This window comes from Protopterus annectens, chromosome 2.part0 (genome assembly GCF_019279795.1).
Source record: "Protopterus annectens isolate FY-2018-M chromosome 2.part0, PAN1.0, whole genome shotgun sequence".
Lineage (NCBI taxonomy): Eukaryota > Metazoa > Chordata > Ceratodontiformes > Protopteridae > Protopterus > Protopterus annectens.
Window position 1 is genome coordinate 153,698,758 of NC_056728.1, and position 144,179 is coordinate 153,842,936.

Sequence of the window (144,179 nt, forward strand, 5' to 3'; positions counted from 1 at the left end):
CTCCAAATCATACATTCCACAACTCTGGAAAAAAGCCATTATAACTCAGCTGCATAAAGGTGATAATGCAAGTGATCTAATTACCAGCCCATCTCTATACTCTCTCCTTTCCCTAAAATCCTAGAAAAGTGTATACACACTCAACTGCTAAAATATCTCATCAACAATAATCTACTTGCCCCTGCTCAACATGGCTTCCACCCTGCACAAACACTACCTCTGCCTTATTTTCATTCACCAATACCATTAACAAAGCCTTAGATGCTGGTCTAATAACCTCTGTTATCTTACTGGATGTAAGGCTTTCCATGCAGTATCACACCCTAATCTACTACTACAACTCAAGTCCTTAAATTGCTCCTCACACTCACTGGCTTGGTTCACCAACTATCTTTCTGACAGGAAACAATTTGTCAAATGGCAAAACAAGCAATCCAAATAGCTCTTGAACAAAACAGGAGTTCCCCACTGGTCCATCCTTGGACCGCTACTATTTAACATTTTCATCAATAACCTCCATAAAGCATCCCATCTTAGTACTCTTGTCAAATATGTAGATGATTCTACGATAATCTCCTCTCCCAACAACCTGCCAGATCTTCAATATCTAACACAAAACGTCGTTACTTTTATTGAATCCTGGCTAAATGATGCCCAAATTCTACTCAACCCCAAAAAATCAAAAGTCTTAATATTTTCATCCAAACCTTTAAATTAGGACTTCAACATTTTCTCACAAAACAATACCAAAATAGAACAAGTAAAATCATCAAACGTCTGGGCATCACAACTGATGACAAACTCTCCTTTGATAATCACATTCACATTGCAATCAAGAAAATCCATTTCAAACTTGGTAAGCTATATAGGTAAAGATGTTTAATGAACACACCCACCAAGTTAAAAATGGTGAACTCTCTTCTCCTCCCCAACCTTCTTTATGGTAGCCCCATAATCATACAACTCTCAAAAACAAATTACAATCCTGCTACTATAAAATAGCAAAGTTTCCCTACAACTTGCCAACCCAGACCCATCATTGCCTTGCCTTAAAATGTATAAACTGGTTTGACTTCTCCCACTATCTACAATACTCCCAACTAACACTCACCCACAAACTACTATAAAACCCCAACTTTTGCCCCTCTCTTTAGACCATCTTACACACATACACCCCTACATGTAATCTTAGGTCCTCAAGCAAACAGCTCCTAAGCATATCTAAGCCCAACAAACGCGCAGGACAAAGCCTCTATTCCTTCATCATTGACAAAGCTTGGAATGCATTGCCCTCTTCCATTACTCAAATAGACTCCTTAAAAGCATTCAAAACTGCAATAAAATCCCATTACCTCAGTAATCAAATATGTTTCTGCATCAACTGGCCTAAACCACCTTAAGTAGGTCACTGGCTCTGTCACTAGTCACTATCACAAAATGTCCTTTAGTTCAACCATCTATGTTATTGTTTTCTTTTTTTTTTTTGCTTTTGCTGTAGCTCTAGATTTGATATGCATGATGTTTACTTGTACTTGTAAATGATCCATGATGAACAATTGTAACTACAACTGACATTTTCTTGAACACTCAGTATATACTTGCTCGAATAATGTGACACCATGTCTTGAAATCACTCTTGGAGCTTTTCTCCCCAGGCCACCACTGAAAATGGGTTTCTGACCCAGTGAACTTTTCTGGTTAACAAATGTCAATAAATAAATAATAATAAATAAATATCAGGGAGGTGTTGGACTGTTGAATCTGGTGAAGCAGCCAATTGGCTGCAGCACACAAAATCATGGACTGGAGTACAGGTAGGTCTGGCCTGGAGTCACCTTGTAAGTACTGACAGTCACACTGGGCATGATCCTACACTTGGGTAATTTCAGCCCATGTCTGATGGCTCATATGCATAAAGAACTAAGATGCGAATATATCACTGTGCAAATAGACAGGTATGTATATGTATATGTCTATGTCTCTCCCTATCCCCCTCAGACATGATTACCCTTATCTATCAGTATATATATATATATATATATATATATATATATATATATATATATATATATATATATATATATATATATATATATATATATATATATATATATATATATATATATATATATATATATATATATATATATATATATATATATATATATATATATATATATATATATATATATATATATATATATATATATATATATACACACACATATATATATATATATATATATATATATATATATATATATATATATATATATATATATATATAAATAAAGATAACATATATATAAAGGTGTAGAGTGAGGTAGTGCTGCAGCCACTTGTGTACTAAATGTAACAGGTAGAGTGTGCAAGTAGTACTGTGAGCTGTAGTGTGTACTAGTAGGTAGGCAGGGGTTCTAATCTCACATCATCTAGTGTGTGTGTGTGTGTGTGTGTGTGTGTGTGTGTGTGTGTGTGTGTGTGTGTGTGTGTGTGTGTGTGTGTGTGTGTGTGTGTGTGTGTGTGTGTGTGTGTGTGTGCATATATGTACATATTTCCCAAACAGCAGTACAGACATCCCTATCAGGCCTGTATCTTTCCAATGGTCAATCATTTTATGCCCCTCTGACTAGCGTCCTCCACAACAGTGGCCTCCCTGTCAACAGCTGCTGATGTCATCCACCTTACCAGCAGTGGCAGACACTGTCAGAACATAAAGCTCGGTGGCACATGTAATACGTATGTAGTACAAAAGTATTAACTACTAAATAGTTAGGGTCCTAATCTCATAAAGGGCAACTGCGTGTGTGTGTGTGTGTGTGTGTGTGTGTGTGTGTGTGTGTGTGTGTGTGTGTGTAAATATACCCCCTTGCAGCAGTGTGTCTGTCTGGCCTATCTATGTGCAATATTACACATTTTAAAGCCCTGTGAGTAGCTGCTGGCCCTAAATAGCCCACATCTAACTATGCATAAATGCTATCTGCCACCACCTACATTTGTAGGTTTGGAATACACAGGTGGCAAAGGTAGGATGCATTGTCACAGGGTATGCATGCAGGATTATATTGTCTGCCCCCATTGCCCCTGACACACTGTTTTACACATACATTCCTAGGTAACCATGCATATGTACAGCTGTTCCTTGCTGATGTCATATTTCCGCTTAGCAACCATGCCATCCTGAGCGGCTGTACTGCCAGCAAGTCTCCACAGCATAGCCACTCAGACCTCTGTGACAGAAACATACAAAGTTCTGAGAGACACCTGTCAGTCTGCAACAACATCGCCAATCTAACATCATGCAACAACAGTACAAATACTTTGACGTGTACTCATGATGCACCCCAGTATAAAGCACCTGTACTATAGCAGCTGTACTATAGACACCTTGTGCATCAGACACATATTTGCATGTCACTGCATTGATGGTATTAATGGCAGGGATGTGGCACAGGTATCATCACATGCACAGGGTGTGGTGTGGGTGTGCCAGAGGCCTAGGCTGTGCCAAACAATTGACATCGTGTGTGGGAGTAATCAAGGGGTGCTGGTCAGCTGGGCCATTGAGAGGTGCCATGTGTGTCTCCTAGTGACCTGCATGTGACAGTGATGTATGAGTGTATGTGCATACACAGTCAAGCCATGTGCTAGCCCTACATGTGGGTATGTTTGACTGCTGTGGACCATACATGTCAGAATGGACAGTTTACCATCTCTGGCCACAAACACGGGAACTGGCTCTGCCAGGAGTGGCACTGGCACCACCATGTCCTGGGTCAGATGCAGTACTAGTCGCTGATGGTGACTGGTGTCTGCTGGGCCTGTGTCACTCATGGAACCACCCAGGACCATGTGCCATGGCCTGCCACATTGTGGTATGGACAACACCCTCCCATCTGGGAGGTACTGCCACTACAGGAGCATGAGTGTGCATGGCCATGTGGACTCTCAGCAGATGTTGTTGACCTACACCCATGTGTCAGATGCCCTACTCCCACTACATGTTCTAGCACAGACGATGTGTAGTCCAGGACTGACAATGTCTCAACCCACTGTCTGTACACTACATCAGTGAAGCGATGCATGGCATCACCAATGTGGTGAAGGGAGTCGCAGATGTCAGACATTTATGCATCCATGATCCTGAGCAGGCATCTGGTGTTACATTCAGAACATGCCTGTGCCTCTATGATGAACCAAAACATGCGTTGGGGTAACTCGTGATGTGACACCTGTGACAGGTAGTGGATGGGCAGCAGTCCTCCTTCAAACACTCCTGTCAATCTTCCTGTGTGGGACTTTGCCAGGTCTCTGGCTATGGCCAGTGTCTAGACTCACTGATGCCAATGTTGCCACACTCTTCTGTTCGATGCTGCCACACTCTGTCCGATATCTGTGGCCACAGGGGACTGGGTATGTGTGGGCATACTGACTGCATGCAGGAACAAAGGGGGAGGAACTGGGATGTCAACCCAAGGGACAGATTCAGCCCCCAACAACACCACCTGTGCCTCATTATGGCCACCATCGTCATCAGAGTCTGATGAGGCACTGCCATCAGGTTGTGAGGAGGACAAACTCCAACCCCCATGGTCACCTGTGAGGAGGAAGGCAAAATAAGTACATTACTACCTGCACTATTATGTATGTTGATGCACAAACACACACACACACACACACACACACACACACACACACACACACACACACACACACACACACACACACACACACACACACACACAGGTGAGGTGCCACAACTGCAGTACACATACCACATCTTATTTCTGATCCCATGCACAACACATACATAGAATCCAACATACACACACAAGACAGGCCAAGTAAAGCACATGCACTCCAGCTACGTCCGGTTAATGTTGCCACTACTGTACACCTATAATATTAGTGATATGTCAGTGTATGTGATAGACCTACACCTAAAACACAGGCACCTGTCTTCAGCATACTATTGCCCTCTGCATAGCAGACTGCATGGACCTTCTCAAAAATATGCGCAAATATGTAACAGATTCTACACATACACTACTGTGATTACCGATGCAATGCACTGCAGCTAACTCCTTCGAGTCTGAACATACAAATAGTGTACTCTGGCTAAGCATATCAGTTGTGTAGCCAGCAAAATGGCAGCCCTTAACATTGTTTGGGTATATATGAGCCATACAAAATCATTATCACACTTAACAGATACAGGACATTAGACTCTGGCTACACCTGACATACCTATGGAAAGGCGAGGGAGAGGTATTGTTAACAATAACAAATGTGGCATTGTTATAGGATAATATTTGCATATATCTACATGTACAGTAGGTACTGTGATACTGCCTACATTGCTGACATTCTGAGTATGTGTACACAGGTGTGCTTTACAAACAAACCCCCTCCCAATACAGATTGACCTGACATCCGTGTACTGGTATGCAGAGGCTGCCACAATGACTAATACAGTATTACAGTGATGCACACAGGAGGCTTACCTGGACGATCCTCTGCTGTGGAGGCTGTGGCACCCACCTCCATGATGTATGGGGAGATAGATGCTTAGGAGCTGGTGGTTGATCCCAGGTTTGTTAGGAATTCCTCTGTGGCCGAGAGTGGTTCTACTGCTGCAGGCCCCCCACTACTGGCAGCACAGTCCCTGGCCACAGCAGCGGCCCTTAGCCATGCAGCATTTACCATATCCTTTGCTCTGTGAAGGACCTGTTTATACTTTCTGTCCTGTAGCCCTACCCAGTTCAGTGCTGTGACAAGGACAGCCCACATTGCACAACTTTGCTGCCAATTTTGTGTCGAGTCCTGGAGAGTAGAATGATGTGATATAGTTGTAGACCATCCAGGATCACATCGTTTTCCCCAGCTGTAAATGGCAGGTGCCTCCATCTATACATCCGTTCTGAAAGACAAGAATAGGAGAACACATCACAGGACCACATACGTTGCTCTCTACTGTGTACACACCCTGCACATCCACATTGGCCTGCACTTTGTACTGCTACCTCCCACGTCATATCCTGCCATCTATCACCACAGTCTGTATATGGCTATCAGCAACATAGTAGCAATACCGGTTATGTCCCTGTGTGACATGATGGAGTGTGCTGAATGTCTACACTCCCATCAATGCCACCTGTAACATGATGTTCTATAACAATATAATAACAGCTATAAATTAAAAATTGTGCTATGACATAATTTATATAGATTTAACTTCAATATTTGACAGGGTCATACACATAACACTGATCAATAAATTAGTACAACTAGGTATTAATGTACTCTTGATAAGATGGATAGATGCATGGCTTGCAAATAAGACATGGCAAGTATTATACAGCAACTGGATAGGCAAAATCCTTGGTTACAGTCAGGGTGTAAAACTTTTATTAAGGAAATGTTGCAATAAAAATAATCCACATCAGCATATTGGTTTTGGCAAAGCCTTCCTCAGTGCTGGCTAAACCAATACACAGTAACCTTCAATACATTAATGTATTGTAATGTTTTACACCGTTGTTTAGTGCTGGCTGTTGGTTTTTTTTTTTTTTTTTTTGAGGATTTCACTTTTTGGCCATGCACAGTTGCCGTACTTGCATGCTTATTGGATTGTGTTACAGTCGAGGTGTCCCACGGGGCTCTGTCCTAGGCCCTTACTTGTTTAGAGTGTATTTTTCAGACCTAACTTTTTCATCTGAGGTGTTCTACAGTCTATATGCAGATGACCCGAAATTGGGTAAACCAATTACATGTTACAGATAAGGCATGTCTGCAAAATAACTTGACTAAATTGATCCATTTGGGCACAGGAGAATAATATGCTGATAAATACATCAGAAACTAAGCATATGAGATTTGGTAGGCAGAAATTGAAAGGTGAATATTTAATACAGCACACAGTGATTGAAACTGTAGACTCATTTAAGTACCTGGGTATATGGGTAGATTCAGCTATGAGTTTTTCTAATCATATCAACCAATTGGTTAATGATAGTTATAGAACTATAGGTTACATAAAAAGATTTATAAAATCTACAAAGTCAAAAATAATAAAGCCGTTGTTTGTTAGTAACATTAGACCCAAACTTGAGTATGGAGTAACAACATGAAAACCCTATAAGAAAACAGGTATATAGGGCATTTAGTGATAACTACCTCTGGGAATGTTTGGGGTTATCACAAAGTACTAGAGAATCATCAGATAACCTATGTAGAATATTCTACAGGAATGAGAAGTGTACTAATTTGTTCTCTGACAGAGTAGCTGATGCATGGAACAGACTACCAAATTACATTAAAGCAAGTGCTAGTTTAGATATTTTTAAGAACAGCCTGTCTACTTATTATGGGTCCAAGTGTTTTGATATATTGGCAAGCTAGAAGGGCATTAATGCCCATGCTTGAAATATTTGTATGTATTTGTATGTATGTCTGTATGCCACCTACTGTGTTGTGTTCCCTATGGCCGACATCCCACTACCATGTCAGACAGCCACTGTTCAACAAATAGGTGTGTGTTATTATGAGTATATGGGGATAGTCCAGCAACAGCCATGTGCCACAATGACAGACAGCAATGCAAATGTGCTGTAGGGTATCTTCCCTGTAGGTGCCCTACTACTCCAGTACACAGATGTATGCAGAATGTGTACATGTGCCTGATATATGTGGTCCCTTTGCCAGAAACATGTGGATGTCTGGCAAACAGTTGGAAAATAATTGTTGGTTGCTCTTAGACTGTCACATGCTAGAACCCTCTGTTGCTGAGGTTAGGCCTGTGTCCCCCCACTACTAATGGCTATGACCTGCAGTCCTGCTGTACAGGGTTGTAAGGTATGGCAGTCATAGCTGTCAAGCGATAAGATACAAATGTCGACAACACAGTGACCCAGTCAGTGTACACCAGGGACAGTCAGTAAAACTGGTACAATGTCTGAGCTATTCCTGTGTGACATTTACAGACTGAGAGGAACTGAATGACAGTACATCATGTGATATGCCATCTGTGTCCACCATTACTCATTGTCACTATGTCTAACACACAATCCAGTGGCATTCGTACAGGAACCAACTGTTGTAGGAGGGAGTGAGAGGGCCACAGCTGTGATCTAATTCACAGCAGGCAGAGGTGAAAGGCAAGGCTGTAGCTTTTGGACAGCAGACTATCAGCAACATGTCATTGCCAGAGTTATACTAGAGGCCTACTATTGTTATCCCTATTCCCCATAACTGCATCCTCCCATCTGCATCCCATTAGATGTGGACTTGTATTACATAACTGGTTGAGTGCTGTAATCCTTTTGTGCAGAAATCCTGAAGAAAACTGATTCAGAAATCACAGTCTGGCTTGGTAAAACAAGGTACAGACCTGTTTACCATAGGCAACTGCTTGCCTTTTGTAGATAATGCTCAATAACAGGTGATTGCATGTGCACCAATCAGTGGCTCAGCATCCAGAACAGCTGGGTTGCAATTTCATCAGCCAATGACATAGCACAACAGTGCAATATTTAAGGCCTTCATGCAAGCCTTGGCCCCTTTCCTAGGCTTTGAGATTAATATTACTGAGGTGTGGAGACTACAGCATCGCAGAGGGTAGGTACAAATACTGTCCACTGCTGGGATTTATGTGGTATGTCCACAGTTTTGATGTTATGTTTGGCCATTGTCAAATGACTTTCTGATTATGTGCCAGTTCAGTGTTAAACAATGTGGGTTGAGGTCAATAAGGGGGAAGACAAATGTGAGTGCCATATGTCATACACATCAGAATATGCATGCTGCTGCAGTAGACACTGGTCTATAAGTTGCATATTTTTGTAGGGGCAGACTGTGACACATGTCCCTGTCACTTGACCTCTGCCCCCCACCCCTTCATGTATGGGTGTGGTGTGGATCCCTTGTTCTAGGGGGTTGTGAGTTATGGTAGGTGAGTAGTGGGTAGCTGAACATACTGCTGCATATGCTGCAGGCTGCAGGTGCTGCTTTTTGCCCAGGACTCACACTGGGAAGTATGAACACATTAGAGGAAAGTAACCTGTATGTGTCAGTGAGGGAGCAGTGTCAGCTCTGTCATTACAGCAGAGTCAGGGTGAAGATACCCATAACAGTCCAGGTGAGGCATGTGCTTAAGGTACATATGTTATGTAACAGTGCCAATCGGAGAGTGTTAGGTGACATATAGGTAGCCTAGACATATTTGTGTAGTGTAGCCCTATCTACAGGCCTTTGACATGCTAAGATGGGTAGCAGTGCATGCAGTAGCAGCAACCCATTTTTGGTTAAAATTGCAGGACTCATTACTTGTTGTATTCACAAGCATGTAATTGAAGTGCAACACAATGGATTTGATCCCAGGACTGTGGGTGGCAAAATGCAAGGTTTGCTAGGGAGTTAACAGACAGAGATACTGAGTCAACCCTGCGTAGATGTATTTTCAAGATATATATGCATGTAAACAGTCTGTTACACAGGAATCACATTAGCATGTGTGTTTGGATGAATATGACGTGTGACACTGAACTGTCTGGTCACGATTTTCCCACCTAACTTTGCACTGACTTGTCAGTACTTCAGTGGACAGAAAAGGTTTTGTGACAACTGTGCCAAAAGTAGGTGGCACAACTGTGGAGATTCTGCAAAAATCTGTGCAGTTGACAGCTATACCTGCTGTCCCAGGCCTCAAGTACATACATCACTATTTATTTGGCTGTGTACTGCTTTGGTGTCTACACCACAGTTCCAAGTACACTGCCATTTTTCCCATTATATGTACAAGGAGTGTGTCACTGGCAATCAGGATATGTTTATGGAAACACCTGTGTTACTTCAGAGCTGAGTGGCCTAGTGGGCTAATGCACTAAGCTGTAGTTCACAGCGTCCTGGGTTTGAGACTTGGTAGTGGCAAGTAGTTTGCGGATGTATCTAACAGTGTTGGAAACAGAGAAGGTGATTAAGGCAGTTTTAAGCAGGTTTGTGCGATGCCTAGCTCTGCGCTAATTTTGAAAAAAGGGGTGATAGGAAAGTGGTGAAATACAGCAAACAGGGGGAAAAAAATACTGAAAGGCAGGTAGGGATCTGCAGGATGGGTGTAGGAAAGGACCATAGCTCTCCATTTCTTCTACAGCAACAGCTGTGGAGGTTGTAGACAATTTGTAATTTGGAGCCTCTAAGGGCAACATAAATGTGCTGATTGTTTCATGTAATGATTAAAGTGTGTCCAGTGGATGCAGGTGTGAAATGGAGAGCTATATATGGGGCAATATTTTTTTGTGGGACAGATGACCATTTTTTTTAAGGAGAGAGTGGAGTGTTGGGCAAGGGTTATAGGTATATGTGGGGAGGTAAGTTGGGTAGGAGAGGTAGCATTGGCAAATAGTCAAGACAGCATGCAGGGGCAATGTGCGACACATGAGGGGGGTAAACACCTTGGACAGGGAGGATGTTGTAGAATAATAGAGCCATGTGCCCCCAGATGGCAGTAGTAAGACTGAGCTCCCTACCCATAGGCAGTCAACACTGCTCCTTCACTGCCCCAAAGGTGGCTGTGCTGGAGGTGGGGCACCGGGGCCACCTTGCCCCTCTAAGTTGGCCATTCTGCCCTCAATTTGGCAAAGGCTATTGTAGCCACAGTGCATGATCCTGAGCACCATCGCTGGTTGCTGTTGCTGGGTGACTACCTCTCCATCACTCCCACTCCCAGGGGGTGGGCCCCATCCCCTGAGGTGGCTCCACCTATAGGTGGTGCAGGGCCAACAGAGGGGGGGAACACCAGGTTAGGTCCCAGATGTGCTAGGACCCGATGCTACAGCTGGCTGAAGTAGGGTAGGCAGATCACCAGGAACCAGCCTACCCAGTCAATCTATGGTATTGAGGTATTTCAAAGTGTATAGGTTAGTAATGAACAGAACATTTCTTTAGTTATAACAGCATGCCAGAAAGTTGCAAATAACCCAGTAACATCACATTGCATAGCATATGGAATACAAAAATAAGTGAGGTAACAGTCAGTATAGTAACAGCATGCCAGTAACAGTTACGGCATTAGGCCAACAGCATAGGTAATTCAACAAGATATGTTAGTATGCAACCATTGCAATGCATAACAGTAATAAAACACAAGGCCCAACATAACGTTTTGGAACAACAGATGTTAATAGTAAACCATAACGATGTATAACAATAATAAAGAATGATGCAGATAAGGGGTGGGGGGAGAGAGAACTACAGGCCATTAATAATGGTATAGGCTATAGTTGCAACAGTATTCTCATATACTCTACAGAGCTTCTCTTACTTTATGTATACAAGTGCCCTATAGCTTCTGTTGCATGTACATACCTCTCAAGCTATCCATATGGGACAGTATGGGCCAAGCTGTAACACCTACAGGTACACAACTACAGAGAACTATTACATGCCAGGGGGACATATATGATTACCAAGGTGTACTGTGAACTGATGGAGTGTGACTGTGCTATTCACATAACTCATGTCCATGATAGATCTGTGACTGAGGGATTAGGCAACAGTGATCACAGTCAATGACAGCACGACACTTGAGAGACATGTATTGTGCACAGTACAGAGAGCTTACGACTATCATGCCATCTTTGGCAGGCATGGAATTAGACTATCAGCAGACATTCACAGACATACCAGGCATACAACCATACCAAGAGTACACCTTTTATTTATTGTATTAACTTTTATTAGTATTGTACTTGTTGCCTTTATTTTCTGACATCTTATCACATTGCTGAGCAATACTGTTAACACTCTAGTACATCTGAACACACAACTTATTAACCCATTGTAACTGCTACTACAGCCATTTATTTACCTGTAATTCCTGTGGGGAGAACATCTGTTAACAATTCATAACTGATTCAATAATATTTAGAAGTACTTGTCACTGGATTCGAAACCCAGTCTGTGTATGACAAAATGTACATCATACCTATCATTTATCAAACTGAGCTACTAAGCCACAGCTGCATATTAATTGACTGATATGTGCATAGAGCTCAAATTGTAACAAAATATGACCTGGTAATAGAGGTAGAGTGTTATACACGACTGCAGTGACACTTGAACACACATGCATGAGATTCATGCATGACAGAGGCTGTAGGTGAACTGTGGATTAATACATGGAATGCAGGTGTAGACAATAAACCCGTAGAGGGTGGGAATATCAGTGATGTGTACAAACCATATCGGATTGCTGGGTTGGCTACCTGACCCATATACAGTTGCAGATGGTATATTTGCAGTCTACAGCTGTTACAGTTTCATACTTGCCTGCAGCAGCGTACCTAAGAGCAGGAATACATGTAGCTGAAATGCAGTGGTTAGCACAAGACAATCCTGACATGCACAATATACACTGACCCTATTATGTCTTTATATTTTAGTGCAGAACAAATATCATAATGCATTGCATCTTGTAGTACAGCTCTACATCTACAGTTTTGCAGAACACTATTTATAGCTAACCTTCAGTCACTTACTGGTATTGTTTGCGTTTGTACATCACAGCAGATGAAATACTCTATTTCATGAGCAACAGCCCAAAATACACACATATTGCACAACATAGCTTTATTAGGGGTGACTTCATGCAGTGATTGCTATATATATTTCCAGTCTTTATTCAAGAACAGTTCATATAATGCAGGTGTTGCAATACAGCTGTAATTCCACAATATTTCCAGTCTTTATTCAAGAACAGTTCATATAATGCAGGTGTTGCAATACAGCTGTAATTCCACACTTAATGCAGTTGAAAAATGTATTTCCTTAACAGTATTAATGCAGTAGAAACTTTGTTCCCTAAACATTATTAATGCAGTAGACACCTTTATTTCCTTCACATTATTAATGCAGTTGAAACTTTATTCCCTTAACGTTACTAATGTAGTAGAAGCCTTATTTCCTTAACATTATTAATGCACTAGAAACTTTTCATTTCCCTAACATTATCAGATTTCATTCTTTTATCTTTATTGAACTGTACCTGGCATTACTAAGTTATTTCACTCGAGGTCTATGCCACATTCATTGCAGTACAATCAAAACTGAATATACTTAGTGGCAGTTACTAATTTACTCCTTCTTGTTTATATGACTAAAGATTGCAAGTTGCATCTGTACACAACACACACACAATGCAACCTGGCCAGGCACCTTGCATGGGCCTCTAGATTGTGAGCTCTCGCCTCATCAGCTGTGAGGAGAGAAACACACCATTATGCATACCTGTCTGTTGCACATTCAGATTAGATATTGGTATAACAATGCAAACAGTACTTACAAACTCATGGGGCATTCCCATCCTGAGCATCTTGGACCCAGGTAGCCAAGAGATCTTCCTTCTGATGCTTTAGGTCATCATACTGATGATGCACCTGCTCACCTGTGTGGGGGATACCAGATGCACTGGTGAGATCATGTGCCAGCTGGTCCCAGGCCTCTATCTTGTACATCCAATCTATGGAACTAGCCCTGCAGCAGCTGGATGTCATGGTATTTTACAAGGAATCCAGCCATGACCCTTGACTCCAGAATGCCCCAAAGCTGCGAATGCCCCAATAAGATCAAACTCCAACAGATTATGGCTGTATTCCTGCCTGTTGCACTTAAATAAGGCTGTTTTCCCACCCTTTACCACCATTGGGCCATTTTTAAAAATGCGGTGCTCCACTTAGCACCTCGCAAACCCGCTGAGCTCAGCTGATCAGTGCTTAAACTGTAAATGCTGAACAATGCTTAGAGGTGTGCAAATCAGCTTAGTTGGGCTGAGCAGTGCTAAAACAGGCATTGCTTAGGAGTGCTTTGCACCATTTAGCAATGCACAAACCAGCCAAGCACTACTAAAACATTCCTGATTTAAGCAGTGTTTAGTAAGGCTTAGCTGTGCTTAGCGGCGCTTAACTGGGTGCAGCAAACTGGGAATTAAATATAATTCTCATATTGTGTATTGGCAACATAAAGTATATTTGCAACAAAAATGCTTAATAATTTGTATGTGTCTTCATCCAAAAGTCAATCAGGGAATTAATAGTGCTTCTCATATATGCACATTTGCAAAATATATTTAATAACCCGTCTGTGTAATTAAACAAAATATATAAGTGGAATTTGGAATTATTCTTATCTATATATATATATATATATATATATATATATATATATATATATATATATATATATATATATATATTATATATATTATATATATATATATATATATATATATATATTATATATATATATTTTTTTTTTTTTGCAAAATAACATACCTCTGTATTTGAACTCTGCACCTACAGCTGTCACTCTAACCATTCGGCTACATGGACTTTTGGATTGCTGTTAAATTTTCATATATAATGCTCCACTACATTTAAGCACTGCTGAGCACAGTGGCACACTGAACAAACACTCTCAGCTATGCTTAAACTTGACCTTTCCATTTATAATTAAATATATCCGGTTTCAATTTTTTGATGGCTAGCATGTGTCCAATGCTGCACACAGTGTCACGCAAATACAAAAAAAAAAATAATAAAAAAAAAGAAAACCTCATGAAATGATTTAATTTCACTGTTTTCAGTTGCCTACAGTGATATCAGGTGCTTTGACAGTGCAGGGGGTGTGTTACTCATCTCCGGACACAGTAACACACTCCCTTCTCTGATTCCATAACCATGTTACATGGCTCTCCCTCAGTAACGCTCCTTCATTATTATGCAAGGTGCATTGCCGAGGGGGTTCTGCATACACAACCACGGTACCTTCCATGTAGGCCTTGCACTATGCCTACATGGATTTTATTAAATCCTCAGGTAAGTGTCTTCCTGCTTTTAAAGCCATAAAATCCTTGGAGAGAAGTGTGTTCACAGGACGTCCAGATTATTGCTTCATATTTTTGGTCCGTTCCTCATAAAATCTAGGGTTTTTGGACAAACCACTGATGAGTAAATAAGGACATACATTTGAGTTTCAGTGTGTGTATCCTTCAGGAAATGGATGCTACTACATCCTGTTATTCTAGCAAGTGAGTTTGTTTGAGACGTTGGGGACATGTTACCGGCAGCAGACTGAAACAAATCTTTTATTTCTGCCACTGTCACTTGCTGGTCAGTACAGGCAGATTTTACTGCCAGCCACTAGACCCATCTTTAACAACATAAGCAGGGAGGGGGTGCTTAACATTTGTTAAGGTCGGGTTGCACACCACTCTGACAATTAATTTGTTTATCTTTTTCCAAATATTGGAATGTCATCTGCATGCTCCATGCACTACATTAAAATTAAGATGAAAAATGGTTAATACCACAACGTACTACATAGACAGGAAGACATGAAAGAGGTTAATTCAGGTGTTAGCTGTCTAAGTGGAGGGAATTCACAGTTTTATCCCCTGATGCTTACTAGTATAAGCAGATGAGATAAGAGAGACAATTTATGTTAATGGCAGTCAGCTCAAGAGCAACAGGGATTGGCTGGGCAGGCACTTAGTAATCTGAATCTGTGGAATACAGTGGGGTGAGAGGTAAATCATTTAAATATCTTAACAGGAGTGACTTCACAAATAATACTTTTGTGCTTAATGGTAACAGCAATGAAAGAGGAGGCAATTTTTTGGCCAGATTAGCATAAGGGGCAAAAAACAACAGAGGCACTGACTTTACAAAGTGGGTAGGGTGTGGACATTTTTCAGCTGCAGTTAGTTAAAGAACAAAATAAAGCAATTGCAGTTCCAACAACAGAAAGATTAGAACAATAAAAGTGCAATATTGCTTTTTCTCTTTCTGGTGTAGATATACTCACAAAAGGCATCACTGTAGGTTTAGATGATGTTTACAGAAATGCTTTGAGGTGCATCTTGGGAAATGCCCAGAAAGGGCACAGAGAAACAGTATGTGGTGCTATACACAGCAATAAAAAAGAGAACTAACATGCAATTGCAGTAAAAATGCCAAAAAAATGAACTCCTGCAACAGAAACACTAGCCCTAAACAAGTGCAAAGTAGTTGTTTACTTTTTTGGTGTAAAGATACTTAGAAAAGTAATCACTTTAGCTTTAAAATGTATCCACAGTAGTACTCTGAGAGGTAACTTCAGAATTAGCCACTGCATTAGCAATGGACGCAAACACTAGGCCTTGTTATAAATAGCAATTAAATAGAAAGTATAAGAAACAACAGAACCAACAAGCAAATAGCTCTGCAACAAGTAAGAGGTGGTCAGACATTTTGAAAATGGTAGCAAACAACCTTTTTTTGTTCTGGTGACATAGACAGATAAAGCCTTGGCTATAGCTCAATCAACCCAGGCATTGCCACATCACCACATGGGAAGGGAGAGTGGTGGCTAAGGCATAACTGGAAAAAATCTTGGCAGAACGGTGATAGGCAAGACCAACAGGATGCCCTTAAGGTCCACAACCACTGGAGAAACATCTATCAGAATAGGAGTAGATGATAGGCCTGGTGTGGATGTGAGGCACTAAGTAGAAAGGACACAGAATGATGCAAGGACCCCCTCCCCAAACAAAAGGGCAAATAAAACCTCTTTCACAAGGCTAACCACTACAATTTTAGCTGGCTAAACAAACTGTTCAGTTATGAAAGAACACATTAATGTAATTACTGCAAAAACAGATCCAGTTACAGAAATGTTTGAACCAGACAAGTGCAACATAGTTTGTACTTTGCAGAGATACTCAGAAAAGATCCACAGTAGCAGTCTGAGTTGAGGTTCCATAATCGGTCACAAAGGCCACTGTTCCCTATGTAGGCAGGAAGATATGAAAGAGAAGGCAACTCAAGCTAGGCAGTACTATAAATAGCAATTAAATAAAACAAAAGGAACAAGCGAACCAATTAGCAAGCAGCTCTGCAACAAGGTGCATGTATGTATTTGTGTGTGTGTGAATGTGTGTGTGTGTGTGTGTGTGTGTGTGTGTGTGTGTGTGTGTGTGTGTGTGAGTGTGTGTGTGTGTGTGTGTGTGTGTATATGTGTGTGTGTGTGTATATATGTGTGTGTGTGTGTGTGTGTGTGTGTGTGTGCATGTGTGCGTGCGTGTGCGTGTGTGCGTGTGTGTGTGTGTGTGTATGACTGAAACATCAAAATGTCGATGTAAATAATGTTGACTACAAAACATCAACAGCACCATGTCAAGAGATCACTACATATACACAAGGAAAATCTCTCTCTACATGCAAACTAAAAGTTTAGAGAAAAACATAATTCTTTGCAGAGAGGCAAGCCCCGCATACACTCCTTATGTGGGGAGCTGCATTTTCCACACCCCCTGCTAATTATATAAACAAACTCCAAGAGTGTACAATCCCCTGGGAAGAGCATATTCCTCAACCCCAGAGACTGTCAATCTCACACACCTATCAACAGTCTGCTTTGCTGCTTTGTTGACCAAAGTGTGTCAACAAAATAGATGACATATATAAGTTCTGAGCATTTTTGCAGGACCCATATATATCTGCCAATGTGTATATATATATATATATATATATATATATATATATATATATATATATATATATATATATATATATATATATATATATATATGTATGCGTGTGTGTGTGTGTGTGTGTATATACATAATCACATTTTGCAAATGCTGGGATTACCAAGATGAACATTGCCAAATGTTCATATATTGTAGGGGAAGTGCTTTTGGTTATGTTAAGTAGCTTTGTGTATTCATACCAAGCCATTTGATTTTAGTGAAAATTTTAGCATTCGGGGTGGGAGTGTGGGTCCAAGTATCTGCTATTTTGGCTTACAATTAGGGTTAGGTGAGAGGCTAGATCCATTGTTGTGCATGTCTGGTGGTGCATGTATACTGTGATTGTGTGAATGCCTTGTGTAGTAGTGCACTTAGGAAAAGGGGGTTTCAGAAGACCATGTTCAGGGTTAGGATTGGGGGGGGTTAGGGTTAGAACACAGGACTAACAGTGTCATAGGATAACTTTTCCTGAACACTGTACACAGGATTGGGAGCTATTTATGCATTTGGCTTACTAGGGAGCCAAAAGAAAAAAAATGGAAAACAGCTAGCACCTGCGCACAGAGGAATGCTACACCAACTGACCTGGATTTCAATAGTCCCATCTGGAGCAAAGACACGGGGTGCGTATTTACAATTAGATTAACCAAAGCTGCTCAACGACTTATGTGTCAACTGGCTGAAAATGAAAAAGGTACTAGAAAATTTAAGATTGTTCCCTTGCCCCCCACCCTTTCAGTATCCTGACTGTCCAAATTAATTTAGCCAGTATTTGACTGTCGTCTGTAATATCATCAGTGTGTCAGAACTTCTTATCCTGAGTTTCATTATTTGACAGCTGATAAGGGATGGCTTGCACCTGTCACCTGTCACCCCTGGGCTTCCGGATATTGGCCAAGGCTCTTGCCACCCCCATAATGCCTTTCTTAGGCAAGGCTCAAATGACAAACCTACCTCCCTAGAAAACACAAGTGGAAAAAAAACTAAGGGTAATACTGCTCAATGCCAGAAGTCTAAACCTCAAGATGCATGCCCTCGAAGCCCTCCTCAATATGGAGAACATCGATGTCTGTGCAGTGACTGAAACCTGGTTCAAGGCTCCTGAGAGCACCCCAGCACTATCAGGTTTTACCTCATATCATGATTTCCGGCCCCAAAACTTGGACCGAACCACAAAAGGAGGGGGAGTATCCATATTCATCAAAGATACCCACACCTCCAGGTTAGTGGCAACGCACGAAGCATCGGAGACCATCCAGGTGCAACTAACCATAGGCAAAACTGCCTTACAGTTTGTAGCATGCTACAGACCACCATCTCAAACTCAGGAACCCCACACAGCCTAACTGAAGACACTGGAGAGTATGAATGTCTCTCCAAATACCATCATATTGGGAGACTTCAACTACCCAAACATAGACTGGGAACATTACTCAAGCCCCAACACCCTAGCCCAAAGGTTCCTAGAATTCATAAACTCAAATGCAATGGAACAACTGGTCACCATTCCCACAAGAGGAGACAATATACTAGACCTGATCATCACAAACATGGGGACAAAATGCTCCACACCAGAAGTATATCCCTCTTTGGTAAGATCAGACCATAAATTAATCTCACTGGAAATCCACATCCCGCCCCCACCCCTGCACAAAAGACCACAGTGAAGAACTTCTCAAAAGCCAACTTCACACTTCTTAAGACTGAAGTGGTATCCTTCAAGGCCCCTGGGCCAGTGGAAACCACAACCCACACTGCTGAATCCTTTGCAAATGCCTTCTACGGGCACCTTCAAGAATGCATGGATCATGCAATCCCAAATAAAACCAAGACCCATTCCACCAAAGGCAGGCGCCCGGTCTGGTGGACCCCAGCCATAAACAAACTTTACAACAGGAGGAGGAAGCTACTACATGACAGAGCAAAATCCCTAAAAGGGAAGGCATCTCTGATCAGTACTAGCAAAAACTACGATCACTCATAAAATCATCCAAGGCCAACTTTGAGAGAAAAATCGCAAAAGACACAAAAGACAAGCACAAGGCCTTCTTTAGCTATGTTAGAAACCTGGGTGAAAACTCCCAGATATGCTCAGAGTTAGTCCAAAATGACACAAAATACACTGAACCCACTGACATTGCCAACATTCTGGCAGACAGGTTCAGTGCAAATTTCTCCTCCCTCCCCCAAAAGGAGAAATAACTATCCCAGCAGAGTGTAGCCTCCCTAACATCTCAGATGCCCAGGTGAGAGCCGCCCTCTCTAAAGCTAAAAACACAGCATCAATGGGACCAGACGGTGTCCCGGGCTGTGTGCTACAGGAACTCCAAGAGGAACTAAACCCACACATAAGGCTGCTGTTTAATCTTAGCCTTACTACAGGATATGTACCCAAAGAGTGGCGTATGGCAACAGTGGTCCCACTTCACAAAGGTGGTGCTTCTACGGACCCTGGAAATTACCGCCCCATAAGCTTAACAAGCCTGGTCTGCAAAGCTATGGAGAGGATCATTATGGAACTCATAAACAAAGACATTGGGGACCTACAGACATTGGATCCTACCCAATTTGGCTTTGTCAAGGGCAGATCCTGCCTTTTGAACTTGGTCGACTTTTTTGAAACAGTCACTAAGGCCATTGATGAGGGTAAGGCAGTTCACACAGCCTACCTTGACCTTGCAAAAGCCTTTGACACAATACCCCACTCGGGCATCATAGACAAACTCACCAGCTTAAATGTAAACCCATATGTCACAAGATGGGTTGCAAACTGGCTCAAGGACAGAACCCACATGGTCAGAGTTGCTGGAGCTATGTCAGACTCTAAGCCAGTCACAAGCGGTGTCCCACAGGGCTCAGTCCTGGGACCCCTCTTGTTCGGCATTTATTTTTCCGAGGTACAGGCAAACATAGGAGGATTGTGGCTGACAAAGTTCGCAGATGACTGCAAACTGGGCGCCATAATTGATACTCCAGCGGACACAAACATACTTCAGAGAGGCCTCATAGAAATGGATAATTGGTGCCAGAGCCATGGCCTTAAGCTAAAAGCCAAAAAATGTATAGTCATACCCTTTGGGAAAAACAAGGTACCCACAAATTACCACATAGGTGGTAATCCATTAAGTACGGAAGAGGTAATCAGGGACCTAGGGACCCAGGTTGACAGTAACCTCTCATTTGACACTCACATTGCCAAAGTGGTTAGGAAGACCTTCTATATTGCCCACCTTATCATGAAGGGTTTCACATCTAGATCAAGAGAGGTCATTGTGCCCCTGTACTCTTCTCTTATCAGGCCAATGATTGAGTACAATGCCCCATTTGGGATGTATCTTACCCGACACCTGCAGTAGTTGGAAAGACCCCAAAAGTTCCTCACCAAGAGGATAAAGGGTCTTAAACATATGTCATATGCTGCCCGACTGAAAAAACTCCAGCTCTATTCAGTCGCATACCGCCTACTCAGAGGTGATCTGTGCCTGACGTACAAGGCCATGTCCAATCCAGAATTAATGGACATGCTCCACCTCAGAAAATCCAAATCCATCAGAGCCATGAGAGCAAGAGACTTAAACCTCAACACAGAAATAAATAGGACGTGCTGGAGGGACAGATTCATAACCCAGAGGCTCCCTACACTCTGGAACAGAATCCCAATCCATGTTAGGCAGAGCCCCTCACTAACTCTATTCAAGAGAAATCTTGACGAGTGGATGGGAGATCGTAGATTTACCCCGGGGGTCATCTCTGTGTCACTACTAGACAGAGGCACAGTAAACTAAACCCTAAAAGGGCGTAGTATTCTCATCCTAAGGGGTGGTGAAAGCCACACACACTCTGGCTAGGCTTATAAATGCCCTAGGGCAGATAGCCTAGTACGAACCTATGAACCTATGAACCTATAACTCACTGTTGACAATGCTGGTTTTGTGCCTTCATGAGCATGTTGATTGTTGGCGAAGTCTCATGAGGTATTTGTTGCATTTGTGGCAAAATCTATGAATCGTATGATGTTATTGCTTGGATCTGGATTACTAATACACATTCTGAGCACTCTGCTACTGTAGAGTCCCAGGTTTATGGACTGTTATGGAGGATGTTAAAGGGATGATGAATGGAAGAAAGCTGCAGGGAAACAGCAGATGACAGGCTGAGTAAAGAGAAGGAAACAGTAACTGGCTACAGGAAGGGGAAAGTTTAAAAATCATTATTATCATTAGATTTGTGCTGTGAAATCTAACATAAGATTACATTATATCTAGCTGATGGTAGAAATAAACTATAATTCTATACTGGCACATTATATTATTACATTTGTTTGAAGTCAGAAGGTGAAAATAAGCCTATCTAGCCTGGCCATTAACTGCATTCAACATTCTACCTACCCTCTATCCCTGCTTCCCACCCCATTTCCTTTCCACATCTTCCATGCTCTCTGGAATGCTGCCACATATTCCCTTTCTAGCATCCTTATGCTAGTTTATTCCATGGGTCTATAAATCTTACAGCGTTCAGAAATCTGGAGAGTAGGTGGTCCCTGCAATCTGCTTTGTGTGCCCTATTTTCCCTCATCTGTCATGCTTTTTCAGCATGGCCCCTTAATATCTCAGTGGAACTTGTGCACCTGTGTCATACCCCAGTCTCTTCTGATCTCCACTGAAAGCACCTACAACTCCTTTAGTCTCTATTCCTAGCCTTTCCCCTTTGGCTTCATGTCAATCATTGAATGGCTTTTAATCAAATGCTGTTCAGTCGAAAAAAGCTGAAAACGACTTTTAGTGATTACAAAAGCAGTTTTTTATTGTATGTGAGCAAGCCTCCCTGCATCCCCAAGCTAAATCCCATCCTGTCCAGTTTCTCCAGAAAGAAGGGAGCTCCAAGGTCAAACAAGAGTGGGGAAGACAACAGTCTCAAAGATCCTTGAAAGTTGTTTTTGGCCATCACACCTTAACCTAATGGCTTGTAATTTAAAGTAATGCAGTAACTCAGCATGTTGCCTTCCCTTTCCTCCATACCACACAACTTTCTGGTGGCCTTTCTCAGGATTTCTTCCAGCAACCTGATTTCCTCATCTTTGTACTGCCTCCAGAAATGCACAGAGAATTCAAGGTGTGATCTAACCATGGCCCCGAGCAAAAGCACTACCTTCGCCTCTGGAGTCTATTCCCTAAAAATACTTCCCAGTATTATGTTTCTCACTGTCATTTCCTCCCAGCATTATGTTTCTTACTGTCATTGCTTTATTCTACTTCTTGGGCCCCAGTTCAGGTGTGCCTCCTGGCCCTTTTCCTATTCTTCAGACATCAGTTCCATTCCTTCCAAGTGATAATGCACACCAAAAGGTACCCTTTTTCTTTTACCATGTGTTCATTGGCTACCTTTATAAACCGCTATGCTGTTTCGGAATACCGTGTGCATTAATATAAAAAGCCATTCTTGCTTCATCCACTCACCCATCTCTCTCAGCCCGTATCAAGAGCACAGATGTAAAATGCATTGTAATCTGAAAACTGATAGTGCCTTCAAAATGTGTTATCGTGTGCATTTACCTTTCCTATTGTTATTGACTTATCTGTGAAGAGAAACTATTGGGAATGATGTTTAGTTAATGTAGTAGCTTTCTTTGACTCTCTCTACGTCTCACCTTCAGCAGCGTTGTCCTTTAATAGCCCCTTCTTTTCCACAACCAGAGACCGGTAATCCTCAGTGGAGATTTAATCCTGCTTCTATATAAATGTCTTTGTTGCCCAAATTCAGATCCTCACATAGCATTTTGTCATGGAACACACAGATAGACACTTGTTTCACTGTACACACATGAGCTGTTTCTCTGCATTTTTAAGCTACGGCATGGGAAAAGTAAAGCATATAAGCTTTGTAACATTATAATTAAAGTAAAAGTATTTGCATGGGGGGTGTGAGGACGCACACTTTTTCATGTAGATATGCATAAGTACAGCTATGTTTAAGCTGCTGGAGTTTATGCTAGGGGTGTACTTTTAGACAGTGAGCTTGTAGTTCCTGAGTCTCCAGGAAGGCATTTTCACAAAAAGGATGATGGTCTTGTATCATAAACTAAGGTTATTGAAGGAAAAATGGATGCTGAACATAAATAAATAATGGTAAACATTTTTAAAATAGAAATAATCTGTGTTTAATTAAAAGTTGGTCATGGGTAAAATTGTAAAATGGGCAGAGGAATATGGTCAAATGATCTGTGTTTGCCGAACATATGTAGACCTGTCACATTTAAAGATGAGCAAAGGCAAAAATGTTTTAGACAAATGTGAGATTGTGCAGATAAACCATGCCCACAGTTAGTAGTAGTACAAAGGAGTAGGTTGTAGTTTATTACCAAAAGAAAAATCTAATTGTTGCGGAATTTTAATTGTTTTGTGCTGTGTTACATTGTATTATGCTTTTCCTTCCAAGATTACATGAATGAAAAAAAATCTTGTTCTGAAATGTAAGGATATTTTCCATTTACAGTGTTTTTCCTAGAAGGTCACAACTGTCCACAGAGGTCCTTTCATGTTAACAGTGGCTCAGATAGTAACCCAGAGGTCATGGCCACAGCACAGCCTTTAATTTGGTGTGCCTTTTTTCATAACAATAGAAAGAAAATAAAAATAACAGTGGTTGTAGACTCCTAAACATAGCTTTTGCATAAAAATGAGATTTAGGTGCAGTTTAAGAATATGACCTACAGGTGGCAGAGCGACTCAAGTAATAAAGACATACTTTTTATAGTAAATAACTAAAAAATGTAGCATTTCAAAACACTTGGCAGAACACTCTGAACTCTTAACAATAAATATTGAGGAATGTGGTGCTTCATGATTATTGGATGAAAAAAAGAGAAGCAGGAATGTGCTTACTTGAGGAGCAGTGCCTCAGGTTATGCAACATCCACATTATTAATGTTTCCAAAATTAAGGTTATGTGTAATAACCCATATTAAGTTCTAGAGGTTGTCAGGACATGAAGCAAAGATAAATATGCACTTTGGCTAAGGCCAGCATGCTCCTACAAGAATTAAGTCATATGGAGCTCTCTGTTTAATCTTCTTTATTACTTTAGATGGTGTCTTATATGAGAAGGTAAAAGTCTCCCTTTCCACTAAACATACAGTAAGAAAGCTAAAAGTTAGCAATATCACACTCCCATTGCATAAAACTGCTAAACGTCTGTATGGATATGTAAGGAGGGTAGTTGATATAAATTAAGGATTTAAGCTAATGAGATGTTACAACCTTTCTACTTAGTCTCATAGGATGTGTGGTATGAAGGGGAGTTTTCAATAAGGCTACAAAATATAAATATAACAAGTGAGTGCACGCGAGTAATATGAATTATTTCCAGGGCCTGTGCTTGTCTGATTCACCCTAAAGAAGACTGCATGAAATCTATGTTAAGAGAAGCGCCGTTATATCAGATGCTGACCTCTGTCTTCACCCTGAATTCTTATACCTGTGACAGAAGATGGCAAGAATCAATTGTTGCATTACTCCAAAGAAAAAACAATAACATTTTATATTAATTAGTTTAATTAACAGTCTGCGTCTTTACACTTGCTCTATCCCTCACTGCCTTACATTTCCTCTTTTGTCCAGCAGGTGGAAATATTATCCACTCTTTCACAATTATGAACAAGCTAGCTGTTACAAAGGGATTATTTTTCTTGCTTCCAGCTGTTATATTCATTAGTGGTACTATGTAGTAACTCGTTAAGGAAGAGACGGCACAAAATGAAGTTATGAGTCTGAAAACTCATTTGCCTTGCAAAGTTGCATTTGTAAAACAATATTACTGTCACCATTTTCAAAGTAGTCTTCGAGCGTACTTCTGGATCATTGGTATTCTTTCGGCCCAGATTATGCAGACATGTCTGACAGCGAGTCAGTAGATGTATCGTTCGGCTCTTCCAGGTTAGGGGTCGCCACAGCGGATCTCCGGTCCGCTAATGATTGGCAGTAGATTTTTACGTGCCGAGTTGCCGGCCCTGACGCACAACCTTCAACGAAGGTCCGCCCATTCACGCATGTCTCCACACAGAAGACGCTTTAGCTGAGAATCGAATAGGACAACATCTTACTGTGAGGCGACAACGCTACCGCAGCACCACCACCGCAGTACAGCGAGCATTTTCAGAAAAAAATGACAGCACAGGATTTATTAGCACATAGAAATATCATGTCCTGATAAATTGCAATCAAATATGTGGCACGTTTAGTGTAGATACATTACTGTAAATGAACTCTTCTTACAATGTGGTGCTGTACACTCTGTCAGCAACAGGTCTGCTATGAGTGCACTGTTCTCTCTTACCTCCTGAGGGGATGATGCTCATGCGGTCTTTGCACCACAACAGGGAACCTTTCACTACTGGGATAACATCAGAAGGCACTTTTAGAACAGTGGTGTTAACTTGTTAGCAAAAGAAAGTGACCAACCAATAAAGGCTAGTGAAATGTAAATATTCATCGGTTAAACATTGACTGCTATATATGCTGTTTATACTATGGCGTTCCTGAAGCACAAATGTTCAAAGGTTCATAGGTGCATAAATAAGTACAAGTCTAGCTGCCCTTGTGGGCCATTTTAAGCCTAGCAAATTTCCCGTTTTGTGCTCAAAATAACCTATCCCATATAGTTATAGATTGGCCTTACCCATCCCATGGTGAATAATTATATATTACCCCCAACTAGAATAACTGGGATTGTGCCATAGATAATTTGAGGAAATATGTATGTATGTATGTATGTATGTAGCTATTTATTTTTATTCATTGGTGAGCAGGGTAAGTCCATTAGGTACAAATATTTTCTTTTTATGGTGGTTACCTGGGCATACTTTTTTTAAGAGATTTGTCCACAGCAATGAAAAATACAGTCCTGCATTGAATTTTAACTGCTGCTGGTGACTATTAGTTTTGCTTGTCTGTTAACTTTTTTTGGTCTATAGAATGAAACTTGTTCACATCTTGCAGTTCTTTAATAAAAGCTGTTTCACTGAAGACATACCGAAGATAAAGAGCATAGCAATGTTTCATAACTGTCAACAAGATAACACAGAATAAACTAAGTGCAAAATGCTAAGAGTATATCAACTAGTAACAAAAGTTACCTGATACTGAAATAAGCAAAAACAAAACAAAAATATAATTGGAGTGAGAACACATGCATAAAGAAGCAACTTAACAAATAATTACACATACTTAGTTTTAAATCTCTGAGCTGGCAAATCGACCAAAACCTTTTTTATTTTGGAAATATGCTGTAAGCTTTTCATATTTCAAACCAGAAGATATACATTTTGACAAAATTATTTCTTTCAATGTGGCCCACTGGGTTGGTTGTTATATAAAACTTTTTACAGGACTATAAATCATATGAGCATTTGATTATCCTTGTGTCTGACTCCAGGCTAACATCCTAAAAATCACAAATTGTGAGAGCAATTTTCTGATAATTAAGTTAAAAGATCTGAAGACTTCCAAGATGGCTGCACACTGATTAAAAGCTTAATTTCAGCTCCTCCAGTCTGAAAACAGAAACTGGAAAATAACAGCCAGTGTGATATTGTCAGCCCTAATAAAATTCAACTAAGCAACTGGACTGGTATTCCACAGCAGAATTTGTTAATTAAAAGGGTGAAGTAAGTGCATCCTCCAAACCTGGCTATGTGAAAGCAGCCAAGACCTCTATTTGTAAAAAAGTGTTTATTCTAACAAAACTGTAGCAGAAGGGCAAAGTATTAAAAACTGGAGACAAAGTGTTTTGGAAAATGATTATTCACTGTATTCCAAGCAGAAAAGATGCAAATCGGAAATTATGGGAAGTGAATAAAAGATATCAGCCCCCCCTAGCAGCCTTAACACTTTAATGCATTTAATAGGACAGTCTACAATTTATTTTTTATTTAAAGACAGCCAATGCACTTTTCTAAGGGTTAAAGTTAATGTCTTCTGAAAGCATACAAGCTACTTTACACATCTGGGAGGAGAACTAGGATAAGAAAAGAACAGACAGCAATCAGTTTAAGGGGGCACACAGGCTGTAGAATGCACTTTAGCATGGGTAACCTTTGGAAAGAAATGAACACGGGAATTTGGCAAAGGACGGATTTCACAATATATATTAAACAGAATGTCAAGGACAAAGGAAAAGGGAAGTAATTATACTGATTGGTAGTGGGGGTCCAATAGTGATACAAGGAGGGACAAAAAGGCAATAATGGTAGATTGAGGAGTATTACACCTGTATGTATTTATATTCCACCAAAAAACATTATTATGGAATTTAAGAAAATTTGGGGAAAAATAATTCGCTTTCGGCATGGAAACCTACTTATAGGTAAGGAATGGACCTTGATTTGCAAAAGTGAAGATGTAGCAGGGGGATCTCAAAGGGAAAATATAACAAAAGATGACAGATTTCTGGAGAAATGTATGAAAATATTTGGTATGGAAGACATGAATTCAGTAGTAGGAACTCAGCCAGAATTTACATATTATTCCACAAGATTCAATAACTTAGCTAGACTAGAAAGAAAATATATTTCAAATAAACATCCATTTCCTTAAAAGCTTTGGCACATATCCAATAACTGTTTTATATCATTCACTGATAAAAACAAAAATAAAAAATGTAGGGTAATGAAGAGAAAGGAAACGCTGGTACATTCTCACCTACCTGCTATAACGTGAGGAATTTTAGGAACGGTAGTGAGAATTATTTGAGGGTTATTAGGGAAGACAGAAATTTGTTCAGAAGAGTAAGTGGGATAAAAATAGAGTTTAAAAAAAGGGTAGAAATAAAAGAGAAAGAGAAATAAATATGGTTAAGCAGTGATAGAAATTATTTACAGGGCTGACAAAGGTTAAAGCATTGCAAATAAGGGGAATCTCACGGAACAAAATGGCCAACTGAAAAGTACTACAGAGAAAATAGGGATCATTTGGATAATATGCAAGAGTTTATTAAGATTGATGTTAAGCAACTATTTTTGATAACTTCAGAGCACAAAAAACAATTATCACAATGACTTAAGCAACAGAAAAATAAGGGTTGTTCCTAAACTTAGTGAGCCTATTATAAGAAAAGTAACCAGAGATCCTGTAGAAGTTTTAGTTTAGAACTTTTATGAAAAATTGTATAAAGTGGAGAAATGAAGAAATCAAGAAAGAGCACAAATGGAAAAATGTATGGAAAACGTAATTGTGCCAAGGATGAAGGTAGATGAGTCTCAACAAATGACAGTTAAGATAGGAGGAGTTGAGATAAAAAGGTGATGTATAATCAATCTGAAAGAGGTCTCCAGTAACAGATGGTATTTCTGTAGAAGTTTTGAAGTTCGGAGGGAAGAAAGTGAAAAAGATCTGTAAGATGTTGTTTAAATGGCATTTTAAAAGGAAGGGAAGCACCAGCATCTTAGAAGAAAGCTGCAGTGGTTGTATTTTTATTTATTTTTTTATTTTACATTTGTTGACTGGGCTAGTCTAACTGGATATATGTCCATTTTCAGTAGATGCCCGGGGAGAAAAGCTCCACATAAAAACAAAAACAAACAGAACATTACAACTTCAGTTGCAGTTCACTTGTCAGACAAAACAGTTGTTTACATGGTAACTTAGGAGTCATGATAGATAAAAATAAAATAAAATAGAATAGAAAAAAAAAATGTTTTTTGGACCAAACAATAATAGAAGAAAAGAATATTCAGAAGGATGTGAGAGATTCCCATATCAAAGTTATAAATAGTTATTTACAAGGTAAGGAGAATTAGTTAAGGGCAGTGACTCATCTATAAGGCAGTGACATGTTCATACAGTCTTTCCTGGGTACAATTCGTCTAACCTAGAAGGTATTGGTCTTAAAGTGGCTATGAAGTGAGTAGTAACTAGTGCTATAACCTAGGATAACAGGAAGAGAAATCTTAGTCTGGGTTAGTACAAGGACATAGCCAGTAGGTTGTAAGGTATATTTTGAGTTTCTTTTTGAATAGTACAGTTGAATAAAGAGATGTGAGTTCACCAGGAAGTAGGTTCCAGCTTTTTCCCACATTGTTAGAGAAAAGGGAATCTTCTGCTTTATTGTTGGCTTTTTGTCTAGATACCAGTAATTTATTTGCTGAGAGTAGGTTTGTAAGATTTTTATATAGGCTGATTAGACTCATGAGAATTGGCGTGTTGCCTGGATGATAAAGGGTTTTATGGGCAATAATACGGTGGTGGAATAGAATTTGATTATGCAGTTCCAGCCAACCCAGTTATTTCAGATTTTGGCAGTGGTGAGTACTAAAATGGGTGCCAGTAGCAAATCTGGCAATGTTATTGTAGGAGATTGCCAGCTTGTTGAGGTTGCTTTTAGATAGATTAGTGTATATAGAAGAGGCATAGAAGAGTGTAGAGATAAGGTGGGTGTGGACAATATTAGTTCTAGCTATGGGTGTAAGGAAGGGTTTAATTTTATAGAGAGAGCCTAGTTTTCTGTTAACTGATTTTACTGTGGTGTTGATATGAGTATCATAGTTAAGGTTGTGGTCAATAGTTACTCCTAAGAGTTTGGTGATAGTCTCATGAGATATGACTGTGCCATTATTAGATTTGATAATGAAGTCAATTGGGGTGGACTTTTGTGTAGGAGTAAAGAGCAGTAATTTAGTCTTTTTGGGGTTAAGGAGGAGGCAACACTTAAAAACCATTTTTCAACTATCTCAAAGACATTTTTAGTGAGGAACTGCAGTTCAGTTGGACCAGTAGCTGAGCATATTAATGTGGAGTCATCTGCATATTGTATGCATGTAGCTTGGGGATATTTATAGCTAGATCATTAATAAAAATTGAGAATAGAAGAGGGCCTAATATAGAACCTTGGGGTACACCAAAGGTGACAGGAAGGTGGGTGGATAGACTGTTAACCCAAAGCACTGCCTGTTGCCTGTTATCTAAGCAGGACTTGAACCACTGTAGTGCTTGAGTATCAAGTGAGAGGGACTTAAGAATATTCAACAGTAGTTAATGGTTAACCATGTCAAATGCTTTTGAGAGAATAATAAAGATTGCAGAGGACAGGGTGTTATTGCTACGGTTTTTGTTAATGTGGTCAGAAAATGATAGGAGGTCAGTAGTGGTGCTATGGAAAGGTCTAAAGCCATGCTGAGAGTTAGCTAATAGTCTATTTTGGAGAAGGTGGTCTAACAGTTGATGGTGGATGCATTTTTCCATAATTTTAGCTAAGGGAGAGAGTAGGGCAATTGGACGGAAGTTAGAAAGTTCTCTTGAGTTTCCACCTTTATGTAGGGGGATTATATGGGAAATGTTCCAGCTGGAGGGGATGGTACCTTTTGTTATGGTTCTAGTTATTAGGATCGAAATAGGGTAGACAATAACTTTAGCTGCTATTTGCAGATATTTGGCAGGTAATAGGCCAGCAGAGGGGGTAGATGGTTTGAGTTTTTGAAGAAGGGTACAGATGAGGGGTGTAGGAACAGGTTGTAGTTGGAATGCAGGTGGTAAGTTAGTTGAGGAGGAGGGCAGATTAGAGGATACAGGAGGTAGAGAGTTAGCAAGTGACTGGATGGCTTCAATAAAGAAGATATTAAAGGTATCAGCAATTTGTTTGGGAGTCTCTTGGGCTATTCCTGATGGGATTGGTGTCTTTGAGTGGCCTGGATGTAGGATTCTATTGATACCTGACCAGAATTTTTGTGGTTTATGTTGGATTTATGTTTTATGGTTATGTTTTGTGGTTTATGTTGTATTACTCAAAAGACAACAAAGACCAGTCAGTCTAAGCTGCATATAAACCTATTTTAGTTTTAAACCATGATTATAAAGTGTTTATGTTTATACTAGCTAAAAGAATGGCAAAGGTGTTGCCAAAACTGATAGATATGGATTGGTATAATTTTGTGGAGGAGAGGCAAACACTTGACAACATTAATAGAACAATGATGATCCAAAGGGAAGCAGAATGTAAGAAAATACTGCTGTTGTTGGTGGGTCAAGATGAAGAGAAAGTATTCAAAGATGCAAGCTTGGATTTTATGAGCATGGCAATGGAAGCATTTGAATTTCCTGATACAATAATAAGGTTAATTTGAAGGATATATGAAAGATCCTAGTCAATAACCAAAGTGGGATGGTTCCTCTCTGATAAGCTGTGTTGGAACAGGTGAATCAGGTTGAAGTGTCCTCTTTCCATTTTGTTATTTGTTTTGTATTTCAAGCCAGTTGCAAAGAAAATAATTGACTCAGATATTCAAGGATATAATTGGCATGCTAATAAAGAAAATGTTTCTTTATTTGCAGATGATATGACTTTGTACATGATAAATCAAGAAAAAGGTATCTCAGTATTGTGGAACATTATGAGATGGTTACAGTTCTTTTCAGGATATAAAATTAATGAAGATAAAACAAAGTCTATAGCTGTAAATATTGTGCCCATATAAAAATTTATTTGACAATATCCATATTTATGGGGCACAATAAGATGAAGTATTTAGGAGAATGGATTAAAAAGGCTTCTGTTATGGCAGCTAAGAATATGCAGGATGAGACTAAGCAATAGGTAATGCAAAAACTTGAGAAACAGGAAGCTCTTGTTTATTGATATGGATAGTAAGATTCAAGCAGTGAAAATGTTTTAGTCCATTTAATTTTGTATACAAGTCAAGCATATTTATATCAACCAGAGGAGAAGTTATGAACAATAATTAATAAATAGTTGAAGGAATTTATCTGAGGGGGAAGAGGACAAGAGTTAAGTGCGGTAAGTTGATCCTTCCAGTAGAACCAGGTGGTTTAGGATTACCTGATTTGAAAGAATATTTTTGAGCTACCCAGTTAAAGCTCATGTATAACACAAACAGGTCATAATTCAAAGTGGAAAATGATGATGGTGAAGCAGGTGAGAAGTTAAAAAAGTAAGAAAGTGGCATTTTGGATGTCCTTAAAGGGAACAATAACCATACAGGATATTATATTCATAAAGCAGAATAAAGTATTCTAAGAACTAGCCAACAGAAGAACAAAGAAATAAGATTTTGCCAATAGAGATTACTGCAAGTAGGTGTACAGAAAATAGGCAGGAGGGGGCTAGAATTTACTGGAGAAAACAGGCAAAGGAACCATGGTATTGGGAGCAAATAACTAGAGAACAAGATGTAATAAAGAGGGATGAGGCCGAGAAAACATTTAGGCTGCCTTTCTTACCAGGCATTGATATCAGAATACAGATAAAGAAAAATGGATAGGGAGATCATAAGTAAAAGATCTACCATGGTAGAGTGTTTAGTTGAATCTAGGGCAGAAACCACTTAAAAATGATAATTTGTAGGGCATATAAAATATCGCAGGATAGCTGTAAGAATGAGTCAGAGGAACTTAGGAAAGACTGGGAAGGCAGACTGGAAAGCAATTTACCAGGGAACAATGGCAGGACATATATATATATATATATATATATATATATATATATATATATATATATATATATAAAACTCCCTAGTATGCAACAAATTCCAGAAGTTTTAGGATTTTTGCTTGGATGTGTTTGCAGGGTATTTTTGTACCCCAGGCAGACATAAAATAATTTTTTTCAGGTAGATAGCAAATGCTGAAGGTGTGATAGGGAAAAAAGAGGGAACTGGCAGTGTAATTAGTTGGCAGATTTAAAAAATTCCCAACACAGTAGTCTGTATGAAATATTTGGTAAGCAAATGGCATCATCTAAGGAGATGATTCTTTTCAACTGGGACAGGGGACCAGAATTGCCTAGACATAGTTACGTCTTGTTAAGTTTAATTCTGCTGTCTGCAAAAAAATCAATTATTAGGAAATAAAAAAAAGTCTAAACCAACTGAAGTACTGAATATTGTAAAACAGATAAAATAACTGAAAGAGGGATGATTAGAAAATTGAAGGAACAAATTACATATAAATAAATGGAAACTGTAGAAACCAAACATGCATAATAATGATCAGAAAGAGGAAGAGTGAGGTTTAAAGGTAAGCAGGAACTATGCAATTTATGTAATGCTGGACTGATGATAGTTATAAAGAAAGAAAACAAATGTGATATACATATTATGTATGCAAATGAAAAAATATGGTTTGTTTTCTTTTCTAGTAGTGTATGTTTGCCTGTCTCTAAAGTGATAATTTATTAAAGGTGTCTATAAAAGATTTAAGATGATTTTTACTGAATTTCTGTAATTCTGGAAAAGGTGAACAGTATCAAAAAATCTGTAATATATTGGCATCAGGACTGTCAAAGATGAATATATCACCACTCAACTGTACAGATTTTTGCAGAATGTCCAGATTTTTGCCTCACATTTTTGGTGTGTTCCTCCTAAAATCTGTACTTTTCTGATAAATAGCTGAGGATTAAAGGCATTAAATAATGACAAATATTTGAGTTTATCTCCACATCCTTCAGAAAATTCATGCTAATGCAAAACCTATTATTCTATCAACTTTCTAAGTTTGTAAGAGCAATATTTAAAATCTGTCCCTATTTGTCCCCCCCATCATTTTAGGCTTTGTCCAGATTTTTTTTTGCTCTAAGAAGTTGAGAGGTATGATTATAGGCAGTGTTCTGAGATAAAATACATCTTTCAGCTGGAGTTAAGTAAGCATTAGAATAAATCAGTGTAATATCATTTTTCAGAAAACTATTTATTTATTTATTTATTTATTTACTCCTTACTGTCAATTATCAGCCAGTTCCTGTTGTCCCTACTTTAACAAAAAACATATGAAAGTGGAAGAGAGGGAGAGATGGTCACCATTCTGATGATAGATGTGTTTTCATTGTCATACTCTTAGCCCACACCCACGTTATGTGCTATAATGCAAGCTATCTACTTAAACATACTGTGCAAAGTATTTAGGAACACATCAGAGTCAAGAATTGTATGTATAATGACAGCCCTGACTTTCTATACATTTATAGACTTAAATTCCTTGTGCATTAACCACATGAGATTCATGAATACATCAGGCTATAGAATGATTTGTACCAATGACACTTGTCCTGTACCTTTTTATTAATATAGTTTTGCAAAAAATATAATTAGTGGGGTAGCATATTACTTATTACTTTTAACTCTCTAATGCTTTCTTAAAAATTTCACTGTCAAAAGATTCAAGCACAATGACTGTAAAATGACTCAGTGTTATTCCAAACCTCAGATGATATATAAATACATAAAAAGAAATGTTTCCACTCTTTTGTAATTTGTATGTTGCATACCCAATATGCTTCACTATTCTTTTTTATTACTCATTATCCTGTATGTGATATAAAATGCAAAATGGCTGAACATCCATGTAAAACCTTCCACAAGGGAGAAAAGTTAGTTTTTGCAACTAATATTAGAATTAAAAGTTTCATCTTACCCTGAAAAAATCAAAATAATTATTGTGGGCTAATGAGTTTAAAAATAAAACTTGTATTCATTACTTGTAATTTATCAAAATATTATATATTCATTATGTAAAATTGGCTTAGGTGTCTTTATTACATGATGCTGATGAAAAATATTCATTTTTTATGTTTTCTAAATTATTATTGGAGTATCTTTGCATTTATATAATAATAAAATTCAATATATATATATATATTAAGAATTAGACCAATCATCAGTTCGTAGCTTATATTTATTTAATATATTCCTTTCTGGTATTAGTTTTGTATTAACTAAATAATTATACCAAATTACAAAGTTTTTATCTTTCTAAATCATCATTTTATTTAAATATACTCCTTCATTTAATATCAGTGTGGCACAGAAGGAAGATAGAGGGGGGATTTATAAGTGGTTGTTTATATATAACATATTTTTAAATGAGATGTGTAAGTTATATTAGAAACGGTCTATCAGTAGCTATACTTTATTATCTATTTTTTATGTATGGATCAACAATTTTAATTGTTTTATTATTTCATAAATGTTTATAGGAAGTGCCTAGCTAATGAATAATGACTTTAAATATGGAACTCACAGTGTATAAGTCAACAACTCTTAAGTCTATACCCCCATTTTTAATATTCTAATATGAGTTTTGAAAGCTTTTCTTGGATTACTTGGATACTAAAAAAAGGAAAAATGTACTTAGTTTAATATGATTTTTACTGGAGATAAAGCAATAGTATGCCTTATATATTATATTTTAATAGTAAAATAGTTTTATCAACACTTTCTAAATATTTAGTTGAATAAAATTCCATTTATAATTATAATTGCTATCCAAGCTATAATCATGTTTTTATTTAATATGCATTTATTAAATTTGGCATGAATACTTTTAAAGATTTTAGTGTGGTATCTAATGTCTTATTGAAAATGTAATGTTTGATAGTGTCAATAATGTGTCATCAGCCAATATTAATAATTTTGAATTATCATTAAAGTAAAACCTTTGCTATAAGGATTTTACCATACTGCATCTACCAATGGCTCCTTAGGTGGTGCAAATAAAATTAGAGATAATAAGCATTCTTGTTTTATTAAATCCTGCAGATTTAACATGGTTGTTAGAATATAATGTTTTCATTAATAGATAAATATTCTGGGAAACTAAAAAAAATTCTAACTCATTTGCTGCCAATGTAAAGAATAAAACGTCTTTACAATATCAAGAATTTTTTTTTATCATACGAATATTCAACTAAGGCTATTACTCTTGGTTTCTGTTAACTATGACTCTAGTTTTATCTTCATTTATTAATGATCACAAGAACATGTTATCCTTTCAGTGAATACGGATTCAAAAACTCTGTAATCTACATTTAGAGGAGGTATAGGGCTTTAGGAATAATATGTACTTGGACTTGTGTCTTCTTATGATATGGGTGTGGTTATTGCATATTTCCCTGGGTAATGGTACTAGGCTATTATATTGAAAGTTAATAATGGTTCAGATTTCTAATGCTTCTCAGCAACTTCTATATTGCAGTGTTGCACAATCCTAAATGCAACAGTGTTTCCACATTATTGCCTTTCAGTAAATAGACCTTCAGCCATGAGTGTATCATGCCTAGGCACAAGATGTGCATCTGTTTCCAGTTCTGTTCTACAGAACTTGAATTTTGTCTGTTTCTTCTACTTTTTCTATAGGTTTTGTAAAGCAATGTGTGTGTGACCCACAATCTTCAGATGACATTATTAGCCTTTCATCTTTTGGTTTAAATTCACCTTTTCTTTGCTATTCATGTATCAAATCTTGGGAAACATGAGGATGTTCTAAACATTTTCAACACTTGCCACAATATATATGGACTTTCAAATTTTCTTTCATTTTCTTCTGGTCCGTTTCTTTATATTCTTTTTTTTTCCTTTGTTGTCTAATTTTTGTCTACTTCTGGTTTGATTACCATTCCCACTTTGCTACAAAATGCTTCTGCTGAAAAGACAATAATGTAACCTTAGAATTCCTCTCTTTGTGCTTTAGACTTTCACTATGTTTGGATCTGGTGAGGTCAGCAAATATGTATGCAGTCCCACTAAGGTACATCTACACATGTAGCTAATTTTGAAGAAGCCCATACCTTCTTCTGAGTGAGAACTATTTAGTCTTAGAATGCACAGATTTTTATATATCATTTGACAGGAGTGATGCATTTTTCTTGTTTTCTTGACCAACTGATTCAGTGCTGTTTGGAGTAAGTCAATTATTCTAAAGCTGTATGTCAAAACAGGAAGATCAACTTGATTTACAGCTTGGACTTTATTCTTCACTGTCAAGGCAGTTTTCAATATTAGTTTTAGTCTCCTAAAGTATTCTTACTGAGATTTATTCTCATTTATTTAGTTTTATGAATGACCCTTCATCTATTCCCAAATATTTAAACACTCCTTCCTGCTCATGTTCCTTTACATCACATTACTCTCCAAGGTTAATATTCTCTTGGTGCTGCAGCTTTCCATTCATTAATGTTGCTTTTGCACTGTTCTCAACACCAGATATCATTCTTATATCATCTGAGAAAGTTTTAATCATTTGCATTTATGTTTTCAGAATCATGTGATAAACTATACAATTTTAAATCTTCCACAAAAAGTAGATGAGATGTCTTTAATCAAAGTTGAATAGGGAGTTAAACTGTAAACATAGTCTAATGGGTTAAGGGCAAGATAAAACAGTGGTGGTGACAAATAATCACCCATTTGAATTGTAATCCCTAGGATAATAATTTGCTCGTTGTTATGACTTAGCTGCAAAGGGTTTTGTAACCATTCCATAGTCACTACAATGTAATTGATTGATGCAGGGCATATCTTATACATCTATAAGCTTTTTAGTGTCAATGAATGTGTGATGCTATCAAATGTTTTTTTTTTTTTTTTGTAAAATATTCATGCATTTACATTTCTCTTTTTTGTTTAAGGTATTAGTTATGCAATCTATATTTGTCAAAATTTTGAATGAACTTTTAATTTTATATGAGAATCATTCAGAGGTTGAAGTAATTCCTCATCTTATTCCTTGAACTGACCTCTAGAAACCATGATCATAGGAATATTTAAGTTTAAGTTCCAGCAGGGACAGTCTGTTCTATAAAAAATATTTTAGGATTATATAGTTGAATTGTTTAAAAAAAATGGCATTTTCTTAATTCTTTAAGTTAGTACTAAATTTAAATGAATGTGTTACCATCTGGCTGCAATTGGCTAACACTGCATAAAATACTTGTTTCTCTGCCTTGTATCAGCTGAATGGTTAAATACTATTTCTTCACAGCTCTGATCCGAATAAGCAGGTAAACAGAGAATGAATCAATGTTACCACTAGTATAGCAATTTAACATTGAAAATGTTTGAGTTGCCATTTAGAGTAAATGCAATTAATATGGATGCTGCAATTAGTATCCAATCACTTTTTCCATCTGATTTGTTTAGAAAAAAACAGTTGAATAAACTGATTTACATATTGCTGAATCCGTGGTAATGGAATATCACTAATGTCTTTAAATATGGAAGGTGATTTGTTATACTATGATAAATATGACAAATGTGTTGCATTATGAAAACTTGTTTGAAATTGTTTGTAGAAGGAGACATCATGAAATAAAATACAATTTTAAACTCACTAGAAAAATATTAGTTGATAATACTGGACAAAAGCTATGCATATGAATGCAGCAATACTTCTAGGCAACTACTGACCTCTGGATCTTGGTTTTGTCCCTAAGTGACATCTACCAAACCATGCAAAATGCTTTACTAGCTAAAGGACTTGAAAATGTTTTTGATTTGATGGATAATTTCAACAGATGAAGGTAAAATTAAATAAAAAGAAATAATGGTATTTGGGAAGTATGATAACAGCATAATAGACCTTATTAAAGATCATGGAAATTATATTAATTCTGAATTACATTATTAATTTCTTTTATTCTATTGAGAAAAAGTCATGACATAAATTAATTCATAAAAAATCTGTACAAGACAGAAATGTTAGCAATTATTATTTCCTAAATGGGACATTGAATAAACTTGATATGTATCAAAGACCATCAACTAAATTAAAATGAGATTGTGACTTCTGTTATTGTTTCATTGTGAGAGCCATTGTGTTTCAATGTGAGAGCATGCAAAGAGTGCTAGAGCACACGGAGTCACTAGTAAAAAGCAATCAGTGTAATACACACTCCCCAGAGAAGAGAAATGAAGCATTAATTATTGCAGCATAAATTGTATGCATTTAAAATATTGAAGAGCATAATTTAAGCATGGTATGGATATCTTAGTTACCTTTGAGTGTCAGCATTTAATTTTCTCAGAATAACAATATTTATGAAAGGAGTGGGTACGGGGGCTATGTCTGCAGTGGATGCATGCACGTGTGTATGAATATGCCCATGTGCCTGCAGTCATGTATATTTTTCATGCTATCTACTTTCAGTGCCATGTGATTTAATTTGTTATCCTACTGGTGGACAAAGATTGAACTCACAAGCTTCAACTGCTTGAAGTTCAATCCGCCAATAACTGCAGTTCCTCCTTTGGAAATGTGGGAATTTCTCCCTGCATTGAGTTGGTGTGATTGTGGAGTTGGTATAATTTCTGCCTTCATCATGTTGGTGTGATTATGGCCTCATCACTGGGTGCAGGGGTGCTTTTCCCCCAGCAAAAAACACTTAAAAAGTCTGTTTTGGCTGGTTTTCAGTGAATGCAGTTGGTGATTCCAATACTTGGTGCATTCAGTTTCATCCACTCATAGTGGAACCTGTTCACTTGGGACTAGTTTTAATTACTGACACAAAATCAGTAACTTATAAATCATGAAGTGTAATTCACCTATAGGTTCATAGGTTCATAGGTAGGTACTAGGCTATCGGCCCAAGGGCCTACATAAGCCTAGCCAGCAAGGTTCCATAGCTTACACCACCCAAGAAAGTTATTTTCCTGTGCCACTGTCCAGCAGAGACACAGAAGTGATCCCCAGGGTGTATTTCCTATTTCCCATCCACTCATCAAGATTTTTCTTGAAGAGTGCTAATGAAGAACTTTGCTTGACATAGATAGGTAGCGTGTTCCAGAGTATAGGAAGTCTCTGGGACAGGAATCTATCCCTCCAGCATGTCCTGTTTATTGTGGTGACAAGGTTTAGGTCCCTAGAGTGTGTAGCTCGGAGGGATTGGGATTTCTTTAGGTGTAGCATGTCCAGCAGCTCTGGGTTTGACATAGCTTTATATGTTAGGCAGAGATCACCTCGGAGTAGGCGATATGCTATGGAGTAAAGCTGGAGTTTTTTGAGGCGGTCAGTGTAGGGCATTTGTTTGAGGCCAGTAATCCTCTTTGTGAGGTACTTCTGTGGCCTTTCCAGCTGCTGCAGATTTCTTGTGAGGTACATTCCAAAAGGGGCGTTGTACTCTATAATGGGTCTAATGAGTGACGAGTAGAGGAGAACAATGACCTCTTTTTTCCTGGATGAGAACCCTTTTATGATGAGGTGTTCCACATAGAAGGACTTCCTGACTACCGTGGCAATGTGACTATAAAAGGAGAGACTACTGTCCACCTGGGTCCCAAGGTCGCTTATCACGCATTCGGTGTTAGGTAGATTGCTGCCTAAAGGAATAATTATATATAATATAATAAATATAATATAATATATTATTATAATTATATATAATAGTATAAAGGAATCTACCAAAGCATTAAATTAATTAAAATGTCCTGAAAAAAATCTAGAAAACAAACATCCTAAATAAATAAAATGCATCTTTTTTCCACACACAGTGATGGTGCTGTGCCACAACCCCTATGTATTTATTATAACTCTGTGTCTATTACATATTGTCAAAAAGTAAAAAAAAAAAAGGCATAAGTGCAGCCACCACTTAAGTGCACTAACATCCACATTTACTAACAGTGCCTGTCAGTAATCACAACAATTCCACACATCCCTGTTGTCTAAACCAACTATGGTGAAATCTATTTGACAAGTATCCAGCTCAAAAATGTTATACTCTGTGAAAAACATTTCATTAGGAGTTTTGACAAGTTCAATGACAAATTCATTTGATGGACAAAAGCTGTGCTGTGTGATAAGAGAACGAGAGCTGCACATTGTTAAATCTCTATTTCACATTCTGCATTTAAAGTAATGCCAGAACAACTGGAGGGGTTTTGGTAATAAATAAGTTCAAGATTCCAAACCAAGTCTGAGCTCTAAGTGTGGGTGTAAAGTGGGCATTATATAGCATAACACAGGTGGGTGTAAAGTGGGCATTATGTAACATAATACAGGTGGGTGTAAAGTGGGCATTATATAACATAATACAGGTGGGTGTAAAGTGGGCATTATATAACATAATGCAGGTAGGTGTAAAGTGGGCATTATATAACATAATACAGGTGGATGTAAAGTGGGCATTATATAACATAATACAGGTGGGTGTAAAGTGGGCATTATATCATAATACAGGTGGGTGTAAAGTGGGCATTATATAACATAATACATGTGAGTACAAGAACTGAAAAAAATCTAAGCAATGAAGACCCCAGTATGATGAGCAATTTCAGAGTGACAAAAGAGAATTAAGTTCAAGTTTTAAGGCTTAGATTCATGGCCTTATATAAGGTCACTGAAGGGTCTGTGACTTGTCCCTAGTATCAAAAAAGTTGTCAAGTCTTATTTTTGAAGTCCTACATTGAAGTAGTTGTTATATATTCATTAGTGAGTCTATTATACAACTTTGCAACTCTTACATGAAAGACTTTATTAAGTTTGGATTTTGCCTCATGTGCATGCAGGAACAAGATATCACTGAAAATTAAAGTTATGTTTTATAGGTGACATACTCAAGAATGTACCAACATAGATATTCTGAAGGCTTACAAAAGTCATTATAAGGTCTCCTCTTAATAGTGTAGAGCTCACTGAAATTAACTTCAGTTCCTGCAGATACTTGATATAGTATTGATATTTTGTTTGAAAAACAGCTGGAGTCTTTCCTGTTTATTAATATACAGAACTGAGGTCTACATTCTATAATTATTGCTACATAAGTTCATATAAACACAAGACATCTTTAAACTTATGTGCAGAACATTGGTCATGTAATGGCATATGCTTTTTTTTTTTTATTTTTTACAAATATGTTGTCCTTGTGCATTAAAATGTAACTCTTTGGATACTACAATACTGAGTCCTTGCAGGTGGCAACTGTGTTTAAATATTGACCATGTATGGATAATGGTGCTTTTCTTTTATGACATACATGACCCTGCACTTAAATTCCATGTGATTTTCCTTAAGCCATGGTACTAAGCCATCTAATTGAAAGAGCAAGTCTGCGATTGTTTGCATCAGACACCAGATGTCTGTACTCTCTGTGAATTTATAGCATCATGTCAAATGAGATATAGCATTGAGACACAGATATCTTTAATGAATAAGTGAACAATATGTTCATAGGTTCATAGGTGTGTACTAGGCTAATGGCCCTTTTACAAGCCTAGCCATAGAATTACCCTGGCATAGTGCCACCCGACCTTAGTTCCCAGTGCCTCTGTCGAGTAGAGCCACTGGTGTTATCCCTGGGGTAAATTTTCTGTTTCCCATCCACTCATCAAGATTTCTCTTGAAGAGCATCAGCGAGGTGCTCTGCTTGACATGTATGGAAAGTCTGTTCCATAGCATGGGCAGTGTCTGGGTTATGAACTTGTCCCTCCAGCATGTTCTGTTAATTGTGGTAATGAGGTTGAGGTCTCTGGAGCATGTGGTATGGAGGGATTGAGATTTCTTTAGATGTAGCATTTCTAACAGAGCTGGGTCAGACATGACTTTGTAAGTCAAGCAGAGATCGCCTCTAAGTAGGTGATATGAAACAGAATAGTTGGAGTTGTTTGAGTCTGCCCATATAGGACAAGTGTTTAAGGCCCAGGATCCTCTTTGTGAGTACTTTTGCGGCCTCTTCAGTTGTTGCAGGTGTCTAGTGAGCTACATGCCAAATGGGGCATTGTCCTCGATGATTGACCTAATGAGGGAAGAGTAGAGGGTGACAATGACCTCTTTCTTTCTGGATGCAAAACCTTTAGTAATGAGATGTGACACATAGAAGGACTTTCTGACCACAGTGGCAATGTGGTGATCAAAAGAGAGGTTGCTGTCAACCTGCATTCCCAGATCTCTTATAACATCTTCTGTGTTCAGTGCACTACCATCAATGTGGTAATTCATGGGAACTGGGTTTTTCCCAAAGGGGATGAGGACACATTTTTTGGCATTGAGCTTAAGGTCATGTTTCTGACACCGGTCGTTGGTCACAGTGAGGGCATTCTGTAGGATGTCAACATCACTTGGGGAGTTAATAATAGCTCCCAACTTGCAATTGCCTGTGAACATATATATCCATTTATCTTGTCTCTAATTTACAGCCTTTGTTTTGGGAAGACACTCACTGTGTGACAGAAAGGACACCAAAATTAATATATCACAGACGGAAAATAAAGGCACTGCACCAACATTACTGTTGAAGAATGTCCACCATTCCAACAACTCTCCAAAGTAAACAAAGTACAAGAGAATAAAAAAGACAGAAGTGCAGGATCCAACCCATATTTTATTGTGGTGTGTGCAGAAAAGGACCCCCCCCAAACAAATAACAGGAGCAGAATTCCAGACATCTGGTTGATTACTGCAGTGTGATGTCTGACATCATGCTTCAGGAGCCAAATGGATTGCCATATCAATTTGTAAAGGAAGCAGGTCCCAAGAGATGAAGAGAGTTCAAATGATCACTAAAATTAAATGTTAATTTAGAGAAATTTAGCACATAAACATTTGAAGTGTGACGATAATGTGGTAGCAAAAGTGTTAAGGATGTTATGAACAAAGGAGCAATTAAGAGTTCTGCAGGAGAGTGATGCACTGAACATGCATTTAAATAAGCAGTGGCACATGCATTTAAAATATGTTATGCTTACTTTTTCGCTATGGAAGCACTATTTCTTTTTTATAGTATTTTACAAATAAACAAATGCAGCACTGGATGACCATATTTGAGCATGTATTAACTCTGCAAAGACAGTCCACACTGAGACTAAAGTTATGAGGGCACTATGGATCTCTGGGTGTGGTGCACAGAATAAGTTTAATGGCAGTCGTGGTGTAGGCACAGAGCATGAATTTACAGAAATGGCACTATAGGGTTGAAAGAGTTAAATTATTACTTTTGTTATTTTTTATTTCAGGACATGTACTTGTATAGTTTTTTGTAAAAGTCATGCCGGAGTGCTCACTGACTCCTGTTTGGTGATGTTGTAAGATGTCATACAAGTAATAATCACATTGTAACTGTTTAGCACAATAAATTTTACTGAGGTAGTGTACCTGAGTATAAATGTACTGAATGTCCTCAAGTGGTACAATTAGTAAAAATGGTTAATTCAGAGTTTAACAAAAGTTCATACCTTGTATTTGAATGAAAAACATATACTTTTTATAGTATGCACTGTTTTCTCAGTTTAAGCTATGTTGTCAGAATATTTTATTTTGTTGTACACAATAATTTATGACTTCAGAGAAAAAATACCATTTGTGCAGAAGTGAGGGTGAAATAGCAGCAGTGTTTCTTTACATGGCAGAATTTTCATTTTACTGTATAGTTTTTTCATTATTGTTGTTTGAAAACGTTTGTATTACTACTTTTAAGTTGTAGGTATCTGCCTCCTGCAAGAATGATAGTGTATAAAGCATTGGTGGTAATGACTACAATCATACATTAAGACATACAGATTTGTTTTCACATTCCATGATGTTTTAAGGAGAACCATTACAGCAATGAAATGCATACAGCTGAAAATTGTCCTAAGCCCTGCCCCCCTTTTTAATAACTTATTCCCTTTTGAGTTAAACATTGACCAATGTTTATGAATGTCAAATTGTAAGTAACAGAAGTGTTACACTTGAAGCACAATAGGTCAAGGTCAAATGTGTTATAGGTATCTCCTACAGATAGGCTAGGTGATAGTGAATGTGATTTTGAAGAGTGGCCGTCATGAGAAATGGGTGGTGAGTTGGTCTGATGTCATGACTTACTTGATGCAGGTGATTCCGCCGACACTGATCTGACAGTACTGTGGGAACATGATCAGGACCTTGAATGAGAGATTTTGTTAGGTGGTGTTGAATGCTAATGTGGTCCACTTGAAAGCTGTTGTGCTTGGTCTCCCCCAATTAATTACAGTACTATATTAATAAGCATTTGTAATGTCATGTGATCTGCTCCACATTTGTAGAGTACCCTGTCCTCTTCCCTTTCCTTGACTGACTTCTGCTTTAGTCAAATCCTAACTGGTGTCAAATAGAGGTGGCCAAGGATGCTAGGTGTGCCACCATACTATGCATCAGTGTCATCATGCCATTATCATTACTCTGTCATTTCCAAGTAGTGCTGAAAATCCTCATGCCTGAAGGGTTTTGACTATTTCCAGCTGGCACTCTGTGGCAGTGCTCTGGGCCCCAACAATGTCACAGCACATTTGCTTCTGGGCAGCCAATGTTTTACTTGTTTCCTGGGTTAACTGTAACAAATTCCTGAGCCTGTCTTCCCTTTGTAAAGGTGTCACTGTGGACACTGTTACCTGTGAATATTTGCCATTATCCTGGAAGTGTTCTTCTTGTGTGGAGATACTGGTGTAGAGGTGCATGAGTTCTCCTCCAGCACAAGTGTGAGTATAATGTCAGCATGTGCTTGATGTGATGCACTGTCACTTCCTGCAGTTACTAAAATGTGGGGTGTGACTCCTGCCATTAAACTTGGGGACTGTATGCCACCTTCCGCAGGCTGCCTCATAAATATAACTACATCATCATCATCACCTCCTTCAACATACATTATGCTGCTGATATCCTCAAATTTCATTGGTATAGTGGAACTGTTATTTTCTCCTGCTGACCCTGTAGAAATGATTTGAAACATTATTACTGATAAATAAATAGCACACACTACCACATGCTAATTAAGGAGGTGTGGGGGACATTCACTGTGCACATTGCCTTCAATGTCATTCTGAGTAGATGTAGAAGGGTCACCTGCTAATTGTAATTGTCATGTGTTTAATGTAATCATTCCTTGTCAGCATTCAATTCACTGTTATAAATATATGTTACTGTTTTTAAACCAGTCTCCCTGAGCAGATGAGTGTTGCTGCTACATATATTGGTAATAGCCAGTGTCCACCCCACCTCTGATTATTTCAGTGCCATCATCTGTGTCACAGTCATCCATACAGATAGAAAACAGGTGTTCCTCATCTGGTGTTATTGGAATAATTGTTGGAGGCCCTCCACACAGTACTGGTACAGACAATTGCATTCTGCATCACCTTGCTTCTAGCACAACCTACCATATTATTTATCCTCTTCTTGCACTGTGTTAATGTTTGGTGTCTGCCACCCACTGCATTACTGTCCGGGGCAACTTAATTCCAGTTTTTTTGTTCTCTTAGATTGTTTGGGCCTCCCTTACTAAACAGACATTTCACATATGTCCTACGGTCTGCCATGAGAACATGCAATTTTCCTCATGTATAACGTTATCCTTTCTGTGCCTTGACCCCTTGTTTTGCATTATTACCACATATGAAAAAATGCTGTAGCCATACACAAAAAAAATGTTGATATAATCATCAGTCAAACAACTCAACAATGACCATGCCTGCCTGCTATCATGCTATAAAAAGTTATCACAAACCCCATAATTATATACATACTCGCAAAATCTTCATCCAGCCAATTAAAGTTGTACTATGCTAACAGTTGCAGTATCATTAATACATTCAGAACAGTAAAGCAATCACATTTTTAACAGATTCATGCCTCGCCTGTCCCCTACCATTTTCATGTATTCATAATACTGTCATTTTTCATTCTTCAGTGACATTCAGAAATCTTCAAGTAAGAACTGTATGTTCAGTCAACAACACAGCCTTACTACATCAATACTTTACAGCTAAGACACGTATATATGCACAATCAGTAAATTACACAAAAGTATGACTTTTCTCTTGATTATTAATCGATTCCACTGCTGCTATAATGATTTTCCATTTGCAAATGATAGCTTTATGCTATTCACTAAAGCCATGAAAATATTCCCATCATATCAGTAAAATAAACATTTTTTCAAGGTAACTCTAATTTTACATCATTTTGAAGTATTTCGTATTACATTTCAATATTTTTATTTTTCCTTACTTTAAGACGTCCATGGTTTCCTAAGTCATTTGCTGCCTAACTCGAGTAATAATAATTTAATATGGGGGTGTTAAACTATTTCACATAAATTCAGGAAGTCCATTTACATGTTTTATATGCAAATTACCTTCTTTTATGCTTAGCTCTGTGAATCTGAGTAATACCAAACATGTTCAGTCACTTATGCATGTAAGTCATTTCTTGACTGCCCATGAACACAGTTCCAAGTTCATGCAAACATGCTGTGGAAAGTGGCTGAGTCTACAGCAGTCTCCAGCATTCTTTGAGTAACCTTAGAAGTGTTCAAAGCTGAATATATTTAGAAAAAAATCAAAATGGAGTGATATGTTTGACTGTCTGCACAACCATAAATTGTAATCTCGACCCATCTAACATCATCTGCCACATCTTCTCACTTTAAACCACTCAACATTTAATAAAAGTTGGTCATAACATACATAGGAATATGTATTTCTGCAAAGCACCACCCTCCCAAAGAATAACTATAGTCTACAGCATTAATAAATGACATTCTGGTGTAATACTCCAAAAAGATAGCAAAGGCATTGTCCACCAATTGTAAATAATGCAAAAATCGGATGATTGCCTACTGTTTTTCAGTCACCATATAAATGAAACATAAATGTATTCCTTAAAAATATGTTGGTGACAAATCAGTTTTTGTTAAACCAACAACAGTACCTTGTGTCATGCCCCTGCTGGTTAACTGCGTTTGGGTTAAGGTGATGTCACACTCAAGAGGGAGTGGCTGTAAACCTGTGAACCACAGGCTTGCATATACTTTCTTCATTCTTGTTCTGGCATTTTGAATGATAGCAGTACCTGTGAAAGTAAGAGGTGACAATCCAAGCTGGTAAGACAAGGATACCATGATAATAGTCCACCTTCTTAGGGAGTCATATCTGGATAAGATTCAGTCATACACTAGCAGGAGTGAGTGGAAAAAATGACATCTGGAAAGAGTTGCATGAGCACATCTCATCCCTCACAGGGATCACCCACTCTGGCCAACAACACCATTACAGGTACAATGACTTACAGAAGCATAGGTCTGAACAGCTGGCTGAGAGGGTTGACCAAGTAATGGGAGAAGGCCAAAGTTATATAGCAAGTATTAATTGGGGGGGGTAATATTCAACATAGGCTAACATAATTGCATAAATTCAAATGTAACATATGAATAAATAAAATAATAGTCTGCAGATATGTCTGTAAATAAATATTTGCTTTCTGTATTTATACAGAAAAAAAATAAAAATGTTTGTATTTCCACGTTTCATTTAGTATTGAATTAACTTAGTTAAATTACATGCAGTTTGTGTACGAAAGAAAATTATTTATTAGTATAAAAATTGTAAAAGATAGTAATTTGTTCCACAATATTTACTCATATAAAAGATGGCTGAAATCATTCAGGCACCATGCCCTAGTCAGAGTGGAGGTTGGTAGACAGGGTGGGATTGCAGTGTCAAGTGAATGTCCAGCACATACTTTACTGAGAAATGACCAGTGTGATTACTTCTGTATAAAATCATCCCCTTATATGCTTAGAGTTCGTAAGAAAGAAAACTAACAAATCACACACTTTTGTAGAAGGAAATGAAAACTTCAAAGACTTGCTACATTTTGTGTGTGTGTGTGTGTGTGTGTGTGTGTGTGTGTGTGTGTGTGTGTGTGTGTGTGTGTGTGTGCTCCTTCTGGCTGAACACAGTTCACAGACTGTTACATGCAAAGCATTATATTTAAAAAAAAATTCCACCAAAGATTATCACTTTGTTTATAACTTGCAGTAAAGGGAATGTTGGCAAGATATGAAAGTTCTGATAGTAATACAGATTTCAACAAAATAATACTAAGCAAATACTTCAGTGAATGGAATGCCTTGCAAATAAGTACTAGTCTTATATGTAATGTTAAGGGAAAAGAGATGAAATACAAGTAAACAAGAATTGTCATATGTCTTCTCTTTAGATTGTTTGTATGAGTAAGAAATTTCCTACAACAGGAGACAGCAGGAAATATGAACAACCAGACTAAATGAAGAAGCTGGTAAGCATAAATAAAGTGTTTAACTGGTTTTATTAATACACACACAAACATATATATATATATATATATATATGTATATATATATATATATATATATATATATATATATATATATATATATATATATATATATATATATATATATATATATATATATATATATATATATATATATATATATATATATATATATATATATATATATATATATATATATATATATATATATATATATATATATATATATATATATATATATATATATATATATATATACATATATATATATGTATATATATATATATTTATATGGGTCTACTTCATATGATCAAAAGCTCATATGATCGACAAACTTTTCAGAGAGACCAAAACACCTAAAGCTCAAAACACCGAAAACTCATTTGGTCGAAACTCAGAACATTGACACAAGAAATTCAAAGTATCATGCCCTTTCCCCACTGTAGTGCAACCCTGGAGTTAGAATAAATAGATAGGGGGTGTGTGGGGGGCACAGCCCCCCACATTGGGGGATGTGGGGGGTGAAGCCCCCGACATACATAATAAATTTTAAACATACACGTGGATAGTTATAACAAAAATGACAATATTTATCTAAATAATGTAGAGGGCTCCACCCCCACACCCTGCAATGTGGGGGGCTGTGCCCCCACACCCCCCTAACTATTTATTCTAACTCCAGGGTTGCGCTACAGTGGGGAAAGGGCATAATGTTTTGAATTTCATGTGCCAAAGTTATGAGTTTCGACCAAATGAGTTTTCAGTTTTGAGCTTTAGGTGTTTTGGTGTCGGTGAAATGAGTGTCGATCATATGAGCTTTCGATCATATGAAGTAGACCCATATACATACATATATATATATATATATATATATATATATATATATATATATATAGGGAAGATGTATAGAGTATGTTAACTGAAGTACTAGAGTGCATTCTGTACAGTACTACAGTACTGCAAGCAAAAGTGAGAGATGTGTCAGTGTATAAGTGCAATATTCTGTCTTTAACTCATTTTATAAGATGTAAGTATTTATAAAGGGTACTTTCTTGCAATATTGCAAACAAATGCATATCTTGCACAAATATAATAGTTATGTTTGTGTAGTAGTTGCAACATGTAAACTCCAGCAGAACCTGATAGTAATACACCCTCCTGTCAAGTATGCATAAGCACTTCTCATAAAATTTCATTGGAAAAGTCTGCATATGCACTTCCTGTGCATTCTGTTTTACTTCTATAAAGATTTCTAAAATAACAATGTTTTATACTAAGGAACTGAATGCTGTATAACATGATGTGAGAATTTATTGTGGGTATATTCTGTTTCATCTCTCCTAATTCCCTCATTTTTCTCTGTTTTTATTATTTTAATAATGCATGTCTTTGCCCTTAATTGTTTTTATTCTCTACCATTTATGTTAAATTTTTTATAGATTCAAAATCCTCTGCAGTGACTCAGGCATGTACCTCCCGTGTTAGGGAGATCTCACCCTCTGCAAATCCCAGAATGCGCTTGCAGGGTTGGAGTGATGGAACTGGTCCTGTAGGCATCTTGGCATGTGGCAACCTGGCAAACCTCACTGAACAGTGACTTCGAAACTTGGTTAAAAACATGCTGGAGGAGGTCATGGATAGAGAGATTCAGCCAGTCCAAAGCTCTTTTGGAGTATTCAAAACACACTGTCCCAGTTGGTGTCAACCACAAAACCACCACAAGCTCTTTCCCTCCAACATCCGGGCCCTCCACTCTACCATCTGTCAGTGGAAACATTTGAGGTTCTGTGGACTGGGACTCCTGCTGGCATTTCCTCAGCCATCCTTCCATTATCCTTTCTCCTATGCCCTCTTACCTATTCCCCACTGACAATACCCTCTTATATAAAAAATATTTGAAACAAATATGGGGGTCTATTCCCTAAGCAAAAACATGGTGCTCCTTGTCTCCCAAGTCCTGTAGCACATCCCAGTCAATGTGTTCCTTCTGCATCTCCTTCCTTGTTGTGTCTCCTAGTTTTTAGGCTTTACTATCTCCCTATTTCCACTCTTTAATGAAAACATCACAATATGTAAATAATATGTAAATAAGGACAGCCCTATATAAGACATAATAGAGCCCTTTCATTTTTAAATATTAATAATAAAGGCTGCACGGTCCTCCACTTGCCTTAAGTGTTTCAAACATTACTGAACATAGCCATGTCCCTCCATAATATCTGAGTATATATGAAGTTATATGAAGTCTACAGCTTTCACATAGTACTTTGTATCTACTTAATATTATAGTGAATCCTAATAGACTATTTCTTTGTGTTTTATTTGTTTATAGAATTTATCTGGAACTTTTAATTTTTGAATGAACAGTGATTAAGTAAACTGCATTTAGCATTTGCATAAATACAGATGGAGACCACCACTCAACATCCCCATACATCTTCCATTCATCATTATGTTGCCTTGTATACTCTTCTTTCTTATCAGTGTGTATTCTCTCATCACAGCCTAATCTAGTAGTCTGCTTCATGAATGCAAGTACTTTTGCAGATCTAATTACAATCTGCTACACTCCCTCTGTTTTCCCAACCTTTTTGATCAGGTAGATCCCTTTCTATCCCCTCAATATGATCTAATACCCCTTTGTCATATCTCCATAACCCCTTTTGCTCTCTAGTGAGAACAACTCAAGATACTCTTTTTATGGTCATACTGTTTCTGTTCCATTCCACATACCTTTATGGTGACTTTCTTCCAACATCCTGATGTCTCTCTCCTTGTATGGTTTTCAGAATTCTGTGTACATTAAGTAAAGCTGACTATGACATAGAAGAATTCCTAGTTTTCTTCAGGAGTCTGTCTGCCTGAAGGTGTTCAGTGCCCCAGTCTAATATATTCTTGTGGATTTAGTAAAATAACCTTTTCTTCTTTCACGAATACTAAGCAAACATTTTTACCAAAAATGTTATTTTCTTCTTCTTTTTACATGCAAACCATAAATTAAGGTCTGGTCTCTGCCCAATACTTGGGATTACAGTTCTCTAATATTTGTATTAACAAATACACATAAGCTTTATTTATTTATTTATTTATGTGCTTGTTTGGTTGTCTATTTATTTATTTAACTCTTTTAATTTTTTTGACAGGGAGAAAGGTTTTTCACCTGCTATATACTTTTCAGCACTAGTATCCAACCATTTCCCTATCATACTGATCTGTTCTGCCTCCATTTGTACCAGCATTATCGCCTAATAGCCCTGGGTGTTTTCCAGCCAGATCCTTTCTTGTGTTTCTTGACACTTTACTCTGCCCTAATCTCCTTTTATTTTTAACAACTGGGTCCATACATTCCACTTATTATTAACCAGAGAAGTGCGCTTTTCAGGTCTATACTGTTTAATTATTTCATAATCTTGTATACAATCAATATGCAAAGAGCCTTGTCTGTTTTCTATTTTCTTGTTATTACATTTTTATCTACCGGCATCAGCAAAACTGATAATGCCTATTAAAGTTCCATGTCATTTTGAAATAATTCCTACAGCAAAAATAAAATAATCCTGAGTTAAAGAAATTGAGCCACCAAAAAGCTTTCTTAGCATCTCTTTCAGATCTATTTTGAACCTTCCTAATGCTGGAGAAAACCAAATATATGCTATTACTCATCTTTTACTTCTTGCCTACAGCTCTAGCATTTATTATCTATTGTTGGAACATCTCACTTAATTTATCCTGTGTAGAAAAGTATTTCTATAACCATTTTCTTGCAAATATTTTAAATTGCCTGAATTTGGGAGCAAATCTGGGGGCTTATATCTCCTACCATTCTTCTATTGCTTATTTTTTATTTAGCTTCCCCTTCTACTCTTTTTTCATCTTCTCTCATTGATTTTGATAATTATCATGCAATGCCATATAAAATCTACTCATTAGGCTCTTACAGCTTCAATAATTAGATTTAATAACTCTGGTTTTAATGACAGCAACCTGTCTGCTTCCATCATTCATTCTCTCTTGCTCACTCGCTCTCTCTGTAGTTCCTTTAATCTGGTTAGTAAACCATGAAACCAAACAATTCACCTTCTCAAAACCTAAATTGTTTTCCTTTCCTGTCATTCAGTTGTTGTTAAAATTATGGCTGTCTTGCATGCCTACTCCATGCTTTCATCATTTCCCATTTTTGTGTCAAAGGCTTTACTAGCCAGCTGGGTATATTTCTTACTTCATATCTTCATTTCTCTCTGCATTTTAAATGTTTTCATTATGTTGTATATGCATGTCATTGTGATTCTATATTTACTGACACTTTGGGCTTGAATCCAAATATGTAGTCTCTGTGCATTTGAGATGTAATGGCTGACACAACATCAACTGTTTCCAATTTGCATCATACATCTGTGATTATGCCAAGTAAACTAGTCTTAATCGAGTTGGTTTATAATATCCTTCGAGATTTGACATTCCTAAGTCATCTTGTTCCAGTGGTGAAATTAACTTTTCCCAACTCAATCCAGGAGTCTACCCTTCCCAGCTAAACTCCCTCAACCCCTTTTTGAAGCTTTTCTCATATATGACTTTCTGATTGGTAGAAAATTGTCTCGTGTATAATATCAACAGGACCACAGATATTTTCACACCAGCATTTTATAATCTCGATCTAAAAGCCATCGTATTCAATAATCTTATAATTACTTCATGAAAATTATATTGTTTAATGAATCCAAACATAGGTGTACAATTAACCACTATAGCTTTTGATTTTGTTCCTGTTTATCTTGTACTCTGCAATAACTTGAAAATCTCTGAAGAATTTTAAATAAACATCCCAAGTCCCTGTATAGCTATATAATATACAGGATCACATCATCAGCAAAGTGTGGAATTTTATCCCCTGTGGATCCCCAGTTATACCCTTTTATCCTAGACTCTCCTAATCTGTGTAGCTAAAGATTCTAAAATAATTCACAAAAAATGTAAAGGACGAATGAGGATCCTTGATTAATGCTTTTTCAAGAGTACATTCCTGAGATAAAGGCCTTCTAGTCTAGCTGTTGATTGAAAGTATACCCCCTGAATGGAAGTGATTAGTTTCTTAGGGAACCCAAATTGCTTCAGGAATTAGAGATACTCCCAATGCAGCTTGCTGAAAGCCTTTTCAGCATCCAAGGTTAACAGGAGTAATAATTTTCCCTTCCTTTCAGTTTTTTTTTCTTGAATCATCATAATTTTGTTTATATTGTCAAGAGTTTGACTCCCATCTACAAAACCACATTGATTCAGGTCAGTTAAATTTAGAAGTGTGTTTGTCATCCTTTCGGCAATAATCTCAGTAAAAATTTATAATCATTATTTAATACTGATACTGGTGTACATAAGCCAGGATTTGTCAGATCCTTACCTACTTTTGAAATCATAGTTATCACTGCCATTTTACAGGGGTCCACTTCAAAATACTGACTTTCAAAATACCTAAACTCAAAATAATGAGACCAAAATCTTTAAAGCTCAAAATACTGAAAACTCATAATACTGAAAACTCAAAATACTGAAAACACACAGGATACGGACACTTATTATATTCCAGCACAAGTACATACTGAAACAAATAAAACAGAAACCATGTTACTCTTCTCAAAGTATAAGCAGGGGGCAAGCCCCCCTGAACTCCCCTTGTGGGGGTCTGCGTCCCCCACATCCCCTGCTACTTAAATATATCAACTCCAAGACTGCACTTTAGTGTAGTGAATTACAATCTCGGAGTTGATATATTTGATATTGTTGATATTATTATAGTTAATAATATCAATTTATAATAGTTGATATTATTATACTTTTTTAATCGCTGCTTGTATAAATTGAGGGAGGGAGCACAGGAAGCTTATCTGATGAAGTCTTTTTACAGATGAAAACACATGTGCCATTGTGAACATTAATGTCTTATGTGTGAAACTGTGGAAAATGAATGTTTTTGTTGCCTTTCGTTTCAGTGGGGTGCTTCCTACAGCTTCGGACTTTATTTTTGTTTATTGGTTATAGTTTTGAAGGCTGGTTATTCCTCAGTTTTGAATCTTTTAGTTCCATCTTGGCTTTTCTCTTGCTTACTACTGTTAACTTCATCAGAATCTTCATCGGATTCATCGGATTCTCAACTATTTCTTTATGATTTCTCTCTTTTCTTAACTGATACATGTCAAAGTACCAATGCTTTAACCTATCATTCTGTATTATCAAACTTATTTCAAATAGTATTGGTGCGTGATTTGTAACGTATATTAGATGTATATCTACAGACTACACTACATGCTTAAGTTCTTGTGAAAAGTCTTTGCCAACTTTTATATCTCTGTGAAAAATAGATAGAATCTGTATCCCCCTTTGGCATATCTACCATGTCAACCAGTTCAAATGTTTTCTTATAAAATCTTACAAATTTTTCCTGTTTTGGGAGCAACACTCTCCTGGACCCTGCAGAAACATCGTTATTTGTTACTTTATTCCATTCTCCACAAACAACCAGAAGGTTCACCTGGTAAGATTATCTTATTATATATACTTTTAAACTCACTCTTCTCTGTTTGAGAGGCCAATTATATTCCTATAAGTATGATTCTTTTCTTCTGCTAATACGCCCTTAGCATCACAAATCTTCCTAAGGGGTGTACTTTGTCTTCCTCTGTTATCAGTAATACAATCCTTTTTCTTGATCCTATTTATTCTGGTGAGTTACCTTCCCAAAGTCCTTTTCTTATATAGCCCTGTTTTTTCACTGTCTCCCTTTCATCCAGTTTGTGCATTTTATTTTGCTTCATTATCTCTCCCCGTTCCTTATTTTGCTCTTTTATGTAACTATGAACTATTTTATCTCCTTCTTGAGAACATGGATATTGCTTTCTTAATTGAGGTATTTTCATGTCTACTTGCCTTTCTTGCTTCTGTGTGCTTTTGTTAGTCTGTTTTTTCATTACATTTACTAAATGCTATATATTTCACCCAGACTTTTTTGATGTTACATAGTTTGAGAAGTACAATGTGTTGCTTCTTTTTAATTTATACACAAAAAGGATTGCTTCACCTATGATGGCAAATTTAGAGTATTCCCAATATCTCATGTCAAGAACTTAGGTCACTTCCCTGATTGTGATGGTATACTGTTTGTGACCAAAGCAATCCTCCCAACCTACTGCGCACAAATCCATGCACTTTATCAGCACTAAAGTTTAGTTTACCCCAGTTGCCTGACAGAAAATTCTTGTACAGCAAGCCTGTAGCACATCAATAGCTGTCCCACCATTACAGAATGGCACTGCTACTCTCCTGCCAGTGGTAATGTGTACAACTTCAGACACCCTCATTAATGCTAAAGATATTACCTCCACTATCATACCCACTGACTGCACAATCTATATGAAGAACAGTCAGGTATGGCAGCAAAGCACAAAACTGCATGGAAAGCCTTTGTGGTAATGTATACCTTACAGTGTAACTTTTCACTGCAATGCTGTGCTGTGACGTTATGCAGCACGACATAATACAGTAGCTGCTTGGCTGCAGATGAGATCAGAGCTGAATTTGTCCCAAGAGCTCTTAATAAGCCACTGTGAACACTGTCATTCTGTGATTAATTCCTAAAGATAGGAGTGCTTTTTACACAGCTAATAATGACCACAGTTCAAGCCTGAGAACTGAGTTCCTGAACAATAGCATAGTAACATAGAGCACAGAATGTTTCTGTACAACTGCCTGAGAATTCCATGTGATTAGCTTCCTGTTCTGATTCTGAGCCTGTCTTCCCCATCAGCGCTATCTCAGCCATGCTGTACTGTGTGCTTAGAATGTTCTCATGGCACTAACCTACGCATTCTGCTTTTGTTTCTGTTCTTGTGCTTTTCGAGTTTGTTATTACTTATTAATAATAGTCATTTAAGTTGCTTAGACTTCTTAGGCTCATAATATAATAGTTTTATTTTGCAATGAGGCCTGGAAGAAAGTAAAGATTTCAGTACTCATGCCAATATAAGAAAAAGAAGTACTAAATGAAAAGGGCAGCTTTAGGCACCCTACCAGCACCTGAAGTGACAATCTAATCTTTGAGAGACTACTGTGTAAGACTGGAACACTGTTTTATTGCAAATGATATTACATAAAAAGAAAACAGACCATACTTCTCTTGTCTGTGGGACTGACACCTGCAATTTGGTAAGAAATCTTTTAAATCCTAAAAATCCAATTATTTATTTATTTATGTATTTTATTTATTTGCCATTTGTTAACTGGGAAAGTCCATTGGGCCAGAATGAGCTCATTTTCGATAGACGCCTGGGGAGAAAAGCTACATATACAAATATTACAAAGGTAATATCAACAAAGTTAAGAAGTACAATACAATTTTCAAAAACTACTAAAACACAGTAATATAGAAGACAGAACAATAACATTTGAGGAAGGTGTTGTAACATAGTACTGAATTAAATTAAAACACAAGTATTTTGGAGTACATAAGTATAATCTGGAGTGCAGGCATTTATGCACTCAAAGTTTCATGAGGTGAGAGGGAGGACGAATTAGTGGAGGAGAATAGAACAGTGAAAGGTGAAGAGGTTGAGTTATGAGAAAGGAAAAAAGGAAGAGAGGGTGGAAATGAAATGAATGGAATCACTAGGCTGAATTTTGAGAAACGAGAAAAAAAGGAAGGGGGAGCAGAAATGATATAGAGGGGGTCAGGTGGGGTTAGACCCTGAGCATTCCCAGTGAGAACAGAGGTGGGAATGGGGCATAGTCTTGAACACGGAGTGGTGTTGGGTGATTTGGATGTGGGGGGAGTGAATTTCATAGACAAGCAAGGGAGAAAGACAGGAGAAACTGCCCAGGTGAGCGTAAGGGTTTGTACACTTAGAGGAGGTTCTGGTTACTTGACCTGAGTAGTTCATAGGTTCATAGGTAGGTACTACGCTATCGGCCCGAGGGCCTACATAAGCCTAGCCAACAAGGTTCCCTGGCTTACACCACCCAAGAAAGTTATTTTCCTGTGCCACTGTCGGGCAGAGACACAGAAGTGATCCCCAGGGTGTATTTCCTATTTCCCATCCACTCATCAAGATTTTTCTTGAAGAGTGCTAATGAAGAACTTTGCTTGACATAGATGGGTAGCCTGTTCCAGAGTATGGGAAGTCTCTGAGACAGGAATCTATCCCTCCAGCATGTCCTGTTTGTTGTGGTGACAAGGTTTAGGTCCCTAGAGTATGTAGTTCAGAGGAATTGGGATTTCTTTAGGTGTAGCATGTCCAACAGCTCTGGGTTTGACAAAGCTTTATATGTTAGGAAGAGATCACCTCGGAGTAGGTGATATGCTACGGAGTAAATCTGGAGCTTTTTGAGACGGTCAGTGTAGGGCATCTGTTTGAGGCCAGTAATCCTCTTTGTGAGGTACTTCTTTGGCCATTCCAGCTGTTGCAGATGTTTTGTGAGGTACATTCAAAAAGGGGCGTTGTACTCTATGATGTGTCTAATGACAGATAATGTAATAACTTTATGCGAAACACGTAAGTCTGTCGATAAGAATTCCTTCTCTGTCTCTGAGTAGGTGGTATGCTACGGAGTCTGTCAGGATGATGCAAGGTGAGTATGGAGGAGAGTGAAGGGCAGTTAGAAGGTTTGAAAATAAGTTTGTGAGCAGTTAGCAGTTGAATATAAGAGAGATACTGGGGGAGTTCCAGCCAGTTCAAGGAGTGGAGTGGATCACATTGCTGGGAGGAGGATTTGGTCCCAGTAGCAAGCTTAAGAGATTTTATTGTAGCAGGATGACAGTTTTGACTTTAGGGAGGATTGAAGGCTGGTGAGAAGAGGGGATCAACACAAGAGAGAAGGGATGAGGTAGGAAATAGAAAGTATATGTTTGGATGAGGGAGTGAGATAACGGCTGTGACAATACAACATTCCAAGCTATTGGTGTGTTTTCTTAATACTAGTTTGTATATGAATGTCAAACTTTAAATGTTCATCAATAATAACACCTAGAAGTTTTGTATGGGAGACTATTTCAATGGGAATCTTATTCTGGCTGACTATGGAGAAGGAATTTTTATCAATAGACTTACGTGTTTCTCATAAAGTTATTACATTATCTTAAAATTAAACCTAGAGGAGATAATAGAGAGAGAGATACATTTTACACTTGTACAAAAAATCTTAATGTGGCTGAGCTGAAAAAGTAGGCCAATACTATACTGATGACAAACACCAACAAATGGAGTAAGAAATGAAAACAAGTTAACATAAAAATGCCTTAAATACTATTGCAGCATCTGAACCAATAAATTAAAATGTGAAACAACATGCAACAGAGGAAAACTGTATAGCACAATTAGTACAGAATGCCATAAGCTAATACTTGGTATATGTGCCTTGCTTAACCATGCTTAACCACTTTATGCAAAAAAAAAAGTGCCATGTTTGTGACAGAACTGGGCATATTGAAAGACCCTGCTTGTGTCAAAAGACCTGAAGGAACCTTAGTAATAACTGACAGAGTAATAGTCCTGCTGTGCAGGAAAGTATAGAGTTTTCAGTCAAATGTTTCATTGACATTGTGTGTAATACTCGTGTGTGTACAAAAATTAAACAACTCCTGATGTAAATGAAGGCAAAATGCTAGCCTATAAACTTTAAAGCACGTACTTGGAAAGTAATCATAAAGAAAAAAAAACAGAAATCTAAGGAAATGGGTAAGACAGTTATGTAATCAAATGATCGTGTATTGAAAACGTATACAGCAGATGAAACAAACGTTTTGCTGATGTGAGAGTTGCTTAAAGAAATAAAAGGAAACATTACCTTTGATAAAAGTTAAAGGTTCTGGGGAAAAAATTCATTTAAACTGGGGAGACGAAGTAGATACATTCTGAAAGTAAAACTCTGAGAAAGACATTTAGGTTTGAAGGTTCACAGGTGAATACTAGGCTAATGACCACTAGAGCCTTTATAAGCCTAGCCATGCAATGCAAATGTGACCCACAAGTTTTATGTTCGAGACACTTATATGGGGGAGGGTGATTTTAGGTTATGACATGATTCACTGGCGGCATCTCTCCATCAGAAATATAGGCATCAGAACAGAGGTGAATTTCTAATTTCCCATCCAGTGGCCCATGGTACGCTTTAATAGGATTAGAGAAGGACTTTGTTTCACATGAATGCAAGACCTATTCCAGAGAATGGGAATTCTCTGGGATACATATCTGTCTTCTCAACATATCCTATTTATGTTACAAGCAAAATTTATGTTTTGGATCTAGTAGTTTGAGTGCTGTTTGTTTTGTGACTATGTATAGAATGCCTGTCAGTAGTCTGTAAAAGACCGAGCATAGAAATATGGTTTTGAGGTGATCCACATAGGGCATTATGTTAATAACCTGTATTTTTTGTAAGGAATCTTTGCAAACATTACAGCTGCATCTGGTCAGGAATATACCAAAGGAGGCATTATACTCTATGATGTCTCTGAATAGGCCCGGGCACAGTGGTACAATGACTTCCCTGGAACTAGATGCCATGTCATTACTTTTAAGTTGAACAACATAGAAATATTTTCTTTCTACCTTGGATACATGTTGATTGAAGGCTAGGTTACTATCTACTTGAGTTCCCAGATTCATGATTAGTGAGTCAACTCTTAGGGTTGTTTTTTCGGGTCTATGTTATATGTTCGAACGCTTAATTGCTCGAACCACTAAACATTGACCATTATTGATCAAACAATTAAATGTTCGAACATATAAAAAAATTAATATTTAAAAAAAAAAGAAAATGTAAAGGGTGTAAGCTGGGGGGCAAGCCCCCTTGCACCCCCCACTCCCTGCTACTTAAATATACCAACTCCGAGATCGCACTAAATTGTGCTACAGTGCAGAAATGGAAAATTTCCTATTTCCTACACTGTAGCGCCATCTTGGAGTTGGTATATTTAAGTAGCGGGGGTGTGGGGGTGCAGGGGGCTTGCCCCCCTGCTTACAACCTTTAGTTTTTTGTTTTGTTTTGTTTACTTTTTTAAATTTTTTAAAAAATTCAAACATTTAAATATTCAATCACTGAAGGTCGATCTTCAGCGATTCGAACATTTAAGCATTTGAATATTTAACATAGACCCATTTTATCTATGACATAGTTTATAAGAGTGGTTGACATCACCAAAGATACTACAACACATTTCGTGGAAATGTATTTTAAGCCATCTATTTAGCACCAGTCATTTGTCATTTGTCTGTGTTAGACGTTCTTGTAGGGTTTTTCCATCTTGTGGGGTTTCTATGACTGCTCCCAGTTTGCAATCATCTGCAATCATCGTCAACCAGAAGCCTCTGACATTGGCTTTGACTTCCAAGAAGTAGATATCAAAAAAGTGGCCCAACATGGAGCCCTGAGGCACTCCAGTAGTGACTGGCCTCTTGTGGAGGTTGTCTCACTGATCCTAACCTCCTGAGTCCTATCCAACATGTTATATAGGGGGTTATGCCTAATTCCATAAGCTTGTTAACAAAGCCTGAGAGGTATATTGTATCAAATGCCAGATCAAAGTAGGTAGCATGCACTTTTTTACTCTCATCAGTTGCCTTGGATACTTTTTCAAAGGAGTCTGCCAGGTTCAGAAGGCATGACCTTCCTTTGACAAAGCCAAACTGGGATGGATCCAGTGTCTAGAGGTCTCCAATGTCTCTGTTGATCATTTGCATGAAAATTCTTTTTGTGGCTTTGCAAATAAGACTAGACAGACTAATGGGTCTGTTGTTTCCAGGATCTGTTGAAGATCCACCCTTATGAAACAGGGTGACAGCCAAAGTCTTCCATATTTGTGGCACAAAGCCCATTTTGAGACTATAGTTAAATAGTGACTCCAGGTGGTTATATTCCAGTTTTGCTGCCAGCATATTATATTCTGCTTTACCTGCTTAAAATTGCATTCCATTGCCCTTCTGTTCCCCTGTTCTTTGTGTTTGCCCCCATGGAGTCATTAAGCTTTAGTTTTTGAAATTCTAACTTACCTAGAGAAATTGACCTGTAGGTTCTTGCAGCTGGAATGCTTTCCTCCCAACCCTCCCATCTTTCTCCTATTGTTGTTTTAAAAGGCTTTGTCTCTGGCCACTGCCCCTTATGGTAATCTGATTCCAAAGTCTCTCCCTCCCCTCTTTCATTGTTGTTGTTGTCTTTTGTGTAAGCTGTTTAAGTCCTTTTCACACCCATTGTTTCCCATAGATCCATGATACTGAGTGCCCACCCAGCTAACCAGTATTGCTCTTGAATAAACCTGCTTTACTACATATTGTCTTCGGCTTATTTTCCCATCTGCTTAGGTGCCCTCACCACCCTCTGAGTGGATCCTGAACTAATCCTGCTCCATCCTTGACAGATAAAGAGATTTATTTTATTATATTGCACTCCAGTTAACTGTTTTAGAGTGCTACTCCTTTATCTTTTTCTTTATTTGCATCTACATCCTTTTTGGAATTTACTTATTACATTAATGCAGACTGTATTAATTATTTGGATATACAGATTTCTGTGGGGAACCAAGATTCTTTTGCTACCAACATTTACCAGAAACCAACCTTTTGTAACGTTTTTTAACATTTTAAAAATAATCACCATTTTCATCAGAAAAGGTGTGTGGTAAAAAGTCAATGTATCCATGTTTCTCATCTAACTTCTGATTACAGTGTTTGTATAGACAACTTCAACATTCTTAAGATTTATTTATTTATTTATTTATTTACTTACTTACTTACTTACTTACTTATTTTATTTATTTATTTATGTATTTATTTAATTGTTTTATTTTATTTTACAATTTGTTAACCGGGGGTGTCTGACTGAGCCAAAAAGGCCCTTTTTCAGCAGAGGCCCAGGGAGAAAAGCACCACATAGAAAAATTACAGATACATTTAGATATTTAGACATGATCAGTATACACACAAATTACAATAGACATGTTTTTACAGTGGTATGCAGCACATCAACAGTTACAATGGAGAGAACAAACAAGAAAATCTTAATTTAAAAATAAATGTAATTAATTGATTTGTGGTATTCAGCTGAAATTTGGAACATAGGTAGAATACATACATAGTACACAGGTACAGTACATACATTGTAGATAGCCAATGTTTGTGAGTAAGAGTGAAAACTATTATCAAATACTCTAGGTTTAGTATGTGTACCTTATCCGCTTTCACTAGCCTGGGGAGCAATCATGGCACTGCCAACTTTGCCTGAGATGTTGCCTAATGAGGTTTTTAAAGGAGGCTTTGGATGATGTGTTTTGTATGCTAGTGGGGAGTTCCATTTTTTGGCCACTGAACTACTATATAGCGCATCTCCAAAGCTATTGTAGCTGTTGGTGACTTCTAGTAGTAGTTTGCTTGCTGATCTGAGAGGCATTTTGGCTGAGTGATGTTGTACTAGGTTTTTGAGGGCAGGACACTTATTGGGGAGGTAATAGATAGAATGACAGAGGCAGAGGCAGAGCTGATTGTAAGTTAGGAGATTGGGCAGTTCAAGCCAGTGGAGCTGTCTCAAAGCAGTACAGTGATGAGTTCTATATGAGCAATTTGCAGCAAAGAGGGCAATTCTGTTATAGCAGGCTTCCATTTTGCTAGTTCAGTTTTGTTGAGATTAGTCAGAATGTGAGATGCATAGAATAGGGTGGATAGAAGTTAGGAACAAGCATTGGCTGATCTTGTGTTGTTGGTAAGAAATGGTTTGATATGGTAGAGTGACCCCAGTTTGGCATGTACTTTTTTAATAGTTAAGTTGAGATGACTATCAGATTTTAGGTGGGAGTCTATGGTTATTCCCAATAGCTTAGCCTGTGCCACTGGAGCGATTGGAGTAGCGTTTATGGAGTATGGAGTAGACAGTGAATTGACTGTTATCAGTGTGTTTGTTAGAACTGGTTATAATCATAAGCTGAGTTTTCTTTGGATTGAGGATAAGCTGGGTTTTGGTAAGGTAGTTTTCAACATCAGAGAATGCCAGTTGAGTTGTTTGCAGGAGGGTGGGAATGTTTTGTGCAGCACAGATTAAGGTAGTATTATCTGCATACTGAATGATAGATGCATGCTGTGTGGAGGTATGGAGGTAATTTGTGAAGATTGTGAATAGTAGTGGTCCTAAGATAGAACCCTGTGGGACTCCTATAGTTATGGGCAGCTAAGGAGAGAGAGAGAATTTTCCCATTTCACAGCTTGGTACCTGTCAGTTAAGTAGCTTTGGAACAAAGTAAGAATGGAATTTGATAGGTGATATTGGTTTAGTTTGTTTAGCAGGATTTGGTGCAAGACTATGTCAAATGCTTTGGACATATCCAAAAAAAGAGTTGGCACCTGCAGGCCTTCGTTTTTGATATGGTTTACTGCATCTGTGAAGCAGAAGAGGGCTGTAGTGGTACTATGGGCAGGTCTGAAACCATGCTGAGTAGGTGATAGGATGTTGCTGTCTAGGAGATATTTTAGCACCTGGGTATGGATGCATTTTTCTATGATTTTGGCCAGGGGGGAGAGTAAAGCAATGGGTCTGTAGTAATTAAATTCAGTGGAGGCCCCGCCTTTATGTATGGGTGTAACAGCATATTTTCCTGAGTTTGGGCACATAGTTTTCAACAATTGATCTGTTTATGACAGTGAGATTAGGATAGCAATAGCATCTGCTGTGAGTTTCAAGAAATAGCTGGGGAGTAGGTCAGCTGCTGTTGATGAGGTTTTTAGTTTGGAGAGCATGCTTTTGATTGAAGTGATGGAAACTGTTTTGAGGTGGGGGAGACCTTAGATTCCCACACCAGTGGTGTTAATACTACATCTGAACCAAATTCCTGAGAGAGGTTACCCTTGTTCTTTAGTTGATTTGCTTTATCAGGAAGTCTTACATGAAAGAAATGGCAAATATGCTCCTATAATAAAAATAAACAGGCAAATGCATTCAAGGAAGATACCCTGAACTAGACTATTAATGACAGTTGTATTGATTTAAGTAAATCAAAATTTGGTTCAGATGTAGTATTAACACCACTGGTGTGGGAATCTCAGGTTATCCCCCCACCTCGGAGCGTGTACATTCTTCTTTTTCTGTGTTCCATAATATGGTGCTTCATTATTCCTTGGATGCCTCTGGTATTTCTAATATTTTATCAAAAAATGGTTTATTTTACAATGTGACAAGAGTTTAAAATCATTTTTCAAGCATTTATCTATTTTTACTTTTAAGAACCGATCTAACTTTAAGAACACGTTAGAGAGTCCACAGAGGGGTTGTTACTATGTTTCTATTTTAACCTATAGATGTGGTCACTGTCAACAGTGTCCTTTTATCGACACTGACCTTGACAATGAAATTTTGGAAAAGGTCTCCAAGTGGATTGTTAAAGGGAGATATAATTGTTTGCCTGATAAGGTGGTATACATGGCTAGATGCACCACATGTTCAACTTTCTATGTCGGCAAAACTAACAATACAAAAGGGTCTATCAACATTTTTACAGTATTTAAGAATAGATGATGAGTGTGTTGGCTAGACTTGCTTCTCTTACTTACAATGTTTCTAAATTCAAGTTTTTCATACTATACAGGTTTGAAACCTCAGCCTTTTCAGGGGATTGGCATAATTCTCTTTTACATCGTGAGATGCTCTGGCAACTGTACTTAGATGCAAGTAACTTTCCTTGTTTGAATTAATCAGTTTTGATCATGAGTGAATTAAAGCCAAGAGCATCCAGACTTTAACTTTGCTTTAAAGATATTTACTCTGTAAAGTTGACAACCTGACATTTTTCACTATGAATGCTGATAGGCCTAATGTTCATTTTTAAGGCTTTTATTGGAAATTGATTTGATTGGTGCAATTTCTAAGGTTGCCATTGGTCAGAGATTTCATTGGTTATCCATCTTTTAAAGATTTGAATATCCTTAGTGATTGGTTTATATTCTTGAATTGTTGATTGGAAAATAATAGGGTGTGTGTGTTTTTTTTTTATCAGTATTTAATTGGTGTTTTTTGAATGTTTCACTCACGGTTCTGATGATGTCTAAAGATAAAAACGCTTAACTGTGATTGATTATGTTTGGTGTATTAAACTTCCATACGGAATGCTACCTGGTTTTTGCTGGTTTTTTTTTTGTTTGTTTGTTTTGTTTTTGCTTTTAGTGATTTTTATGGTCCAATGCTGGTTTCTGCTGTTCATTGTTTTGTTTATTGAAGCTTTTACAAAAAGGAAAGCTCCAGAGGTATATGGTTTATGTATGGAATTATATAGTCTACTTCCATTAAATCTTTTAGAATTACTGAGTGATGTTTTCAGGGTAATTCAGAGTGAAAAAACAATTCTTCCCTCATGCAAATTTTCTACAATCTCACCTATACTTAAATAAGGAAAGGATAATACATAGTTTCCTCACATAGATTTATTTCATTATTAAATGTAGACTTCAAAACATTTACTTCCATCTTCACTACAAGGTTAACAGATATAGATGTAAACAAATTAATTGATAATGATCAGATAGGATTTATAGTCAAGAGATCCATGTATGATAATATAAAAAGAGTAGTAACTATCTTGGATTTAGCAAAATAAATTAACAAGTAATTGACCCTAATTAGCTTAGATATCCAGAGGGCTTTTGATTCTGTAGATTGGAACTACTTGTTTAAAACTTTAGAAGTGTTTGCATTTCTTGAACAATTGATTGGTATATTAAACAAACTGTACAGAGACTACAAAGCATATGTTAAAATTGGATCTTACATTTCTCAAGGATTCATTTTAAACAAAGGCACAAAACAAGGGTGTCTTTTGTCCCATGCACTATTTGCATTAATTATCAAATTTAGATAATAGTATAAGAAACAATGAAAAAAATGATGGATTCTAAATTCAGAACTGTCAATCTAAAATACAGGTTTTTACAGATTATATTTTATTAACTATAGGAGATTTAAAGTATTCAATTGAAGAAATAATTGAGGAAATTAAGTTTCAAGAAGTATCACTGCTGAAATTTATTAATAATAACACTGAAACTTTAGTGTTAAATCAATTACTAGACAGTAAATTGAAAGATAAATATAAACATAATTTGGAAGGAAAATAACTAAATTTAGTATTAAAATATATCAAGATGTGAGTAAGATTATTAATAAAAATTTTGATAAAATAATTGAAGCAGTGTTATTTCTTATTAAAAATGAAATTAATGTTTTTGTTTGCTTTTGAAGACAGGTTAGTACTTATTAAAATGATTGTATTATCCAAGATTATATATGTATTCCTTTCAATAGCTTTAATAACTGGCAAACACTTTTAAGGAAAATGGGAAAAATGTTAACTTCATTCTTACGGTATCCCAAAAAAACAAGAGTTACTTATAGAGAGCATATAAGATTATGGCAGTATGGTGGTATTAGCTTTTCAGATTTAAAATCTTATTCTATTGCTGTAAATTTTAACTCTATTATACTCTAGATAGACTCAACCTATACTAGTCAAAGGAAAACCATTTAGGATAAGATTATATTAAATTCTTATAAGTTTGTCCAATAAGATATATTAGAAATACATAACAAGTATTTTATCGAGCTAATAAAATTTGCCTTCAAAGCAAATTTATTTCAGTCTTTAGACTCTGTATATATTAAATCAATTCTTAAAACAGTTAAGAAATAAGTTTTTAGAACTCCATTAATATCAAAATGGAAATGTTTGTGCTTTCCTACTGCACACACCTCTAGATTTATGGAAACTCAGAACAATATTAAAATGAATTTGTTAAAAAGGAATAGATTAGTGTTATGGTCTGATTGGTTTGAAAAATGAAACACTAAGTTGCCAGAATAGTTAATGAAATACTATAAGTTTGATGAGCCTATTAACCAGTTAATATTATCCATCAGTAAGGAAATTAAATGAATTTGTTGATAATATGAGTGAAGAGGAACATAACTTTATTCCCCCATTATATGAATATATGAATCCTAGCATTGAAGGTAAATTGACCTACAGAGGAAGCTTGTCCAAGTTATATAAGCTAATTATAATAATTTTGATGCAAAATTCTGGAACTAGATAGTAGTGGACTGAGTTACTGAGTCAAATGTCTTCAAGTTTCTACTAGAAAGTTTTTATGTATTCCCTATAAAATCTCTGACTGAGGTAAACTGACTTCTTCAATTTGTTGGAGATGTAATAAAGTTGTAAAAGCTGATTGGATGCACATTTATGGATTGTGAAAAATTCCATGCATATTATGAAGAGATAATTATGTTTTTTAAGGGGTTATGGTTTGGTAATTGCCATTTAACTAGATCAATAATGCTAATGAATGTCCCACTTCCTTTAATTGTAAAAGACAAACAACAAAACATCTTCTGGAGTTTACTTGCAGTAGCTAGAAAAGTTATTACAAAAAAAACAGAAATCTATCTCAGTTCCTACATTCAAAGAATGTTTAAATTTAACAGCAATAGTGTAATATTACCTTGATGATTCAATGTAGTCCAAGCATTGTATAACAGTATATATTATGTTGAATTTCTTCCTTTCTGTGTACAAATTACATATATATTAAATTAATAAATATTTTATTTAAAAAGAGATAGAGACAGACAGTTATGAGACAATAACAATTAAACACATGAAAAAAATGTTATTTAAATGATATGAGGCCTGGAAGTCAAGATTGAAGAGGTATATAAAACTGACAGAGAAATTTTACAGTGAAGTTGGTTTACAACATGGATAGTTTCAAGAACAAAGTTCAGTCTTCAGTCTTTGTTCAGTTATTGTCCATATCTTGTTCAAACAGTTCTAGTTATATGACTTTATCTATGCTGCTATATTTTGCAATTGTAGTAACATACAATTGCCAACATCCTTACATTGCTGTTCAATTAATTTGTTGTATTAATAAATACTGCTAATCAAACTACAGAAAGTTTCAATGTGACTTTTATGCTTGAAATCAATGAGATTTGGGAATTTCTCAGGCAGTTCCATAGATATTTTTCACAATCATCATCAGATATTTAAAAACGAATCAAGTGGTCATCACCCACTAATGGTAAAGCCAGCTGTTGCTCCAGTGTATTCAAAAGTAAATATTTTAATATACTCATGAAGTGAAATTTGAAATTAATAATTCAGCCTTATAAAGAAAAGTACTTTGCCTGATATAAATCCCTGTCTCTCTCTCTCTCTACTTATGGTTGGTTTGAGCTTATACCCTGCCCACACATGTCTGCTATTTAAATACATGTTCAATTCTAGGATTACAAAGCTTCTAAGAAAAGAAAACAATTATTAGTTCTTTTTCAAAACACTTAGTGGTTCTTTTTCTTTAAGATGGTGCACATTCAGAGTTGCAATTCCTAAGCACTGGGAATGAGAAGGGTCAGTCTTCCATGAGGAAGGGCAAGTCAGTTCTTAGGCTATGTACATAAATATATTTTTTATTTATAGATATAATTTAATAAGGTAATGCTCTTCAACTGGAAGTCTGTCATAAAGCTCAATTGACTACACAAGAGTTACTGCTATACTTCATAATGCCAGTTGCCTCAGACCTGAAAGCAAGCTACTGGGTATCAGCAGTGTATGTTTTGTAATATAAAAATACTGTTGCATTCTGTAGCATCTTGTTGCATTAATTGAATTGGATCCTAGCTAATGCACACTCTGGAGAGTAAGCTTTATAATGTGAACTACATTTATTTCTAGAAGCCCTACCAAAAATAATCTAACTAAATGTTCTACAAAGTTGTACTAAAAGACAATTCTCAGCTCTTTTGCCAGAAACACTATTTTACTACTGTAATTTCTACTAAACTTTGCAATTACTATTAAAAGTATTAAATCATCTCAGTGTTTTCTGAACTCTTTCAATGTTATTGGCAATGAAAATTAAAAAATCAATGACTTACTTGAGGAAAAAAAAAATATGGCAAGTTTGGGTACTTTGACTGATGTCCTCCAGAAGATTACTATGAAATAATGGGACATTTCTTAAAGGCAATGATACTACAAATAAATACAGGATAAGAAGCATTCTTCTTCTTTGTGCGTGTTGAACTGAAACCTATAATTTAAGGGGGAATCTTTTAACACCTTTGGTAAGATTAATATTAAATCATGTTGCCTTAAATTTGGTGAGATATTAAAGAAAGATAAATTTCACTGAAACCTACACTTTAATGACGAGTCTGTTAACAGCTATAGTAAGCTTATTAAAAAATCAGTTTACCCTAAACTTAGTAATACATTAGAGAACAATTTCAGTCATATACAGTGAAGGTTACTGAATTTACAAAAGGCTATATAGATGTGTTAATACAATTAGCTCAAAACTAATTATGGAGAGATATTATAGCAAATGTTGCAAGATGTAACTGTCTGCAGTATAACTGATGACTACATACAATGAAAAGCTGATATTTAACAGTAGAGACATCTGAAAATGTCTTAAGTTTTGCTTGTACAGCAAATAAAGCAAATAAGAGCATTAAAGATTTGAAAGAAGTAACATGTAACCAAGTAAGAGATCAGCACCGTATGGGGCCTTCTAACAAGAGTATGAACTGCAGCAAAGCCATAGTTTGTATGGATAAAAAGTACATAGCATTTTAATGTAAATTCACAGATAAAATATTACATTTGGGGTAGCATTTTGTGTACATGCGTGGTAGCACTGGACAAGTAGCAAGAACTGTTGTGATAATAATAGAAATCTTTGCAAAGTGCTAGTATTAAAAGTACTGAAAAGAAGCTTAGTAGTTGGAGTTGCTGATGTGAACATGGCCTAAAAAGAAACATCAAGCAACATTACCTCTGGTAATAGTGTAGTTTAACAGCCCTAGTTTACTTAGGGAAAAATGGATAAATACAATTCGGTTAGACTTAGAAAAAGTTAAACACATGCATTCTAAAAGTGAAGCTATAGAAGAGCTGTTTATGAAACATAAATTGTATTTGAAAAAATGTCTACATTAAAAGCAATCACAGCTAGTACTGGTATTCCAGCAGATGCCAAACGTAGATCCTTAAGATCCAGATCAGTTCCTTATGCTGTGTACTATTTCAGAAAAGGAAATATAGACCTAGAAAAACATTTCACTTGTAAAATAGATATAATGTGCTGCTGCTATGATATGAAAACTGAAGTGGTTAGCTAGTGTTAAACTATTCCCGGCTCCACAAAGTCTACTCTTCAATTTTTCCCTTGGAAGAAGACAAACTTTCAGCTTAAGCACCCTAACCATTTATTTCACAGCCCAGCACTAGCTCAAAACTCATAGCAAGCACTAATTAACCCTAGCACTAGACCCACCTACAACTGTCCAGAAGGGCAAGGCGCTCTATTTGTCCCTACCAGCCAATCAGTAAAACAGCTCACTTTACCTATTCAGACATGTCTAAATGGCAGTTTCAGGTGTACTCTCCAGTCCAACTGGTGAATCTGGGGATTTTGAAGCAATGTTACAACTGCCTCATGTACACAGACAACCCTCTCCTCCTACCACCAAACACTAATATATGCGAGGGATGCAATTATACAGCCAAACTGGAGGCAAAGCTCTCTCAATGCAGGACTGGAACTGACAGTCAAGAGGAGAAGGAAAACACTTGAACACACCACCAGTCTCACATAGACCTACTAAACCAACACCGGCAAATAACGCACATAGATACACAAAAACATACTCGGAGGCTCTAAATAAAAATCTGCAAAAGCAACAGAGACCTCCAAAGCAGACACCCAAGCAACCTCCACACCCCATCACAAGCCATGAAACACATATTACACATAATCAGTGTGCCACGAAATCACAGCCCTTAAGGCAAAATAACATACCCAGCACACTAGTAATAGGTGACTCTATAGTCAGGCACACTGATGCCCCACTAACTAGGCTGGACAAGGAGAAGGTTACAGTTAGCTGCCTGTCAGGCACCAGGATCCACCACATAACACAAGCCCATAGGTTGCTCCAGAACAAGTACAAATATGACTCTGTCATTGTCCATGTTAGTGTGAATGACCTGAGACATACCTCCCTGGACTACATGAAAAGAGACATAGAAGAGCTCTCTGATCACTTAGCCCAGGCCAGTATGACCCTGACCCTGAGTAGCATCCTGTCCTCACCAAGAATGATGCCACAGTATAAAGAAAAAATGATCAATTTCAACAATTGGCTAAGTTTCTGCTGTCATTCAAAGGGGATCCAGTATCTGTCTACCTGGGATGACATGCTCGACAAGCCACGTTGCTTCACAAGAGATGGCTTGCACCTGTCACCCTTAGGCTTTTGAATACTGGCCAAGGCTTTTGCCGCCCCCATAGTGCCTTTTTTAGGCAAGGCTCAAAAGACAAACCCACCACCGTAAATAGCAGAAGTAACCAAAAACTAAGGGTAATGCTACTCAACGCCAGAAGTCTAAACGTCAAAATGCATGCACTCAAGGCACTCCTCAGTATGGAGAACATCGATATCTGTGCAGTAACAGAAACCTGGTTTAAGGCTCCAGAGAGCACCCCAGCACTACCAGGCTATAACTCATTTCTGCCACAGAACCTGGACTGAAACACAAAAGGCGGGGGTGTTATCCATATTCATCAAGGATACCCACACCTCCAGGTTAGTGGCACAACACAATGCCTCAGAGATCATCCATGTGCAACTAACAATGGGCAAAACTGCAATTCAAATTGTAGCTTGCTACAGATCACCCACCATGACCCAGGACCCCCATTCCGCATTTCTGGAGACACTGGAAAATATAAAGGTCCTACCAAACGCTCTAATATTGGGTGACTTAAATTACCCAAACATTAACTGGGAGAACTACTCAAGTACTAACTCCCTTGCCCAACGCTTCCTAGAATTTATAAACTTGAACACCCTGGATCAATTGGTCAACACCCCCTCCAGTGGTGACAACATATTGGACCTGGTCATCACCAACATGGATGACTGATGTTCTACACCGGAGGTCAACCCCTTGCTGGTTAGATCAGACCATAGACTAATCACTCTGGATATCCACATTCCACCCCCATCCCCAATCAAGAAAACCACCACAAAAGACTTTTCAAAAGCAAACTTCATATTACTTAAGACCGAGGTGGAAAGGTTCACAGCCCCCATGCTAAAGGACAATGCTGTCTAAGCTGCTGAATCCCTTACAAAAGCACTCTATGAGCACCTGCAAGAATGCATGGATCATGCTATCCCAAGCAAAACCAATATTCACTACACCAAGAAAAGGAAACCAGTCTGATGGACCCTGCCATAAACAAGCTATACAATAGAAGGAGGAAACTAGCACAGAAAAGAGTAAAACCCCAAGAAGGAAAGACATCCCTGATCAGTATCAGTAAGAAACTATGATCCCTCATAAAATCATCCAAGTCTAGCTTTGAAAGAAAAATTGCCAAGGACTCCAAAGATAACCACAAAGTGTTCTTTAGCTGTGTCAAGAACTTAAGTGGAAACTCTCAGATCAGATCTGCTATGAGTTAGTGCAGAATGGCACAAAATACACTGAACCAACTGATATTGCCAACATTCTGGCAGACAAGTTTAGTGCAAATGTCACCCCCCCTCCCACCCCCTAAAGGGCCCATAACCATACCAGAAGAATGCAGAGCCCTGGCAATCACTGACACACAGGTTAAAATAGCCCTATACAAAGCCAAAAATACAGCTTCAATGGGACTGGACAGTGTCCCAGGCTGTGTCTTACACAAACTCCAAAATGAACTAAACCCTCACCTAAACACACTGCTCAAACTCAGCCTCTCTACAGGTTACGTACCCATAGAGTGGTGCACAGCAACAGTTATCCCACTCCACAAAGGTGTAGCCACAAGGGACCCCGGAAACTATCACTCTATAAGCCTGATTAGCCTGGTCTGCAAGGCTATGGAGCGCATCATCATGGAACTCATTAACAGAGACATTGGGAACCTCCAAACATTGGACCCTACCCAGTTTGGCTTTTTTATGGGCAGATCATGCCTCCTAAAGCTGGTGTACTTCTTTGAGACAGTTACCAAGGCTTTAAATGAGGGAAAGGAGGTCCACACAGCCTACCTAGACTTTGCAAAGGCTTTCAGCACCATTCCCCATTCTGATATTATATACAAGCTCACCAGCCTGAACATAAACCCCTACATCATGAGATGAGTTGCCAGTTGGCTCACGGATAGAACCCACATGGTGAGAGTTTCAGGCTCTAGGTCTGACTCTAAACCGGTTACAAGTGGCGTCCCCCAGGGCTCAGTCCTGGGACCCCTCCTGTTCAGTATATACTTCTCAGAGGTACAGGCAAGCACAGGAGGATTATGGCTGACCAAGTTCACAGACAACTGCAAACTGGTGGCCGTAACTGACTCTCCAGCTAATACAGGCATCCTCCAGAAGGGTCTCACTGAGACAGATACATGGTGTCAAAATCATGGCCTCAAGCAAAATGCCAAAAAGTGCTAAGTCATCCCCTTTGGAAAAAATAAAGTACCCACGAACTACCACATGTGTGGTAGTCCCCTAAATACAGAAAATGTAATAAGGGATCTGGGGACCCAAGTAGATAGTAATCTTTCCTTTGATAATCATATTGCCAAGGTGGTTAGAAAATTCTTCTATGTGGCCCACCTAATCACAAAAGGGTTTGCATCTAGAACAAAAGAGGTTATTGTACCCCTCTACTCATCACTCATCAGACCCATCATACAGTACAATGCCCCATTTGGGATGCACCTTACAAGACACCTGCAACAGTTGGAAAGACCACAGAAGTACCTCACCAAGAAGATTACTGGCCTCAAACAGATGCCCTATGCAGCCCGACTGAAGAAACTCCAGCTGTACTCGGTGGCATACCGCTTACTCAGAGGTGATCTCTGCCTGACATACAAAGCCATGTCCAACCCAGAATTGATGGACATGCTCCACCTAAGAAAAACAAATCCCCAAGAGCCACATGCTCTACGATCTAAACCTCACCACAACAATAACTAGGACTTGCTGGAGGGATATATTCCTGTCCCAGAGACTCCCCATGCTTTGGAACAGGATTCCAATCTACATTAGGCAGAGCCCCTCACTAACACTCATCAAGAGAAACCTTGACAAGTGGATGGGAAACAGAAAATGTACCCCGGGGAACACTGCAATGGCTCTGCTGGACAGAGGCACAGGGAACTAATCTAAAGGGGCAGGGAAAGCCAACACATTCTGGCTAGGCATACAGATGCCCTTAGGCAGATAGCCTAGTACTTACCTATGAACCTATGAACACTGATGGCACAATTATATTGTAAGGAGATTATAAGTTAAATTGTAATCAATTTCTTTGGAATAGTATGTTAGACCATATATGAAAGACCTGACTCATAGCTGGCAGATGTCAGAATTTTTTTTAAATTGTATTTCTCACCAAATGGCATTAGCTGATCAATGTAAGGAATTTTGTGTCTTTCAGCTTTTCCCGGTTAGGGGTCACCACAGCGGAACTCTGGTCCGCTAATGATTGGTAGTGGATTTTTACGTACCGGGTTACCAGCCCTGATGCACAACCTTCAACGAAGGCACACCCTATTCACATATGCCTCCACACAGAAGACGCTTTAGCTGAGAATCGAATGGGACAACGTCTTGCTATGAGGTGACAATGCTACCGCAGCACCACCACCGCAGTAAGGAATACTTAACAACAAATGCTTATAAAGTAATATTTACAGATGTGTGTTAGACATATTTGTTGCCATCAGAACTTATATTTCAGTAGACAATAGTAATCTTATTACAAAGCATGTCTTATTTGCTACACAGCCATAGCTAGGGTACAACAAAGGGGGGAGGGTGTTTTGGGAGTGTGATCAGCACTGCATAAGTGTTTCTTGCACAAGTCAGTGGTAGAGTATAAATGCAGTGCTATCAACATTTAAGTGGATGAAATATGAAATCATGGTTGCTTAAATTATTTTCTTTTCATATGTGTAAGAGAGAGCATGTGTATGTGTGTGTGTGTGTGTGTGTGTGTGTGTGTGTGTGTGTGTGTGTGTGTGTGTGTGTGTGTGTGTGTGTGTGTGTGTGTGTGTGTGTGTGTGTGTGTGTGTGTGTGTGTGTGTGTGTGTGTGTGTGTGTGTGTGTGTCTGTGAGCATGTGTTTGTGTGTGTAGCAAGGAGCATGTATTTCTTGTTGCAATCTGGAGCGTAGACAAAATTGTATTATATTTTTGGGGTGTATTCAACTTTGGTTAAGGAGAGGCATTGAGTTATTTGGGGAATTCACTGGGTGTTGTTTATCCTAGATATAGGTCTGTGCTGCTATGTACATGGATGATTTCATAATTACATATGATACCCCAGAGGTCTACATATTTAAAAAATATATATTTTGAATTGTTCAACTGACTGCATACCTTTCAACTGTCCAGAGTTTCATATAATGTCTTGATCTTTGCCTCATATTTTTAGTCTGTTCCTCATAAAATTTCTTTTTTTCTGAAAAATCATTGAGGACTGCAGTCACTAAATAATAGCATACATTTGAGATTCAGACTTCATAGCCTGCAGTAAATGCATTATAACACAAATCCTGGAATTCTATGCTTATAAGAGCAATATTTAAAATATGTCTCTATTTTTGGGCCTTTGTTCCCTCTCATTATTTTAGCCTATTTCATAGGCTAAGAGGTTAACAGTTATGATTGGCTGAGTGGCTTTGTGTGTATGTAGGTAGACTAGACCACCTTGGCCAATTTTCATCAGTGATCTAGTTACAATAAACCATAACTAATACAAGAGGATAGCTCCAGCTAAAAATAAATAAATAAAAAGCCTTCAAAAATAGAATAGTATATATCATTATAAAATTAGTTATTAAAATTAAAGTAGTAGTTAAATCAATATTGAATAAAGTGCTTAAACAAGAACAGAACTTCGGGCGAGCTATAGGTGTCTTCGTCTAAAGCGTCTTATGAAAAAGAAGAAGATCCAGAGAAAGTGTAGTCCCCATAAAAAGGATTATTAAGTTAATAAACATGGTGGCAAAAGTGTGATAAGTATTAATAACAGTAAGATAATTAGATTTTGTCATTTGGATTAAATGTTAAATTAAGGTATGATCTGTCTGAGTTTGTGGTAGCTTAGGTAGATATAAAAGATCCCACAGCACTTAAACAAAAAAGAGAGTAAGAGAACTTCTGTGGTACCCTGGACAAACTTCTCTTAGTCACTATGAACTCCACTTTGAATTTCTCATGCAAATTGCCCATAAGCCTTTTAGGACTAATGCCATCAACATGCATTACTGCACATACTATGCATTAGTAAACAAAGGCAAGAGATGTAAAGTGAAATGAAGGGAAATCAGTTTACCAAAAAGAGGTCCTTAGCTGGCTACAGCGTATATGTATGACATCAGAGCTGATCTGAAGGATTGGAAAGTTGTGATATAATGTATTTTGTGTGGGATGAAATACCATACAGTTAGATAGTGGTGGTTTTTAGTGACTGAAAATGGTCCTAAGACTGTAGGACCTGTTTGCCTATACAGTTTATTTTATTTTATTTATTTTATTTTATTTTACATTTGTTGACTGGGATAGTCCAACTGGATACATGTCCATTTTCAGTGGAGGCCCATGGAGAAAAGCTCCAAAGGTACTTTCAAAAGAAAACATACACAGTACAACTTAAGAAGAGTTTTCAGACACTGTAGAGACAAGTAAGTTAAACAATCACACAAACTTGTGAAATAGTCTAAGAAATTACAACACAAGTTAATTGCAGGTGAAATAGTATTGTTACACTAATATAACTAAAGATTTAGTCAGGCTTGGAGCAAGGACATAACCAATGAGAATTGAAATACTGCTTGACCACTTTTCTTGAATTGAGTTAGGGATAACTCCAGAGTAATGTCAGCAGGTAGTGAGTTCCAAGTTTTGCCAACAGAGTTGGCAAACAGAGAGCCACTGGCTGAGTTATTGACTTTGACAGTCTGAACTACAAGTCTATTAAATGAGTGAAGTGGTCTGGGGTTGCAGTAGGGGTAGATGATGTTTTTAAGTGCATGTGTTTTTTTTCAAGTTGGTAAAGTACTTTATGAGCTACTTTGAGTTGGTTGTACACAATTAACCTGGGCAGTTCTAGCCAGCTAAGATCATTTAGGTTTTTACAATGATGTGTTCTATAGGGCACCCATTTTCAAATCTAGCTATGCGATTGTAACAGCTAGAGAGTTTGTTAAGATCCATTTTATTTAAATTGGTAAGTAGTGGGTAGGCATAGAGAAGGGTAGATAGTAGATGAGTGCAGTCAATGGCAGTTCTGGCAAGTGGGGTTAGGAATGGTTTGATCCTGAATATTGAGCCACGTTTTTTGTTGATGATTTTGATAGATTTACTGACATGCATATCAAATTTAAGATTGTTATCTATGATTACACCTAGAAGCTTTGTATAGACATCTGGGGAGATTATGGTCCCATTATTGGACTTAATGGAGAAGGATAATATTGTGGACTTTTGGATGGGGGAGAAAAGTAGTAGTTTAGTTTTGTTAGAGTTTAAAATCAGACGACAATCAGAAAGCCAATTTTCAACTCTATTAAAAATATTCTGAGTTAAATGTAAATAAACAAATAAACATGACAAATAGATAGTGTCCAGGCAAATATAATGTAATTAACTGTGTGGAAATGTGAAAGGATAGATTGGCTTTCTGTGAAGGACAGCAGCTAAGAAAAGAAATGTATGCATGAATACGGAGATGATGAAATTGACCCTGCAATGTAGGGTGTGATGTCCATGCCCTGGCCCAGCAATCAAGGAGCCTCAATCCTCACCACTAACACCAGAGAGGGCATCTCATATGAATGAAAGGAGAACAAATACACACAGTAAAGTGCAATTTCCCTTAAGAGCACACAGAGATCACAGTCAGTCCAGGGCTGGTCGCTCCCTTGCTCTCCAGGTCCCCAATAAGACTCCCCACTGGCACAGCTATAAGGTCCAGAGCTCAGCCTAGTAGGCAAGCTAAAACCTCTAGCACCCTCTCTGTCCAACCAGTCCTTCGTGTCCCTGAAAAGTAGCTGACACACACACACACACACACACACACACACACACACACACACACACACACACACTCACACACTTTGAGAAGAGTTTATACAACCACACAGACACTCCTGGGGGAGGCTGGTACAGGTTCTCCAGCTGTGCCCCCTTTTCCCAGACTATATGGTAGTACCCTGCCACCACCCAATAATTATCAGCTATTCAAAGGTCCTTAAAAGGGTGTCCAATTATTACTGTGCAATATTATTATCCAATGGGTAAGTGTGACTAAACAGTCAAAGCTTATTTGGAGTGACTTGGACAGTAATCACTATAAATATGCAATGTACTCTAGAGCTTAACTTATCTCTACACAAAACAGCCACAGTTGAAAGGTTTAAAATATTTAATAATAAATACTAAAAACACAAGACAGCACTTCTTACTACACAGTGCTATTCAAGAGTTCAGAGATCACAGAGAAATACTTAAAATAATTCAGTAATTCAGTTCTGACATCACAGAAAATCACTTAGTCTAATATTTCTAGTTTCTAGCTATTTCTAAAAGAAAACACAAGTCTAAGATAACTTACATGAGAAAAGAGGCAGAGTGCTGATGAGTTGGATGGTCAAGACAAAAATGTTTAATCCTCCCTGGTTCTCTCTGTTTAAATTGAAATTGCATTTCTGATTCACATTACATCATTCTTCACACTTTCCTGGGGTTCCCAGGCTATGCATTACATCATTCTTCACACTTCCCTAGGTTCTCAGGCTACCAGAAACTGCATTTGCATTCTTAACATCTCCTTTTGTTATCTTGCAGCTGGTCAGGAAACAGAGCAATAAAATACATTTGCGTGTTTAAATCTAGCAATTTAACTCTTGGTTAAACCAATAGCAAGGATTTCTTCATCTAGACTCTTCAGCACCACTGTCTGCATGAAAGGGTCACAACATGCTTTACTTTGGTCAGCAGAGTGTGCTGTTGTCACATTTTTTCCCAGTTCCATATGTAACACTATTTCTTTACATTTAAGACAACAAGCCTCTAGTTTACATTCATATTTATAAATGACAGAATTATCTGCAAAATTCTATCTGGCTAGGCTGGCAGCCTTCACATATGGGAAAACAATCCCTTGGAAAAAAAAGAAAGTTATACTTGGGGCTTGGACTGGGTACACATTTGCACCCTATATAGACTTAAAGTAAAAGGTACTGTGCGTGGCCCATTTCCTACAAATGTTATTGGATTGAATGCATACTTGGATTTATTGAATTTCTATAACAGATGCTTAGCTAATCTGGCAACCTTGTTAAAATCTTTGCATCATTTGCTGTACAAAGATGTGAAATGGATTTAAGAAAATGGACAGGAGTACCATTTCAACAGTCTAAAACACTGGTACAGTCTACTAAGCACTAGTTTATTACTCAACTGGTAATAGAATCAGTTCATTAATATGATAATTGACCTTGTATAATAGGGACCCTGTTTTCCCACAGACCGGAAGAAAGCATTGAGAAACACTCTGGATTTATGTCTCATACACTGACATCTTCTGCTTTTTAAAAATTAAAGGCAGCAAAACTGTACAAGACATTTTCAACCATGGGTTCAGATCTTTAATTCAGTTGTTTACAAAACAATGGATTCACTGATTGTAATATAAACAGAGTTGTTTATGTAGTTACATCAAGGGATAAGACATTTTTTTTTTGAGGAAAACACTGCTTAGGTTCAAAAACAGCATACTAGACTATGAAAGAGCTGTTAAAATAAAATGTTTACTAATGTTTTTGCTAAACATGTTGCCAAAATAGAAAGCTACCACTGTATGACTCTGAGCAAGTCACTTAACCAGACACTGCTCCCAGGTCGAGTCTAAAAAAGGTCCAGGAAGATTAGTGCTCTACCCAGAAAACAAATGCAAATAAAATAAATAAGCTAAAATAAGATTCCACAGTTTTAAATACAAAGTTTTGAGCGTTATTAAAGAAAATTAGTGATTTCTACATTGCATACTTTTATGAAAGAATCTAAATGCTAATTATTTTGAACTTCATTCTCAGATTATGCCTGAATTCTAACAGAAGGGTTTCAGCCATTAATTAATGCCACATAACAAATTCAGCCCTGCTATTACTGAATGTGCATTTTAAAATGTTTAAGTACATGTTTTACTGCCTGATGACTGAAGAAGCATTAAATGTGAAAGCCTTTGAGTGACATGCTAAAATAAAAGAAAGTAATCTACCCTTCTCAAGGTTACAATTAATCTAGCCCTGTGATTCCTCTTATAATGAACATGTCAGCCTATAAATAACAGGTAATTGTTGATAAGAAGATGCACTGTTTGTATGCAGCATAATTTATAACTCTTGCTAAGAAATTTCTTATTATAATACAAATAATGTTAGTCTCTAACATAAATAATGTAATAGGTTACAGGACTGAGGTAATATGAATGAATCAGTATACATTTTTAGGTCTATGCCATAACTGAGAAAACAATAAAATGTATGAGATGTCATTTACACATTAAGTGCCTGTTTCTAAGTTTAGTCCTTAAGCTATAGGAGATCCATGTACAGAGCGGAATGGGAAGATTTCCCATTTTAGCAATGTAGTGCGATCTCGGAGTTGGTATATTTAAGTAAGGGGGTGGGGGGTGCAGGGGGGTGTAGCCCCCTGCTACAGCAGTTTAATTTTGGTTTTATTGTTTTTTCTTTTTTCCTTCAGTGTTAGAACTATTACAAGTTCAAACATATGGTCCTGGCCATACTTGGTTCAAACTTGTAATATGTTCGATCTACTGAAGTATATATATATATATATATATATATATATATAGGTATAGAGCACTGGACTGACACCATTTGGTCAACACAGACAAGTGGTCGACAGGTGCACAAGATTGACAATCTGAGTAGGAGAATATTTCCTTTCCTCAATGATTATGTGATCACATTGTTGTATTGTTGTATATATATATATATATATATATATATATATATATATATATATATAAATAAAATTAGCAGGGGGTGCGATGGGCACAGCTTCCCACATGAGGTGTGCAGGGGGGTTGCCCCCTGTGAAAACACTTGCGGTTGGTTTAGTTCACTGCAGTGTAATCCCTGGAGCATGCATAGAATGTGTCGATATTACTGACTTTAAAGAGAGAGAGAAAGAGAGAGAGAGAGAGAGAGAGTAATTGTATGTTTGTGAGTGTGTGTGTGTGTGTGTGTGTGTGTGTGTGTGTGTGTGTGTGTGTGTGTGTGTGTGTGTGTGTGTGTGTCTGTGTGTGTAATGCTTCAAAGGCAATCTGAGCCTTTCCAATAACCAACCTCAAGGAGGATGACACCTGAAAGTTACAGTGTAAATCTGAGGGTAACCTTCCAGTCTTCCAAACTCGGTTTCAGGGATGACATTGAATCATATTGTTTAGCCTGCAGAGAAAGTTTATTCCAGAGCAAGGGAAGATACTAGATGATGAAACTGTTCCTCTATTTTGTTATATTTATTTCCTGATGTAGGTTTAGATCTCTTGCTCTAGTGTTGTCAAATTGAGATCCATTGGATTAAGCTTTTAATCAACTACTCTATATCTGAGTGGTGACAGGAAAACTATTGTTTGAAAAAGTCTTATGATGAAAGTGCACATCATGACACACAACAAAGCTTCCAAAAAGGTCATCTGTGGTCTCTGCATTTACTTTATTTTGTTCATAGAAAGTTTTGCCACTAAAATACGAAAATAGGAATACCAGTAGAAGTCTCCATGACTGATTACTAGGGCTAACAGCATCAACTCTGTTCTTCAAGTGGTTCAAGTGTTTACTATGCTATTTGACTAACTGAGAAAAAAGGGGTCAAGGGAAACAGGATCCATTTTGGTGTGGTGAGCAAGGCACAAATCTCTCCCCAGGAGTTTATAAGACAAAGCGGACAGGGACAGGACTTCTAGTCTCTCATGCTATCTAAGATTTTTGAGACCAGAAATCTTTTTGGTTGGCAAAATCTGTGGCTTTTTGAGTTTTGCAAGCATCCTGTGAGATACATACCAAAGGGGTCAATATATATTCAATAATTGGTCTGACCAGTGCAGAATATAAGGGAACAATAACTTCCTTGGATTTGAGAAAGATGTCTGTGGCAATTAGTTGTAAAATATAAAATGATTTCTTGCATGCTTTTCAAGGTAGAGGGACCCATCTACCCAGGAGCCCAGATCTTTAATCACTGTGTTGTTTGATAATAGGGTATTGCATACCTCTCAACCTCTTACCTCAAGAAATCTGGACAAAGTCTAAAATCATGGGGGGACAAAGGCCCAAAAATAGGGACATATTTTAAATATTGCTCTTATAAACTTATAAAGTTGCAAGAATAAAAGGGTTTGTATTAACATGCATTTTCTGAAGGATATGAACTCTGAACCTCCAATGCATATCATTATTTAGTGGCTTCAATCCTCAGTGATTTGTCAGAAAACTACAAATTCTATGAGGAACAAACCAAAAATGTGAGGCAAAAATCTGGACATTCTGTGAAAATCTGGACAGTTGAGAGGTATGAGATGTTGTCAGTGTTGTAGGCTGCATTGATTAGCTGTTTCCTGAAGGGAATAATAGTACATTTTGTGGCATTTAGTTTCAGACTTTTTTAATAAACACTAGGTGTTAATGTGTTAGTTCATTTTGAAAGGTAAATGTATCTTCAGGGATTTAACAATTACTCTTAGGTTTGCAGTTATCAGCAAACTTGGTCAACCAGAGGTCATTGTTAAGGGGTGTTTTTTTAAACAAGAAATATCTTTATTGGATTATCACTTGTGACATACGCAATCGTACATTTACATAAATGGAAACAAACCATAATGACATATTTTAGTTGCAAACATTTACATCACGTATAATCTTCTATAAAGTCATTGTCATTCAGACATTACATAGCTTATTCAATTCCTGCCTTCTCTTAAACCTCATTCCTCCTACAAAACATGTTTTCTATGTAATTTGCTCCTACCCTTTTCTGAAGATCCAACTTCCAGTTCTCTTTTCTCTGTTACTATATTTTACTACTTCTAGAATGGTTGGTTTATATTTTGATTTCCATTTTTAGTAATTGTTTTTTTTTGGCAGCCACCAGAATGTTTTTGAGCACAATTTGATCCATGGAAGTTTTTGTTTACTCAATCCAACATCATTATGCATATCATAAGCTGAAGTGTAGACACTCCTATCTGTTAATGAGCTATTTCTTATGGGGATATCTTCTTGGAAAGCCAGGAATTTTGCATTATCACCCGGGAGCATGGAGGGGGATCACTCAGTAAACCAATGACTGAAACATGCTGTATTGAACACTATACATTTAAAAGAAAATTCCTGGAAGCAAGGTTTTTTTACACAAAGCAAGCCCCCTTGCATCAGCACACCCCCTGCCTCTTGGACATACCAAATCTGTAATTGCAGAACATTGGCAAAAGGATAAATACTCACACAATACCCACACTTTGTAATGAATGAAATAATTGATTGCTAGTGCCACAGCTCAAAAAAAAAACTATATATATATATATATATATATATATATATATATATATATATATATATATACACAGTCGAAACTTATTCAACAGTCAAACAGATCAAATACTGTGGGGAACCAAGTCTCAGAAAAAAAAGCAGTACAAAAGAAAAACAAATACTCAGACTTGGAAACGTTGGTATTTTCTCACAGTTTAATAAAACATCCACCTGCACATTCATTAAATCTACAGGTCCTCTTTTATCAGCCTGTTTTATTACTGTATTTTTATTGGACTGCAGTTTCTCTAAGGCTTTATGTTCAAAAATCAAGTTATAATGCTTTTTCTTTTCATTCACACACTTTGGTTGACAGGTGTTAGAGATCAAGAATCCCTAAGGTATGGGAATATGCCCCTTCCAAAAGACTGTGCAAGCTCAGAAGGGGTATGGGGGGGCAACTACAGGCAAATACAGATTTAGCTCTAACACATTTATTCCAAATGCTTTTCCTGCAATTTCCACTTTTGAGACTACTTGTGAGCAGCAGCTGTATGCTGTTTATGACAAGAATGATAAGAAAAAGCATTATAACTTGATTTTTGAACAGAAAGCCTTAGAGAAACTACAGTCCAATAAAAATACAGTAATAAAACAGGCTGATAAAAGAGAACCAGTAGTTTTAATGAATATGCAGGTGGATGTTTTATTAAACTGTGAGAAAATACCAGCGTTTCCAAGTCTGAGTATTTGCTTTTCCTTTGTACTGTTTTTTTTTTCCTGAGACTTGGTTCACCATAGTATTTGATATGTCTGACTGCTGAATAAGTTTAAGGTCACCATATTAACTAGTGATTACTTGAGATAGGAGACCAATGGTTTATGAAACCACAGACTTGCTAAAGTAAGAAATAAATATTACAATTGTTAGAAGTCATTTGCAATGCTCTTAAATTCAATTTTTACTTGGAGAATTGACTTTGGAGAATTGACTTTTATTGATATGATGTTCAGATTTAGATGATTTATGTGAATACTGATGAAATGATTGCCATTTATGAATGGAAATTCATGATAGAAGCACTGGAAATGCATAGTGAGTAAGTCATAATAGCAATGGGAAAGATATGCTGGATGTTCAATTTGGTATTATTTACTGATTCTGCCACATAGGGTGCAATGGAATATGTTGCAGTGATTGTATTGTCAGCTACTAAATTTTCAAGGATGCATTGTTTTAAAATACATGGTGCTTTATATGTGGATTTCTGAATGCCACTAGTGAATGAAAAACAACAGTATGAATATGGTGGAGGGGGAGGAGGATAGAAATCTGTCTATCTAAACAGTCCTGTCTTGGTTTGTAAATGATTATGCAGTTGCCTGCAAAGAGAAGCTCTTATTTGAATCTATATTTTATTTTTAACCACTGTTTTTCAATGTTTATAAGAAAGAAGGGATAACTTATAGACAAGAAGACAGATTTTGATTTATATTTTATTGTTTTACCTTTAATTTTCAGTGTTTGTTGTTAGAAAGTGACAGATTTTAGACAGGCAAACTTTAGCCATCCTAATAGACCTAGTCAGCTATAAATTCACACAGAATGCAGAGTGGACAATCTACAATCATGTATTGGTCTGTGATTTATTGATCTTTCTGTTAAAAAGAGGTAAAGCTGTGAGCGACATTGAGAGAATGCTACTGCATGCATTCATGCACAGTGTAAAGAAATTCTGCATTTTATGTGACTTTCACAACTTTACTGTACCTAATTTAATTTTTAGTTTTATATTGTTTGTGTGATTTTTCTCATAGAAGTTGATTTAAGTTCTGTTTTAATTCTACAGTAACTGGTTTTGATTATTCTTTTATTGTAGAATTTTTTATTCATTTGCAACTGAATATGAATTCCTTAAATGAGTATGCCATTAATGATTTGGTACAGCAGAAATATCTTGTACAATGGAATAAATGCTATGCATATTTAAAGGTAACATCAGATAACACTAGTGGCCTGTGTTCCTTATGTTAAAAGTTGGATGATTTGTTTGCCATTATTAGTAGTAAATCTAGTCTTACTGATAACGATTGCATTTTTGGAACTGGCACATCATGGAGAACTGTTACATATATTAATGATCGGACTGATGAGATAAACAATGTTAGAGCAAATAGGACACATTTAGGAAAGGATGTATCTTTTGTCTGTAAACATCACTCCACCACTATGAAACAAGATAACGCCACTAACAACTTTGAAATTCTGGATGAAAATATTCAGCAATCTGAGGATTCATAGCATATAGAAGGAAATAAAAAGAAAAAAAGAAATTCACAGCAATAAAGAAGAAAAAGAAACTAATAAATGACTACAAATCAAAGAGAAACATATTAAAAATGGGTGTATATTAAAATTGTGAAACCTCACTTACGCGAATACGGAAATTTCAACACATATATAGCGAACCACGAAAACACCGAATGTCCTGAAGCACGAAATTTGAAATGTCGAATCGTCATAGTTGGCCTATCTGGTATAGCTCCCTAACGTAAGTGTGCAATAGTTACAGACCATAAGGTTAGGGTGTGGGTTAAGGTAAGTACATACATAGTAATACATGCAACCTTTACTTTAGGGTTAGAAGTAGGGTTATGTTAAGTGCATGTATAGTAATATAGTTGTGTAGCTAAATGTATACGTAATTTAGACTTTTCCTGTAGTTGGGTGTTGTTTGTTTATAGTTAGATACATTTGTGTATAGTGAATGTTTGATTAGGATATGGGATATATGGGTGAAGTATAGATGTGGGGAAGTGTGGATTATTTATTTTGTTTGGGTAGGTAGTACGTAGCGGGCGGTGGGGTTGGCCAACTATGATAGGTGATAGGATGCATTTTTCACAGATTACATTTAGAAAGGAAAATCATGTTACCATGAATGGAAAAAATTTTTTTTAGGTAAATGCCTACATAAAAAATGTCCTGTCTCACAAAATGGAAATGTGTATAACATCTGAACCTAATTTTGGGTACACATGTGTTAAGGTTGGATGGCATGCACTTGTCAAGATCAGGGAAGAGAATTTTTACAGCAGATATTTTACAATATTTGACAAAGACAAGGCTGGATTTTTGCCAGGTTGTAAATGTAACAGTTCACAGACAGCAACATCTGATGCTTCTCTGATTGTTGTTAATGCTAGGAGCATTAATAATAAAGATTTTTTTTAACTGGAAAATTTGCTATGTTCCCACAAGATTGATGTTATTGTTTGTGAAACATGGTTAAAGAACAATGATGAGGAACCACTTCTGTCAGGGTGTAAATGTTTTTACTGTAACAGACATTCTAACAATAAAATCAGGTGGAGGTGTTATGATATGGATTAAAGAAAGTTATGAGGCCTGTGATTATTACATCTTCAGTGATAACACCAATACTAGACTGTGTAACTGACATTAAAGACAACCCTGGAACATATAACAATTGTTGGAGTGTATAGATCACCAAAGTCAAGTGCTGATGACCTAGAGGAATTCATACATTTCTTGCATGAAACACAGCAGGGAAGAATAGCTGTGGCTTGGGACATAAATTTACCAGAAAAAGACTGGGATAATATTGATTCAACAACATTAGTAAGGACATTTTTCACTACATATGTTCAGGTACAGCAGTTTCTTCAGATTGTAAAAAGTCTCCCAGGGAACAGAACATCCTAGACATTGTTTGCATTCCTAAAGCAATTACTGTTACTTCATGTCAAGTTTTACCACAGTTGATTTGCAGTAATCATGGGATTATGAAGGTTAATTTGTTGCTAGATACTTCTGCCAAACTGAAATCTAAACCAATGCACAGAAGGTTAATTATTGACTATATGGAAGCAGAACAGGCACTATGTAAAACTAATTGGAATCATGCGTTCAGTGCAAAAACTGCACAGGGAATGTGTAAAGTTTTAAAAGAGAAATTGTTTGAATGCAAAAAATTCAAACATGTTTATTATCCGGATCTAGGCACACAAAATCAGGAAGATATATTTCCATAAAAACAAAATACTTGATTAAGTTTTGAGACAAAAAATGTAAGAAATGCAAAACAGATTGAACTACAACTTTGAAACCTGAAATAAACAAGTGTGAGACAAGATCAAGAAAATTTTAAAGAAAATGTATATAACAATATTGAGCATTATAGGAAACCATTTTATAAACACATAAACATTAAGATGTGGAAGGGTTAAAGACAAATTGATAAAATGTGTGGAGTCTAAAATTATTTCTCAAGCACAACAGATTATAGAGATGTATAAAAATCTTATGCAAAACTGTTTGGCTCACAAAGGGGGAGATAAGTTGATATTGATATTCATGTAACCTCAGATGCTGAAATCAAATTACATTATATTGAAAAAAAACTATGCAAACTGGATCCAAACAAAGCACAGCGAGGAGACAGAATTAGAAATAATGACCTGAAATTACATCAAAAATTTACAGTACCATAATATCTATTATTTATAGGTTCATAGGTTCATAGGTAGGTACTAGGCTATTGGCCCTAGGGTCTATATAAGCCTAGCCAAAAAGGTACCCTGGCTTTCGCCACCCAAGAAAATTATTTTCCTGTGCCCCTGTCAAGCAGAGCCACAGAAGTGATCCTTGGAGTGAATTTCCTATTTCCATTCCAATCATCAAGCTTTTTCTTGAAGAGTGCTAATGAGGAGCTCTGTTTGACATATATAGGTAGTCTGTTCCAGAGTATGGGCAGTCTCTGGGACAGGAATCTATCCCTCCAGCATGTTCTGTTTATTGTGGTGACAAGGTTTAGGTCCCTACAGCATGTAGTTTGGAGGGATTGGGATTTCTTTAAGTGGGGCATGTCCAACAGCTCTGGGTTTGACATAGCTTTGTATGTTAGGCAGAGATCGTCTCTGAGTAGGCGATATGCGACGGAGTAAAGTTGGAGTTTTTTGATACGGTCTGCGTAGGGTATCTGTTTGAGGCCAGTAATCTTCTTTGTGATGTATTTCTGTGGCCTCTCCAGTTGTTGTAGATGTCTTGTGAGGTACATTCCAAAAGGGGCACTGTACTCTATAATGGGTCTAATGAGTGATGAGTAGAGGGGAACAATGACCTGTTTTTTTCTGGATGAGAAACCTTTTGTGATGAGGTATGCCACATAGAAGGATTTCCTGACCACTGTGGCAATGTGATTATCAAAGGAGAGACTACTGTCCATCTGTGTCCCAAGGTCTTTTATCACACTTTCGGTATTAAGTAGACTACCACCTATGTGGTAGTTCATGGGTACAGAGTTTTTACCAAAGGGGATGACAATGCACTTTTTGGCATTGAGCTTCAGGCCATGGCTTTGCCACCAGGCATCTGTCTCAGTGAGGCCCTTTTGTAGGCTGTCCACATCATTACGAGTTTTGATTATGGCTCCCAGTTTGCAGTCATCTGCAAACTTCATTAGCCAAAGACCTTCTGTGTTAGCCTGTACTTCTGAGAAGTATATACCAAACAGAAGAGGACCCAGGACTGAACCCTGTGGTACTCCACTTGTCACTGGTTTGAAGTCGGATTTGGAGTCTGCTACTTTCACAGTGTGGGCTCTGTCCATGAGCCAGTTGGTAACCCATCTTGTGACATAGGGATTTATACCTAGTTTAGTGAGTTTATCCATAATTCCAGAGTGGGGGATGGTATCGAAAGCCTTGAAGAGATCTAGATAGGCTGTGTGAACCACCTTACCCTCATCTATGGCTTTGGTGACTGCTTCAAAGAAGTCTATCAGGTTTAGGAGACATGATCTGCATTTTACAAACACAAACTGGATGGGGTGCAGAGTTTGGAGAGAACCAATTTCTTGGTTTATGAGTTCCATGATGATACGTTCCATGGCCTTGCAGACCAGGCTCATTAAGCTAATGGGGTGGTAGTTCCCGGGGTCCGTCATGGCTCCCCCTTTGTAGAGTGGGATAACCATCATGGTGCACCATTCAGTGGGCACAAAGCCTGAGGTGAGTCTATGATTGAACATGGTACTTAGGTGGGGTGCCAGTTCATTCTGTAGTTCATGTAGAATGCAGACTGGGATATTGTCAGGTCCCATGGATGCTATGTTCTTGGCTTTGGAGAGTGTGTTTTTTACCTGTGCAGCCATGATTACAGGAACTTTGCATTCTTCCGGTATAGAGATGGGCCCTCTAGGGGGTGAGAGGGGGTAAAGTTAGCACTGACCCTATCTGCCAGGATGTTGGCAATATCAGTTGGTTCTGAATATTTAGTGCCATTGTGCTGTAACTCAGAGCAGAGGATACTGCTGGAGTTAATTGGTGGAAACAATTGGAAGCAGGCAATTACACAGGCAGACTAGAAGCCCAACCCAGCACTTAAAACACTGCAAACAGCAGTGCAGGCTGTTTCTCACAAGAGATACTGCAAGAAAGGAGTAAGCTATCAGAATTGAAAACTGAAAAAAGCTGAACTCAGAGCAGAAATGCTAGGGGCTGCCATAGCTGTTATAATCAGGCATAGGCGAATTGCTGAGGGTGGTGACAATGCAGATGCTGACAGACAACCCAGAGCGAGGAGAAGAAGGAGAGTATACAGGCCCAGGGTCACCTACCATGTGTTACATGAGCTGGAGATAGTAGAGCGCTACAGAGTGGACAGAGACCTTCTGCAGCAAATTGTTGAGCTGTGCAGGCCACGTCTCACACACAGAACCAACAGAGGGGAACCCATCCCAGTGGAAACCAAGGTATGTGTTGGCCTAAGAATACTAGCAACAGGTACCTTCCAGAGACCAACTGGTGATATGATGGGGATATCACAGGCATCAGCCTCCAGGGTACTGCACCAGTTCCTGGATGCCATGTCAGCACATGTCGGTGATCATGTATATTTCCCCAATGCCCGTGAGGTATTGGCCAGCAATATGCATCTCTTCCAGCAAATAGCAGGATACCCTGAGGTACTGGGAGCAATAGACTGCACGCACATAAGCATGAAAGCACCAGCCGGTGAGCGGGGTAGAGCCTATATTAACCGCAAGGGATTCCCCTCCATCAACTGCCAGATCGTGTGTGATGCCCAGGGCATAATAATGAATGTGTGTGCTGGCTGCCCTGGGAGCTACCACGATTCCCACATCTGGCATCTGACGCAGCTGTACCAATCATTTGCCAGTGGGGACTTCCCACACAGACACCTAGTGGGGGATGCAGGTTATGCACTTGAGCCGTGGCTGATGACACCCATCAGAAATGCACACATACCCGAACAGGAACGCCATAATGAGGCACACGCACAAACACGTAATGTCATAGAGCGTGTGTTTGGGCTGCTCAAGTCACAGTTCCGGTGTCTGGACACATCTGGTGGAGCCTTGCAGTACACACCAACTACATGTACCCAAATGATCATGATATGTGCTATGCTACATAATATGATCCTGTGGAAACAGCTGTAGCAGGACCAGCATAGGGCTGGGCCAAACATACCCCCACCATTGCCAAGGCCACCACAGGCAGAGGGTGACTCGGAGGAGGAACAACCTGACCTTGCCCCAGTAGGCAGAAGGAGGTGTGCCCAGTATGCCCTGGCCTTGGCAAAGAGGCAACGCATAGCACATACACTGGCTCAGTAGGAACACTGGGACTGATACCCCCTCCGACTCACTCATATAGTAACAGGGACGCCTAACATGACACAACCTGCTTTCAAACATGTTCAGGGAGTGTAGTATGTGCATCCGACAGAGGCAGCCCTGCAGCACCACCTGAGGCATGAATACCATGTGTTAAGTAATGTAACACCATGTACCATAAGCACACCTGAGGACCCTGACTAACATCCACCCTCACCAATCATAAACCACAAAAACACAAACCCAGCTTCATAGGTACCACAAGGGATAGAAACCTAGATGTAATGCTACCCAATGCCAGAAGTATAAACAGCAAGATGCGTGCAGTGTAAACGCACACAGTATAGAGAATGTAGATATCAGTGCTGTAATAGAAAACTGGGTCAAAGCCCACATCAGCACTCTAACACTACCAGGTCACACCCCATACAGTGATGTACATCTGCAAAAACATGGAACAAGCTACAAAACAAGGGTGACTAGCAATAAATGCCATGGATAACCACACCCCCATGTTGGTACCACAACAAGAAGCAACATGGATTAGCCATGGTCAAATACCAATGGCTAAAACTGCCTACTACTATATAGCTTGCTGCAGACCACTGTCCTAATAGCAGGAACTGCACCAGGCCTATGTTCATAGGTTCATAGGTTTATACTAGGCTATCTGCCCTAGGGCATTTATAAGCCTAGCCCAGAGTTTTGTGGCTTCCGCCACCCCTTTAGTTTGAAGGATAATATGCCCATTATTTTGCTGTGCCTCTGTCAAGCAGTGACACTGAGGTTATCCCTGGGGTATACCTGCGATCTCCCATCCATTGGTCAAGATTTCTCTTGAACAAAGCCAGCGAGCTGCTCTGCTCACATGTACCGGGATGTTGTTCCACAGCATAGGGAGTCTCTGGGTGATGAATCTGTCCCTCCAGCACGTCCTATTAATAGCTGTGTTGAGGTTTAAGTCTCTTGCCCTTGTAGTTCTGATGGATTTAGAGTTTTTGAGGTGAAGCATGTTCATTAATTCCGGGTTGGACATGGCCTTGTATGTCAGGCACAGGTCACCTCTGAGCAGACGGTAAGCAACTGAATAGAGCTGGAGTTCCTTCAGTCGGGCAGCATAAGACATATTTTTGAGACCCTTTATCCTTTTGGTGAGGAATTTTTGGGGCCTTTCCAATTGCTGCAGGTGTTGGGTCAGATACATTCCGAATGGGGCATTGTACTCAATCATTGGTCTGATGAGTGATGAGTACAGGGGAACGATGACCTCCCTTGATCTAGATGTGAATCCCTTCATGATCAGGTGGGCAATGTAGAAGGTCTTCCTAACTACTTTGGCAACGTGAGTGTCAAACGAAAGGTTACTGTCAACCTGGGTCCCCAGATCCCTGATAACCTCTTCTGTGCTTAGAGGATTGCCACCTATATGCTAACTAGGGGTAACCTTGTTTTTCCCGAAGGTATGACTATGCATTTTTTATCGTTTATCTTTAGGCCATGGCTCTGGCACCAGTTATCCGTTTCTATGAGACCCTTCTGAAGGATGTCTGTGTCAGATGGGTTTTCAACTATGGTGCCCAGTTTGCAGTCATCTGCAAACTTTGTCAGCCATAATCCTCCTGTGTTTGCTTGTACTTCTGAAAAGTAGATGCTGCACAAAAGTGGGCCCAGGACTGAGCCCTGTGGGACACCACTTGTGACAGGCTTGGAGTCTGACATGGCGCCAGCAACTCTGACCCTATGGGTTCTGTCACTTAGCCAGTTTGCAACCCATCTTGTGACGTATGAGTTTACATTTAAGCTGGTGAGTTTGTCAATGATACCCGAGTGGGGTATTGTGTCGAAAGCCTTTGCCAGGTCAAGGTAGGCTGTGTGGACTGCCTTGCCCTCGTCAATGGCCTTGGTGACTGTTTCGAAAAAGTCAACCAAGTTTAAAAGGCATGATCTGCCCTTGACAAAGCCAAACTGGGTTGGATCCAAATTCTGCAAGTCCCCTATGTCTTTATTTATGAGTTCCATTATGATCCTCTCCATAGCTTTGCAGACCAGGCTTGTCAAGCTGATGGGACGGTAGTTTCCGGGTCGGTGGAGGTACCTCCTTTGTGAAGTGGGACCATCGTTGCCGTGCCACTCCTTGGGCGTATCCTGAGGTGAGGCTAAGATTAAACAGCTGCCCTAACTGCGGGTTTAATTCCTCATTGAGTTTGTGGAGCACACAACCGGGGACACCATCTGGTCCCATGGATGCTGTGTTTTTCGCCTTGGATAGAGCAGTTCTCACCCGAGCATTTGAGATGTTTGGGGGGCTACAATCCTCTGGTATAGATATCTCTCCTTTGGGGGGGGGGGGAGAAATCTGCACTGAACCTGTCAGCCAGTATGTTGGCAATGTCCGTAGGTTCAGTGATTTTTACATCATTTTGAACTAATTCTGAGCATATCGGAGTTTCCTCCCAGGTTTCTAACATAGCTAAAAAAGGCCTTATGATTGTCTTTTGAGTCCTTAGCGATTTTTCTCTCAAAATTTGCCTTGGATGATTTTATGAGAGATCTCAGTTTTTTACTTATAATGATCAGGGGGGTCTTCCCTTCTACGGATTTTGCTCTATCTTGTAGTAGCTTCTTCCTTTTGTTGTAGAGCTTGTTTATGGCTGGGGTCCACCAGACTGGACACTTGCCTTTGGTACAAAGAGTCTTTGTTTTGTTTGGGATTGCCTGATCTATGCAGTCCTGGAGGTGCTGATAAAAAGGCATTTGTAAGTGATTCAGCGGTTTGGGTAATGGTTTCCGCTGGCTTGGCGGCCTTGAAAGAGACCACACCAGTCTTTAGAAGTGTGAAGTTGGCTTTTGAGAAGTTCTTCACTGTGGTCTTTTTTATCTGAGGTGGAGGCGGGATGTGGACTTCCAGTGAGATTAGTTTATGATCTGATCTCACCAATGATGGGTATACTTCTGGTGTTGAACATTGTGACCCCATGTTCGTGATGATGAGATCTAGTATGTTTTCTCCTCTTGTGGGGATGGTGACTAGTTGTTCCATGGCATTTGAGTTTATGAACTCTAGGAACCTTTGGGCTAGAGTGTTGGGGCTTGAGTAGTGATCCCAGTCTATATTTGGATAGTTGAAATCACCCAGTATGATGGTGTTTGGAGATACATTTATCCCCTCCAGTGTTTTCAGGAAAGCTGTGTGAGGTTCCTGAGTTTGAGAGGGTGGCCTGTAACATGCTACAAACTGCAGAGCAGTCTTGCCTACGGTTAATTGCACCTGGATGGTCTCCGATGCATTGTGCGTTGCCACCAACCTTGAGGTGAGGATGTCCTTGATGAATATGGACACCCCCCCTCCTTTCTTGGTGTTGTCCAGATTTTGGGGCCAGAACGCATGATATGAGGTAAAACCTGATAGTGCCAGGGTACTCTCAGGAGCCTTGAACCAGGTTTCAGTCACAGCACAGACATCGATGTTCTCCATACTGAGAAGGGCTTCGAGTGCGTGCATCTTGAGGTTGAGACTTCTGGCATTGAGCAGCATTACCCTTAGTTTTTTTTCCTTTTTTGTGTTCTAGGGTGGTAGGTTTAGAATTTGAGCCTTGCCTAAAAAAGGCACAATGGGGGTGGCAAGAGCCTTAGCCAAAATCCGGAAGCCCAGGGGTGACAGGTGCAAGCCGTCCCTTGCAAAGCAGCGTGGCTTGTCCAGCATGTCATCCCAGGCAGACAGACATTGGATCCCCTTTAAATGACACCATAGTTTAAGCCAATTATTAAAGCTGATCACCTTGTCTCTGTATTGTGGCATCATTCTTGGTGAAGGTAGGATACTGCTCAAGGTCAGGGTCATACCTGCCTGGGCTACATAATCAGAGAGCTCCTCTATGTCTCTTTTCATGTAGTCCAGGGAGGTATATCTCAGGTCGTTCACACCAGCATGGACAATGACTGAGTCATACTTGTACTTGCAGTTGAGTGACCTGAGTGCTTGCGTTATGTGGCGGATTCCAGCGCCTGATATTCAGCTTACTGTGACCTTCTCCTTACTCAATCTAGTGAGCGGGACATCAGTATGTCTGACTATGGAGTCACCTATGATGAGTGTGTCTGGCATTGTGTTTGGCCTTAAGAGCTGTGACTGTTTGGCACACTGACTCTGTGGTCTATGTGTTGCATGTGCTGTGCCCTGTGGAGGCAGTTGTTTGGGTGTCTGCTTTGGTGGCCTCTGCTGTTTTGGTAGATTTTTGATCAGAGCCTCCGAGTATGTCTTTGTGTGTTTATGTGTATGATTTGAAGTTGTGATAGTGCTATGTGAGACTGGGTTTGTGGTGTGTGTGGTTACCTTCTCCTCCTCTCTGGTCTTGCCAGTCCTATGTTGAGAGAGCTCAGCCTCCAGTTTGGCTATATAGTTGCATCTCTCGCATGTATTTGTGTTTTGTGGGAGAAGGAGAGGGTTGTCTGTGTACATGAGGCAATTGTAACATTGCCTCAATATTCCCAGGTTCACCAGCTGAGCAGGAGAGGACACTAGCAACTGATCCCTCGACATGCTAGAAGGAATAGACAAAAAAATGTTGGAATACAGGAAGATATCAAGCCCCCCAAACCACATTATATTGCCTGACTGACAATACCTAAACATACACCATAGTTTCATAGTTTGCTACTAGGCTATCTGCCCTAGTGCATTTATAAGCTTAGCCATAGTGATGTGGCTATTGCCACCCCTTATAGTGGTAATAAGTGTACAGAATATATTCCGAATATTGTGCCTCTGACTTAGTAGTGACACATTATGACCCCCTTACTTAATCGAATAACTTGACTGTGCCTCTGTGTAGTAGTGACACAGGGAGGACCCCTGGGGTAAACCTACAATCTCACATCCACTTGTCCAGATTTCTCTTGAAGAGAGTCAGTGAGGGACTCTGTCTAACATGAACTTGGATTCTTTGCTAGAGTGTGAGAAGCCTCTGAGTTATGACTCTGTCCCTCCAGCATGTCCTATACATGTATGTGCTGAGGTTCAAATCTTTAGCTCTCATGGTTCTGGTGGACTTGGATTGCTTGCAGTGGAGCATGTCCACCAAATCCTGATTGGACATGGTCTTGTATGTCAGGCATAGGTCACCTGTAAGTAGGCGGTATGCTACTGAATAAAGCTGGATTTCCTTTAGTCTGGAAGCATATGACATGTGTTGTAGACCCTTGATCCTCTTGGTAAGGTACTTTTGGGGTCTCTCCAGCTGTTGCAAGTGCTGGGTGAGGTACATACCAAATGGGGCTTTGTATTCAATCATGGGCCTGATAAGGGAGAAGTATAGGGGTACAATGACCTCCTTTGATCTGGATGGAAAACCCTTCATGATAAGGTGGGCAAGATAGAAAGTCTTTCTAACCACTTTGGCAACATGGGTGTCAAACGAGCGGTCACTATCTACATGGGTCCCCAGGTGTCTGATTTGTTTTCTGTACACAGTGGGTTGCTGTATATGTATTGATTTGTGGGTACTTTGTTCCTCCCAAAGGGGATGACTACACATCAGTTGCATTCAGTTTCAGGCCATGATTCCGGCACCAGCTATCTGTCTTTGTGAGGGCATTCTGTAGGATGTGTGTGCCAGCTGATGTATTCACTATGGTGCCTAGGTTGCAGTCATCTGCAAACTTTGTCAGCCACAACCCTCCTATGTTTGCTTTCACATCTGAAAAGTAAATGCCAAATAAGAGGGGTCCCAGGACAGATCCTTGTGGGTCACCACCTGTGACTGGCATTGAATCTGACAAGGCACCTGCAGTGTCGACTTTATGGGTTCTGTTTCTTAGCCATTTTGCAACCTATCCTGTAACATATGGTGTTATATTTCAGCTGTTGAGCTTGTCTATGATGCCTGAGTGGGGTATTGTGTCAAAGGCCTTAGCCAAGTGCAGGTAGGCTGTGTGGACCGCTTAGCCATCATCAATGGCCCTACTGACAGTTTCAAAATAGTCAACTAGGTGCAAAAGGCAGGATCTGCCCTGTACAAAGCTGAACTGGGTGGGATCAAGGGTCTGTAGGTCACCAATGTCTCTGTTTAAGAGCTCCATAATGACTCTTTCCATAGCTTTGCAGACAAGGCTGGTTAAGCTTGTGTGGTGGTAGTTCCCAGGGTCTGTGGAGGCATCTCCTTTGTGGAGTGGGACCACTGTTGCTGTACGCCAGTGTTCAGGTACATATCCTGTAGCAAGGCTAAGGTTAAATAGCATTTGTATATACGGGTTTAGCTCCTTCTGGAGTTCACATAGCACGCAACTGGGGATACCATCAGGTCCCATTGATGCTGTGTTCTTGTCTTTGCTGAGTGCGGCTCTCACATGGACATCTGAGATGACAGTGAGGTTACATTCAGCTGTGATAACTATCTTCTTTTGGGGGTGAGGGAGGGGGAAAATTGCACTGAACCTGTCTGCCAGAATGTTGCCAATATCTGTCAGGTCACTGAAATATATGTTGTTGTGTACCAACTCTGAGCATATCTGAGGGTTCCCACCCTGGTTTCTGACATAACTGAAGAAGGCATTGTGGTTATCTTAATTGTCTTTGGTGATTTTTGTCTCAAAGTTGACCTTGGATGTCCTTATGAGAGAATGTAGCTTTTTACTAGTGCTGATCACAGCTGCCTTCCCTTTAGAAGATGTAGCTCTGTCTTGCATTAGTATCCTTCAGTTGTTATACAGTTTGTTTATGGCTGGGGTCCACCAGACAAGCCACGTTCCCTTGGTGGAGAAGGTCTTGGTTTTATTTGTAATTGCATGGTCCATGCTTTCTTGGAGATGTCCGTAGAAAGCGTCTGTAAAGGAGTCACCATTGTGTGTTGTGGTTTCCACTGGCCCAGTGGGCTTAAAGGATACCATCTCAGTCTGAAGAAGTGTGAAGTCAGCTTTTGAGACGTTTGTCTCTATACTCTTTGTATTATACTAGCACCGACACATTTGTAGACAATTTCCCAGAATCCATCAAACAAAATGGACATGCAAAATGTAACACTTCCACAAGAGGGGTAAGCATACTGGATGAGATAATCAGAAATATGTGTACTGGATGTCAAGATGAGAAGTGTATCCCTCACTGGTAAGACCAGACCATAGAGTAATCACACTGTAGTTACACATCCCGACCCCAGTCCCTGGCCAGAATACCACAGTGAAACACATGTATAAAGCGTAGCTTGCACCCCTACAAACCAATGTGGAATCCATGAAAGGCCCTGTGCAAGTCCAGAATATGGGACACACTGCAGAACATGTCATACAGCCATACCATGAACACAGCCAAGAGTGCTTGGAGTCTGCAATCACAAATAACAACAAGACACAATGCCATACACCCAGGCATCTGGCATGCTGGACTCCAGCAATTACTTAACCATTGAAGAGAATGAGGAAGCTACCACATGATAGATCAAACATAAAAAGTGAAGTAATCAGTGACCACTAGTATGGCAATAAAATGTGTCCACACATACAATCCACTAAGGCCAGGTAAAACAAGTAGAATCTGTGAATCCAGTGGCAATGTGACACCTGTCCCAAGTACACACATAACAACAACTCACCCCAATAAATACAAATATATGTGATAGACACAACCAGATAGCCAAACCGGAGCCTGAGCACCCCCAAATCACTACTGTCAAAACTAGTCAGGAGGAAAAGGTAACCACATACACCACAAACCCAGTCCCACATAGACCTACAACGACTGTAAACCAAACACATAAACACAAAAACATTCCCAGAGGCCCTAATTACAAACACACAACACCAACAAAAGCCTCCAAAGCAGACATCCAATAAAACAACCTCCAGACATAGCACATGTAACACATAGTACACAAAGCTGGTGTGCCAAACAGTCACAGGACAGAAGGAGAAACAACATGCCTGATACAGTTGTAATAGGTGACTCCATAGTGAGACATGCTGCTGTTCCAGGGATGGCTTGCACCTGTTACCCATGAGCGTCTGGATATTGCCTAAGGCTTTTGCAACCTACAGAGATCCTTTCGTAGGCAAGGCCGAAAAGCCTAACCCACCACCATAGAAAACAAAACTGGAAAGAAACAGAAGGGTAATGCTGATCAATGCCAGATGTGTAAACCTCAGTATGCATGCTCCTGAGGCCCTCCCCAGTATGGAGAACATTGATGTCTGTCCAGTGATAGAAACCTGCTGCAAGCCTCATGACAGCATACCAGCACTACAAGGTAATACCACATATCATGTGTTATGACCACAAAACCTGAAACAAAACATAAAAGGAGGGTGAGTATCCATATTCAGCACAGACACCTATACATCCAGTTAACTGACAATGCTTATGTTATAGTAGTCCACCCATGTGCAACTAACCATAGGCAAGACTGCTGTACAGTCTGTAGCATGCTACAGACCACACTCTCACACACAGGAACCCCACCCCACTGTCCTGAAGACAGTGGACAGTATGAATGTACCACCAAATACAAAACAAGGTACACACAAATTACCACATAGGTGGTAAACCATTATGTGTGGAAGGAGTAATCAGGGACCTAGTGACACAAGTGGACAGTAACCTGTTATGTGACAGTCACATCGCCAATTTGGCTAGGAAGACTGTCTATATTGGACACTGTATCATGAAAGGATTCACATCTACGTCAACAAAGGTCATTGTGCCCTTATACTGTTCCCTTATCAGACCATATTGTAGTACAATGCCTCATTTCGGATGTACATTACCTGGCACCTGCAGCAGTTAGAAAGACCTCAAAGGTACCTCACCAAGAGTCAGAAAGGATCTCAAATATATCTCATATGCTGCCTGGCTGTAGACACCACAGCTGAATGCAGTCACATACTGCCTACACAGAGGCATTGTATGTCTGTTGTACAAGTCCATGTCCAACACAGAAGTAATGGACATGCTCCACCCCAGAAAACTCAAAGCCATCGGAGCTGTGTGAGTCAGAGATGTCAACCTCAGCACATAATCAAATAGGATGTGCTGGAGGGACAGATACCTAACCCTGAGTCTCTCCACACCCTGGAACAGAATACCACTACATGTTAGGCAGAGCCCCTCACTGACACTCTTCAACAGGAAGTTTACAAAATGGATGGATAATTGTAGATGTACACTGGGGGTCTTTACTGTGTCATGTCCAGACGGAGGCACAGCTAAGTAAATCATAAGTGGCCATAATATTCACATAGCAAGGGGTGGCAAAAGCCACATGCACTGTGGCTATGCTTACAAATGCCCTAGGGTGGATAGCCTAGTATGAACCCATGACCAACTATGATACAAATTGTATGGAACACTAAGGATAACTACAAGGCTGCTGCAACTGATGGTAGTAAGCGTGTTGTGAATTCCTGGATTTGCTCTGGATCACACAAATATTACAAACAACATACCAAACACACACGTATTGCCAACATACATCCTGACAGGTGCAGTGCAAACCCCCCCCCCCTCATAATGCCAAATATCTTTCCCAGCAGATTGCTGCCTCCCTGACATTATGTCAGCCTTACCACAGGATATGCACCCAAAGAGCAGTGTACAACAACAGTGGGTGTTCTCAAGAAAGGTGTCGCCTGAATGGATACTAAAAACAAGCACCACAGATTCCTGAGAAGCTTGGTCTGCACAGCTATGGTAAGGATCAGCATGTACCGCAGACATAACGATATTGGGGATCTATTGACACCCGACCCTAGCCAGTGTGGGTTTATGAAGTGCAGACCCCGACCCTAAACATGTGTGAATCAGTTGAAACAGTGATTGAGGTCACTGATGAGGGCAATGTGGTCCACACAGCGTAGCTGGATCTTGCAAAGCCTTCCATACAATACCCTACGTGTGCAATATAGATATGCTCACCAGCTTAAATATACACCCCAATGTCACTAGAGGGGTTGCAAACCAGACCAACGACAGAACTGACATGGCCAGACATGCTGTAGCCATGTCAGACTACAAACCACATATAACAGGTATCCCACAAAGCTTGGTCCTGGGACCTTTACCGTCTGGTATATATGCCCCATAGGTACAGGCTAACATGTAAGGACTGTGCCTGAACATGTTTGCAGAGGACTACAAACCGCCTAACATATCTGACACTCCAGCTGACACAAGCATCCCACAAAAGGGCCACATAGAAACAGACAACCGGTGCCATAGCCATGTCAGCATGTGAAATGGAGACAACTGTATAGTCAACCTCTGTGGATATACAGTAAGTGACCACCAATTACCACATAGGTGTTAACCCATTACATACATCACATGTAATGACGGACCTGGGTACACAAGGGGATAGATATCCTGCATAGGACAAACATGTGGCTGTAGTTTTAACAGAAACAATCCATATACCAACCTATTCATGAAGGTTATGACATCTAGATAAGGGGAGGTCATTGTGGTTCTGCAGTTATCCTTCATCAGCATTACAAATGACCACAACAGCCCCTGTGGGGTGTACCTCAGCAGACACCTCCATCAACTGTAAAGTCCACAACAGTATCTCACCAGGAGTATCAAAGAGCTTGAACAGATGTAATGTGTTGCCTGATTAAGCAGAGCCCCTCACTGACACTCTTCAACAGGAAGTTTGCAAAATGGATGGATAATTGTAGATGTACACTGGGGGTCTTTACTGTGTCATGTCCAGACAGAGGCACAGCTAAGTAAATCATAAATGGCCATAATATTCACATAGCAAGGGGTGGCAAAAGCCACACACACTGTGGCTAAGCTTACAAATGCCCTAGGGTGGATAGCCTAGTATGAACCTATGAACCTATTATGATAAAAATTGTACAGGACACTAAGGATAACCCCAAGGCTGCTGCAACTGATGGTAGGGAGCATGTTGTGAATTCCCAGATATGCTCTGGATCACACAAATATTACAAACAACATACCAAACACACATACGTATTGCCAACATACATCCTGACAGGTGCAGTGCAAACCCCCACCCCCCATAATGGAAAATATCTTTCCCAGCAGACTGCTGCCTCCCTGACATTATGTCAACCTTACCACAGGATATGTGCCCAAAGAGGAGTGTACAACAACAGTGGTAGTTCTCAAGAAAGGTGTCGCCTGAATGGATACTAAAATCAACCACCACAGAATCCTGAGAAGCTTGGTCTGCACAGCTATGGAAAGGATCAGCATGTACCGCAGACATACAGATATTGGGGATCTATTGACACCCGACCCTACCCAGTGTGGGTTTATTAAGTGCAGACCCTGCCCCTAAACATGTGTGACTCAGTTGAAACAGTAATTGAGGTCACTGATGAGGGCAATGTGGTCCACACAGTGTAGCTGGACCTTGCAAAGCCTTCCATACAATACCCTATGTGTTCAATATAGATATGCTCACCAGCTTATATATACACCCCTATGTCACTAGAGGGGTTGCAAACCAGACCAACGACAGAACTCACATGGTCAGACATGCTGCAGCCATGTCAGACAACAAACCACATATAACAGGTATCCCACAAAGCTTGGTCCTGGGACCTTCCCCGTCTGGTATATATGCCCCATAGGTACAGGCCAACATGTAAGGACTGTGCCTGAACATGTTTGCAGAGGACTACAAACCGCCCAACATATCAGACACTCCAGCTGACACAAGCATCCCAGAAAAGGGCCACATAGAAACAGACAATTAGTGCCATAGCCATGTCAGCATGTTAAATGGAGAAAACTGTATAGTCAACCTCTGTGGATATACAGTAAGTGACCACCAATTACCACATAGGTGTTAACCCATTACATACTTAACATGTAATGACAGACCTGGGTACACAAGGTGATAGATATCTTGCATTGGACAAACATGTGGCTGTAGTGTTAACAGAAACAATCCATATACCAACCTAATCATGAAGGTTATGACATCTAGATAAGGGGAGGTCATTGTGGTTCCGCAGTCATCCTTCATCAGCGTTACAATTGACTACAACAGCCCCTGTGGGGTGTACCTCAGCAGACACTTCCATCAACTGTAAAGTCCACAACAGTACCCCGCCAGGAGTATCAAAGAGCTTGAACAGATGTAATGTGTTGCCTGATTAAACAGAGTGCAACTCCACACACTGCCATGCTGGCCACCCAGACGCAAGCTGTGCCTGATGTAGAAAGCCATGTCCAAGCTGGAATCAATGAACATGATGCACCTTGTACAATCTGAATGGCAGTGAGCTATGCACATGAGGGATGTGAACCCCAGCACTGACATACATAGGACAAGCTGTACTGCATTATCCATAACACAGAAGCCTCCCCCACGCATGAGTAAACTACCAGTACAGGTTATCCATAGAGTCACTCATTGATTCTCCTCAACAGGAATCTTAATGAGTGGATGGGAGATGGTAGGTTTATCCTGAGTATCACTGTTATGTCACGGGTAGACAGAGGCACGGTATACTAAACATGACATATGTCATGGCAAACTACACTTACAATGTGTCGAAGGACAAACACACTCTCTGACTAGCATTAGAAATGGCCTAGGGCACATCGGTAGTGTTTTCCAATGTACGCCTATGGTGTGGAATACACTACTGATGTTTGATGAGGCTGTTTTAAGTAGTTAATATCTGAACATAATGCAACATGGTCAGATAGGTTCATAGGTTTATACTAGGCTATCTGCCCTAAGGCATTTATAAGCCTAGCCCAGAGTTTTGTGGCTTACACCACCCCTTATATGGAAACAATACTGTGCCCATTAGTTTGTTGTGCCTCTGTCCAGCAGTAACACAGAGATGATTCCCAGGGTAAACCTACAATCTCCCATCCACAGGTCAAGATTCCTCTTGAACAGAGCCAGCAAGGTGCTCTGCCTCACATGGACCGGGATTCTATTCCACAGCATAGGGAGTCTCTGAGTGATAAATCTATCCCTCCAGCATGTCCTACTTATATCCCTGCTAAGGTTTAAGTCACTTGCCCTAGTGGTTCTGGTGGATTTGGAGTTTTTGAGGTGGAGCATGTCCATTAATTCCTGGTTGGACATGGCCTTGTATGTCAGGCACATGTCACCTCTGAGCAGACGGTATGCAACTGAATAGAGCTGGAGTTTCTTAAATCTGGCAGCATATGACAGATGTTGGAGTCCCTTTATCCTTTTGGTGAGGGACTTTTGGGGTCTCTCCAATTGCAGCAGATGTCGGGTGAGATACATCCCGAATGGGGCATTGTACTCGATCATTGGTCTGATAAGTGAAGAGTACAGGGGAACAATGACCTCACTAGATCTGGATGTGAATCCCTTCATGATCAGGTGGGCAATGTAGAAGGTCTTTCTAACCACTTTAGCAACGTGAGTTTCAAAAGAAAGGCCACTGTCAACCTGGGTCCCGAGGTCCCTGATAACCTCTTCTGTGCTTAGAGGATTGCCACCTATATGGTAGCTTGGGGTTACCTTGCTTTTCCTGAAGGGTATGACTATACATGTTTTGGCATTTAACTTCAGGCCATGGCTCTGGCACCAGCTATCAGTTTCCGTGAGTCCCTTCTGAAGGATATCCGTGTCTGATGCACTTTCCACTGTGGCGCCCAGTTTGCAGTCATCTGCAAACTTTGTCAGCCAAAGTCCTCCCATGTTGGCCTGTACTTCTGAGAAGTAGATGCCGAACAATAGGGGGCCAAGGACCGAGCCCTGTGGGACACCACTTGTGAACGACTTGGAGTCTGACATAGCGCCAGCAACTCTAACCCTGTGGGTCCTGTCCTTAAGCCAGTTTGCAACCCATCTTGTGACATATGGGTTTACATTTAAGTTGGTAGGTTTTTCTACAATACCCGAGTGGGGTATTGTATCGAAAGCCTTTGCAAGGTCAAGGTAGGCTGTATGGACTGCCTTTCCCTCATCAATGGCCTTAGTGACTGTTTTGAAGAAGTCGACCAAGTTCAAAAGGCATGATCTGCCCTTGACAAAGCCAAACTGGGACGGGTCCAATGTCTGCATGTCCCCTATATCTTTGTTTATGAGCTCCATTATGATCCTCTGCATAGCTTTGCAGACTAGACTTGTTAGGCTTATGGGGCGGTAATTACCAGGGTCCGTAGAGGTACCGCCTTTGTGCAGATGTGCACAACTGGACCCTAACCAGGCTGTTGTGCTCACTATGGAAATGTAAAGCAGTGATAGGACTAAAGCCCAGGATACTGTCCACCACAGTGAAAGTACTGAACCACTACACTATACAGTACTACAGTGTTAGGTCAGTATGAACAGATGTTGACAATTGTATGCAAAGTATCCCATGCAAAACCTGCAGGCACAGTATAATCCCTGTTGTGTTCACACAAAAAGCATTTGGACAGTAACTACACAACATGACACAGAACACACAACCATAAACAGGGGATATTTGTTGAAGTTCACACTCATCTACAAATGTGATGGGCTGCAGAGTTCAACATATGGAAAGCTCACACTGAGCATGCTCACACACTTTGATAAATGAGACATCTTTCACACAACATGCCATGGGAAAGCTGAACTGGGCATGTTCACACACTTAGTCCAAATATCAGTTTAGCATTTTGCCAAATATATCTGGTATATGTACATGTTATTCCAGTAACCAACAACATTATAGCAATCTGACCAGTGCTCACACTTAAATGACTACAGAGACATACATGATATAGTGGATGTCCCCCATATGCAAACATCGTCCACAGATACACAAGTTGTTCATACAAACAGGTAATGTTATGGCAATAAAGACCTGCAAACACTGCTATCAGCACCAAATAATGTGCATCTGACAGTTAAACATATGGGTGTAGAGGTCAACACTAGGCTGTTTGCCCTAGGGAATGACAGCTTATCCAGAGTGTGTGTGTGTGGGTGATTGTGGTTGGTCTGTGTGCAAGTCTGTGTGAGGGTAATGTTCCTCTTAGCAACTGGGAAAACACACCACAGGATAACCATTCCCCTTTCTAAACACCGATGATGTCAGCACCCTATAAGTATATCAGGAGAAAAAAAATCTCCCTGTAATGCAAATAGCGCGCTCTGCTAATGTGTCCGTCTCTAGTGTCATAACATAGTTAGGTAGGGGTTTGAATCCAGCAAGTGTGTGTGAAGGGGAGTTAGTGTGCATGCAAGTGTATATGAAAGAAGCATCCCTTTTGGCAACTGGGAAAACACACTACAGGATGCACATACCCCTTTCTAAACAATATCACAATTATTTATGGCTTTTGATTCCAGACATGTCACGTGTGTTTTGCTCACACAGAATGCCCATGTGTGCAGGCTGTTTCTCACAATAATGCATGACATCGATTAAACCAGTTATGGCAATGCACACATGATGTATGTGTGTGCCAAATACACATATGTACCTGTGACCTTCAATAGTTACCATGTGTGATGCCTGCCACATGTGAATACATGGTATTTGCACTGGGTAACATTATGACTGTGGTCTTCTGTGCAGGTGCTGCATGTGGGATGTGTATATACAGTGTGAGATGTAAATGCTATCAACATAGTAGTGAGGGATACACACCTGGTCTGGGGCATATAGTCTACATGTAGTTGATGAAGAGGTGCTGCATGTTTCCACCTGTTGTGGGAGTGGTAAGAAGTTGTTCCATAGCAATGCAGTGACCGCATGCTAAGAACCTTTCAGCTAGGGTGTTGTAGCTACAGTAATTCATTAGCATTCAGTAATATGTCAGCATTCCTGGTGAGGGTATGATGCCAACCAAGGTCAGGGTTCTACCAGCCTGTGCCACTTGCTCAGTGAGCCCTTCCATGTTCCCTATCATGTATTCCAGTGAGGGACATCACACATCAGCTGTAGTGGCATGGACAATGACTGAGTCATATGTGTCCATGCATCTGACTGACCTGTATGCTTGTGTTATGTGGTGGACCATAGTGCCCCATGAGCATATCACTGTGACCTTCACCTTGTCCAGCCTGGTGAGCATGACCTCACTGTACTGGACAATAAAAGTACCTAACACAACTGCAGCAGTAGTGTTGTATAGCTGTACCGACTGTGCTTGTTTGGCACACAGGATTTGTGTGCTATGTGTTATGCGTGCTGTGTTCAGGCCTAGCGTATGCCTGTGTGCCAGCTGCAGAGGTGTCTGCCACTCAGGCAGGATGCCATTCTTCGGCTCCACGAATGGCCCTGTGTGTTCCCGTGCTTGTATTGCTGTCAGTGTAGGTCTACATCAGATTGGTATTGCAGTCACTGTAGTATTTCATGCCACCTGACAGGTTATGCCAGTACTGGGTTCAGAGTGCTTAGTCCACAGTTTGGCTATGTGTTTCCATCTCATACATGTGTTGTACATCCATGGGTAGGGGATAGGGTTGACTGTGTACATGTGGCAGCTGTGACATTACTACATGACTCACATATTCCACAACTGTACCATAGAGGTGACTGACAACTGACCTTTGCACATGCTACCATAGTATTGAGATTGCATTGGTGATTAACAGCACATAGGGCCAATGGTGAACAAGATACATAGGTTCATAGGTTCATACTAGGCTATCTGCCCTAGGGCATTTATAAACCTAGCCAGAATGTGTTTGGCTTTCACCATGCATTGTAAATCTATCTTGCTATGCCCTTTTCCAAGGTTAGTATACTGTGCCTCTGTCTAACAGTGACACATAAGTGATACCAGGGTAAACCTACAATGTCCTATCCAGTCATTAATATTCCTCTTGAAGACAGTCACTGAGTGACTCTGCCTAACCTCTATTGGGATAATATTCCAGAGTGAAGGGAGCCTCTGAGTTATGAATGTGTCCCTCCAGCATGTCCTATGTATATCACTCCTGAGGTTCAAGTCTTTCCAGCGTGCAGCTTGATGAGCTCTGGATATTCTGAGATGCAGCATGACCATTAAGTCAGGGTTTGACATGGCTTTATATGTCAGGCACAGATTACCTATGAAGAGGCAGTATGCCACTGAGTAGAGCTGCTGTTTCTTTAACCAGTCAGTATGTGGCATCTGTTTGAGCCCTTTGATCCTCTTGTTGAGGTACTTTTAGGTTCATAGGTTCATAGGTTTATACTAGGCTATCTGCCCTAAGGCATTTATAAGCCTAGCCAAATTTTTGTGGCTTACGCCACCCTTATATGAAAAAATACTGTGCCCATTAGTTTGTTGTGCCTCTGTCCAGCAGTGACACAGAGATGATTCCCGGGGTAAACCTACGATCTCCCATCCACAGGTCTAGATTTCTCTTGAACAGAGTCAGCGGGGTGCTCTGCCTCACATGGACCGGGATTTTATTCCACAGCATAGGGAGTCTCTGAGTGATAAATCTATCCCTCCAGCACGTCCTATTTATATCCGTGCTAAGGTTTAAGTCGCTTGCTCTAGTGGTTTTGGTGGATTTGGATTTTTGAGGTGGAGCATGTCCATTTTGTGGTCTTTCCAGTTGCTGCAGGTGTCTGGTAAGGTGCATGCCAACAGGGCATTGTAGTCAATTATGGGCATGATGCGGGATGAGTAAAGAGGCACAATGTCCACCCCTGATCTACATGTGAATCCCTTCATGATGAGGTGGCCTATATAAAATGTTTTCCTAACCACTTTGGCCATGTGGTTGTCAAATGAGAGAGAATGCTATCAACTTGTGTACCCCAAGGTCCATAATTCCTTCGTCTGCACTTAATGGATTAACACATATGTGGTACTTTGTGGTCACTTTGTTTTTGCCAAAGGGGATGACTATACACTTTTTGGCATTCAGCTTGAGGCCATGGCTGTGGCACAAGTCGTCTGTTTCTGTTGCTAGAGAGTTGATTATGGCGTCCAGTTTGCAGTCATCTGCGACTTGCTCAGTCACAGTCCTTCCATGTTGGCCTGTACCTCTGATAAATATATACTGAACAAGACAGATCCCAGGGCTGAGCCTTGTGGGACACCACTTGTAACTGGTTTTGAGGCTGACATGGCTCCAGCAATTCTAACCATGTGTGTTCTGCCCTTGAGCCACTGTGCAATATCTGTAGTGACATAGGGGTTGATATGTACACTGGTGATCTTCCCTAGAATGCACAAGTGGGGTATTGTATCAAAGGCTTATGCAAGGTCCAGGTAGGCTGTGACCACCTTCCCTTGACAGTGGCCTTGGTGACTGTTTCAAAGAAATCAAACAGGTTTGAGAGGCAGGATCTGCCATTAACAAAGCCAAACTGTGTATGATGAAGTGTCTGTAGGTCCCCAATATCTATATTTATGAGGTTCATGATGATCCTTGCCATAGCTTTGCAGACCAAGCTATTCAGACTTATGGGGCGATAGTGTCCAGGATCCGTTAAGGCACCACCTAAATGTAGAGGGACCACTGTTGCTGTACCACTCTTTGGCCACATATCATGTAGTAAGGCTGGGATTGAACAGTAGTGTTATGTCTGGGTGTAGCTCTTCTTGGAGTTCATGTAGGACACAGCCTGGGACACTGTCTGGTCCCATTGATGCAGTGTTTATTGCTTTGGAGAGGGCAGCTCTTACCTGAGCATCTGAGATGTCAGGGGCAGCACTCTGCTGGGAGAAATATTTGCCCTTTTGGTGTGGAGGGGGGAGAAGGTAGCAGTGAACCTGTCCACTAGGATGTTGGCAATGTCTGTGTGTTTGGTATTTCTTGTGACATCTTGGACTACTTCTGAGCATATCTGGGAATTACCACCCAGGTTCCTAACATAACTACAGAAAGCCTTGTGATTATCCTCAGTGTCTTGTGGAATCTGCTCTCAAAGATGGCCTTAGACAATCTTATGCGTGCCTGTAGTTTTCTTCTAATACTCATCTGTGATGCCTTCACATTTTGGGAGTTTGTTGTATCATTTAGTAGCTTCATCCTTCTATTGTATAGTTTGTTTATGGCTGGTGTCCACCACACAGGACGTCTGCCTTTGGAGGATTGGGTCTTGCTTTTATTTGGGATTGCATGATCCATGCATTCCTGAAGGTGTCCATAGAATGCTTTTATACAGGTATCTGCAGTCTGGTCCATATTTTCAACAGGCCTGGGGGCTTTGAAGGTTTCCACATCATTTATGAGGAGTGTGAACATGCTTTACATGAGTTGTTGACTGTATTCTTCTGTGCAGGGGGTGGCCTTGGGATGTGAATATCCAGTGAGATTAGTTTATGGTCTGATCTTACCAGTGAGGGATACACTTCTGGTCTGGAGCATAGAGTCCCCATGTTGGTGATGATCAGGTTCAGTATGTCTTCCCCTCTTGTGTGAGTGGTAACAAGTTGTTCCATAGCATATTGGTATATAAATTCCAGTAATCTGTGGGCTAGGGTGTTGGAGCTACAGTCATGCCCCAGTCTATGTTTGGGTAGTTTAACCCACCCAATATAATGGTGTATGGACAGACCTACATATTTCCAACTGTTTTCAGGAAGGCCAAGTGCGGTTCTTGTGTTTGTGAGGGTGGTCTGTAGCAGGCTATAACCTGGAAGGCAGTTTTACCCATTGTTACTTGCATATGGATAGTCTCTGATGTTTGGTGATTTGCCACCAACCTGGAGTGTGGGTATCTTGGATGAATATCAATACACCTTTTGTGGTTTTGTGCAAGTTTTGGGCCTGAAAAGCATGGTATGAGGTATAACTTGGTAGTGCTGGAGTGCTGTTGGTAGCCCTGAATCCGGTATCTGTTACTGCACAGATAGCGATGTTCTCCATGCTGAGGAATGTTTTGAGTGTGTGCATCATTAGGTTTAGAGTCCTGCAGTGGCATATATGACTGCTCATGGACAGATGCCAGGTAAGTCATATGCAACGTGTCACAGGCAATGTACATGTGCACAGGAGAAACAGTGACATTCTGTCAAGTGAGACATGAACATACATATAGTAAGCTATGCAGATGTCACTAGGAGTCCACAGAAGCTGTGTAACTCTGCATGGCAGGTCGGATCAGTATTCCAGGGTAACTGCAAGGAAACATGCATGCAAACATAGCTACTGTAAGCAGGGCTGCATGTAGTCCATTGTACAACAAACAAGCTGTACCACTTTCAGTAGGTAACACTGCAAATGCTCACCAGCTGACATATGAATACCTATGTCACCAAAGGTGATACTTACCAGACCACGGACAGAAATGACATGGCCAGACACGCTGCATCCCACATGAACACATATCTCAAGCAACACAGACCTCACAAAGTCAGTGTTCTTAACAAGCACAGCCCATAAGGCCAAACACAATGTGTGACACACCTATAATAGGTGATGCCATAGTCAGACACACTGACATCCCGCCTCCAGACTGAGCAAGGTGAGGGTCACATTTAGCTACCTGTCGGGTGATAGAATGTGCCACATAACACAAGCACTCAGGTCACTCCACAGCAAGTACAAGTATGAGGCAGTCATTGTCCATGCTGGTGTGAACAACCTGAGACATTACCTCCTGGACCACATGGAAAGAGACACAGAGGAGCTCTTACATCACCCTCTCAAACTCAGGAATCCCACACAGCCTTCATGCTGACACAGGAGAGTATAGATTTCTCTGCAAACACCATCATACTGGGTGATGTCAACTACCCAAACATAGACTGTGAACATTACTCAAGCCACAATACCCAAGCTCTAGGGTTCCCATAGTTCAGAAACTCTTTAGCTATGGAACAGGTAGTCAACATTCCCACAAGAGGGAAAATATACTAGACCTGATCATTACAAACATGAGTACAAAATGCTCACCACTTGAAGTATATCCCTCATTGTTGCAATCGAACCATATACTAATCATACTGGAGTACTAGATCCCCTACATATGCAAACCTCAAACACATCGATGTGTGTGAAATGCCCTATTAGCAACTGTGACAGTACACTACAGGATGCAGATTCCCCTTTTGAAACACTGATGATGACAGCTCTCTAGTAATTTGTATAGTGCGCTCCGCTAATGTGTCTTTCTCCAGTATCAAAACATAATTAGGTAGGGGTTTGAATCCTGCAAAGGGAATGTGAGTGGGGTTTGTGTGCTATGTGTTATGCGTGCTGTGTTCAGGCCTAACGTATGCCTGTGTGCCAGCTGCAGAGGTGTCTGCCACTCAGGCAGGATGCCATTCTTAGGCTCCACGAATGGCCCTGTGTGTTCCGATGCTTGTATTGCTGTCAGTGTAGGTCTACATCAGATTGGTATTGCAGTCACTGTAGTATTTCATGCCACCTGACAGGTTATGCCAGTACTGGGTTCAGAGTGCTTAGTCCACAGTTTGGCTATGTGTTTCCATCTCATACATGTGTTGTACATCCATGGGTAGGGATAGGGTTGACTGTGTACATGTGGCAGCTGTGACATTACTACATGACTCACATATTCCACAACTGTACCATAGAGGTGACTGACAACTGACCTTTGCACATGCTACCATAGTATTGAGATTGCATTGGTGATTAACAGCACATAGGGCCAATGGTGAACAAGATACATAGGTTCATAGGTTCATACTAGGCTATCTGCCCTAGGGCATTTATAAACCTAGCCAGAATGTGTTTGGCTTTCACCATGCATTGTAAATCTATCTTGCTATGCCCTTTTCCAAGGTTAGTATACTGTGCCTCTGTCTAACAGTGACACATAAGTGATACCCAGGGTAAACCTACAATGTCCTATCCAGTCATTAATATTCCTCTTGAAGACAGTCACTGAGTGACTCTGCCTAACCTCTATTGGGATAATATTCCAGAGTGAAGGGAGCCTCTGAGTTATGAATGTGTCCCTCCAGCATGTCCTATGTATATCACTCCTGAGGTTCAAGTCTTTCCAGCGTGCAGCTTGATGAGCTCTGGATATTCTGAGGTGCAGCATGACCATTAAGTCAGGGTTTGACATGGCTTTATATGTCAGGCACAGATTACCTATGAAGAGGCAGTATGCCACTGAGTAGAGCTGCTGTTTCTTTAACCAGTCAGTATGTGGCATCTGTTTGAGCCCTTTGATCCTCTTGTTGAGGTACTTTTAGGTTCATAGGTTCATAGGTTTATACTAGGCTATCTGCCCTAAGGCATTTATAAGCCTAGCCCAAATTTTTGTGGCTTACGCCACCCCTTATATGAAAAAATACTGTGCCCATTAGTTTGTTGTGCCTCTGTCCAGCAGTGACACAGAGATGATTCCCGGGGTAAACCTACGATCTCCCATCCACAGGTCTAGATTTCTCTTGAACAGAGTCAGCGAGGTGCTCTGCCTCACATGGACTGGGATTTTATTCCACAGCATAGGGAGTCTCTGAGTGATAAATCTATCCCTCCAGCACGTCCTATTTATATCCGTGCTAAGGTTTAAGTCGCTTGCTCTAGTGGTTTTGGTGGATTTGGATTTTTTGAGGTGGAGCATGTCCATTTTGTGGTCTTTCCAGTTGCTGCAGGTGTCTGGTAAGGTGCATGCCAACAGGGGCATTGTAGTCAATTATGGGCATGATGCGGGATGAGTAAAGAGGCACAATGTCCACCCCTGATCTACATGTGAATCCCTTCATGATGAGGTGGGCTATATAAAATGTTTTCCTAACCACTTTGGCCATGTGGTTGTCAAATGAGAGAATGCTATCAACTTGTGTACCCCAAGGTTCATAATTCCTTCGTTTGCACTTAATGGATTAACACATATGTGGTACTTTGTGGTCACTTTGTTTTTGCCAAAGGGGATGACTATACACTTTTTGGCATTCAGCTTGAGGCCATGGCTGTGGCACAAGTCGTCTGTTTCTAAGAGGCCCTTTTGGAGGATGCGTGTGTTGACTGGAGAGTTGATTATGGCGTCCAGTTTGCAGTCATCTGCGACTTGCTCAGCCACAGTCCTTCCATGTTAGCCTGTACCTCTGATAAATATATACTGAACAAGACAGATCCCAGGGCTGAGCCTTGTGGGACACCACTTGTAACTGGTTTTGAGGCTGACATGGCTCCAGCAATTCTAACCATGTGTGTTCTGCCCTTGAGCCACTGTGCAATATCTGTAGTGACATAGGGGTTGATATGTACACTGGTGATCTTCCCTAGAATGCACAAGTGGGGTATTGTATCAAAGGCTTATGCAAGGTCCAGGTAGGCTGTGTAGACCACCTTCCCTTGACAGTGGCCTTGGTGACTGTTTCAAAGAAATCAAACAGGTTTGAGAGGCAGGATCTGCCATTAACAAAGCCAAACTGTGTATGATGAAGTGTCTGTAGGTCCCCAATATCTATATTTATGAGGTTCATGATGATCCTTGCCATAGCTTTGCAGACCAAGCTATTCAGACTTATGGGGCGATAGTGTCCAGGATCCGTTAAGGCACCACCTAAATGTAGAGGGACCACTGTTGCTGTACACCACTCTTTGGCCACATATCATGTAGTAAGGCTGGGATTGAACAGTAGTGTTATGTCTGGGTGTAGCTCTTCTTGGAGTTCATGTAGGACACAGCCTGGGACACTGTCTGGTCCCATTGATGCAGTGTTTATTGCTTTGGAGAGGGCAGCTCTTACCTGAGCATCTGAGATGTCAGGGGGCAGCACTCTGCTGGGAGAAATATTTGCCCTTTTGGTGTGGAGGGGGAGAGAAGGTAGCAGTGAACCTGTCCACTAGGATGTTGGCAATGTCTGTGTGTTTGGTATTTCTTGTGACATCTTGGACTACTTCTGAGCATATCTGGGAATTACCACCCAGGTTCCTAACATAACTACAGAAAGCCTTGTGATTATCCTCAGTGTCTTGTGGAATCTGCTCTCAAAGATGGCCTTAGACAATCTTATGCGTGCCTGTAGTTTTCTTCTAATACTCATCTGTGATGCCTTCACATTTTGGGAGTTTGTTGTATCATTTAGTAGCTTCATCCTTCTATTGTATAGTTTGTTTATGGCTGGTGTCCACCACACAGGACGTCTGCCTTTGGAGGATTGGGTCTTGCTTTTATTTGGGATTGCATGATCCATGCATTCCTGAAGGTGTCCATAGAATGCTTTTATACAGGTATCTGCAGTCTGGTCCATATTTTCAACAGGCCTGGGGGCTTTGAAGGTTTCCACATCATTTATGAGGAGTGTGAACATGCTTTACATGAGTTGTTGACTGTATTCTTCTGTGCAGGGGGTGGCCTTGGGATGTGAATATCCAGTGAGATTAGTTTATGGTCTGATCTTACCAGTGAGGGATACACTTCTGGTCTGGAGCATAGAGTCCCCATGTTGGTGATGATCAGGTTCAGTATGTTTTCCCCTCTTGTGTGAGTGGTAACAAGCTGTTCCATAGCATATTGGTATATAAATTCCAGTAATCTGTGGGTTAGGGTCTATGTTTGGGTAGTTTAACCCACCCAATATAATGGTGTATGGACAGACCTACATATTTCCAACTGTTTTCAGGAAGGCCAAGTGCGGTTCTTGTGTTTGTGAGGGTGGTCTGTAGCAGGCTATAACCTGGAAGGCAGTTTTACCCATTGTTACTTGCATATGGATAGTCTCTGATGTTTGGTGCTTTGCCACCAACCTGGAGGTGTGGGTATCTTGGATGAATATCAATACACACCCTCCTTTTGTGGTTTTGTGCAAGTTTTGGGCCTGAAAAGCATGGTATGAGGTATAACTTGGTAGTGCTGGAGTGCTGTTGGTAGCCCTGAATCCGGTATCTGTTACTGCACAGATAGCGATGTTCTCCATGCTGAGGAATGTTTTGAGTGTGTGCATCATTAGGTTTAGAGTCCTGCAGTGGCATATATGACTGCTCATGTGGACAGATGCCAGGTAAGTCATATGCAACGTGTCACAGGCAATGTACATGTGCACAGGAGAAACAGTGACATTCTGTCAAGTGAGACATGAACATACATATAGTAAGCTATGCAGATGTCACTAGGAGTCCACAGAAGCTGTGTAACTCTGCATGGCAGGTCGGATCAGTATTCCAGGGTAACTGCAAGGAAACATGCATGCAAACATAGCTACTGTAAGCAGGGCTGCATGTAGTCCATTGTACAACAAACAAGCTGTACCACTTTCAGTAGGTAACACTGCAAATGCTCACCAGCTGACATATGAATACCTATGTCACCAAAGGTGATACTTACCAGACCACGGACAGAAATGACATGGCCAGACACGCTGCATCCCACATGAACACATATCTCAAGCAACACAGACCTCACAAAGTCAGTGTTCTTAACAAGCACAGCCCATAAGGCCAAACACAATGTGTGACACACCTATAATAGGTGATGCCATAGTCAGACACACTGACATCCCGCCCTCCAGACTGAGCAAGGTGAGGGTCACATTTAGCTACCTGTCGGGTGATAGAATGTGCCACATAACACAAGCACTCAGGTCACTCCACAGCAAGTACAAGTATGAGGCAGTCATTGTCCATGCTGGTGTGAACAACCTGAGACATACCTCCCTGGACCACATGGAAAGAGACACAGAGGAGCTCTTACATCACCCTCTCAAACTCAGGAATCCCACACAGCCTTCATGACGACACAGGAGAGTATAGATTTCTCTGCAAACACCATCATACTGGGTGATGTCAACTACCCAAACATAGACTGTGAACATTACTCAAGCCACAATACCCAAGCTCTAGGGTTCCCATAGTTCAGAAACTCTTTAGCTATGGAACAGGTAGTCAACATTCCCACAAGAGGGGAAAATATACTAGACCTGATCATTACAAACATGAGTACAAAATGCTCACCACTTGAAGTATATCCCTCATTGTTGCAATCGAACCATATACTAATCATACTGGAGTACTGGATCCCCTACATATGCAAACCTCAAACACATCGATGTGTGTGTGGGAAATGCCCCTATTAGCAACTGTGACAGTACACTACAGGATGCAGATTCCCCTTTTGAAACACTGATGATGACAGCTCTCTAGTAATTTGTATAGTGCGCTCCGCTAATGTGTCTTTCTCCAGTATCAAAACATAATTAGGTAGGGGTTTGAATCCTGCAAAGGGAATGTATGAGTGGGGTTTGTGTGTGTGCATAATGCTGTGAGGGAAAAGTGCCTTTTGCCAACTGGGAGAACACACTACAGGGTGCACATCCCTCTTCCTAAACACAGATGATGTCAGCACCCTCTAAGTACAGCATTAGAAAGGATTTCTCCCACTAATGCAAATAGCACACTCTGCTAATGTGTTTGTCTCTAGTGTCATAACACAGTTAGGTAGGGGTTTGAATCTTGCAAATGGAAAGTATGCGTTTTAGTGTGAGTGGGGTTAGTGTGTGTGCACAATGCTGGGGGTGGGATGTGGCTTTTGCCAAATGGGGCTATGCACTGCAGGGTGCACATTTCCCTTAACAAACAGTGATGTTGACAGCACCCTATACAAACAACATGACAACAGACAACTGCCAGTACTCAGTATAGTGCTACATGCTACTGTAACATGCACATGTACCAGAATATACCTAGATAGTGTTTTGAAACCTGAATGCGGCACGTGTGTGGATGTGGGATGTTTCTGTGTGTGTATTTCCATATGGAAACCATGTTGGATGTGGCAATCAGGGAACCACAGTACCTGATGCACATTACACTTTTAAACTAATGAGGTTGCCTGCACCCTGTGAGTACAGGTAGAGATGAGGAAATCGGTAGTAATCCGAATAGTGCACTTTTCAAATGTGTACCTGTCATGTGTCAACAGTAAAATGTATCCAACGACTCACGAAGTGAGGACAAAAAGAATTTATTCACTGATAAATGTTAAGCGCTTTTCGTTGCTCCCAGTGTGAGCAACTTCTTCAGACAATTAAACACAAAACCAATTAGCAATTTATACTCTCATCACTGAAAGCCCACGTGTTTAATACATCAATTGTGGGTTAAAGTGATGGAGTTACTTAAAAGTAAATAAATCATAATATCTTAAAAACTGTTTTAAAAATATTAAGAAGTACATGTGTTTTTCTACAAAGGAATAATAATAATAAGTATTGTAAACTGAGTCAACTCGCAAACAAGAAACTTACTAGCTGCATATATTGTTGTGTATGTATATGTAACTGTGTACACAGCTGTAAAAACGGGCAATTGTCAATAGAAGAAAATTGGCTCCTGTAGTAGTGTTCAAAAGTAATCTCTTTCAGAAATAGATTCCCACTAATAGAATTCTAGTCTTAACTTTTACATTTCTGTAATTAAACTATAAGAATGAACACCATAATCCTAAAAAATAATAATAAAGTAATAATAATAAAGTAGCCACTAAGGTGTTATATTTCAGTTACACTAAACACTATATGTTAACTTGTATATATATTTATGTGTGTATGTTTATTAATATATATAATATATATAAAATATATATAAAATAAATGTACCTGTCATGTGTCGACAGCTACTCATGTAGGGTAATAAAAAATGGAAATGGCAGGTGAGCATGTGCATGTGTGGGGGTAGCAGGGTGTGTGTAAATGCATGTGTGACAGAACAGATACATATAGCTGAATCTACAATACAGCACATGATGCACATTCCCATAGTCAATGGTAGCATGTGATGGTGTGCAGCTGGTACACTTTGGTAAGTAGTATGGGTGCAGATAACAATTCAGGACATTCATACAGTTACTGCAGCAGGAATGCTGGGATATACACACAATCATAGTGGAACAGTGAACAGTTACCAACATGTTACTACTTATACATATCTATGTAGTCACCCTGTGCATCAGAAACATGTTTATCCTTTCCTGCACTGATGTTGTAGTATGCAGGAGGTGGCACAGTGTCATCATATGCACAGGGTGTGGGTTAGGTATGCCCAAGCCAGCCACTGCTACCGCCAATTGACATGTGTGTGTATGTGTGTTTGTGAGGGGCAGCAGTACAGGGTGGACCAGTGTTGGTGCAGTGTGTGTGCGTGTATGTGTTTGCCCTAGGTGTTACATTTCTGCATGTGTGTAAGCACGCACACAGTCCCACATAATGGCTGCCACGTACAGGGTTTTGTGGCCAGCCACAGACTGCACCTGTCAGGTCATCCAGATTAGTGTCTGTGGGCACGGACACGGTACCTGTGCCTGGCAGGGGTGCTATGGACCGTATCCGGTACTAACCCAGACTGGGTACTGTCATCAGAAGCGGGTGTGTGTTGACTGGACACAGTTCCCTGTTGGGACTGTCCAGAGCCACGTGCACGTGGTCTCCTGGGTCGTCCTGATGACAGCACTAACCCAGCATTGCTGGGGCTGCTGCTGGCACTTGAGGTGCGTGAGTGGGCCTGTTGTCGTCGGCGGTGACTGCCAGCTGCTGTTGTTGCTGGCATACGGCCACGTCGATGCCGCAAACGCACACCATCGCCCTGGCCCATGGACATCTGGTTGTTGAGCAGCTGTTGTATGTCCCCGCAACGTCTGTCAACGACATCTGTGAAATTATGAATAGCATTCGCAATGTCACGCATGCCATCTGTCATGGCTGTGCAACATGCTGTCAGCTCCCTCAGACCCTGTCTGGTGTACCTTTCCATACTCACCTGTGCCTGCTTAACAGTCCGAAACATAGTAGAAGTTGACATACCTCCTTGGGCACGTCGGCCAGAGGCAGTACGGCCACGGATGCCCCCACGAGAACCCATGGGCGACTGTCTGCTTAACCAGACACCTACAGCAACTGGGAAAACCCCAACAGTACCTCATCAAGAGGATCAAAGGGCTCAAACAGATGCCATATGCTGCCCGGTTAAAGAAAGTCCAGCTGGACTCAGTGGCATACTGCCTGTTCAAAGGCAATCTGTGCCTGACGTATACAGCCATGTCCAACCCAGAAGTAATGGACTTGCTGCACCTCAAGAAATCAGAATCCCATACGGCCACACGCTCAAGAGACCTGAACCTTAGCACTGAAATAAATTGGACATGCTGGAGGGACAGATTCATAACCCAGAGGCTCCCTTCACTCTGTAATGAACTCACAGTACAGGTTAGGCAGAGTCCCTCATTGACTCTCTTCCATAGGAATCTGGATGAGTGGATGGGAGATCATATTTGTACCCCGGGTATCACTTCTATGTCACTGTTAGACAGAGGCACAGTATACTAACCTCGGAAAAGGGCATAGCAAAATAAATTTTAATTGGGTGGCAAAAGACAAACACATTCTGGCTAGGCTTATCAATGCCCTAGGGCAAATAGCCTAGTATGAACCTATGTGTACTGCTATACTACTTCTGCCATATGTTGCATGTGTGTGTGTTGTGGAGGATGCGCAGGTAATGGCCAGATATTTCTGCACAGGCAACACTTCTGGAACACTCTGGGTGTTCATCCCAACATACTGTATGTGTGTTGCCACCCAACACTGTGATGTGGACACACATTACTCAGCCTGGATATACATATCCCAACAACACCACAAGCACAGTACTCTACCTTGCTATGTATGTATGTAATTACACAGTTATTCACTAGTTAGGACTGTGATGCTATCCATGCAGCCCACTGGGCCAGTGGAAGCCACAACACACACTGCTGGCCCCTTTGCAAAAGCTTACCACAGACATCCCACATAGTGCATGTAACATGCACACACATATCTAACCCAGACCATATGCACACCACTTATTTATCCTGTCCAGTGGACTACAGATACAGGCACATTGTATAACAATAGCAGGAGGCTACTGCAGCACAGGGCAGATTCACATGAAGGCAAGGCATCTGTGGTCAGCAGTGGTAAGATGCTTCACATTCACCAAATGCACAGATATTGGCAACATTGTTGCAGACAGATTAGGTGCAGGTATCCCCCCCCCATTCTCCTACACTAGTGGAATTAGTTTTCACAGATGAATGTAACCTCCCTATCATCGCACATGTCCAGGTGAGGGCCACCCTCAACATTGCAGAACACACAGCATCACTGTTACAAAATGGTATCCCTGGATGTGTGATACGCTCACCCCTAGAGGACATAGCACCACATTACAGACTGATATTAAACCCTGGCCATACTACAGGATATGTACCTGAACAGTGCCATACATACACAGTGGTCCCACACCAATGAGGAGGAACCTGTACTGACCCTGGGAACTACTGCATCATATGCATAACTGGCCTTGTGTTCTAAGCTATGGAAGTTTTAAGTATGGACGACATGTACAGCAATATTACATATGTATATATATCAGGACTATGTACACACAACCTATCTCATGGACATACCTATAGACAATGAACTATGATACATTTGGAGGTTTCACAGTAAACATAGTATTAACCTGCTACTTTGCATTACCTGTGTTTGTGTCAGCTGTTGCTGTGTCAGTGGTGCTACTTGTTGTTTGCTGCTGCTGCTGCTGCTGGTTTTGTGCTGGCTCTTTCTTTTTTTTTTCTCTCTCTCTGTCTCTCTCTCTCTCTCTCTCTCTCTTTCTCCGTCGGTTTTGTGCAATGAATGTATTGCATGTGTGGAGTGTTAGTACTGGATGCTTTTGTAGGTATCTGCATAGGTCCATGTGATGGCCTCTGCACCAATTGTAAGGCAGCATTTGCTAATTGCATGCAGCCAGTTGTGTACTGATTGCATGTCTCACTGTGATTTCAGGACAGTGCTATAAAAGGGTATGTGAGATAGGCATTGCCCTTTCAGATTGTAAGGGTGTGGACCATGCCGGTATGCTGTCAACAGTGTTCTGTGAGTGTGAAGGTTAGTAAGTCTCTCATGCTTCATGCTGTGTTGTAAATTCAGGTTGCTGCATTTCTCTCACCTGTTCCCTGTAGTGAGTGTGTATGCATACTGACACCTACAACTATATTTCATATGTATTAATATGTATATATACATATATATATATATATATATATATATATATATATATATATATATATGTATATGTGTACATATACATACTTTCATACATGTACATTAGCTGACATTATTGGGTACAAGCTAACAATTAGCAGGGCTGTTTCTGTTAACACTAAACTAGTATGGGAATCCAGTAATTGGGACAGTATAAGTTTACCTGACATGCTTTGGGTAGTACACATCCTATATTGCCTTTATCTTTATTCCTAGTATTACATGTTCTACTTATTTTAGCGCTATATTCCTGTATGAGAGTCATGGCTTACTGGTAGGTCATACAGACTAGTGTTACACTGGTCTTGTGGTAGGGCCTAATAGTATGCTTTTATTTTGCTTTCAAATTGAGTACAGGGCATATCAATCAGAGTGCTGGAGGCACCTTTAAGCAGTTAAAAGGGTTAGTAGGTCTCACAGGAGTCAGGCTGTGTTGCAGATTCTGGTTGCTGCATTTATCTTCCCTGTTTCCTGTAGTGAGTGTGTATGGATACTGACACCTACCACTATATTTCATATGTATTAATATATACATATATATATATATATATATATATATATATATATATATATATATATGTATGTGTACATATACATACTTTCATATATGTACATTACCTTACATTATTATGTACAAGCTAACAATTAGCAGGGCTGTTTCTGTTAACACTAAACTAGTATAGGAATCCAATAATTCGGGCATTAAAAATCCACCTGACATGCTTTGGGTAGTACACATCCTATATTGCCTTTATATTGATTCCTACTATTACATGTTATATTTATTTTAGCACTATGCTCTTGTATGAAAGTCATGGCTTAGTGGTAGGTCATACAGACTAGTGTTACCAGGGTCCTGAGTTCGAGACTGATAGTGGGACTTTTTTTTCTTTCAGGATGAGTACAGGACCTGTCAATCAAAGTGCTGAAGCCACCTTTAAGCAGTTAAAAGGGTTAGTAAGTCTCACAGGAGTCAGGCTGTGTTGCAGATTCTGGTTGCTGCATTTATCTTCACTGTTTCCTGTAGTGAGTGTGTATGAATACTGACACCTACCACTATATTTCATATGTATTAATATATATATATATATATATGTATATGTATGTGTACATATACATACTTTCATATATGTACATTACCTTACATTATTATGCACAAGCTACCAATTAGCAGGGCTGTTTCTGTTAACACTAAACTAGTATGGGAATCCAGTAATTCAGGCATTAAATTTCTACCTGACATGCTTTGGGTAGTACACATCCTATATTGCCTTTATATTGATTCCTACTATTACATGTTATATTTATTTTAGCACTATACTCTTGTATGAGAGTCATGGCTTAGTGGTAGGTCCTGCAGACTAGTGTTACCAAGGTCCTGGGTTTGAGACTGACAGTGGGAATTTATTTTTCTTTCAAACTGAGTACAGGACCTGTCAATTAAAAGTGCCTAAGGCACTTTTAAGCACTTAAAACCAGGTCTGCACTCGTTTGCGCGGAGCTCACGCATGCGCACTGGCGGTGAGCTCCGTGCACACAAGCGCACACCCGCGCTATTTTCTTTGAAAGAAAAGAAAAAGGGGTGACAGGAAAGTGGTGAAAAAGGAGTCACAAAGAGGGTAAAACAGTAGGGAAACAAGCTTGGAATTTGCAGGAAGGATGTAGGTGAGGCCCATAGCTGCCCATGTCTTTCTCACCAACAGCTGTGCATTTGTATGCAATTTGGTGTGACATTTGGAACATTCCACTCCTGAGAGAGGTGTCAGGACAACATTAATACCTGTTGTACAGCCAATTGTAATTAACAGTTTCAATGTCCAGCGGACATGTGTGCAACATGGACAGCTATGTATGGGGCGTAATTTTTTTGTGGGTACAGAGTGCCCTTTTTTTTGTTTTTTTATCAGGTGAGAGTGGTATGTCAGGAGAGGTAGTCGGTATAGCAGGGGAGGTAAGTTGGGTAGGTTAACAGACAAGACAGACAAGACGCATACAGGGGCGGTGTATGACACATGTGGGGGGGTTACACAATTGACGGGGATGGAGGTTGGGATATCCAGGGCACATGAGCCCACAGATGGCAACAGTGGAACTGATATCCCCACCCATAGGCAGTTGCCACTGTTCCTTCACAGCCCAGGATGGGGCTGTGCAGGCGGGACAATGGGCATGCCCGTTAGCTGTGCCACCCGGGCCTCAAGCTGGCATAGGGGCCCAAGAACAGAGTCTTGGATCTCCCTTCGCACCACAGACCGGACACCTTGGAGGGTGAGTGGACGGGCTCCTCCGGCCATGCTTGCAGAGGGGGGATGGGCCCCATCCCCTGCAGCGCTTCCACCCAAAGGTGGCACAGGGCCACCGGAGGAGGGTCCAGCCTGGGCATTAGTGCCAGGTGCAATCGCCAGCTGAGGTGGGAGAGGTGGGTCCGCTGGGACCTGCCTTCCCAAGCGTTCCAGGTTTGTGAGTATGTTATGTTAGTTTGGGTTAGTAGCATATTATTCCGTTCAAATTAGTTGTAACAGAATGCATTGGTATTCCCATTAAACAAACACCCATATATTAACACCATTGAACAACAGGCATATTAATATCACATGCATTATTTGAACGGAAATACACAATCAAACAACATGCAGGGTTGATTAATGGCAACAGGCCATCAGGTTTGCAGGTATGAACAGGGCACATGCAACAACAGACATGCATATATTTTTGAAACAGGACAAATGTCCATGGTTAATGAAATGTTCACATACCAATATTTAGTGAGTTTTTTAATTTGCAATTATAGGATGGGGTGGAGAAAGAAAATGATGACACATTCATAAATTATACATTGATATACATTTGTAATAGAAACACAATTAACTTGTGGGTGATAGTTTCAAAATGATTTTTAATTGACTGTCATGCTAGACCTGTTACAGATACATCACTATCCTAGTTATTTTGAATTTGATCAGATACATCATCCTGCTACACTTTGATGACAGGGCAGGGGACAACTATGGATGTTTAGTATGTCAGACAATCATTCATTCTATCTGCAAATTGTTGACTGTCATCACCATATACAGATTTTGGCTTGAACATTCAAGATTCAGACACACTGAAATCAGTTTGGGATGTTAAGTTTTAATTCCCACATGCATTTAGTTCTGTAGAACCACACTGAAGCTTATATATTCAGGAGTTATTACTACTTTATTCATTGATACATGACCCTTTCTGTCACTCTCACACATCCTGCAATTTCACAGTTCAGGTTGGTACTTCTAGGCTTTGTTCACATATTAGACCTGTGGTGATTCCAACACTTTCCAGCAGCCTCACTTCTGTCATGATTCAGCATTTCAACAGGGGATATATCTCACATGTGATTACCTCAGCTTCTGAAGCTGTACTCTTGAGACTACTGCAGGTTATACTACATTTATTTAATGGTGGGACATCTGTATTACAGCACTATTTGTTTCTATCAATTATATTTCCAGTTTCACTTGCATACTGATGAACTTGTTGCAGCCATACCTGCAGACTTTCACTTGTTGCTTGCACATTCTATTACTTTTAATCAATACACTGCAGTGTTCTGCTACATGCTACACTATAATATTTATTTACAAGTACTAGGTGGGGTTACTAACCTGCATGGTGGCACAGCCACGCCAGCCTGTGGTCATATGCCCTTCGATTCGTAGAGCGGACACCTGCAGCTATAATACAAAACAAGTAATATTGGAATACACATCTCCATGGTATCAGCTAGTTGGATTCCTTGCATACATAAGTAAAATGTAACTTAGTAGTGGGGCGTTGGGCATATCCCGGGCCTCCTGGATCCATTGGGTCAACTGGTCTTGGTTACGTCGCTTCAGGTCCGCATGGTGGTGACGGGCCTGCTCACCAGTATGTGGAATCCCAGTAGCACTAGTGAGATCATGAGCCAACTGGTCCCAAGCCTCCGCCCTGTACGCTCCCCATGAGACCTGGCCCTGCATGAGTTGGGCCTCATGATGGTGAACTAGGAGCCAGACCATGTATCTGGACTCCTCAACGCCCCACCGCTGTGCTCGAAAGCAACGTCCCTCCCCTACTCCACTCATTCTGCCTGCAGGTCTATTCCACAATTGTTTATGCTGTGTATTCCCGCCTATGGGGCTTATATATGACGATTTTCCCGCACATTTCTATGATTGGCCGTTTTGGAATTGTATCAACTTCACAGAAACTGCTTTATCATGCTCCATTTTGGATTACATCCTATATATATGCTATTTCTGCAGTTATAAGTAATGCTGTCATGGCTTAGTGGTTTAGTACCTTGACTCTAGTGCATGGTATCCTGGGTTCGAATCTGACCACTGATTTTTAATTTTCATGACTGTCTAGAAATGAGTACAGGACCTGTCAATCAAAAGTGCCAAAGGCACTTTTAAGCACTTAAAACCAGGTCTGCGCTCATTTGCGTGGAGCTCATGCATGCGCATCGGCGGTTAGCTTGTGGGTGTGGCACGCACCTCCGCGCAAACCGTGTGCGCTGGGTTAAACCTTAATTGGCTAGTAACACACATGTTCAGCTAAGCACAGCTAGTTGCACACAGTTTGAGCCTGTTAAACCAGTGCTTAGCTACGGGCAAGCAATTTGCAGCCTTTGAAACACTACTCAGCTACGGGCACTCTGTCTCACAGCAGCTTAGCTATCAGTACATTTCTACATATTTTTATTATTGTATTACTTGAAAATATATGCTCCATTTCATTCCATTTTACAAAAGGAAATACTTTTACAGTTGTACAATACTGTCAGGGGCCTTTTTAGTGCTTATTTACAAAAAAAAAGGGTTGTTGTGTGGGCTCGAACCTTGTCTGCCTGCTCTTAAGCCGACAACTCTACTTCTATGCTATTACTTCTTGGCTTACTTTGCATATTTAGTTCTTATATCCTTTTCCACTGATTGCTAACTGCAGTTGCGCTAGTAGCACTCCCGCGCACACGAGCACACACATTAGCAAACATTGACGGGGTTTAAAAAAAAAATAAAACAGTTTTCATTTTCATTTTATAACATCTGTTCACTTTTTACATTGCTGGTCTGTGGGGGCATGTGTTGTGTAGTGTGTTTATTCACATTTCCATGGCCTTTCTCGTGGCTGTTTACTTTCAGCCATTATAGACTTCCGTGGGCGTGTCCACTTGCAGGGCTTAGCCAATGGACATGCCCCCTACTGTCTTACACGGACCGTGTAAGAGTTACAGTGTGATTCAGCATGCCTCATGCACCTCATGCATATGCATGACATGCTGACATCACACCGTTTAACTGCAGCCTCCGTGTAAGAGTTATAACTCTTACACGGAGGCTTCCTGAATCCTGCCCAAAGTCATTGTTTGTTAGTTGCATTAGAACCAAACCTGAGTATGGGCTAACAGTATGGAAACCTGATAAGAAAACAAGCATGAATAAACTGGAAAGAACAGCAGAAATAAACCAAGGGCATCCATGAATGTTAAAATTTAAGTTATTATGAAAGGCTAAAGTATCTGAACTTGTACAATGTCTCATATAGATATTTAAGAGGAAACATTATTCAAGTATATAGGACATTTAGAGACAACTATGTCTGAAAATGTTTAGAGTTATCAAAAATTAGTAGAGAACCATCAGACAACTCATGTAGAAGAGTCTATAGGAATGAGAAGTGCACTAACTGGTTCTCTGAGAGAGCAGCTAATGCATGGAATAGACTACCAAATTACATTAAAGCAAGCGTTAACTTAGATATTTTTAAGAACAGCCTGGACACTTATGGGAACAACTGTTTTGGTATACTGGCAGGTAAGAAGAGCATTAATGCCCATTCTTGAAATATTTGTATGCATGTTTGCATGTTACCGAAGTGTTTGCTGTACTAATACAATTAGTGTGCTCATGATGATGCAAACATTAATACAAAACATTTTTTGCTTGTTGGATTGGGACTTTGCATGTGTATAAAAATATGAATTTCATGTCAGCAAACCTCTGGTTTTGTACTTAAATATTGATTTATCTGTGCTGAAAGCAAGAATCCTTTCCTTGTGTTATTTGATGATTACATCAAATGTTTTTAGTGTATAATTTTGGTATGCTACTTTAGTACAGTAATGATACAAACGCAAGGATCTAGACAGAAAAAGACAATTTTAGCCATGAGGAAGACTGCTTTCTCACTGCAGCCTTTAGGATATGTGGCAAATGCCTTTTTGGAACCAGACAAACTGAGATGGCAAAGGCCTGGAATCAAGTGGTTATGGATATAAATGCTCTTAGAGGAAGGCATCACACGTTAACGCAGTGCAAGAAAAAGACCAGTGATATGTCAGGATGTACCAGGTCAAAGGCAAGACAGAATGCAATTGTCACAGCCAAGGACACCAAGAGCTCTTCTGTGTCATTGAGGGTGTCTGTGATTGTAAACCTCAATTTATACCTATTCTTTCCATGCACTGGCTTGGAATTTTGTGTAGGCATAAAGCTTCATGCTTCTGTTATGGCCACCAACAGCATTCGTGTAGATCACAAGGTTGACACGTGGTCCTGGAAGGCCCTGCCAGACTTGTCTGTTTTTAGAATGCACCTGCCATGTGCACATAGAACCTGCAGTAACACCTCCATCTCTGCTGTGGTGAACAGTGTCATTATTTTGATGCCTTTTAAGTCTCTGTACATGGGAATCTACATCTTTGTTCAGTGCTTGGGCACAAATATTTGACTCATCAGATGTAGTAGTACACCACCTATGCTGCAGCTGTGATAGTAACAGGTAATGTCCGCACAACAATCCAGTCAGGACAGGCTGAAGACTGTGCTATAACCTGCAACCTGTGATCCATCTGTATAGACCTCTGTCCATACCTCTCAACCTCTTGACATAAGAAATCTGGACAAATCCAAAAATAATGGGGACCAAAAGCCCGCAAATAGGAACAAATTATAAATATTTCTCTTATAAACTTGGAAAGTTGCTAGCATGCAATTTCTGAAGAATATGAAGTCTGAAACTCAAATGTCTGTCATTATTTAGTGACTTGAGTTCTCAATGATCTGCCAGAAATCCACAGATTTTATGAGGAACAGACCAAAAATATGAGACAAAAATCTGAACATTCTGCAAAAATCTAGACAATTGAGAGGTAGTCCTCTGTCCCTGCCAAATAATGCTGATGTGTGTACTACAGGAGCAGATCTGCATTTCGAATCACTTAGCAGGTATGTTCCCCCTTTTCTGTGTATGACAGCTGAACTCCTATAACCGAGGTTGTTCCTTCTTGCACATTCTCTCTCTCTCTATATATATCTTTCTGTGTTACTGCTCCATCCCCAAGATGATTTTCCAGCAGTCTCATTCATTCAGCAGTCCATCTATTGAGCTGGTAATAGGTGGACCTGTGCCCTGTCTCCTTACTGTGCCCTTTTCCACACCTGTGTTGTTAGTCCCGCTGTCTGCAGTTGCTGTTAAGCAGCCTCCCCCCATATGGTAAGTATATCCACTCTCTATCTCTAACCACTGATGATCTATGTCCTTTTACCACAGATGCGGTACTGTTTTTTAATATATATAATGCTCCACTATGCTCTGTTAAAATATTAACATATTGTTAAAAAAACTTGTTAGTTCCCTGTAGGTGAAATTCGTTGTTTTGGGAGTTCAATCTTTTAATCTTTCGATGTTGTTGACTCGCAAACCAGTGAGTTGACGTTCTGTGCATTCAACAATTTCAAGGGGAGCCGCTGAAACATAGGAATTCACAAATACATAATTTATTGTAAAAGGTGATTATAAAACATATTGATATACATTTTCAAATAGCAAAACATGCAACAAGCAAAACAATTATCCAAAACTTGTATGTTTCTGTATACTTTCTAGCAGTGCAATCTTTTGTATGCATAACATTTTTTCTACACCAAAAGTGAGCACGTTTTAGTTTTAGTAATGCTAAATACAATTCTTCTATAATGTCAGTATAAACATTTTTCTTTCTACTGTTTGTTCCTTCTAAACTGAGAAAAATATGGTTTCAAAGATTTTGTAAGCAGCTGCTCTGTTCCCTATGACTAACAGAAACTAAAAATTGAAACACACACACTCACACACACTACATATTTACATATATGTATGTATTCATATCTATGTTATATGTATATGCATGTCTGTCTATTTGTTTATGTATTACTGTTTGATGACCAGGTAAGTGAACTAGCCTATTGACCCTTTTCTGTCATACCTCAGACTCTACACAAATTAAAGAGTTACATTATTATTGTTCACAAAACTTTGAAAAGATAGTAGTAAAGCTGCTGTCCAAAGTATGAGCATTAGAAGACAGTAAATACATTTTAATGCAAGAAATCTGGACAAACCCAAAAATAATGGAGAGGGGAGGGACAAGTGCCCAAACATAGGGACAGATTTTAAATATTCCACTTAGAAAGTTAATAGAGTAACATTTTTTCCCCAGGATTCAATAAAGTCCACGTAGGTTCCGTGTGTAGCCTACACAGAACATATCTGTGGACACAGCCATGGTTCCCCCTTGGTAGTGTAGCATAAATTTTAATTATGCTGCACACCTAAGGGAGGTCACAACAACATGGATATTGAATCCATGTAAGACTGATGGCATAGCCACATACCTTTTGGCCTATTAACCTTGACTGAAAGGTCTACAAGACATTTTATTTCATTAAATTGGATTTATTTATTTGTTTTTATTTTCATGTGCCTATTTGCGTGATGCACCACGTCATTTAGCAATGCTTAGCACTACGCACTCATGCTTTACACATCTGCTAGACATCTAAAAATAGAAACTAGATGCGTTCAATTTTAATTCTTTTTAAACTTTATGTGCTTGCTTGCACTATGATCCGCATTATTTAGCTAAGTATACCTCAGCGTACATAAGTATTAGACATCTGCTAGACAGCTAAAAATAGAAATTGGATGCATTCAGTTGTAGTTCTGCAGTACTTAGTAACATGCAAACCCACAGAGTGAAGCTGTGCTAAGCTTACAGGCACCTTGCAGTATCTCTGAAGATATATGAAGTCTCTTTACTATACCTGGGGCTAGATAGATTGAGTCATGACTTACAGTGTAGTAGGTCCTGTGTTTGAGTCCTGGGCAGTAATACTTTTTAGATATAGTACTGTGAAACTGTGTCAAGTGACTAAAACATCTGTTGACTTTAAATTAAATAATTGTGACATTTAAAAAGCCACACAATGCTAAACAGTGCTTAAACATGATAAACTGTCTTTTCCATTTGCACATTGCTTAGCTTTGCTTAAACATGGTTTGTGTGAGTTTTTCGTGATGCTAAGTGATGTGGCATGTTTTTGAAAGTTACAGTATGACATGCAAGGGCAGGAATGCAGCCTATTTAAAGGCCAATAGGCAGGAATTTCACATTATTGCTTGGAGCCTGACCTTGACTGTGGGAATGGGTGTTGTCATGGGTGAAGGTATGCTCTTTAAGGCACAAAGATGGGGTTTGCAGGAGTCCACTGCTTTCATTGTACTCCTGGTAGACCACCACAGATCCCGGCTGTTGCAGGGTGACTACCAAGGCTCAGAGTATAAGTCTGAGGCCTGGGATTGTTTGGCCAAGGACCTAACCAGTGCAACTGGTATCCCCAGCACTGGTGAACAGTGTTGTCACCACTATGATGACATGTATCGTAGGTAGAGGGGAACCTTGGACACCTGGATCCAAGAGGCAAGGGATGGGCACACCCCACAGATATGTAAGTATGTTTTCCAGTAATTTACAAATATACAAGCTGAATCTGTGCAAAACTGGCATGCATAATGATTTCCTTCTCTTACCATAATTGCAGAAGAGAGGGCTTGCAATGTCCAGTCCCATGCAAGGCATTTTGCAGGATGAGGCAAGTGCATGGTATGAATGAAAATTGATAAAGTAATAACTTAATGCATAACTTAATAATAAAATAAAGTAAATATATATATTGCAGTCTTAACAGTCATGTACGAAATATCTGGGACATCATACGTTTTTATTACTGTAAACCAACAACAGACACATCCTCATACACAGGAACAAAATGGCAGTATCAATGTATCCAAAAAACTCTCTCGCAAATATAGAGACAAAATGTCAAAGTCCGTGTAAAACCAAGACGTCTTTATTATAACATAAAGTAAGTGCTTTCACCGTAAGGCTTCTTCAGACTGTATAACCTCCACATAAACCAACTTTTAAATAGCACAAACAATTAAACTAAATCATTGACGTTAGCATTCCCTTTAAAATTTTAAAGTGACATTGCATGTATCATCTAGACATATATTAAAATTACATATACTGAAATACATAGGGATAAAGCTAGACCACATAATTGTACAACGTCAGCTTCATCAACCGAACACTTTAAATAGCAGCAAATACATAAAACACATTAAAAACCTTAAAACAAGATTAACATACCCTGGGCAGGAACATCTAAAATGCATACAACAGAATACCCATTCATATTACTGTCTAGGTCTCGGTAGTCGTCTTTTCTTCAAAATAGGTCGGAGATTAACTTTATCATTAAGACCAGGAGGATGATCAGCTCTACAATGAACAATCCAACAAAGTTCGTTCTCCTGCGTTCTCTTTGGGAAGGAATTGTCGGAGCTCAAGTCCAGGTTTATTGATAGATGTTATAAAGAGAATGAGGTTGATAGTGCTATTTCAGTGGTATGTGAGTTGAGGGACACTAAGGCACGTCCATATTTTTCAGAAAAGAATGATTATTTGGATGTTGGACAGCCACAATCGTCCACTGAGTTAAGTATGCCAATATATTTTACTAATGATGTCCAGAATATTAAAACTATTATAGAAAAACGTTGGGATATGCTAAATATAGACGATGATATTAAAAGCGTAGTGGGTCTTAAACCCAAGTTTATATATAAAAATAAAAGAAATTTGAAGCAGTTGCTTTGTACTATCCGATGAGTTTGAATGATGCTCAGTCTAATGATTTGTATTATAATACTATACCCTGTAATCATTGCAATCAATGCAGATATATTAACACTGATAATGTTTTTAAACAACCCATTACAGGTCAGGAGTTTTCTTTCCTGACTGGAACGAATTGTATGAGTACTAACATAGTATATTTGGCTAAGTGCTCATTATGTACAGCGTTCTATATTGGCAAAATCAATAGGCAATTAAGAGAACGCATTAGGGAACACGTCTATCACATACACTTAGGCTCAGAACATAATGCCTTAGCCAAACATTGTAAGTTATATGGATATACACATACTTTCACTTTTAGTGTGATGCAGGTTGTTAAATCTAATTTTAGAGGTGGAGATATAGATAATTTTACACAGGAGAACGAATTTCATTGGATTGTTCATTGTAGAGCTGATCATCCTCCTGGTCTTAATGATAAAGTTAATCTCCGACCTATTTTGAAGAAAAGACGACTACCGAGACCTAGACAGTAATATGAATTGTTATTCTGCAGTATGCATTTTAGATGTTCCTGTCCAGGGTATGTTAATTTTGTTTTAAGGTTTTTAATGTGTTTTACGTATTTGCTGTTTTTTAAAGTGTTCGGCTGATGAAGCTAACGTTGTATAAATATATGGTCTAGCTTTATCCCTATGTATTTCAGTATATGTGATTTTAATATATTTCTAGATGATACATGCAATGTCACTTTAAAATTTTAAAGGGAATGCTAACGTCAATGATCTAGTTTAATTGTTTGTACTATTTAAAGGTTGGTTTATGTAGAGGTTATATAGTCTGAAGAAGCCTTACGGTGAAAGCGCTTACTTTATGTTATAATAAAGACGTCTTGGTTTTACACGGACTTTGACATTTTGTCTCTATATTTGCGGGAGAGTTTTTTGGATGCATTGATACTGCCGTTTTGTTCCTGTGTATGAGGACGTGTCTATTGTTGGTTTACCTGATTTTTACAACAGGAACATTGCTCCTTTTGTGGTTTCTTTCGTTATTGCTGTGGTTTTTATTACTGTGTCAGTGCATATCTGAACTGGTAGCAGTACTGTGCAGCATAGCTTCCAACCATCAGTTAATGTTGTGGTCTACCCAGATTAAGAGTCAGTGTTGTGGTCTGCTCATTGTCTGAAATATGCTGTAGTTTGCACTCAATAAATGAATAGGGTAAATGTGTAAGTAAACAGAAGTCCTGGACAGCTATCGATGTGTGTAAATGCCAGATTTAAAGCAACATGAAACAATAAAGTGTAAAAGGAGATGGTTCTGTCATAATTATTTTTTTTTCAAGTAAAATGTTCAGTATTCCTGTTGTCACTGCTTGTTGGTTCTAATCTGAAGCCAGCCAACTGATAAATGTACAGTAGTCAATAATGTTTCACCATGTCATAAATAAATGCTGTGCAATATCCAAACTACAGGTCAATGTTGTGTTCTGCTTATTTTGTCAGACATATGCTGTAGGTTGCAGTGACTAAATGATTAGGGTAAACATGTAAGTTAACAGAACTCCTACACAGCTATGCATGTGTGCAAATCAAGATTTGAAAGAATATAAATCAATAAAGTGTAAAAATAGATGTTGCTCTGATAATTTAATGTTTTCAAATAAAATGCTCAGTATTCCTGTAATCACTGCTTGTGGTTTCTAAACTGACACCAGCCATCTTACATATGTCCAGTAAGCAATACTGTTTTAGTACTTCAGAAATAAATGCTATGCAATACCTAGATTGTTTGCCTTACAGGTCCTGATAAATAAAGTTTTTACTGTCACACTGTTTGTTAAGCTTTTTTAACTAGTTTCACTTTGTGAAAGGTATTAACTGGAAATTTTCACCATTTGCTAATCATCTGTTTGTTTGTTCTGATTTCCTGCCAAGGAGTGTATCATATAACTGATATGTTTGCAGCTAAAAGCATTCTCTAGAATCACCCTGCTCCTTTATCTGTTTAAAACTTTAATTTAGTGGCTCACTGCTCTTTTTCTGCTGTGATAAGCATTTCTCTAGGGTTTTCTGCCTAACATAGTGTAACAAGTAGCTGTAGTGTAGTCCCAGTTCAGATTTGGTGTCTCTAGACCTGTTTGTTTGTTTCCAGTGGTTGTTTGTTCTGAGAACATGTCCCATGCCATCTTGAATTAGTAGAAGCCTTTCTTTACATTTGTGAGAGGATTGTGTTGATTGGCAGCTGGTTGGTAGAGGTTGGCTGGTCTGAGGCTTGGAGTAAGCACTCATTGGTTCTTTTGAGCTTTTTTAAAATTTGCTTCAGGTTGTATTTTCTGATATTTAAGCCCTAACTTTCAGAGGATTTATGTCTATACACACTGAGCTGAGCAGAGGAGGGGCATTGACCACAACATTTATCTGTGATATATAAAAATAAGTATCCTGTTTTTTTTTTTTATTTTTATTAGTTATTGATTATTCTAGCCATTTATAGCACTTTTTATTATCTGCTGCATACTTTTTACTCTATTATAATGCTATAAACTAATCTGCATGGTTGTACTAAAATTGTTTCATCTACAGGGCCTGATAAATAAGATTTTTACTGTCACACTGTTTGTAAAGCCTTTTCAGCTAGTTTCACTCCGTGAAAGGTATTAATTGGACATTTTCATCATTTGTTAATCATCTGTGTGTTTGTTCTGATTTCCTGCCAAGGCATGTATCATATAAATGATTTGTCTGCAGTTAAGAGCATTCTCTAGAGTCTCCTTGCTCCTTTATCTGTTTAAAACTTACATTTAGTCACTTACTGCTGTTTTTCTCTTGTGATAAACATTTCTGTAGTGCTTTCTGCCTAAAATAGTGCAGCTAGTAGGCGTAATATAGTCACAGTTCAGATTTGCTGTCTCTGGGCCTGTTTGTTTGTTTGCAGTGGTTGTTTCTTCTGAGCACATGTCCCAGGCCATCTTGAGTTAGCAGAAGCCTTTCTTTACCTTCTTGAGAGGATTGTGTTGATTGGCTGCTGGCTAGTAAAGGTTGGCTGGCCTAGGGCTTGGAGCAAGCACTCATTAGTTCATTTGGGCTTTTTTTAAAGTGTCTTCAGGCTGTATCTTCTAGTATTTAAGCCCTAACTTTGAGAGAATTTATGTCTATATACACACTGAGCTAAGAGGAGGAGGGGCGTTGACCACAACTCTGATCTGTAATATATAACAATATTTATCCTGGGTTTTTTTTACTTATTTTTACTAGTTATTGATTATTCTAGCCATTTATAGCACTTTTTATTGTCTGCAACATATTTTTTATTGTATTTTAATGCTATAATCTAATCTGCTTGGTTGTACTAAAATTGTTTGCTCTACAGGGCCTGATAAATAAGCTTTTTACTGTCACACTGTTTGTAAAGCCTTTTTAGCTAGTTTCACTCTGTGAAAGGTATTAACTGGAAATTTTCAACATTTGTTCATCATCTGTGTGCTTGTTCTGATTTCCTGCCAAGGCGTGTATCATATAACTGATTTGTCTGCAGTTAAAAGCATTCTCTAGAGTCTCTTTGCTCCTTTATCTGTTTAAAATGTTCATGTAGTCACTCAGTGCTGTTTTTCTCTTGTGATAAACATTTTTGTTGTGTTTTATGCCTAAAATAGTGCAGCTAGTAGGTGTAGTATAGTCACAGCTTAGATTTGCTGTCTCTGGGCCTGTTTGTTTGTTTGCAGTGGTTGTTTCTTCTGAGCACATGTCTCAGGTCATCTTAAATTAGCTAAAACCTTTCTTTACCTTAGTGAGAAGATTGTGTTGATTGGCTGCTGGCTAGTAAAGGCTGGCTGGCCTAAGGCTTGGAGTAAGCACTCATTGGTTCATTTGGGCTTTTTTTAACATGGTTTCAAGCTGTATATTCTGGTATTTAAACCCTAACTTTGAGAGGATTTATGTCTATACACATTGAGCTCAGAGGAGTAGGGGCCATGACCACAACACTGATCTGTGATATATAACAATAAGTATCCTGTTTTTTTTTTTTTTGCTTATTTTTACTAATTATTGATTATTCTAGCCATTTATAGAACTATTTATTGTCTGCAACATACTTCTTTTTGTATTTTAATGCTATAAATGAATCTGCATGGTTGTACTAAAATTGTTTGCCTTACATGGCCTGATAAATAAGTTTTTTACTGTCACAATGTTTGTAAAGCTTTTTTAACTAGTTTCACTGTGTGAAAGGTTTTAACTGGAAATTTTCACCATTTGTTAATCATCTGTTTGTTCTGATTTCCAGCCAAGGAGTGTATCATATAACTGATTTCTTGGCAGTTTAAACCATGCTCTGCAGTCTCCTTGCTCCTTTATCTGTTTAAAACTTTGATTTAGTGGCTAACTGATGTTGTTCTGCTGTGATAAACTTTTCTGTATTTTTTTCTGCCTAAAATAATGTAGCTAGTAGGTGTAGTATAGTCCCAGTTCAGATTTCATGTCTCTGGGCCTGATTGTTTGTTTGCAGTGGTTGTTTCTTCTGAGCACATGTCCAAGCCATCTTGAATTAGCAGAAGCCTTTCTTTACTTTTATGAGAGGATTGTGTTGATTGGTTGCTGGTTAGAAATGGTTGGTTGGCCTAGTGCTTGGAGTAAGCACTCATTGCTTCTTTTGAGCTTTTTTTTTTAAGTTGTTTCACGTTGTATCTTCTGGTATTTAAGCCCTAACTTTGAAAGGATTTCTGTCTATACACACTAAGCTGAGCAGAGGAGGGGCATTAACCACAACTCTGATCTCTGATATATAACAATAAGTGTTCTTTTTTTTCTTTTTGCTTATTTTTACTAGTTATTGATTATTCTAGCCATTTATAGCACTTTTTATTTTCTGCTGCATACTGTTCACTATATTTTATTGCTATAAACGAATCTGCATGATTGTACAAAAATTGCTTGCCTATCAGGGCCTGATAAATAAAGTTTTTACTGTCTCACTGTTTGTAAAGCTTTTTTAGCTAGTTTCACTGTGTGAAAGATATTAACTGGAAATTTTCATCATTTGTTACATCTTGTTGTTTGCTCTGATTTCCTGCCAAGGAGTGTATCATATAACTGACTTGTTTGCAGTTAAAAGCATTCTCTATAATCTCTTTGCTCCTCTATGTGTTTAAAACTTTCATTTAGTGGCTCACTGCTCTTTTTCTGCTGTCATAAAGATTTCAGTAGTGTTTTCTGCCTAAAATAGTGCAGCTAGTAGGTGTAGTATAGTCACAGTTCAGATTTGTTGTCTCTAGGCCTGTTTATTTGTTTTCAGTAGTTGTTTTTTTCTGAAAACATGTCCCATGCCATCTTGAATTAGCAGAAGCCTTTCTTTACATTTGTGAGAGGATTGTGTTGATTGGCTGCTGGCTAGTAAAGGCTGGCTGTCCTAGGGCTTGGAGTAAGCACTCATTGGTTCATTTGGGATTTTTGTAAAGCAGTTTCAGGCTGTATCTTCTGGTATTTAAGCCCTACATTTGAGAGGATTTATATCTATACACACTGAGCTCAGAGGAGGAGGGACATTGAACACAACTCTGATCTGTGATAAATAACAATAAGTATCCTGTTTTCTTTGCTTATTTTTACTAGTTATTGATTATTCTAGCCATTTATAGTGCTTTTTATTGTCTGCAACATATTTCTTATTGTATTTTAATGCTATAAACTAATCTGCATGGTTGTACTAAAATTGTTTTCTCTACAGGGCCTGATAAATAAGGTGTTTACTGTCATACTGTTTGTAAATCCTTTTTAGCTAGTTTCACTCCGTGAAAGGTATTAACTAGAAATTTTCCACATTTGTTCATCATCTGTGTGCTTGTTCTGATTTCCTGCCAAGGCGTGTATTATATAACTGATTTGTCTGCAGTTAAAAGCATTCTCTAGAGTCTCCTTGCGCCTTTATCTGTTTAAAACTTTCATTTAGTCTGTCACTGCTGTTTTTCTGCTGTGATAAACATTTCTGTAGTGTTTTCCACCTAAAATAATGTAGCAAGTAACTGTAGTATAGTCCCAGTTCAGATTCGTTGTCTCTGGGCCTGTTTGCTTGTTTGTTTGCAGTAGTTGTTAGTCCTGAGAACATGTTCCAGACCATCTTGAATTAGCAGAACCATTTTTTTACCTTTGTGAGAGAATTTTGTTGATTGGCTACTGGCTGGTAAAGGTCAGGTGGTCTAGAGCTAGGAGTAAGGACTCATTTGTTCTTTTGAGCTTTTTTTTTAAAGTTGTTTCAGGTTATATATTCTGGTATTCATAGGTTCATAGGTTCATAGGTTCATACTAGGCTATCTGCCCAAGGGCATTTATAAGCCTAGCCCATAGTTATGTGGCTTTCGCCACCCCTTTAGTTTGAATAAAAACTATGCCTATCATTTTTCTGTGCCTCTGTCAAGCAGTGACACTGAAGTAATCCCTGGGGTATATCTGCGATCTCCCATCCATTGGTCAAGATTCCTCTTGAACAAGGCCAGCGAGGTGCTCTGCCTCACATGTACCGGGATTTTGTTCCACAGCATAGGGAGTCTCTGGGTGATGAATCTGTCCCTCCAGCACGTTCTATTTATAACCGTGTCAAGGTTTAAGTCTCCGCCCTTGTGGTTCTGAGGGATCTAGATTTTTGAGGTGAAGCATATTCATCAAATCTGGGTTTGACATGGCCTTATATGTCAGGCACAGGTCACCTCTGAGCAAGCGGTATGAGACTGAATAAAGCTGGAGTTCTTTCAGTCAGGCAGCATAAGACATATTTTTGAGACCCTTTATCCTTTTGGTGAGGAACTTTTGGGGCCTTTCAAGCTGCATCAGGTGTCTGGTCAGATACATTCGAACGGGCATTGTACTCAATCATAGGTCTAATGAGTGATGAGTACAGGGGACGAGGACCTCCCTTGATCTAGGTGTGAATCCCTTCATGATCAGGTGGGCGATATAGAAGGTTTTCCTAACTACTTTAGCAACATGAGTGTCAAGCGAAGACTACTGTCAACTTGGGTCCCCAGATCCCTGATGACTTTTCTGTGCTCAGTGGATTGTCACCTATATGGTAGCTAGGGGTAACCTTGTTTTTCCCGAAGGGTATGACTATGCATGTTTTGGCGTTTAACTTCAGGCCATGGCTCTGGCACCAGTTATCCATTTCTGTGAGGCCCTTCTGGAGGATATCTGTGTCAGATGTGTTTTCGACTATGGCGCCCAGTTTGCAGTCATCTGCAAACTTTGTCAGCCATAACCCTCCTGTGTTTGCTTGTACTTCAGAAAAGTAGATGCCGAACAAGAGTGGACCCAGGACTGAGCCCTGTGGGACACCACTTGTGACAGGCTTTGAGTCTGACATGGCTCCAGCAACTCTGACCCTGTGGGTTCTGTCGCTTAGCCAGTTTGCAACCCATCTTGTGATGTATGGGTTTACATTCAAGCTGATGAGTTTTTCGATGATACCTGAGTGGGGTATTGTGTCAAGGCCTTTGCCAGGTCGAGGTAGGCTGTATGGACTGCCTTTCCCTCATCAATGGCCTTGGTGACTGTCTCGAAAAAGTCAACCAAGTTTAAGAGGCAGGATCTGCCTTTGACAAAGCCAAACTGGGTTGGATCCAAAGTCTGCAAGTTCCTATGTCTTTATTTATGAGTTCCATTATGATCCTCTCCATGGCTTTGCAGATAAGGCTTGTTAAGCTAATGGGCGGTAATTTCCAGGGTCTGTGGAGGCACCGCCCTTATGAAGTGGGACCACAGTCGCCGCGCCACTCCTTGGACGTATCCTGAGGTGAGGCTAAGATTAAACAGCTGTCCTAACTGTGGGTTTAATTCCTCGTTGAGTTCATGAAGCACACAGCCGGGGACACCATCCGTCCCATGGATGCTGTGTTTTTGCCTTAGTGAGGGCAGTTCTCACCTGGGCATTGTAGATGTTTTGTGGGCTACAATCCTCTTTAATAGATATCTCTCCTTTTGGGGAGAAGTTTGCACTGAACCTGTCAGCCAGTATGTTAGCAATGTGTGTAGGTTCAGTAATTTTCACATCATTTTGAACTAATTCTGAGCATATCTGGGAGTTTCCTCCTAGGTTTCTAACATAGCTAAAGAAGGCCTTATGATTGTCTTTAGAGTCCTTGGCGATTTTTCTCTCAAAATTTGCCTTGGATGATTTTATGAGAGCTCTTAGTTTTTTACTTATAATGATCAAAGGTGTCTTACCTTTCAAGGATTTTGCTCTATCTTGTAGTAGCTTCCTCCTTTTGTTGTAGAGCTTGTTTATGGCTGGGGTCCACCAGACTGGACGCTTGCCTTTGGTACAGAGAGTCTTAGTTTTGTTTGGGATTGCCTGATCCATGCAGTCCTGTAGGTGCTGGTAGAAGGCATTTGCAAGTGATTCAGCAGTTTGAGTAATGTTTACCACTGGCTCAGGGGACTTTAAGGAGACCACACTAGTTTTTAGAAGCGTGAAATCGGCTTTTGAGAAGTTTTTCACTGTGGTCTTTTTTGTTTCAGGTGGGGGCGGGATGAGGACCTCCAGCGAGATTAGTTTATGATCTGATCTCACCAGTGAGGGGTATACTTCCGGTGTTGAACATTTTGATCCCATGTTCGTGATGATGAGATCAAGTATGTTTTCACCTCTTGTGGGGATGGTGACTAGTTGTTCCATGGCATTTGAGTTTATGAACTCCAGGAATCTTTGGGTTAGAGTGTTCGGGCTTGAGTAGTGTTCCCAGTCTATATTAGGGTAGTTGAAGTCACCTAGTATGATGGTGTTTGGAGATACATTTATCCCTCCAATGTTTTCAGGAAGGCCATGTGAGGTTCCTGAGTTTGAGAGGGTGGCCTGTAACATGCTACAAATTGCAGAGCAGTCTTGCCTATGGTTAATTGCACCTGGATGGTCTCAGATGCATCGTGCGTTGCCACCAACCTTGAGGTGTGGGTGTCCTTTATGAATATGGACACCCCCTCCTTTCTTGGTGTTGTCCGGATTTTGGGGCCGGAACGTATGATATGAGGTGAAACCTGTTAGTGCTGGGGTGCTCTCAGGAGCCTTGAACCAGGTTTCTGTCACAGCACAGACATCGATGTTCTCCATATTGAGAAGGGCCTCGAGTGCGTGCATCTTGAGATTGAGACTTCTGGCATTGAGCAGCATTACCCTTAGTTTTTTCCTTTTGGTGTTCTAGGGTGGTAGGTTTAGAATTTGAGCCTTGCCTAAAAGGCACTATGGGGTGGCAAGAGCCTTTGCCAATATCCGAAGCCCAGGGTGACAGGTGCAAGCCGTCCCTTGAGCAGCGTGGCTTGTCCAGCATGTCATCCCAGGCAGACAGACATTGGATCCCTTTGAATGACACCAAAATTTAAGCCAATTATTAAAGCTGATCATCTTATCACTGTATTGTGGCATCATTCTAGGTGAAGGTAGGATACTGCTCAAGGTCAGGGTCATACCTGCCTGGGCTACATAATCAGAGAGCTCCTCGACGTCCCTTTTCATGTAGTCCAAGGAGGTGCCTCAGGTCGTTGACACCAGCGTGGACAATGACTGAGTCGTACTTGTACCTGCTGTTGAGAGACCTGAGTGCTTGCGTTATGTGGCGGATTCTAGCGCCCGACAG